General features: G+C 41.5%; 4 protein-coding genes across 14 annotated transcripts; 2 read left to right on the top strand and 2 right to left on the bottom strand.

The window, feature by feature from the left end:
* Nucleotides 1-44822: 44822 nt before the first annotated feature.
* Nucleotides 44823-71859, bottom strand: LOC115200077 (leucine-rich repeat transmembrane neuronal protein 4-like). The gene is made up of 3 exons (XM_029762780.1): nucleotides 71195-71859; nucleotides 68054-69647; nucleotides 44823-45070 (listed from the first exon to the last, which is right to left on the bottom strand). Exons 1-2 carry the CDS (start codon nucleotides 71226-71228, stop codon nucleotides 68098-68100), a joined length of 1584 nt encoding a protein of 527 aa, XP_029618640.1. The 5' UTR covers nucleotides 71229-71859; the 3' UTR covers nucleotides 44823-45070; nucleotides 68054-68097.
* Nucleotides 71860-79677: 7818 nt separating this feature from the next.
* Nucleotides 79678-98787, bottom strand: cenpe (centromere protein E). Of its 11 annotated transcripts, none has more exons than XM_029762782.1 (57): nucleotides 98645-98786; nucleotides 98231-98340; nucleotides 98046-98135; nucleotides 97330-97448; nucleotides 97126-97245; nucleotides 96231-96312; nucleotides 96057-96124; nucleotides 95901-95975; nucleotides 95758-95809; nucleotides 95544-95631; nucleotides 95328-95457; nucleotides 95088-95207; nucleotides 94834-94986; nucleotides 94594-94735; nucleotides 93750-93825; nucleotides 93352-93658; nucleotides 93200-93256; nucleotides 92275-92442; nucleotides 91980-92054; nucleotides 91777-91845; nucleotides 91543-91674; nucleotides 91237-91414; nucleotides 90968-91122; nucleotides 90286-90579; nucleotides 90042-90188; nucleotides 89845-89958; nucleotides 89682-89765; nucleotides 89447-89563; nucleotides 89136-89354; nucleotides 88932-89039; nucleotides 88631-88843; nucleotides 88465-88527; nucleotides 87813-87911; nucleotides 87495-87656; nucleotides 87176-87397; nucleotides 86816-86899; nucleotides 86613-86729; nucleotides 86308-86520; nucleotides 86103-86210; nucleotides 85805-86014; nucleotides 85625-85720; nucleotides 85445-85528; nucleotides 85242-85358; nucleotides 84937-85149; nucleotides 84688-84765; nucleotides 84206-84286; nucleotides 83961-84098; nucleotides 82643-82837; nucleotides 82337-82552; nucleotides 82020-82232; nucleotides 81705-81908; nucleotides 81433-81609; nucleotides 81218-81330; nucleotides 80964-81061; nucleotides 80738-80873; nucleotides 80330-80646; nucleotides 79678-79916 (listed from the first exon to the last, which is right to left on the bottom strand). In XM_029762782.1, the coding sequence occupies exons 1-57, from the start codon at nucleotides 98698-98700 to the stop codon at nucleotides 79837-79839; spliced, it is 7752 nt and encodes a 2583-aa protein (XP_029618642.1). In that variant the 5' UTR covers nucleotides 98701-98786; the 3' UTR covers nucleotides 79678-79836. The 11 variants fall into 11 exon arrangements, with proteins under 11 accessions (XP_029618642.1, XP_029618641.1, XP_029618645.1 ...); XM_029762781.1 differs by having other exon boundaries at nucleotides 84688-84771; XM_029762785.1 differs by lacking the exon at nucleotides 86103-86210 and having other exon boundaries at nucleotides 84688-84771; nucleotides 85805-86008; nucleotides 86506-86520.
* A 287-nt stretch (nucleotides 98788-99074) lies between these two features.
* ddx51 (DEAD (Asp-Glu-Ala-Asp) box polypeptide 51) lies at nucleotides 99075-104387 on the top strand. The gene is made up of 16 exons (XM_029762794.1): nucleotides 99075-99279; nucleotides 99446-99786; nucleotides 99898-100097; nucleotides 100200-100350; nucleotides 100445-100590; nucleotides 100667-100738; nucleotides 100881-100987; nucleotides 101151-101259; nucleotides 101374-101519; nucleotides 101702-101879; nucleotides 101963-102078; nucleotides 102176-102292; nucleotides 102421-102522; nucleotides 102773-102836; nucleotides 103121-103255; nucleotides 103391-104387. The coding sequence occupies exons 1-16, from the start codon at nucleotides 99257-99259 to the stop codon at nucleotides 103415-103417; spliced, it is 2034 nt and encodes a 677-aa protein (XP_029618654.1). The 5' UTR covers nucleotides 99075-99256; the 3' UTR covers nucleotides 103418-104387.
* A 1193-nt stretch (nucleotides 104388-105580) lies between these two features.
* On the top strand, nucleotides 105581-110507 carry LOC115200080 (leucine-rich repeat transmembrane neuronal protein 4-like). Its single transcript, XM_029762795.1, has 2 exons — nucleotides 105581-105998; nucleotides 108077-110507. The coding sequence occupies exons 1-2, from the start codon at nucleotides 105995-105997 to the stop codon at nucleotides 109696-109698; spliced, it is 1626 nt and encodes a 541-aa protein (XP_029618655.1). The 5' UTR covers nucleotides 105581-105994; the 3' UTR covers nucleotides 109699-110507.
* Nucleotides 110508-121896: the final 11389 nt, after the last annotated feature.

Consider the following 121896-nt stretch of genomic DNA (forward strand, 5'->3'; position numbering starts at 1 on the left):
AAGATTCTGATCTGTTCCATCAACCTTATTAATGATACGGCGTACCTCCACTACACTACTTTGATACGCATCGTTTGGATTAAGAAGTGAGTATACGCACTGCCCACTGAAAAAAAGTGGCTATACGGCGTATACCTGCATATAACCTTCACTACACCACTAGTTACAGTAGAGCTGGTGTTATCAAAGCCAAACATCTGTTTTGTAAAATATTAATATTACATAACCATTCCTAGTACCAACAATGTGTCATGTAGCTGTGTTTTGTAATACACTGTATGGTTTCAGGAAGTGTAATGTGAGTCAGAGACACTTGGTTTCAGAACAGCTGTCAGTGTTCCTGTGTTTGTATATTATAGGACTTTGAGGGGTGACCTTACCCATCTGTTAGGAACATTTTGTTAATACATTGTTTCATTTGGCTTGTGACTTTCCTAGCTGAGTCACAAAGGCTCATCACCACATGGATCCTCCCACAGCATTATTTCACAACTGCTTGAAATTAAACAGATTACAAAACACAACCATACATATTGAAGTTAAGTCTAGAGCACTGTATGTGTATAGGCTATTCACGATCGAAAACGACTATACACAAATAAACCGTAAAGTGTTGTCACTTGCTTGTGGGCCCTTAATCCCAATAAACATGAATAAGATGCTTCGTGAACTGGCCACAGATGGAGAATATCCTGTTGATGCTCTTGGGGAGGAAACTGGTCCAACATGACAGTTAGTCCATTATAAAGCTCTAGTCTTTGCCTGAAAGTCACCTTTCATGTCACTGCTCCATGGAAAGCTGCCCAATGAAGAGCTGCCAGGTATTAAGCAATTTTAATCTCACTTAATCTCCCCAGAGTTTCGGCCAACCTTCCACTTTCCAGGAGTTAAAACTTTATGATTTGTGATTCACATTTATGATACTCATCTGCCCTTCCTCCACTAAAGTGACATGAAGTGACCTACCTATCCTTCATTAATGCAGCCTATGAAGCACATAAAATGAGTGCGACCAGTGAGTGCGAACATTAAATAAAAAATAAAAAATGTTCAATGTGTTGCGGCAGGATACATTTGTTGAAATAAAATCTGTCGGAATTCAAACTTCCAGTGTTTTTTTTTTTCTTTTTTTGGGGGGGGGGGTAGATCAGATATGAAACTAGCAGACAGCTGAGTCTATCAAATAACACTGCATCTTTTTACTATTTTCTACATTGTAGGATAATAGTGAAGACATCAACTATAAAATAACATATATGGAATCATGTAGTAACCAAAAAAGTGTTTTATTACATATATTTTATATTTCAGATTCTTCAAAGTAGCCACCCTTTGCCTTGATGACAGCTTTGCACACTCTTGGCATTCTCTCAATCAGCTTTATGAGGTAGTCACCTGGAATACATTTCAATTAACAGGTGTGCCTTGTTAAAAGTTAATTTGTGGAATTTCTTTCATTCTTAATGGGTTTGAGCCAATCAACTGTGCTGTGACAAGGTAGGGTTGGTATACAGAAGAAAGCCCTATTTGGTTTAAAAGAACAAGTAAATATTTTGACAAGAACAGTCCATCATTACTTTAAGACATGAAGGTCAATGGACTGCCATGACTGCCATGACATAAAGAGATTTTTATTTTAATAAAACAATGTAAATTGAGCACAGCAGGTCTGTTCCTATCATTAGTCATCTAGGTCAAATGGGTGGCAGGTAGCCTAGCAGTTAAGAGTGTTGGGACAGTAAGCGAAAAGTCAAATCCCTGAGCTGACTAGGTGAAAAATCTGTCTGTGCCCTTGAGCAAGGCACTTAACCCTAACTGTTCCGGATAAGATTGTCTGCTAAATAAATCAAATCAAATCTAATGACATTAACACAGGGCCGGCTCAAGCGGGCCGAATGTTTTAGTGGCCCCCTTCTTGTCTGAGGAGAGAAAAATGTACTTTTTAAAGTTCATTTCCTGCAATTATACAAATTTTGCAATGGGTGGGGCATAGAGAAAATGTTGCAGTTTTAAAGCAATTTTTCTGCAATTCTACACATTTTGTCATGGGGCAGAGAAAACATTTAGCAATTTTATAACACCTTTAATGCAATTCTACTCATTTTGCAATGGGGCAGAGATGTAGTTTCAGTCAAAAGTTTGGACATACTCATTCAAGGGTTTTTGTTCATTTTTACTATTTTCTACATTGTAGAATAATAGTGAAGACATCAAAACTATGACATAACACATATTGAATCATGTAGTAACCAAAAAAAGTGTTAAACAAATCAAAACGATTTTATATTTGAGATTCTTCAAAGTAGCCACCCTTTGCTTTGATGACAGCTTTGCACACTCTTGGCATTCTCTCAACCAGCTCCATGAGGTAGTCACCTGGAATGCATTTCAATTAACAGGTGTGCCTTGTTAAAAGTTAATTTGTGGAATTCTTTCCTTCTTAATGTGTTTCAGCCAATCAGTTGTGTTGTGACAAGGTAAGGAGGGTATACAGAAGAAATCCCTATTTGGTAAAAGACCAAGTCCATATATGCTCAAATAAGCAAAGAGAAATGACAGTCCATCGTTACTTTAAGACATGAAGGTCAGTCAATCCGGAAAATTTCAGGAACTTTTAAAGTTTCTTCAAGTGCAGTCGCAAAAACCATCAACAACTATGATGAAACTGGCTCTCATGAGCACAACCACAGGAAAGGAAGACCCAGAGTTACCTCTGCTGCGGAGGAGAAGTTCAATAGAGTTACCAGCCTCAGAAATTGCAGCCCAAATAAATGCTTCACAGAGTTCAAGTAACAGACACATCTCAACATCAACTGTTCAGAGGAGACTGCGTGAATCAGGCCTTCATGGTCGAATTGCTGCAAAGAAACCACTACTAAAGAACACCAATAAGAAGAATAGACAAGGGGGGGGGCGGTCTGTGCATATTTGTAAACAACAGCTGGTGCACGAAATCTAAGGAAGTCTCTAGATTTTGCTCGCCTCAAGTAGAGTATATTGTGATAAATTGCAGGCCACACTACTTGCCTAGAGAGTTTTCAGCTAGACCCACTCCAATTTGCATACCGCCCAAACAGATCCACAGATGATGCAATCTCTATTGCACTCCACACTGCCCTTTCAAAACCTGGACAAATGGAACACTTATGTGAGAATGCTATTCATTGACTACAGCTCAGCATTTAACACCATAATACCCTCAAAGCTCATCACTAAGCTAAGGATCCTGGGACTAAACACCTCCCTCTGCAACTGGATCCTGGAGTTCCTGACGGGCCGCCCCAGGTGATAAGGGTAGGTTGCAACACATCTGCCACGCTGATCCTCAACACTGGAGCTCCCCAGGGGTGCGTGCTCAGTCCCCTCCTGTACTCCCTGTTCACCCACGACTGCATGGTCAGGCACGACTCCAACACCATCATTAAGTTTGCAAATGACACAACAGTGGTAGGCCTGATCACCGACAACGACGAGACAGCCTATAGGGAGGAGGTCAGAGACCTGGCCGGGTGATGCAATAATAACAACATATCCCTCAACGTAACCAACAAAGGAGATGATTGTGGACTACAGGAAAAGGAGGACCGAGCACACCCCCATTCTCATCGACGGGGCTGTAGTGGAGCAGGTTGAGAGCTTCAAGTTCCTTGGTGTCCACATCAACAACAAACTAGAATGGTCCAAACATGCCAAGACAGTCGTGAAGAGGGCACGACAAAACCTATTCCCCCTCAGGAAACTAAAAAGATTTGGCATGGGTCCTGAGATCCTCAAAAGGTTCTACAGCTGCAACATCGAGAGCATCCTGACTGGTTGCATCACTGCCTGGTACGGCAATTGCTCGGCCTCCGACCGCAAGGCACTTCAGAGGGTAGTGCGTACGGCCCAGTACATCCCTGGGGCTCAGCTGCCTGCCATCCAGGACCTTTACACCAGGCGGTGTCAGAGGAAGGCCCTAAAAATTGCCAAAAACCCCAGCCACCCCAGTCATAGACTGTTCTCTCTACTACCGCATGCCAAGCGGTACTGGAGTGCCAAGTCTAGGACAAAAAGGCTTCTCAACAGTTTTTACCCCCAAGTCATAAGATTCCTGAACAGGTAACCAAATGGCTACCCGGGCTATTTGCATTGTGTGCCCCCCCAAACCCCTCTTTTACGCTGCTGCTACTCTCTGTTTATCATATATGCATAGTCACTTTAACTATGCATTCATTGTATTTTTACTGTTGTTTTATTTCTTTACTTATCTATTGTTCACCTAATACCTTTTTTGCACTATTGGTTAGAGCCTGTAAATAAGCATTTCACTGTAAGGTCTGTTGTATTCGGCGCACGTTACAAATAAACTTTGATTTGATTTGAGACTTGCTTGGGCCAAGAAACATGAGCAATGGACATCAGAACGGTGGAAATCTGTCCTTTGGTCTGATGAGTCCAAATTTGAGATTTTTGGTTCCAACCGCCGTGTCTTTGTGAGACGCAGAGTAGGTCAACGGATGATCTCGGCATGTGTAGTTCCCACCGTGAAGCTTGGAGGAGGAGGTGTGATGGTGTGGGGGTGCTTTGCTGGTGACACTGTCTGTGATTTATTTAGAATTCAAGGCACACTTAACCAGCATGGCTACCACAGCATTCTGCAGCGATACGCCACCCCATCTGGTTTGCGCTTAGTGGGACTATCATTTGTTTTTCAACAGGACAATGACCCAACACACCTCCAGGCTGTGTAAGGGCTATTTGACCAAGAAGGAGAGTGATGGAGTGCTACATCAGATGACCTGGCCTCCACAATCATCCGACCTCAACCCAGTTGAGATGGTTTGGGATGAGTTGGACAACAGAGGAAGGAAAAGCAGCCAACAAGTGCTCAGCATATGTGGGAACTCCCTCAAGACTGTTGGAAAAGCATTCCAGGTGAAGCTAGTTGAGAGAATGCCAAGAGTGTGCAAAGCTGTCATAAATGCAAAGGGTGGCTACTTTGAAGAATCCAAAATATTAAATGTATTTTGATTTGTTTAACACTTTTTTGGTTACTACATGATTCCATATGTGTTATTTCATAGTTTTGATGTATTCACCAATATTCTACAATGTAGAAAATAATTAAAATAAAGAAAAACCCTGGAATGAGTAGTTGTGTCCAAACTTTTGACTGGTACTGTATATACATGCAGCTTCCTCATCCTCTATAGAGAGCAATAGTAATGACATCTTTTGTAGGCACTAAATCCGCTGTGGTTTGTTGGACAAAGCCTATGGGAAAATGTTGGGATCAAAGCTGAAAATAATCAGAGTTGCAGGGAGATTGAATACTTATTGACTCAAGACATTTCAGCTTAAAATGTTTAATTACTTTTGATTCGTTTTTTTATACATAAATCCGCTTTGACATTCATGGGGTTTTGTGTGTAGGCCAGTATTGTGTGAAAACACAGGTTTAGGAAATCTTATACGTTTTGTTCTTTGAGACAATCTTAATCGACTAACTTCAATTTAGATTTTGTGTCACTGGACTACACACAACACCCCATAAAGTGGATTTACGTTAAAAAAAAAGATGAATAAAAAATGAAAAGTTGAAATGTTTGAGTCAAGAAGTATTCAACCCCTTTGTTATGGCAAGCCTAAATAAGTTCAGGAGTAAAAATAATTGGCATGGACTCACTCTGTGTACAATATTATTGTTTAACATGATTTTTGAATGACTACATCATCTCTGTACGCCACACATACAATTATCTGTAAGGTCTCTCACTCGAGCAGTGCATTTCAAACACAGATTCAACCACAAAGACCAGGGAGGTTTTCCAATGCCTCGCAAAGAAGAGCACCTATTGGTAGATGAGTAAAAAAAGCAGACAATGAATATCCCTTTAAGCATGGTGAAGTTATTAATTACACTTTGGATGACACCAAGTCACTACAAAGATACAGGCATCCTTCCTAACTCAGTTGCCGGAGAGGAGTAAAACTGCAAAACATGTGAAAACAAAGTGTTATGATTAAGGCAAATCCAACACAACAAATCACAGACTACCACTCTTTATATTTTCAAGCATGGTGGTGGCTGCATCATGTTACGGGTATGCTTGACATTGGCACAGGGTTGTGTTCGAGACCACCTAAAGCGAGACAGATTCAAAACCAAGACCGGAGAAAATCGAGTCCAAGTCAAGACCAAGACCGGAGGGGGAACAAGAGGTCTGAGACCGAATCAAGACCGAGAGTGGAACTGACAGCATTTTAGCAACAAGAAATTGTATTAAAATCTGTTCATATACACCCCCAAGAAGAATATGACATATTTTCATATATTCTTAGAATGTTTGGGAATTACATACACTAAGGCATTTATGAAAATTCTATACCAACATATACTGGGAAAGTGGCCGTGCGTTTGGACAATTTTTATTTTTTATTTCACCTTTATTTAACCAGGTAGGCTAGTTGAGAACAAGTTCTCATTTGCAACTGCGACCTGGCCAAGATAAAGCAAAGCAGTTCGACACATACAACAACACAGAGTTACACATGGAATAAACAAACATACAATCAATAATACAGAAGAGAAAATCTATATACAGCATGTGCAAATGAGGTAAGATAACAGAGGTAAGGCAATAAATAGGCCATGGTGGCGAAGTAATTACAATATAGCAATTAAACACTGGAATGGTAGAATGTGCAAAAGATGAATGTACAAGTAGAGATACTGGGGTGCAAAGGAGCAAGATAAATAAATAAATACAGTATGGGGATGAGGTAGATTGGATGGGCTATTTACAGATGAGCTATGTACAGGTGCAGTGATCTGTGAGCTGCTCTGACAGCTGGTGCTTAAAGCTAGTGAGGGAGGTAAGAGTCTCCAGCTTTAGTGATTTTTTCAGTTCATTCCAGTCATTGACAGCTGAGAACTGGAAGGAGAGGCGGCCAAAGGTAGAATTGGCTTTGGGGGTAACCAGTGAGATATACCTGCTGGAGCGCGTGCTGTTGGGTGGGTGCTGCTATGGTGACCAGTGAGCTGAGATAAGGCGGGGCTTTACCTAGCAGAGACTTGTAGATGACCTGGAGCCAGTGGGTTTGGCGACGAGTATGGAGCAAAGGACAGCCAACGAGAGTGTACTGGTCACAGTGGTGGGTAGTATATGGGGCTTTGGTGATAAAACAGATGGCACTGTGATAGACTGCATCCAATTTGTTGAGTAGAGTGTTGGAGGCTATTTTGTAAATAACATCGCCGAAGTCGAGGATCGGCAGGATGGTCAGTTTTACGAGGGTATGTTTGGCAGCATGAGCGAAGGATGCTTTGTTGCGAAATAGGAAGCCGATTCTAGATTTAATTTTGTATTGGAGATGTTTAACGTGAGTCTGGAAGGAGAGTTTACAGTCTAACCAGACACCTAGGTATTTGTAGTTGTCCACATATTCTAAGTCAAAAGTGTCCAGAGTAGTGATGCTGGGTCGATGAATACGTCTGCACAGTAATGTCTCTTATCGATGGCAGTTATGATATCGTTTAGGACCTTGAGGGTGGCTGAGGTGCACCCATGACCAGCTCTGAAACCAGATTGTGTAGCGGAGAAGGTACGGTGAGATTCGAAATGGTCGGTAATCTGTTTGTTAACTTGGCTTTCAAAGACCTTAGAAAGGCAGGGTAGAATGTGTCTCCCCCTTTGAAGAGGAGGATGACTGCAGCAGCTTTCCAATCTATGTGAATCTCAGACGATACTAAAGAGAGGTTGAACAGGCTAGTAATAGGGGTTGCAACAATTTCGGCGGACAATTTTAGAAAGAGAGGGTCCAGATTGTCTATCCCGGCTGATTTGTAGGAGTCCAGATTTTGCAGCCCTTTCAGAACATCAGCTATCTGGATTTGGGTGAAGGAGAAGTGGGGAAGGTTTAGGCGTGTTGCTGTGGAGAGCGCAGGGCAGTTGACCGGGGTAGGGGTAGCCAGAAGGAAAGCATGGTCAGCCATAGAAAAATGCTTATTGAAATTCTCAATTATAGTGGATTTATCGGATTTATAGTGGATTTATCGGAATGTGTTTCCTAGCCTCAGTGCAGTGGGCAGCTGGGAGGAGGGGCTCTTATTCTCCATGGACTTTACAGTGTCCCAGAACGTTTTTGAGTTTGTGCTACAGGATGCACATTTCTGCTTGAACAAGGTGGCTTGACAAGTTGAATATCACTGGGGCTGTTCAATACTAATGCAGAACGCCACAGGATGTTTTTGTGCTGGTCAAGAGCAGTCAGGTCTGGAGAGAACCAAGGGCTATATCTGTTCCTGGTTCTACATTTTTTGAATGGGGCATGCTTATTGTGAGGAAGGCACTTTAAAAGAATAACCAGGCATCCTTTACTGACGGGATGAGGTCAATATCCTTCCAGGATACCCGGGCCAGGTCAATTAGAAAGGCCTGCTCGCTAAAGTGTTTTAGGGAGCGTTTGACAGTGATGAGGGGTGGTCGTTTGACCACAGACCCATTACGGATGCAGGCAATGAGGCAGTGATCACTGAGATCTTGGTTGAAAACAGCAGAGGTGTATTTGGAGGGCAAGTTGGTACACGTGTTTACTGATTTGTGGTTGTACCTGGTGGGTTCGTTGATAATTTGTGTGAGATTGAGGGCATCAAGCTTAGATTGTAGGATGGTCGGGGTATTAAGCATGTCACAGTTTAGGTCACCTAGCAGCACGAGCTCTGAAGATAGATGGGGGGCAATCAATTCACATATGGTGTCCAGGGCACAGCTGGGGGCAGAGGGTGGTCTATAGGAAGCGGCAACAGTAAGAGACTTGTTTCTGGAAAGATGGATTTTTAAAAGTAGAAGTTCGAATTGTTTGGGTACAGACCTGGATAGTAAGACAGAACTCTGCAGGCTATCTCTGCAATAGATTGCAACACCGCTCCCTTTGTTCTATGTTGTAGAAAATGTTATAGTTAGGGATGGAAATTTTAGGGTTTTTGGTGGACTTCCTAAGCCAGGATTCAGACACGGCTAGGACATCCGGGTTGGCAGAGTGTGCTAAAGCAGTGAATAAAACAAACTTAGGGAGGAGGCTTCTAATGTTAACATGCATGAAACCAAGGCTTTTACGGTTACAGAAGTCAACAAAGGAGAGCACCTGGGGAGTAGGAGTGGAGCTAGGCACTGCAGGGCTTTGATTAACCTCTACATCACCAGAGGAACAGAGAAGGAGTAGGATGAGGGTACGGCTAAAGGCTATCAGGACTGGTCGTTTAGTGCATTCAGAGCAGAGAGTAAAAGGAGCAGGTTTCTGGGCGTGAGAGAATAGATTCAAGGCATAATGTACAGACAGAGGTATGGTAGGATGTGAGTACATTGGAGGTAAACCTAGGCATTGCGTAATGATGAGAGAGATATTGTCTCTAGAGACGTTTAAACCAGGTGATGTCACCGCATATGTGTGAGGTGGAACTAAATGGTAGGTTAAGGCATGTTGAGCAGGGCTAGAGGCTCTACAGTGAAATAAGACAATAATCACTAACCAGGACAGTAATGGATAAGACATATTGATATTAGGGAGAGGCATGCGTAGCCGGGTGATCAATAGGGGTCCAGTGAGTGGTTGGGCTGGCTGGAGACACGGCGATTCAGACAGCTAGCAGGCCGGGGCTAGCAAGCTAGCAGGCCGGGGCTAGCAAGCTACCAGACTGGGGCTAGCAAGCTAGCAGAAGAGCCTTAGAGGGACGTCTCGACGAAGGAAAGTCTGTTTTGGCCTCCGTGTGCGGTGACGTCGATAGACCAGTCGTGATGGATTAGTAGGGTTCCGAGTAGCAGAGGGGTTCAAGTCCAATTGGAAAAATAGGTATAGTGGCCCAAGAAATTGGCCGATGGATCTATACAGCTAACAATCCAATATGCTCTAGACAGCTAGCAGCTAGCAGGTCATGGCTAGTGGATGGGCATTCAGGGGACGGCGCGATGTAGAGGCCAGTTGAGTAGCCCCTCGAGCAGATTACGTCGTAGTCCAGTCGTGAAGGATCGGCGGAGTTCCGTGCCCCGTACCGGCAGTAGAAGGGGTCCGGGTATTGTAGCCCAGGAGTGGCTGATGGGCCTCTTTAGCTAGCCGGGAGAAAGGGCCTAGCATGGGCTAGCTCCAGGCTAATTGGTGCTTGCTCCGGGACCAACGTTAGCCAGTACTCGGATAGCAGCTAGCTAGCTGTGAAGATCCAGGTGAAAATGTCCAGAGCTTGCGGTAGGAATCTGGGGATATGGAGAGAAAATAGGTCTAGTATGCTCTGGTTTGAGTTGCGTTGTACAAACTGGCGAGAGCTTCCCGAGCTAAGGGTTAGCTGATGACAGCTAGCAGTGGTTAGCTGACTACTAGCTAGTAGCTAGTGAGCTGGCTAGCTTCTGTTGGGGGATTGCGAATTCAAGGTGAATAATACTTTAGAAAAAAACAGATCCGCACCACATTGGGTGAGTGTTTGGAGTTTTAGAAAAAATATTTAAAAAGATATGCCAAGAAAAAGATATAAAAAGATATATACATGGGACACGACAAGATGAGGATGAAAGACGTCTGACTGCTACGCCATTTACATTTACATTTACATTTAAGTAATTTAGCAGACGCTCTTATCCAGAGCGACTTACAAATTGGTGCATTCACCTTATGATATCCAGTGGAACAACCACTTTACAATAGTACATCTATATCTTTTTTTGGGGGGGGGGGGGGGTGGGGGGGGTTTAGAAGGATTACTTAATCCTATCCCAGGTATTCCTTAAAGAGGTGGGGTTTCAGGTGTCTCCGGAAGGTGGTGATTGACTCCGCTGTCCTGGCGTCGTGAGGGAGCTTGTTCCACCAGAGCAGCGAACAGTTTTGACTGGGCTGAGCGGGAACTGTGCTTCCTCAGAGGTAGGGGGGCCAGCAGGCCAGAGGTGGATGAACGCAGTGCCCTTGTTTGGGTGTAGGGCCTGATCAGAGCCTGAAGGTACGGAGGTGCCGTTCCCCTCACAGCTCCGTAGGCAAGCACCATGGTCTTGTAGCGGATGCGAGCTTCAACTGGAAGCCAGTGGAGAGAGCGGAGGAGCGGGGTGACGTGAGAGAACTTGGGAAGGTTGAACACCAGACGGGCTGCGGCGTTCTGGATGAGTTGTAGGGGTTTAATGGCACATGCAGGGAGCCCAGCCAACAGCGAGTTGCAGTAATCCAGACGGGAGATGACAAGTGCCTGGATTAGGACCTGCGCCACTTCCTGTGTGAGGCAGGGTCGTACTCTGCGAATGTTGTAGAGCATGAACCTACAGGATCGGGTCACCGCCTTGATGTTAGTGGAGAACGACAGGGTGTTGTCCAGGGTCACACCAAGGTTCTTAGCACTCTGGGAGGAGGACACAATGGAGTTGTCAACCGTGATGGCGAGATCATGGAACGGGCAGTCCTTCCCCGGGAGGAAGAGCAGCTCCGTCTTGCCGAGGTTCAGCTTGAGGTGGTGATCCGTCATCCACACTGATATGTCTGCCAGACATACAGAGATGCGATTCGCCACCTGGTTATCAGAAGGGGGAAAGGAGAATATTAATTGTGTGTCGTCTGCATAGCAATGATAGGAGAGGCCATGTGAGGATATGACAGAGCCAAGTGACTTGGTGTATAGCGAGAATAGGAGAGGGCCTAGAACAGAGCCCTGGGGGACACCAGTGGTGAGAGCACGTGATGCGGAGACAGATTCTCGCCACGCCACCTGGTAGGAGCGACCTGTCAGGTAGGACGCAATCCAAGCATGGGCCGCGCCGGAGATGCCCAACTCGGAGAGGGTGGAGAGGAGGATCTGATGGTTCACAGTGTCAAAGGCAGCTTGGAATCGCCAAATTAATAGACACTGCAGTAAATAAAACAGAATAAAAACATTGTCTTGTCCAGGACCGGAATCTACACAGACCATTGCACTATAGTCAATCAGAGCTACAGTAGACCTTTATACAAACAAGCCATTTGCCACACAGGCCTGTTATCATTCACTTTGAACTGGACTGTGTGTTTACAGGCAGTTTCAACAGCCTGAATTTAGATCATTAGAACATATTTGCTAAAAGCCACAAAATACACCTGAATGGATTTCTGCAATATGTAAACCCCAAGGGAGTCCTGTTACATTTGAGAATCATACATTCCTATTGATCAAACAACCATGAAAAAGTAGGCTCTCTCTCCCTCAGTTATGCACATCAACAACAACAAGATCAACAACTAATGCTAGCCAGAGCAATATGAGCTAGAATCTAACAAAGAAACATTAGATAAACCTTCTTAAACTTTTTCAGCTATTTGGCCGTCAAATATTGCACCGATAAATGATGGAGAATTGTAGCCTCCTCGTCCTTCTGCAGCTCGCCTGCCAATGCATGCTTGTATCAACCAAACACCCAATCTAACTGGCTAAAGTTGGATAGCTTGCTAGCTAGCTACTTCCAGACACAAATGAGAGAACACCTCACTCTGACCATTTTACTCACCCTAGCAGAGCTGGTTAGGCTGTTTACATGTTATCTAGAGCATTCTTGACTAAGTAGGACTTTTTTGCCTATGTTTACTGACACCGGTCACATTCAGCAGGTGTTGCACGTTGGTAAATTAATCAGTTGTTCTACGCTCTGGCACACTCAGATGAGAGTGCTCTGAAATTGGAGTGAATTTGTGAACGCAAGAGATATGTTAACTGTATAACAATCTTTCAAGTTCTTGCTAGCTAACCAAATGACACCTGCATATCTAGCTGTGTATAGCCACTGAAAAAAACTAAAAAAGTCAGTCGCCCACCCACTCCTCCAATGGCATGACATGACATCCTCTGAGCAGCTAGCTAGCTAGCTAGCTAAAGTTAGGGTCTGTGTTTTTAGTTTGCAACATAAATAGACCTATTAAATAACCTATTAACCACATTATTACTGACTTGTGATCATTATCCCTGCTAGTTTGATTGTATTGACATTCCCAGCCTTACTTACATTAGTTTGTTTTTGTCCAGAATATTGAGTCATTGAAACGGAAACGGTGCATCCTGAATGGAGGCAGCAAACAATGTACCAGACCAGCTGTGATTTATAACCTGATGACAATGTATTGGTGAATTATATGAATCATGCATCGAACTGCATCCATCTATTCTGCTTACAATGCCTTAGTGTACGTCATGGAACATTGAGTCATTGGGTGGCGGGTAGCCTAGTGGTTAGAGCATTGGACTAGTAACCGAAAGGTTGCAAGATTGAGTCCCCGAGCTGACAAGATAAAAATCTGTCATTCTGTCCCTGAACAGGCAGTTAACCCACTGTTCCTAGGCCATCATTGAAAATAAAAATGTGTTCTTAACAGACTTGCCTAGTTAAATAAAGGTAAGAAAAATATAACCTATTTTTCAAACCTCTTATTAAGTTGGCTTTGTAGCATAAACTGGAAATTTGATATTTTGGACTGATATTATAATTGTCTGTTTGTTTTATATCTGCAAAGCAGTTAAAACGCTATCAGTTCCACTTTAAACTTTAGGTCACTGGTTACATTGTGTGCTAAACATTAAATGTTTTTTGCAATGAGAATTAATAGTTGTACATTTCAAATGGTTGGGTTTTGTATTCTTATGATTGGGACCTATTGGCTTATTATGTCTGAGTTTATGGACTGCTTATCCTTTAACATCATGGTGTGTGACTGCTGTTTTTCCATCGGCCCTATGCAGTGGTTTAGTGGTGCCTGGAGAATTGGGTATACTCTAATTTTGCCAAAAAGCTCCCAAACGGCCCGCCCAGCGTTGGAAAGGCACCCGGTGTGAAAAATCCTATATTTTCCCACAAAAAATAAAATGAGTTTTCCTATAGATTTTTCAGACTTTCACTCTTAAAATCACACCTTTTTTTATCTAGAAAAATACAACAATTTAATTGTCTAAGTCCACAACAATGCTTAAACCACATCAATCTGATTGGGTGGGCCTGTCAGTTCACGGAGGCCCATCAATGTCTACGCCCCTGATGCAAACAGGCATAAAAATTGCGCATCACAAATAGCCTACTAACCAACATTTGGTAGTAAACTTTTTTAATACCTGGTTGGCATACCCATTGTTGCTTTAGTCAGAATTTACTGGTAGATATCTTCAGTTGAAACGTATTTCCTACCCTAACGGCTACCGATGTCATTCTTCTGTGCGCTGCTCCATGCCAAAACCAGCTGAGAGTTGCACACTCTTGCTGCCTGCAGAAGGTATTCCGCTGAAACTAGGCAATGTGTGCGGCGCGCATATGAATATGTTTCACGTGCTTTGCGATTGTGTAAGCTACTTTGTGCATGATTTCTCTATTGTACTACCACGTAATTTATACATCGTATACCTTCACGACACTACTTTGATACACATTAGTAGGGATTAAGAAGTGAGTCGAAGCAATGCCCGCTGAAAAAAATGGATATACGGTTTATACCTGCGTATACCCTCCACTACATGACTGGCCCTTTTTGTTTTACAAAAAGTGCACTCTCTTACATGAATGCGCTGGTCTTGCGGTTGTTGTCCTTTCAGAATCACGAACCTGTCACACACAGAAGGCCTATAGGTTCGCCACTGCGAAAACATGTCTGTAATAGATATAATGGCTTTTAAGATAATGTTTCAAGAAAGTGTATATATTTGACTTGGCGAAGCGGTTTTATGTGCTGACTGAATGGAAGCTGATAATTAAATTACGAGTCCAGTGTCCGAGACCGAGTACAATTGTATCCGACACGACAAGACCAAGACACTCAATATGTGGTCTCATACTACAACTCTTGTTACAACACAACACAACACTGCATCGGCAAGGACTATAGATTTTTTTTAAATAAAAATAAATGGAATGGAGCTAAGCACAGGCAAAATCTTGGAGGAAAACCTGGTTCAGTCTGCTTTCCAACAGACCCTGGGAGACAGATGCACCTTTCAACTGAACAATGACGTAAAACACAAGGCCAAATATATATTGGATTTGCTTACCAAGAGGACATTGAATATTCCTGAGTAGCCTAGTTACAGTTTTGAATCGGCTTGAAAACCTACGGCAAGACTTGAAAATGGCTGTATAACAATGGTCAACAACCAACTTGACAGAGCTTGAATACTTTTTTAAAGAGTAATGTGCAAATATTGTACAACCCAGGTATGTGAAGCTCTTAGAGGTTTACCCAGAAAGACTCACAGCTGTAATTGCTGCCAAAGGTGATTCTAACATGTATTTACTCAGGGGGTGAATACATATCTAATCAAGGTATATTAGTGTCAAATTTTTAATTAATCTTAAAAAATATATATAATTCCTATTTGACATTATAGAATATTTTGTGTAGATTGTTGACAAAAAATGATAATTGAATCCATTTGAATCCCACGTTGTAACAAAATAAAATGTAAAGAAATCCAACGTGGGTGTAGACTTTCTTTAGGCACTGTACTGTCTCTGTCTCTCTGTCTCAGTCTCTGAACGCCAAGGTAACCTTTCTAAATGACTATCGCCCCACAGCACTCACATCTGTAGCCATGAAGTGCTTTGAAAGGTTGGTCATGGCTCACATCAACACCATCATCCCAGATACCCTGGACCCACTCCAATTCACATACCGCCCCTACAGATCCACAGATGACGTAATCTCTTTTGGACTCCACATTGCCCTTTTCCACTTAGACAAAAGGAACACCTACGTGAGAATGCTGTTCATTGACAACAGCTCAGCGGTCAACACCATCGTGTCCTCCAAGCTCATCACTAAGCTCAGGACCATGGGACTGAACACCTCCCTCTGCAACTGGATCCTGGACTTCCTGATGGAACGCCCCCAGGTGGTGAGGGTAGGCAACAACACAACCGCCAAATTGCCCCTCAACTCCTTGTATAAAGCCTGTATATAGCCTTGTTATTGTTATTTTATTGAGTTATTATATTGTGTTACATTTTTTTTTAATCTATTTGCTAATTATTATCATTTTTAACTGCATTGTTGGAAAACTGCTTGTAAGTAAGCATTTCACTGAAAAGTCTACACTGTATTCGGCGCATGGACAAATCAAATTTGGAGGCTGAAAAGATTTGGCATGGACCCTCAGATCCTCAAAAAGTTCTACAGCTGCACCATTGAGAGCATCTTGACTGGCTTCACCACCGCTTGGTATGGCAACTGCTTGGGATCCGACCTCAAGGCACTACAGAGGGTAGAGGGAATGGCCCAGTACATCACTGGGGCCGAGCTCCCAGCCAACAAGGGCCTCTATACCAGGCTGTGTCTGAGGAAGGCCCTAAAAATTGTCAAAGACTCCACCCACCCAAGTCATAGACTGTTCTCTCTGCTAGGGCAAGCAGTACCAATGCACTAAGTCTGGAACCTACAGGACCCTGAACAGCTTCTACCCCAATCTATAAGGCTGCTAAATAGTTAGTTAAATAGTTAACCAAATAGCTACCCAGACTATCTGCATTGACCCTTTTTGCACTAACTTTTTTGATTCATCACATATGCTGCTGCTACTGTTTACTATATCACTTTATTCCCATGTCTACCTCAATGAGCACATCGACTTGGTACTGGTACCCCTTGTCTATAGCCACGTTATTGTTACTCATTGTGTATCTATTATTACTTTTATTATTACGTCTTTTACTTTTCTATTATTTCTCTACTTTCTTTCTCTCTGCATTGTTGAAAAGGGCCCGTAAGTAAGCATTTCACTGTTAGTCCACACGTTGTTTACGAAGCACGTGACAAATGAAATTTGATTGGATTTGTCTCTGTCTCTCTCTTTCTCTTTCTATCTATCTCTCTCTAACTCTCTCTTTCTGTCATGCACAGGTCTATAAGCCCCATTAAGCACTTTTTTTGTTGGCTTCCATTCCATATATATTTCTTGAATGTACAAGTAGGACTGCAATTAGGTAAAATGAGTCAAGAAAGCCATAGAGAATTGTTTTATTAAATGGAACAAATAAATCAAGGCTTGGTTTCAGTCACATGCAGCCTGTGTACCACACTGCAATGCTGACTCTGCCTCGCTCTCTCTTCCTCTTACTCCCTTTCTACCTATTTTCCTCTCTCATTCTCTCCCTCACCCTTCCTCCTTGTGCACCCACACCTACTCTAAATGAGCCTAGGCAAACCATATTCAAATGCAGTATTCCAGCTAAGATTTATGCATTCTGTGCATAGGTCAACTTCAATTTTAAATGCTATCTGGAGAGTGGTTAGTGGCCTGGCACGCAGCAGCATTTGAAGCTGCTGTTTTGATGCGTAAAAATTGTCATTTTTATGGTTGTAATAACCCACAAGGGGCTGGAATAAAGATAAACAGTATATTTGAGGCTTTTTCAGGAATATGGAAAATAGCTCACAGGGGGTACAAATATATACTCAAGAGTACAAATTTTGAAATTATGTCATACTCAAAATTCAGTACTAATTTTCATGGTCTCTGAAACCATGTCTTTATAGTCAGTGAAATAGCCATAATAGGCAACTATTTGCCTTGAGGTGCTGTGTAGAAGATAATTGACATGATGTTCTCCGGCTACTAAATACATGCAGGTTTGCGTTTTTTCATCATGAATCTTGTTCTGGAGGCAGCTCTGCAGAATGGTCACTAGCTGATACAGCTACAAAGTAATTAAACCTAACCTTAACCGAAATGTTAGCCCTAATGCCTAACCCTAACATTAAGTTAAGACCAAAAAGCAAATGCTTGTCGTAATACATTTTTACAATATAGCCAATTTTGACTTTGCAGCTGGCCTATCTAAGGGGAAATGGCTAAGTTCTGCCTCCAAGACAAGAGGCATGACAATAAACATCAACTTGCTAAATACAAAGAGCTATTCAAATTCCTGCTGGGTGTAATTGTGATGGATGTGCAATTGGGCCTGGGTGGCAGCGGAGGGGATGGTGTGTGTGTGTGGGATGGAGGGGTGCCCACAGAGACCCACAGCCTGTAAGTTATTATTCTGAGCTGACAGACATCTAGATTGTATGAGTGCTCTCTAGAGCTGACAGCTAAGCTAGGACCTGTATAGACTTCCCCCTCTTGTTAGACACATTCTGAAAGCCTCTGTATGGAGGCAAGAAAGACAATAAATATTGTCTAATATCAACATGCCATGGTTGTAAAGTGGAAGGCTTTACACCAACCTGAATTCTATTTGCTATATCATCTACCAAAGTTCACATAACCAAGGTTCACCGCAACCAACACATGGACAAGCAAACACACTCCAAGTCAATAACCACCAATCTACAAGACTACTTTTGCAAGGGAACTCATTTTAGGACTAGAGTAACACCTCTGTCACTGTATAAAAACCAGACAGAGAGATGCGCAAATAAATAAACAACACAAGAAATGATAATAGCATTTTATATGGACTTGCTCCTCCAGCAGAAATCTGGTGTAAACATTCCATTTTCTTACTCTTCACTGAGGTTCAGTTTTCCATTAATGTGTAAAACAAATCGCACTCCTGAAAGGTGGTGCACTAAAGAGCCAGATCAGAACAAAACACTATCCTCCTGTTCCTAAACCTTCCAACTGACACCATCCTCCTGTTCCTAAACCTTCCACCTGACACCATCCTCCTGTTCCTTAACCTTCCAGCTGACACCATCCTCCTGTTCCTTAACCTTCCACCTGACACCATCCTCCTGTTCCTTAACTTTCCACCTGACACCATCCTCCTGTTCCTTAACCTTCCACCTGACACCATCCTCCTGTTCCTTAACCTTCCACCTGACACCATCCTCCTGTTCCTTAACCTTCCAGCTGACACCATCCTCCTGTTCCTTAACCTTCCACCTGACACCATCCTCCTGTTCCTTAACCTTCCACCTGACACCATCCTCCTGTTCCTTAACCTTCCACCTGACACCATCCCTCTAGGGCACCAGACCCGGACAAGCACACCTGATTAAACTTGTAAACTAATCATCAAGCCCTCAATGCGTTGAATCAGGTGAGTTTGTCTGGGGCTACAACAATAATGTGTGCTGATAGGGGTTCTCGAGGACTGGAGTTGTGAAACCCTGCTCTAGGGCTTGTTAGGGCATGACAGTGTGGGTAATGTGCTGCAGCAATTCTTCACTGACATCTCTCTGGCCTACATCACACTTGACAGAGAAGGCAAAGTAAGGTAGAAACATACAAAAGAGCTGCATTTCACATTTGTGTGTGTTTGAAACTTTGTTATCACCACTGATGTAATTTATCGCTTACTGGCTGCTATGCTCCGGTCGACAATCTCCAATCCTTTATAATGTGTGTATGGGGGGTTGCCGTGAGGCAAACAATTTAATAAATCAGTGCATTGCAGCACACTGAGCTTCAAACATAAACAACATGTTGCCACATCTGAAGTTTCCAAAAGACAGATGAAACACCAACTTACATTATCGAGCAACTGCCTCATAGCAGGAGCCTCATCCACCTTATCGTGTTTCTACAATAACAATAAAAGCTTCAAGATCTGTCTTTGTATGTCGGCAGCCAACAGCTTTCATAGACTAGACTTGACAGCAATATATGAAATAACTGATTAAATATCATTTACATGTGAGTTCTCTTGGTGGGACTATCTGTAAAAGGCAAATTAATGAATATGACTAATCATATTGACAATGAAATTAAATACATTTTTCATGCATTAATGTAAAAAGAATGAGTGAGAATCAGAGGCTTAAATCTGCATGTCTAGTCTATTGTGTCACACTCTGATCTGTTTCACCTGTCTTGTGCTTGTTTCCACCCCCCACCAGGTGTCTCACATTTTCCCCTATTATCCCCTGTACTTATACCTGCGTTTTCTGTTGGTTTGTTGCCAGTTCGTCTTGTCTTGTGAAGTCTTACCAGCGTGTTTTCCCATTTTCCAGTATCTCTAGTTTCTGTTTTCTAGTCTTCCTGGTTTTGCCTGCCTGTCGTTCTGCCCCTGATTGACGCTGCCTTGGATTACTGACCTCTACCTGCCCTTGACCTGCCGTTTGCCTGACCCCTGTTTTACAATAAACACACGACATTCAAACTATCTGCCTACTGTGTCTGCATCTGGGACTTATCCTGAGTCATGTTGGTACGAACTGGCCATGATTGACCCAGCAGACTCAGACCAGCTCTGCAACGCCGTCTCCTTCCAAGGAGCCACCATTGGAAGACACGAGGAGTTACTTCAAAATCTTATGGAAGGATTCCAGACTTTGGCAGAAGGACATGACCACGCTTTCAATACATTGCTCGAGCAATTCCGTGGATTGTCTATTAGGCAGCCAGCCTCTCAGTAACCCAGCTGTCAGCAACGCGTCTCCCCAGCCCACCCCGGCTTCCCGAGTACCCCGCTTACCTCCTCAGGAGCGATACGCCGGAGATTCAGGAACCTGTCGGGCGTTTCTCTCTCAGTGATCCCTCATCTTCGAGCTGGTGCTCTCTTTTCCTTTGGACCGCTCGAAGATAGCGTACCTTATAACGCTGATGTCCGGTAGGGCTCTCGCCTGGGCAACGGCGTGGGAGCAACAATCCACCGTGTGCTTCAGTCTGGAGGTGTTCATGGTGGAGGTAAAAAAGGTTTTGGATTCTCCGTTGTCTGGGAGAGAGGCTGCTCAGAAGCTACTCCTACTACGTCAAGACTCCCGTAGTGTTGCAGACAATGTGTTCGATTTCTGCACGTTGGCCCGCCCGAGAGTGCCTGGAACCCGGAATTCCTGTTCGACACATTCCTTCATGGATTATCGGAGGAGGTTAAAGACGAGCTCACAGCCCGGGAGCTGCCCATGGATCTTGACTCTCTCAGCGCCTTGACCATATGGATCGATGGGCGGCTACGGGAACATAGGAGGGAGAGGAGGTCTGTTCCCAGTCATACTCACTCGTCCAAGGATCCCACCTCACCTTTGAGGAATCCTGGAAGTCCCCGGCGTCAACATTACCGAGATAATCCGAGGTTACCTGAGTTGCCCCAGGAATCACCGAGGTCTGCAGACTTGCCTCCTCCGGAGCCCATGCCACTTGGCAGAGCTAGATTGTCTCCTGCCGAACATTTACGCAGACTGAACACCAAGAGCTGTCTGTATTGTGGAACTACAGGTCATTACATTTCTACCTGTCCATTAAAAGACCAGGCTCATCAGTAGGTACGAGTACGCTGGTGGGCTATACGGAGAATTTCCAATCTCCAATTACTCGTACTCCTCTCCATGCCATCCTGCTGTGTGGTGACCGATCAAAATCTTTCCTGGTACTCATTGACTCTACGGCCCACTCAACCCCTATCCATTCCCATGGATGTCAGAGCACTGGATGGACGCTCTATTGGCAGAGTCACCCACAATACGGTTCCTATCAACCTGCGAGTGTCAGGTAATCACAGTGAGTCTATGCAATTTATGCTCATCGAATCTCCTCAGGTACCCTTGGTTTTGGGGTTTTCATGGCTCCAGAGGCACAATCCTCTTATCGACTGAACTATTGGTTCTATCAAGGGTTGGAGCCCATTCTGCCACGCTCATTGTCTGAAGTCGGTGCAGCCTGCCCCAGGATGTCTTCCTGCGGGCTTGGGAAAAGCCTCAGCCCTCTCCACCATTAACCAGGACCTCCGGGAGTACCAGGACCTCCGGGAGGTTTCCAACAAGACCCGTGCCACATAGCTTCCTCTGCATTGGCCCTACGACTGCGTTATCAACCTTCTTCTGGGCTCTACACCACCTTGGGGCAGCTTTATTCCCTGTCGGGTCCAGAGACCAAGGCGATGGAAAGGTACATTGAGGACTCCCTAGCTGCAGGGTTTATCCATCCATCTGCCTCCCCAGCCGGTGCAGTTCTTTGTGGAGAAGAAGGACAAAACCCTGCGCTCGTGTAACGACTACCAGGGCCTTATGACATCACGGTAAAAACCTTTACCCGCAACCACTCAACGCCTCGACTTTCAAGCCTCTCCAGGGGGCTACAATCTTCTCGAAGTTGGACCTTCAGAACGCCTACCATCTGATGCGGATACGGGAAGGAGACGAGTGGAAGACAGCCTTTAACATGGCTAGTGGCACTACGAATACCTGGTGATGCCATTCGGACAGACCCACGCTCCTGCTGTGTTCCAGGCCCTGGTTAACAATGTTCTCCGTGACATGTTGAACTGGTTCGTATTTGTCTACCTCGATGACATCCTTGTCTTTTCCCGCTCAGCTCAAGAGAATGTCCTCCACATCCGACAGGTCCTCCAGCGTCTCCTGGAGAACCAGCTTTTTGTCTCTCACTGAGAAATGCGAATTCCGTTGCTCCACCATCTCCTTCCTAGGATGTTTGTCCCAGACTCTGCCCATTCCCCAGTCCTGGAATTGGCTCATTCCTCCAGACTTGCCAGCCATCCTGGCTCTTGCGGACCCTGGCCTTTGTGTGTGCTCAGAATAAGACTCCGCGGCAAGCTCTGGCTGGCCTCCTTCTACCACTCCCTGTTCCTCACCACCCCTGGTCCCATATATCCCTGGACTTCATCACTGGTCTCCCTCCATCAGTTGGCAGCACCACTATCCTTACGGTGGTGGATAGGTTTTCCAAAGCCGCCCGTTTCATTCCCCTTCCCAAGTTACCCTCAGTCAAGGAGACAGCCCGGCTCATGGTGCAGCATGTCTTCCGGATCCATGGACTACCGGTGGACATGGTCTCCGATCGCGGTCCTCAGTTCTCATCCCGGTTCTGGAATGCGTTCTGCACCTTCATTGGGTCATCGGCCAGCCTGTCTTTGGAGCAAGCCAATAAGGACCTGGAAACGGCTCTTCGTTGTCTCGTCTCTGCCAACCCCACCACCAGGAGCCAGCAACTTGTGTGGTTGGAATACGCCCGCAACACTCTTCCCTGCTCGGTCACTGGTCTCTCGCCTTTCAAGTGTTCCATGGGATATCAGCCCCTGCTCTTCCTTGAGCAAGAGGAAGAATTCAGCATACCCTCGGCCCAGATGTTTATCCGCCGCTGTCGCCGTACCTGGAAGAGAGCCCGGTCCGCTCTTCTAAATACCACGCTGGATTACTGACCTCTGCCTGGCCTTGACCTGCCGATTGCCTGCCCCATTTTGTAATAAACATCCGAGATTCGAACTGTCTGCCTCCTGTGTCTGCATCTGGGTCTTATCCTGAGTCGTGTTATACTGGGTATATTCAAATCCCCTTGTATACTACCCATGCAATAGAGATTGGAGTCAAAATAACCAGGTTGTGAATGCTGCAGGGTAAAAGTTTATTTTGGGAAGCACAGATATTTGACGGAAATATATAAAGTGTCTCAGGATAGCATTGGTATTCAAGCACAAGAAATCAATGGCGATTGAAGGAAGTCTTGAGGAAAGCAGCGTATTCTGTTGTTGCCAATGGGAATTGAATATAGTAAATGAATCATGGCTGACAACTCTCTAACAATATGCTAAGTGTTTGAACACGTTGTGTCTTTGTACATTAAAATGGAGAAGCTTACCTTTTAGCCCTCTGCCTCATTACCCACTGATTCATTCTTCTCAAACTGAGACGCTAACAGACCGGCCATATTGATTTAGTCTGGTATTCAATTAAAGTGATGTAGGTCTATTTATACGCTTACATAATGTACAAAACCCCGACAAAATCAGACAGGTACGTCTAGAATTATAATTGGGAGAGCCCTCAGTGAAGCAATTTTAAGTCTTTAGAGATCCTAGTTTGCACACGTTTGAGTGAGAAACGAGCTATGCTTAGTAGCAGGTGTACAGTATTGCTGAACCATAATAACCCATGCATTGCAACACCATAGAACTATTCAAATAAATACCTGTTCTGATTCATGAGGAGTCTGGTTTTCTATTGGTATTCATTGGCTGAGGTGAGGGTAAGATGTGTGTGTCTGTTGTCTTCCTGTAGGATCTGTGACCAGCATTAGCACTCTATTCCGTTCTTTAATTCAGATTAAAATAATCCATGCGAGCTGGCAAAAGATGATCAATGGAGACGTAGTTTCCCTTTATTGTGACTTTGATTAGATCACCCATGATAGATTCTGAGCCATGAAAAAGAAGGCCAAAAATTCTGGATTTCCGCAAGTCATAAATTGCCCTCTGTCAGGGAAATGTAAATCAATGTAGCAAGCTCAAATTGATGGGGCATTTTCTGGCTGAGCACACTTTTATTTCAGGCTCTGGAAATCGCCTTCATTGCCACAGGTAAAGAAGAGGTGCAGCATAAATATAAATGAGATGTGTTAAATAAATATATGTTAACGATGTAACCATATAGATCTTATCTTAATGGCTTTCTTTATGATTTTTGATTTACAGTGCAGTATGCAAATTCACAGGCTCCAGGAATCATGTAAAAGAAGGAGAGTTATTTGTTTTGTTTCTACATCCACAGCGCTTATGTTCAGTTGATGGAGCCCATATCCAAAAAGTACCTGGGGGTGAGGTTGTAACATTATTTCTTGCATGCAGCTCATTATGATGCAAGAGCAGTCCTTGGAAAACAAACTGTGCCTTGGCAGAGAGGCAGAGCAGTGATGGTGCTGCTGCAGGGACATGACAGCTACAGTCTCTCCATCCATAAATCCCCTTGACTCTACAGGGCACAGAGCCACACCTGGGTATTAGCCTGAAAGAGAGACAGCTAAATGGCATCTGTGCCATCTTGCTAAGACTTGGACAGGGTGAAGCACCGAAGACCTTTATTATTAGTAAAAGTATACTTTCAAACAGCTTACCAGGGTATTTGTGTCAGGGGACTGGTAGTACAGGCACTCTAGCCTGAATTTTCACTCCCTACCTCATTTCAGGCCATTGACACCATTGCATTACAATTACATTCTCAAAAACATTACATTATCTAGGATACAGATGAACATCCCCTGATATGACATTTCCACATAAGCACATTGGTATTTGTATGGCAGATGGGAAATGGACCTGGTTAAGAGAAAGCCAGAGACTATGTTGTTAGATAAACAAAGAGATATTTATATTAAAGCCCCATCCCTTTCCCCCATATATTGTGGATGGAGAAGTCATTGGGATAAAGAGATATCAAGTGCTGAGATAAGATTATTTTGATTTAACCTATTTACCATCCCATGAACAGAAACTATTAGGATATGTATACTTTATTTACTGTACCCTGTTATGACTAAGTGTTGGTGGGCAACACCAGTCTTTCCTCCTGCAAGCTATTGTGTGTAAAGGGGAAATTATAATTGGGGTATGTGGAACATCTAATTTGTTTCACCCACTGCTTCTGTTTTCCAGCTCACTCTGGCATCCCATTCCTTTCATAGCTCTGCTAACACCCCCTTCCCACGTTTACATTTTATCAGACACTCTTATCCAGAGCAACTCACAGTAGTGAGCACATTCATGTCATACTTTTTTTCTCCTGTATTGATAGCCCGTGGGAGTCGAACCCACAACCTCTGGCATTGCAAGCAGCATGCGCTACCAACTGAGCCACACAGGTATACACTATAAGTTGTTTTTCTCTAAACAGTTGCCTTGGCTGTCCTTCCTCTTTCTAACCATCCTGAGTAATCTCTTTCTCTCTCTCTCTCTCTCTCTCTCTCTCTCTCTCTCTCTCTCTCTCTCTCTCTCTCTCTCTCTCTCTCTCTCTCTCTCTCTCGATCTCGCTCGCTCAGGCTTTTCCCTTTACATCTCATACAATAATTCACTGTTTTAATATTTTTCTTGGCAGTGAATGTACTGTATTGCCTAGCAACCTCTTTTGCCGTACATATGTCATATCTCTCTATAACACAACCCAAATGTATCTGGTTTTTAAAATACTAATCCTTTCTTAAATGCATGCATACACCACCAACATAAAATGTAAAAGATTTATGGTAGTATCCAGGCTCACAATCTTGACTGACTAAGACAATAGCCATACATGTGAGGTCTGAGAAGAAGCTGAATGCAGCATGGAAAGGATCAATGCTCTAAACCATTAATGACAGGTGGATACTCCTCCGACTCCCTGTTTGATAAAACCAATCAACACCTGTCCAACAAGTGATCCAGTGTTATTTAGAGTTTCATTTCCCAGGTTCAGCACACTGCAACATTGGATCAAGTTCAATTCTGGAGAATTGTCTTCTGAAAAAATGAGGGAGATTTTTGACATTGTACAACACATTCTGAGTCAATTAATCGTCTTGATGAGAACGTGTTTCTGTTCACATGAACACTAAGCAACAACACAGAACATGCTTAGCAAAATAACTGTTAACCATATTTGATTTGTACTTCCAGCACTAAACCTGGCATTGATCAAGATGGATTCAGAAAGCATTTAAATGGCAGCATTAAGTATGCGTTAAGCTGCCTTTTCACGTGTCAGCTTTGAGAGTAAAAATAGAAGCAGAGACAGCTGTGTCCACAGCCTGATTTTAAATCTGATTGTTTATAGGGGGATGTTACATTGAGAGCCATGCATTATGGAAAATATTGCTCTATTCCTACAATCGCTGCTATCTTTTAATCAAGCATCATTGGTGTTGACTTTCATTTTCTTTCATGCCTAGTGTTGATCACATGGAACAGTCCTCACTCAGCCCATAAAGGCTAAAAATCGGATTTAGAGATTAACATTTCATCCCATAAATTCAGACGTCCACAGGGCAATCATTTATCATTATAAGAGATTAAATAAAGATGAGATGCTTTTTTTTTGCTTCAAGTCTTTAGAGTGCTTACTGTGGGGACATGACCATGCCTAAATCCACATTGAGCCCAGTCACTGATTTTGATTTACATGTAGTAGATTAGAGTAGGTTATGCAGCGCAGGACAGTTGTGCATGTGCTTTGACTACTTACTGTGAAATCCCTTTTCATGAGAACTCATAGGGGTAGCAGGCCTAAGCTCAGCTGGAGTAATGTTTTAGATGCATTGCGCCAAGGAAATTTTACCAATAAGAAACTATGAAACATGTATGTAAGTGCTGATGCTGTGATTAGACTTCATAGAACTGATTAGGAAGTAATAGCCAAGTGATGATTCTCACCTTGCTGAGTGTACCTTTAGGTTTAGGATGATACATGGATGTACAGTATGTACTCTTTTTAGAAAGACTGCTGCTCCATGTTTCCTCTGCCTTCACCAAGGGCCATGAGATGGAATCTGCGCTTAGACATACCCTACATATTGTAGGCATTATACACCACTTGTGACAAATGCATTTAATCAGTCAGCTTTACTAGTTCCACATGGATCATGTTACCGTTAATTTACAGTGCAATGTGGACTCTCAAATTATGAAATAGTGTGTCTTTCTTGTGGCAGTTGTACGACCTGGCAACATGTCATGTTTATATTCCCTGGTTTTATCGTCCAAACAGCCTATGAGTGTGTGGTGAGGCAACACTGAGGAAGTGAGGCTGTAATTCAGAATAAGAGCTCTGTTGTGGGCTAGCTATGAGCTGCTGCCATTTTCTGATGGTGCAGGAAAAACCCTAATTTAGAACCTCCCGTCTTGCTGAGCACGCAATCTAACTTAGAGTTGCCTACAAAGGATGCCTGTCACCAACAAGGGTACAATCCACTGAGCTGATATCCAATACTTACTAAAAAGTATTTGATTAAACAATCTGTTCCCCCTTAATAGTTTGAATTGTTCTATCCAAACAGTCAACAAATAGACAAATATTATGCTCCATCATCCCATTTGAGTAAGTGACACGCTACACATGATATTTCCACTGTGTGAAAATGGAACGGTTTGGGGGGGAAACAAGGGACAGGCGATAAAAAATGGAACCTGATCTTATCTACTCTTTCATTGTGTTAGACATCTTCTCATTGGGCATTTTGTGTTTCCTTGAGTTAACATCATTTATGGTTCTTTAATACTGGTTCAGTGAATAATAAGAGGAATCACCTCCTTAGCTTTTATAGAGAATAAGATTAAATAAATAAAACCATGGGATGATATAGCTTTTATAGAGAATAAGATTAAATAAATAAAACCATGGGATGATGTAGCCTACCCTTGACCCTTCAAACGAAGGCCAAGATCAAGGCAGAGGGCTGCTTTAGAGAAAGGACACCATCTGCTTAGAGGAGAGAGGATTAAAAATAAACTGGGTGCAGGACCAACATCATACTGGGTTTGTTCTGTCTGGAATTGCAAAGGTAATCTGAAAGTGGGTATAGCAGTCCTCAAAATCCCAAAGGAAATCAGGAGCTTTCACAGCTGCCCTGCCGGGCCTGCCTGTAGCCTGAACACAACTCGAAGATGACAAGGCCCAGTACACAGGGACAAAGAAGAGGGCAGAGAGAAACTAAATTCTCCCTCTGTACTCAATCACTATTTGATCTACTACTACTATGTCATCTAGTCTCTTTATTTCTAAGATGATGTTCATTAGTTATGTCATTTGATTGATACCAAACACAAACAAAATAAAGAAAATTAAAAGTAAAATAGGCCTCAACTGTAATTCTAAGAAGCAACTGCAGAGATATACTATGGGAATGTGTGTCGTCATACAGGCAACTAAATGTATTTCCTGTTCTGAGAACATAAATGTAGTATTTGAAGTTGCTGAACAGGAAACATCAACAGAGTGTTGGCCAGTGGAGGCTACACAGAGGAGGAAGGGGAGGACGAGTTTTCTCTTCAGTGAATTTCATAAAAATGTTAACTGTAAAACATTTTAAAAATTATCATTTTTAGATAAAACAATGCTAAATATAATCACGTCACCAAACAATTGATTAAAACACAATATTTTGCAAAGAAGCTCTACAGAAGCCTCAACAGCACTCTGTAGGGTAGCATCATGGTGTAGCCGGAGGACAGCTAGCTTCCGTTCTTCTTTGGGTACATTGACTTCAATACCAAACCTAGGAGTCTCATGGTTCTCATCCCCTTCCATAGACTTACACAGTAATTATGACAAATTCCAGAGGACATCCTCCAGCCTATCAGAGCTCTTGCAGCATGAACTGACATGTTGTCCACCCAATCAAAGGATCAGATAATTGATCTAGCACTGAAAGCATAAGCTACAGCTAGCTAGAACTTCAGTGTATAAAATGTGGTAAGTAGTTGACTCAAAGAGAGAGAAAGATAGCTGAACAGTTTTGAACAAATTAGGAGAAGCAAGAGAGAAATAGAGAGAGATTGGTATTAGTAATTTATTGCCACCGGGGGCCGCCGGTGTAACTGCTTACTGACTGTACACTAATGTTACTGCATGATTGTAGCGGGTAAACTAACACGTTAGTTCTATTAGCTATGCTGACTATGGCGTTGCTTTAGCTAAAATGGTGACAACGATGCAGGCTGTATGTAGAGGTTTGGCTTGGAAAGGTTTTTTCGCCTGGTCACATACAGCTCATGTGTTGGGAATTGAAGTCCACAAGCAAAGGGACAAGGTGAGAGGAGGAGAGTGCATAGAAGGAATACAATGTGGCTGCTATGAAAGTGAACTGTGTTAACGCGTGATCAGGGGTGTATTCATTCCGCCGATTCTGTTTAAAAAAAAATCTTAAACGGAAGCAAATGTAACAAAACGGGGATAAACACCTGAATTTGTCCAATAGAAACTCTCGTTTGCAACTGTTGGACTAATGATTACACCTTATATCAGCTAGATGCAGGCAAGAGTGTGCAAGGCAGTATTGAATGTCACTGTCTGTCGCCTCAAATTTGTCTCTTGACCTGTGTGTACCTACGTTGTAAACTTTCATTCATAGGCTAGGTTGTAGCAACCTCATGATGGGTATAGGGAAAATTTGAGTATCATGTAGAAGCCTAAACCTATCGCTATTACATTGAACTGGGTGAATGGAATATGAATGAGTCATCCAATATGCTGTAATATAAATAAGTATCAGATATCAAGGTACGACCCAAGTGCAGACTGTGAGAAGTAACAATGTTTATTGTAACAACAGGGGCAGGCAAACGACAGGTCAAGGCAGGCAGGGGTCGATAATCCAGAGTAGAGGCCAAGGTACAGGACGGCAGGCAGGGTCAGGGTCAGGTCAGGCAGAGGTCAGTAATCCAGAGGGGGAGCAAATGTACAGGACGGCAGGCAGGCTCAGGGACAGGCAGAGTGGTCAGGTGGGTGGGTACAGGGTCAGGACAGGCAAGGGTCAAAAACCAGGAGGATGAGAAAAAGAGAGACGGGAAAAACAGGAGCAGAGACAAACACTGGTTGACTTGAACAAACAAGACGAACTGGCACAGACAGAAAACACAAATATAAATACACATAGGATAAGTGGGGAAGATGGACGACACCTGGGGGGGTGGAGACAAGCACAAGGACAGGTGAAACAGATCAGGGCGTGACAATAAGGCCATACTCATGAAATAATAAATTGTCCTCCCTCATCTTAAACAGCACTGACCGCCACTGGTGTTCACCTATATTAGATACTGGTTGCGTTCCAGATTCTATGCAAATTCATGTTCACATGATTCCTGAGATGTTAAACATTTGCACAGGCATTGTAGAAATCTGATAATCTGTGCAAGCCTGAACAAAATGTGTCTATGATGATTGCATCCTTAATAGTATGCATTGGATCACCTGCATTGGAGATCACTCTTGGTTTAGTGCAGCACTTAAATGTAAAAACTTGAAAACATTTTCCTTTATTCAGTCAATAGTCCAGGTATGAGGTGAGGTTCAAGGAATTTTCTTCACCGTCTGGAGTGAAGTCAGGCTTCTCATAGATGCCTCTCACACAATTGGGCAATTTCCTTGAAGCAGAAAGAGAAGAAAAGGATGTAAATAGTTAGGCGTCAACCCATTGACACTGATTTCAATACATTGCAGTCAATGGGAAAAGATGAGTGACACAGCACTGACGCTTATGTCAATACATTTCAGTCAGTGGGAAAAGATGAGTGTCAATCTATTGATGCTTATGCCAATACATTACAATCAATGGGAAAATATGAGTGTCACATGAATGTCCTTTACGTCATTACATTGTATTCAATGGAAAAAGATGAGTGTCACATTAATGACCTTTATGTCAATACATTGCGCTCAATGGGAAAAGATCAGTGTCACAGGGTTGATGCTTATTTTAATACATTGCATTCAATGGGAAAAGATGAGCGTCAACCAATTGACTCTTATGTCAATACAATGAAATCAATGTTAAAATGTGAGGCTCAAGGTTACAGTGCTTTCAGAAAGTTTTCACACCTCTTTACTTTTTCCACATTTTGTTGTGTTACAGCCTGAATAAAAAAATTGTGTCACTGATCTGCACATAATACCCCATAATGTCAAAGTGGAATTTTGTTTGTAGAAATGTTTTGAAATTAATAAAAAAGGAAAAGCTGAAATGTCTTGAGTCAATAAGTATTCAACCCCTTTGTTATGGCAAACCTAAATAAATAAAATAATAGTGATTTTTGAGGTGTAAAGTCCCTCAATCGAGTAGTGAGTTTCAAACACAGATTCAACCACAAAGACCAGGGAGGTTTTTCAATGCCTCGCAAAGAAGGGCATCAATTGGTAGAAAAGCAGATGCTGAATATCTCTTTGAGCAAAGTGAAGTTATTAATTACGCTTTGGATGACGTATCAATACACACTGTCACTACAAAGATACAGGAGTTCTTCCAAACTCAGTTGTTGGAGAGGAAGGAAACTGCTCAGGGATTTCACCATGAGGCCAATGGTGATTTTAGAACAGTTACAGAGTTTAATAACTCTTAGATGTAAAGTCTCCTGTTTAGAGGACCTTCATGGTTCCGACTGACATTGTAAATTGATCTGTGGACACCGGCTTGCATTGAGCGATAGCCCTGATTCCCACAGACACAGTAATATATTTTCTGAGTCTGTGTGACATAGGATGTGAAATCTGAAACCACTTGAAGCTGGGATTTCATTTGTTCTTCTGACTGTCCATGAACTCCTGGCTAAACCCTACATCTCAGCCACTGACAAAGCACATGCCTGCAATCCATAAATCATAGATTTTAAACAAAAAACACTTTCTGTTTGTCGTAGACGGACAATATTAATATGATATGAAAGGCGAGTCCTAACAAGTCCAGGAAGCCAAGCTAGAGCTCTGTGAGACATTCACAACGATGAGGGCAGACGTTTTAATCAAGAGAGACCTTTAGAAAATATGCACATTTTCTCTAACACTAAACATACAAATATGTATTTTAAAGTTATAAAGGGTAAATCTTATAGTTAGTCACTTTATAATTTGATTATACTATATTTACAAAGCACATAAGTAATTTCATGTCACGATCGCTTTCTTCGAACTCCCTGTCATAGATCAGCCAAGGCGCAGCGTGCTGGTAATTCCACATACTTTATTAGTGAAACCGAACAAAACAAGAAACAGGTGAAAAACTAAAACGTGACATTCTGGGGCTGCTCAAAGGCAGCTACACAAAAACAAGATCCCACAACTCAAGGAGGGAAAAAAGGCTGCCTAAGTATGGTTCCCAATCAGAGACAACGATGGACAGCTGCCTCTGATTGGAAACCACACTCAGCCAAAACAAAGAAATAGAAAAACTAGATTGCCCACCCCACATCACACCCTGACCTAACCAAACTAGAGGAAAATAAACGTCTCTAAGGTCAGGGCGTGACAGTACCCCCCCAAAGGTGCGGACTCCCAGCCGCAAACCTGAACTTATAGGGGAGGGTCCGGGTGGGCATCTATTCTTGGCGGTGGCTCTGGTTCGGGGCGTAGCCCCCACTCCGCCCGCTGATCCCCCCGCTTCTGTGTCGCCGGAGGAACCAGAGTGAGGATCATCGCCGGAGGCTCTGAACTGCCGACCGCCGCTGAAGACTCTGGACTGCAGGCCGCCGCTGAAGACTCTGGGCTGCAGGCCGCCGCTGAAGACTCTGGGCTGCAGGCCGCCGCTGAAGACTCTGGGCTGCAGGCTGTCTCAGGAGATTCCGGACTGTAGTCTGTCTCAGGAGGTTCCGGACTGGGGACCGTCGCTACAGGCTCCATGCCATGGATCATCACTACAGGCTCCGGGCCATGGATCATCCCTACAGGTTTCTTGCCATGGATTATCACTTGAGACTCCGGGCCATGGATTATCACTGGAGGCTTTGTGCCATGGATCATCCCTACAGGCTGCGGGCCATGGATTATCCCTACAGGCTCCGGGCCATGGATCATCACTGGAGGCTTCGTGCCATGGATCATCACTGGAGGCTTCGTGCCATGGATCATCACTGGAGGCTTCGGACCATGGATCATCACTGGAGGCTTCTTACGTGGAGCCGGAACAGGTCTCACCGGACTGGGGAGACGCACTAGAGACTGGGTGCACAGAGCAGGCACAGGGTATACTGGGCCGTGGAGGCGCACTGGAGGTCTGGAGCTTAGGGCTAGCACAACCCGTCCTGGCTGTACGCTTACTTTAGCCCGGCAAGGGCGAAGCGCTGGCACAGGACGAACTGGGCTGTGCAGGTGCACTGGCGACACAGTGCGTAGAACTGGCGCTGGATATACTGGGCCGTGGAGGCGCACTGGAGGTCTGGAGCGTATGGCTGGCACAACCCGTCCTGGCTGAACGCTTACTTTAGCCCGGCAAGGGCAGAGCGCTGGCACAGGACGAACTGGGCTGTGCAGGCGCACTGGCGACATAGTGCATAGAACTGGTGCAGGATATCCTGGGCCGTGGAGGAGCACTGGAGGTCTGGAGCGTATGGCTGGCACAACCCGTCCTGGCTGGACGCTTACTTTAGCCCGGGAACTGCGGGGCGTGGCCACAGGGCTGTGCAGGCGCACTGGCGACACCGTGCGAATCACTGCATAACACGGTGCCTGACCAGTCCTATTTTCCCCACGGTAAGCACGGGGTGTTGGCTCAGGTCTGAACCCTGACTTAGCCAATCTCCAATCTCACCACACAATTTATTTTGGGGATGCCTCTCGGGCTTCCGTCGTTGGGCTAGCTCCTCGTAATGTTGCCGTTCCGCTTGCGCCGTCTCCACCTGCTTCCATGGTAGGGTCTTGTCCCCTGCTATTACCTCCTCCCAGGTCCAGGACGTCCTCCACTCTCTCTTCTCCCTAGCCCAGGATCCCTGCTTCTCCGGGGCACGCTGCTTGGTCCGTTTGTTGTGGTGGGATCTTCTGTCACGATCGCTATCTTCGAACTCCCTGTCATAGATCAGCCAAGGCGCAGCGTGCCGGTAATTCCACATACTTTATTAGTGAAACCGAACAAAACAAGAAACAGGTGAAAAACAAAAACGTGAAGTTCTGGGGCTGCTCAAAGGCAGCTACACAAAAACAAGATCCCACAACTCAAGGAGGGAAAAAGGGCTGCCTAAGTATGGTTCCCAATCAGAGACAATGATGGACAGCTGCCTCAGATTGCCCACCCCACATCACACCCTGACCTAACCAAACTAGAGGAAAATAAACGTCTCTAAGGTCAGGGCGTGACATTTCAAGCCTTATTCATACAGTTTTGTTGAATAGGAAATACATCATATCAAAAATTTCATATTTGTATCATATTCATACTGTGTACCTGTGTCCCAAAAAATGACTACACCTCAGAAGTTTGTAACTATTCTTACCAGAAAGGTGAGATTTTAACCTTTCTTGGAGTATGCAGCATTACTAGTTATTGTTTATGGCCCTCTCATGATAAATAATTACTTTTGGGGATTATGTAGATTACATTTTCAATTACATTTAGTTACATTTAATTACATTGGTTGTGATATGAGAAAACCGATGGATCAACAACGGATGGCTCAACAACATTGTAGTTACTCCACAATATTAGCCTAAATGACAGAATGAAAAGAAGGAAGCCTGTACACCCTGTACAGTATTAAGTAATACTGTATAAAAAAAATTATCCTGAATACAAAGCGTCATGTTTGGGGCAAATCCAACATAACACATCACTGAGTACCACTCTTCATATTTCCAAGTATGGTGGTGGCTGCATCATGTTATGAGTATGCTTTTCATCGGCAATGACTAGGGAGTTTTTGTTAGGATAAAAATAAATGTAATACAGCTAAGCACAGGCAAAATCCAAGAGAAAGACCTTTCAGTCTTCTTTCTAACAGACACTGGAAGACGAATTCACCTTTGAGCAGGAAAATAACCGAAAACACAAGGTCCAATCTACACTGGGGTTGCTTACCACGATGACATTGAATGTTCCTGAGTGGCCTAGTTACAATTTTGACTTAAATAGTCTTGAAAATCTATGGCAAGACTTGAAAACGGCTGTGTAGCAAGGATCAACAACCAACTTGACAGAGCTTGAATAATTATTTTAAGAATCATGGGCAAATATTGTACAATCCAGCTGTGCAAAGCTCTTAAATACTTACCCCAAAATACTCAAATCAAATCAAATTTTATTTGTCACATGCACCGAATACAAAATAGAAAATAAAAGTAACAAATAACAAACAGCAGCAGTAAAATAACAAGCAAGGCTATATACAGGGGGTACTGGTACAGAGTCAATGTGTGGGGGCACCGGTTAGTTGAGGTAATTGAGGTAATATGTACATGTAGGTAGAGTTGACTATGCATAGATTATAAACAGAGAGTAGCAGCAGCGTAAAAGAGGGGTCTGTATAGCCTTTTGATTAGCTGTTCAGGAGTCTTATGGCTTGGGGGTAGCAGCGGTTAAGAAGCCTTTGGACCTTGACTTGGCGCTCAGGTATCGCTTTCCATGCGGTAGCAGAGAGAACAGTCTATGACTAGGGTGGATGGAGTCTTCGGCAATTTTTTGGGCCTTCCTCTGACACCACCTGGTATAGAGGTACTGAATGGCAGAAAGCTTGGCCCCAGTAATGTACTGAGCCGTACACACTACCCTGTAGTGCTTTGCGGTTGGAGGCCGAGCAGTTGCCATACCAGGCGGTGATGCAACCCGTCATGATGCTCTCTATGGTGCAGCTGTAGAACGTTTTGAGAATCTGAGGACCCATGCCAAATATTTTCAGTCTCCTGAGGGGGAATAGGCATTGTCGTGCCCTCTTCATGACTGTCTTGGTGTGTTTGGACCATGATAGTTTGTTGATGATGTGGACACCAAGGAACTTGAAGATCTCAACCTGCTCTACTACAGCCCCGTCAATTAGAATGGGGGCTGCTCGGTCCTCCTTTTTCTCTCAAATCATCTCCTTTGTCTTGATCACGTTGAGGGAGAGGTTGTTATCCTGGCACCACACTACCAGGTCTCTGACCTCCTCCCTATAGGCTGTCTCATTGTTGTCGGTGATCAGGCCTACCACTGTTGTGTCAACGGCAAACTTAATTATGCTGTTGGAGTCATGCTTGGCCATGCAGTCATGGGTGAACAGGGAGTACAGCAGTTTTTAATGTCCCATTGGTAGGATAGTCTTGATCGGAGCTCATCCATTTTGTTATCCAATGATTGCACATTGGCTAATAGGACTGATGGTAGAGGGGGATTACTCAGTCGGCGTTGGATCCTTACAAGGCCCCCTAACCTACGTCCCCAATATCGCTGTCTCTTCTTTATGCGAATGACAGGGATTTGGGCCTTGTTGGATGTCTGAAGTAAACCCTTTGCGTCCGACTCGTTAAAGAAAAAGTCTTTGTCCAGTAAGTGAGTAATAGCTGTCCTGATATCCAGAAGCTATTTTTGGTCATAAGAGACGGTGGCAGAAACATTATGTACAAAATAAGTTACAAATAACGTGAAAAAACACACACAATAACACAATTGGTTAGGAGCCTGTAAAACGGCAGCCATCTCTTTGAGTGCACATATTGGCAAGGCAATGTGCAACGAACAGACACGTCAGAAACATGGAGAAATGATTAGGCCTAGGCTACACCTTGTTCTTTAGAATAGTCAAACAGAAAACAAAATAATATCAATCATGCAACATCAGGTAGACCGGTAGACAGCAGTCTACAACATAAGCAGCTAACAAATCGATATAAATTTGAGTCAAGCACAACATGGGACTGAACCCCATGTTAGGCTATAGTTCAACCTAATAATGTGTCCCCAGTCCACCTGGCCATGCTGCTGCTCCAGTTTCAACTGTTCTGCCTGCGGCTACGGAACCCTGACCTGTTCACCGGACGTGCTTGTTGCACCCTCGACAATTACTATGATTATTATTATTTGACCATGCTGGTCATTTACGAACATTTTAACATCTTGACCATGTTCTGTTATAATATCCACCCGGCACAGCCAGAAGAGGACTGGCCACCCCTCATAGCCTGGTTCCTCTCTAGGTTTCTTCCTAGGTTTTTGGCCTTTCTCAGGAGTTTTTCCTAGGGAGTTTTTCCCAGCCACCGTGCTTCTTTCACATGCATTGCTTGCTGTTTGGGGTTTTAGGCTGGGTTTCTGTACAGCACTTTGAGATTTCAGCTGATGTACGAAGGGCTATATAAATAAATTTGATTTTGATTTGATTTGATTTAAAGAATAGACTACTTTTGCTTTCAGATGCCATTTAAGAACAAGTTACAGGGAAAAACACTATAGCAAGCCAAACAGATGTCGTTTCATGGGGTAAAAGGTCATTTATCATGCACAATCATGCAATGGGCAATGTAAAAGTGTCAATCCATTTAGAAATATCCAAGCAACAGGCAGAACCTAATCCAAACGAACATCTATATAGATATTATAGAAAAGAAGAGGTTCTACGGTTTAGAACCCTGAAAGAATTACCTTTCAACGCTTCAAATTCAGCAGATGAGATCCTTCTCAAATTGTCACTCTTTAAAGCATAACCGTTCCAGACAGACATCCTGGTCTGTCTGCATATATATATATGTTAAGTCAGTCTGGTCTGGAGAGGGTGGGGGAACAGGGGGCGGTTGTTTGCCTTAGGGATCAATGGAGGCCGAGAGCTCATAGGGGTCACCTGCGACAGTTCAATGAGAGGAAGACAAGGGTTGATTAAGTGCTGAGGGTAAACAGGAAGAAGAGGAAAAATAATAATAAAGCATGCAAGCTGAATCAAAAAATGAATAGATAAATGATTGAATAAGTAAATAATGTAGTAAATGATGAAAAATCACACCAAGGGATAGGGTTAGGGTTGAGGCTAGGTTTAGGGTTGAGCTGGGATGTGGACATTAATCTAGAGTTAGGGTTAGGGTTAGGGTTGAGCTGGGATGTGGACATTAATCTAGAGTTAGGGTTAGGGTTAGGGTTGAGCTGGGATGTGGACATTAATCTAGAGTTAGGGTTAGGTTTAGGGTTGAGCTGGGATGTGGACATTAATCTAGAGTTAGGGTTAGGGTTAGGGTTGAGCTGGGAGTGGACAAGAAGCTATGGTTAGAGCCTCAAACCTCGACATACAGTGCATTCTGAAAGTATTCATACCCCTTCACTATTTCCACATTTTGTTACGTTACAGATTTATTATAAAATTGGTTCAATATTTTTTTTTCCATCAATTTACACACACTACCCCATAATGACAAAGCGAAAACAGGTTTTTTGCATTTTATGCAAATGTTTTTGAAATAAAAAACAGAAATACCTTATTTACATAAGTATTCAGACAATTTGCTATGAGACTCAAAATTGAGCTCAGGTAAATCCTGTTTCCATTGATCATCCTTGAGATGTTTCTACAACTTGATTAGAGTTCATCTGTGGTAAATTCAATTGAGTGGACATGATTTTGAAAGGCACACACCTGTCTATATAAGGTCCCACAGTTGACAGTGCTTGGAGTTTGCCAAAAGGCACTTAAACGACTCTCAGACAATGAGAAACAAGATTCTCTGGTCTGATGAAACCAAGATGGAACTCTTTGGCTGAATGCCAAGCGTCACGTCTGGAGGAAACCAGGCACCGCTCATCAGCATGGTGGTGGCAGCATCCTGCTGTGGGGATGTATTTCAGTGGCAGGGACAGAGACAAGATTGAGGGAAAGATGAACAGAGCAAAGTACAGAGAGATCCTTGATGAAAACATGCTCCAACGACTCTAAGCACACAGTCAGGACAACACAGGAGTGGCTTCAGGACAAGTCTCTGAATGGCCCAGCCAGAGCCCGGACTTGAACCCGATCGAACATCTCTGGAAAGACCTGAAAATAGCTGTGCAGCGACGCTCCCCATGCAACCTGAAAGAGGTTGAGGATCTGCAGAGAACAATGGGAAAAACTCCCCAAATACAGGTGTGCCAAACTTGTAGCGTCATACCCAAGAAGACTCGAGGCTGTAATCGCTGCCAAAGGTGCTTTAACAAAGTACAGAGGAAATGGTCTGAATACTTATGTAAATGTGATATTTCAGTTTTAAAAATGTCTAAAAATGTTTTTGCTTTGTCATTACGGGTTATTGTGTGTAGATTGATGTGGGAAAATAACTATTTAATCAATTTTAGAATAAGGCAGTAACGTAACAAAATGTGGACAAAGTGAAGGGGTCTGAATACTTTCCGAATGCACTGTAACCCTAACCTTAATCCAATGAAAATGTATTAATTTGCCCCTCCCCCACCACATGGCAAAAAGGTAGGCTTCACTTGTAGCCTGAGCTAGAGTTAATGTGCTTTTGAGTGACATCGGCAGAACGGTTGAGGCTAGAAACAAAATTCACATATGGGATCAATCAACAGATACTCCCGATGAACACAAGCCTACAAAATGAACTCTTCATAGTTAAAAGTTGGTCCCACAGATAACAAGGATTTTCTTCCATAGAAAAGCATTACCTACAGACTGCACATAACCATGACGCCCCCGTGGACTGTGAATGAGCTAGCTAACCATTCTTCCACACAAACCATCATGACCTTATAGGGATGCCCTCTGTTTAGGTTTAGCTTCCTGTGGCAACCGGATTTGGCTTAATTCATCCTCAACCTGGTCCTTTATTCTCTCCCTGAATTACATAAAAACACTGTCAAAAACACCCTGAGGATCCTGTGATTACAGGAAGTGACTTTAGTAAGGGTTATAGGGGCGGTTTCCAAAAGGTTGAATGTTCCCAAATGTTACATATTTGTGACCAAGAGACTGTCATGACCCGGCATATGAAATTTGAAGGCAATCAACCCAAAAACATTTTTGACCTCTATTGGACACAATGGTCTTGCAGTTGTAGATACAACAATTCTTGTTATATTGAATTTTGAAGAGGATATTGGATTATTCTTTTTTTTTATTGACTTGAAATCTGCTTTTAGCTTTAATGCACCGTATTGCTGGAACACAATTCAAAATACATTTCATCTTGATTTTCTGGTGCCGTTTGGGCAGTTTAGAGTAATGATTGGGGACGTATTTGTGGAGGAATGTCACTTTTTTCTGGATGATTTGTGATGTTGTATTTGTGTTTCTCATGACTATGTTTTAGTATTTTAATGTGTGACTGTATATATATATATATATATAGTTTGGGTATAATGTGTACTGTATATTTATGTTGTATATACAGGGCACATTTGTAAAAAGAGAGCTACAGTAGGTCTCAAAAATAAAAAATTACCTAAAACTGTCTGTGCCAGCCTGCCTGCCTGCCTGCCTGTCTGTCTGTCTGTCTGTCCGCCTGTCAGTTTGTCTGCCTACCTGCCTGCATGTCCGCCTGCCTGTCTGCCTGCCTGTATGTCCGCCTGCCTGTCTATCTCTCTATCTGGAGGGAGGGAAAGAAGGATAGAGAGAGAATGGAAGGGGGAGGAGGGAGAGTACGGGATGGTGAGGGGGGGGTAGAGATGGGAGAGAGTGAGAGGGGTGAAGGGAGAGGGAGGGGGGGTCAACAGATAGAAAGAGGGGAGAGATGAGGGGGAGAGAGGAGGGAGAGAGAGGAGAGAGGGAGAAAGATACGAGGTGGGAGAGAGAAGGGAGGGATGGAGAGAATGAGAGGGGGATTAGAGAACAAAGAGAGAGACATGTCTATCTGCCTGCCTGTCTGTCTGTGTAAGTATTTCACCAATTTACCCATTGGAACTTTATCACCATCATTTCCAATTGACTTGAAATATATTGTCATAAGCGTCAATTAGTTGACTTTCATATTTTCCCATTGACTGCAAATGTATTGACATAAGTGTCAACCCTGTGACACTTTTCTTTTCCCATTGAATGCAATGTATTGACATAAGCGTCAATATGTTGTTCAGATAAATAAAAAAGCAGGTTGAAAAATAAGCCAACCAACTCTTCCTGCTAATGCAGCAAACTTTGCACTTCTAAAAATGAGGTCCACAGACAGAAAAGGGAGGAAATTGAAAACGATCAAGTCTCAGAAGGACAAAGACTGTTATTCTTGCCGAGAACAAAGACAAGCCAGGATGTTGGCAGCCTTGGAGAGAGTCTTTCAGTCGAATTTAAGACTGAGAGAATCAGATTCTTCTGTCGTGATGATAGCTGTTATGCACTGTCAACGAATATGTCCCTGGGATGGGAATAACTCAGAGGGTAAAGAATAATTGTGAAATAAATGCTTCTGGTTCTATGTAGGCTACTGTGAGCATGCCAATGGTATGAGCTCAATCAGTGTATTTGATTGCTTTATAAAGTCAATAAATCATTTTCAATACACTGTGCTTTTCAGTCTTTGAGTTTGAATAGGATTTGGAAAGGTGTCTCATGTACACACTTCACTATGCAGGCAGAAATCTCACAATTTACAAAAGCAAACAACACTGTTTAAATATGTGATGATTACTCTAAGTATATATAGATTTTTTTATTTAATTTAATCTTAATATAACTAGGCAAGTCAGTTAAGAACAAATTCTTATTTACAATGACAGTCTAGGAACAGTGGATTAACTGCCTTGTTCAGGGGCAGAAGGACAGATTTTTACCTTGTCAGCTCAAGGATTCAATCTAGCAACCTTACGGTTACTGACCCAACGCTCTAACCACTAGGCTACCTGCCGCCCCGGTGTTATGGTGTTACATCAGTTAATAATGACTTCACTTTGTTACAATCATCAATTCCTCAGATATGCGGTGCTTTGATGCAGAAAATGAAAAACAACAAAGTTCTCATTCAGCACTGTATTACAGGTGGTCTACATTACCCCAGAAAACCACACTCCCAGACAAATGATAAGCAGTATCATTTCATGGTATGAAAAGAAAAACAACATCCCAGTAAACAAATGAAAAAGCAATTTTAATGTTCACAGTCATTTCTTCTTCAATGAGCATAAAAAACAATTGATCGGAAAATCAATTGAAATATAATTTTATCCTGTGATGACAGTTAAAGCTGATATTTTACATGGTTTAATTCATGGAAATCTGGATAACACCTTGTTCAAACAGCAAGCAAATTTTGCAAGTTGCCCGACTTCACATAATGTCAGACAACACTCTCATAGCCAGTCTACACACCCAAATCAGGTAATGTTCAAGTTCATCTGACCTTCAGATAAGGCTGCTCCTCTTCATAGGGAAATGACTTATGTTCATGAAAAAGCAGACACACTTTATTTGACACCTATTCATACTACTGAACCACTTCTTTGGGAATTGTTATTTACATATGTGTCCTTGAAGTGGTGTATGAGTATGAACCACATCCAAAAGAGGCTGCTTGATGAAAACTGTAACTGTCATAGTAGACTTGGGGAAAGGGGGGATACATCAAAGATGGTTACTGTAACAGCAGACATGGGAGAAGAGGGGACACCAAAAATGGTTACTGTAACAGCAGACATGGGAGAAGAGGGGACACATCAAAGATGGTTACTGTAACAGTCACAGCAGACATGGGAGAAGAGGGGATACATCAAAGATGGTTACTGTAACAGCAGACATGGGAGAAGAGGGGACACATCAAAGATGGTTACTGTAACAGCAGACATGGGAGAAGAGGGGACACATCAAAGATGGTTACTGTAACAGCAGACATGGGAGAAGAGGGGACACATCAAAGATGGTTACTGTAACAGCAGACATGGGAGAAGAGGGGACACATCAAAGATGGTTACTGTAACAGTCACAGCAGACATGGGAGAAGAGGGGATACATCAAAGATGGTTACTGTAACAGCAGACATGGGAGAAGAGGGGACACATCAAAGATGGTTACTGTAACAGCAGACATGGGAGAAGAGGGGACACATCAAAGATGGTTACTGTAACAGTCACAGCAGACATGGGAGAAGAGGGGATACATCAAAGATGGTTACTGTAACAGCAGACATGGGAGAAGAGGGGACACATCAAAGATGGTTACTGTAACAGCAGACATGGGAGAAGAGGGGACACATCAAAGATGGTTACTGTAACAGTCACAGCAGACATGGGAGAAGAGGGGATACATCAAAGATGGTTACTGTAACAGCAGACATGGGAGAAGAGGGGATACATCAAAGATGGTTACTGTAACAGTCACAGCAGACATGGGAGAAGAGGGGATACATCAAAGATGGTTACTGTAACAGCAGACATGGGAGAAGAGGGGACACATCAAAGATGGTTACTGTAACAGCAGACATGGGAGAAGAGGGAATACATCAAAGATGGTTGATCTACTGCGCCACAGCTGTGAAACAGTACTGAGTCTCAGTCAAAACCATCCTGTACAAAGTTTTCCATCTCCACTCTGCACTCTTAGAAAAAAGGGTTCCAAAAGGATTCTTCGGCTGTCCCCATAGGAGAACCCTTTTTGGTTACAGGTAGAACTCTTCTGGGTTCCATGTAGAACCCTCTGTGGAAAGGGTTCTTCAAAGGGTTCTCTTATGGGGACAGCCGAAGAACCCTGTTAGGTTCTAGATAGCACTTTTGTTTTCTAAGAGTGTGAGAGTGAGTTCATTGCTGATCTCTTGGTGAATGCCATGATCTGAGGTCACATTAAAAGTTTTCCCTTTCAGTAAGTACACATGATATGTGAGAGACAGAGATGATCTTACAATCAGAATGAGGATTGGCATGTTTTAAAAACATAAATATAAAATAAATTGTCATTAATCATGAAAATGCGATGGATGATCATGATGAATATAAACAATATCAACACAATACTGTACAAACAATGCATTTCTGACAAAATATGTCAGCTGTAGCCTACATCTGACATGAAAACAATGTTCCTATTACTCATCAATGTTCTACTTCTCATCTTGTACTAAATAAATAAAGCAAAATTGCATTGTATTATAATGAACATAAAAATTACTAACATAATAAAAATCTCCATTAAAATACATAGTTCTGGCAAAGAAATGTCAGCTGTACACTTGACATGAAAACAGTGTGCCCATTACTTACCAAGTTTTCTCTTCTCCTTGTGAATCATTTCATTTGAGTGGCTCACTTATTGAGATGAAATCTCTACGGGGACTTGAAAACGCATAAGATCTCTGACTGGCAGTGTTATTTGAAAAAGCAGCACAAAACCTTTCAGCTCTGTTAGTTTTAAATTTGTTCTGCTATTCCATTGCTCACCCTACTGTTTCCCCAGTTATATTTATTGCATTTTGTATTTAATTACTTACTTAACACAGGGAAGGTTCCAAAACTGTGAGCAACTGAGTCAATAAGTTCAATGAGAGTAATGAATCATGTAATTATTTCAATTTCTCCTCATGATGCTGGACACCATTTCAGTAGCAGAAGGAATGTGATAGTGTATTTGGACTATTTTCAGTAATAGTGGATATCAAAGGGTAAAATACGCTCTGCTATCTTGTAACAGTGCTCTCTAATTTCCATTAATGAATATTTTCATTTTTATTAGTGAAGGTATAAATTAATTATCTCTATGAATAACAGGTTCTCCAGTCAGAATGTTATTCCTCAGTACAGATTTGCAGCTGTTCTCCCTCACAATCTGCAGCAGTATACAGTACTGTAGCAACACCATGCTCAGTAGCCCAGATGGAGAGGGGAGTGCTTGTCTGGTCTCCCCGTCTGCACAGGTCACTGTTGGGGGGACTGGGGGTCCGTGCGCGTGAGTGAGGCGGTGTGCGCAGAGGGGAGACCAGCAGTATGACCTGTCCTGCAACCCGGTGGCCTCAGACAGCCCTGTGGCTGGAAGGGGGGCTCAAAGCCCATGTTGAGATGCAGTGCCCCACGGGCCTGGCACTAGTCCACTATGGGCTGTTCATACCTGTACAACGTCAGGGCACTCAACTGCTGTGGTACCTGAGAGAACAAAGGAAAAGGATAGGGGGATGGAAAGAGAGAGTAAGATAGAGAGGTTTAAAAAAAATCCTCTCAACTTTTTATGTTAGGGTGCAAAGTGAAATAGGCTAGTGTACAGATAAATTGCATGCAAAAATCTCATAATGAGAACAGTCCCAAAATGTTAGGCCAGTTTACAGTAGTATACGGTCCCAATTCAAACAATCACAGATAAAGGGAAAACCACACTGCAGATTCACTGAAACAATGTTTACGGTGTATTTGAGGGACAGGTGTGGTTTTGTGTCAACATCCAATGAAACTGTCTGTGAGAGGAACAGTGTGCAGGGTGTGTCAGTTTTAATGTAGTTAACACCGCCTTCACAGTGTTTCCTTTATCTGTTAGTCATTCACCATTGAAATGAATATCAGATTTTCTGGCAAACCTAAAAAATCGGATTATTGCATGCAATAACTGTGCTCTACTGCACAAAACACATGAATATCACTGTGCTCATTTGTGCAAGGTCATAACTGATTTATCTCAGTCTAAACACTAAAATGACAAATGTACTGTATGTACCACAGTGCAAAAAACACTAACAGTAGCATGCAGGATCATCAATAGTAGAAGGGCACCCACTCAGCTAAACTGATCTGCAGTATACAGTGTGTAAAATGAAAGCCTTAAGCAAGAGTGCATACATACTTGCTTTTACTCTTTTAAATGGAGTCTTGACTCCCTTAAGCAGGGGGCTCTTGTTAAATTACAAGCACTTTGCTGATTCAAAGGCCTCTCTCACTTTTATGTACTACAGTTCTGTGAATTATGTTGAATTAAATCAGATCAAACGGTATAAATGTGGCATTAAATATTGAAACTAATATCACAATAGTTAATTGATTCTGTTAGTAGTTCACACACACATATACACACACATACCATAACAGAAACAAAACAAAATGTGTTAGTCATTTGAAGAGACTTTTGTAGCCTACACTGCTTTATGTTTTAGATTGTTTTACTTCTGAGCTGGTCAACCTCGCAATGGCCCCAAAAACTGAATGAATCACATTTGAATAGCATTGATTATCGCTTCCCCAGCTAAGCTCTCGAAACTATTTCTTTACACATCCGGATGTTTATTGAATGTAAATAGAATATAAATAGAATATAATCTTAATTGCAGTAAGATTTCCTCTTTAAGTTGATGCACTATGTTGAGGGCTTGAGATCTCTGTTCCCAGAATTAGCTTATGTGGATTAAGCCATACATTCTTCAACTAGAAGTAAAATACCTAATATATGAACATACACTTTACAATGTTGTTGTGGAGACATTATTGATCATTTGATAACCGCCTGAATCAGTTTTCAAGCTTTTTTAGTTTTCAAGCTCCTGAACCTAGCTTGATCTTTGGGGAACTTAATATTCACAACCATGCCCAGAATATTCATGTATTCAGTAGGGGGTCTGTATCTATGAAGGATTCACACAAATTGTCAGCAGAATGACTAGTTTTAGGAAAAAGTTTCCTAATTAGTGTAATGGGAAGAGCCAAATGTCTGTGTGAAAGCCTTTAAATTAGCTTATGGCCCTACAGTGTTGAGCAAATTGCCCTCTTTCTCTGTTAACAACAGCACAAGACAGGAAGGGGGCCATAGCTTAAAACAGCTCTTTAAAACAAGCCTGGTCTCCGGTAATTTTCAAATTGTGCAAATCCCAGTATGTGAAGTTGCCACGATTCTATTCTAGCAGGTCAGCAACTTGGATTTCCTAATAGGACTGTCAACTTTTTAGTGTTGATTAGACCTACATTTCAATGCATCTGGTCAATGTTTATGTTGCTTTGTGAGAATAGATACTGTACTCCACAGTGTAACAGTTGAGAGGCAACTATCAGGGAAGAGCACCAAAGTGTGTGGGGGGGGGGGGGCACAAGTCAACATACTTTGGCAACAAGGCCTTAAACTTTTTGCGATTAACCTAACTGATCAGAAATCCTACATGTGTTCTGTGTCAAACTCTGTTTACAAACATAATGTGCTCGCACTATGCACTAATGCAGAAAAAAATGACAATGACATTTAGCTAAATGGGATTTAAGTTGTACCACTTGAGTCCTGTCCTCAAACACAAAAACACTTGGACCTCAGCTCTAGGATCTATTCGAGAAACAATCAAGACAACACTGACCAGACAGACTTTTTTCTTTTACTTCGTAATGGATTGAGCGATTTTATGTTGTCTTATGAAAACATCCTCCATTGTGGTACTCAGTTTGAGGATCTCCTTCCCTGAACCCCTTTCTGAAAATAGGATTAAATCCAGGTCTGAGTGATGAATATTTGAAAAATAAAAGGCTTTTTGGCTCGCCGGTGAGCGTGTCCGTCCAGGTTTAATCAGGTATATTGGGAAGGAGCTGGCTGTTATGGTGGGAGCTTTTAAAGGCGTGACTCATAGGGCTAGTATAGCCTGGGCAGCAGCCAACACCATGCATTAAAGGTTAAACAGCGCAGACAGAGGAGTTTGCTTTAGGCCTCCTTGACGTCTTCCCTCAACAGAACGTGGCTGAAGAAGTCTTCTCTTATTCACATTATAACACAGCAAAAACATAAATAGCCCTAGATAGATGAACACCCTGGAAAACACTTCTCTCTATTAATAGCCATTTCTAAGCCTGAGCCTCTCCTTTTCTTTATATCAATTTAAGACATTTAAATTCAAATTATTTTTTTATTTTATTTGAGTGGGGTACCCCAAATTTGTCTCCTTACACTGCCCACTAGGCTACTCTGGTCCCCTAGTACACTGACTAGTACATTCGTCAAGATATGTCCTTTATGATCATAACAAACCATATCAAATAACTAAATCCAAGTACTGCAAGTCACATAGTGTAGGTAGGACATAGCAAGATTTGTTCACCAAGATTCAAACATCTTGCAGAAAAGCTGAAAGAGGAAAAGTAAAAAAAATGTTGAAGATTAGGAGTTAATCATCATTATATAATATAAAATCCTAGTTCTGTAGCTCCATCAATGGACTTATACAAAAACCTGAAGAAGGCCACTTCTCTGTCACTCTCTCCCTTAGTCCCTTTTTGGAAAGACGGACAAACGTAAGTAAGAGGACGAGTGCTGAGGATACCAAAGAGAACAGGCTATAAACACTTAGGTCAACGTGCACCGCAATTAAATCAATTTTCCAAGCTATTAGGTTTGGATTGCTTATCAAAGCATTCACTCAAGTTTTTCCCCCTTTGCACTGCTCTGAATTGGGGTCAGGCTGCAAAGGAATGATTTCCCATTAGGATACAGACAGCTGCAGTGTGCCAGCATGGCCCAGCGTCAATCTCAGACTGCCGTGGGTAGCATGAGCCCACGTTGGCATATTAACATCCTCAGGCTGGGCCTTCTCCACGTCAGCTGGATAATTCACTCAGTGGTCTATGTGATCCAAACATAGAGCATGGACAGGCTGCTATCATCATCTCTGGTCATTACATGGGCCCTGAATGGTATGCTAATGACCCAAGGGCCTGTGCTTCACTGCATGCTTTCCATAGATTGACTGCATAATGAAGTGAAGGTAGTCTAATTAGAAAGATGATGATAAAGTTTGACTCAGCGTCGGACAAGGAAGACCACAGAAGTTGTAACTTCACTAACTATCACAGGATATCATGGTTCAGCTAACAATTCAGATAATAGTTTAATAATAATCATTTAGGGCTGAATCCTATGAACAGAAATAAAACAATTTGCACAAATGGCATGCATGCATTGACATCAATGCATGATTTATGTTCAAGTCTAAGACACACACAAGTAAGTAAGGATTTAGCCTTTAATGTTAATTAATTGAGTATTTCAAAACTACTAATAGACATTCCATTTTACGTAAATATACATAACTAAATACTGTAGTTGCTTTTGTCTGACATCTATCCAGTTGTTAAACTGCCTTGCCATAAAAAAATTGAAGCAAAGCCAAATCAGTACAGCAACTTTTCCATCGTAATACTGCAAGCTCTGAAGATTCAAATAAATCCTAATTTTTTTTACTTGAAATTCACTATGTAATTACATTTTTAGTTGAGAAGTGTTTTACGCACATAATCCTTCAGATGTAGGGATTTATCTTCCCCTAATGCCGCTCATCCTATTTTCAGCTCATCAATGTTGGCAACGCATGCTCAGATGATCTGGAGCTGACCATCGATACTACTCTGGTTCATTATGAGTACTTTCTGATGTCTGAAGTCAGACAAGTCACTGAACATACGTATGTACAAGCACCCTCACAAAGACACACTCTCAAAAAAGCTGGTGTCTTTGTATCAAATAGTAATGAAAATAGTCTCAATCTTCAAAACACTGATAAATATTTTATTAAGCAGGTCATGGCAGCTATCATTGTTATAGTTAAAAGGGTCCCAGTGAAATAATTCAAAAGGGTATTCTGTGGGAATGAACTCTCTCTAATGCTGTTCATCCTATTTCCAGCTGACCAACGATGCTTATAGGACAGATGACTTTGCTTCATTGTGTGTGCTTTTCTGATGTCTGTCATCAATATGCAGTACATTCTGAAAGTAATCAGACCCCTTGACTTTTTCCACATTTTGTTTAATTACAGCCATATTCTAAAATTGATGATTTCCCCCCCCCCCCCCCTAATCAATTTACACACAATACCCCATAATGACAATGTGAAAACAGGTTTTTAGAAACATTTGCTAATTTATAAAAAAAAAATGTAAAACAGAAATACCTTATTTACATAAGTATTCAGAGCCTTTGCTGTGAAACTCGAAATGTAGGTGCATCCTCTTTCCATTGATCATCCTTGAGATGTTTCTACAACTTCATTGGAGTCCACCTGTGGTAAATTCATTTGATTGGACATGATTTGGAAAGGCACACACCTATCTATAAGGTCCCACAGTTGACAGTGCACGTCAGAGCAAAAAACAAGCCATGAGGTCGAAGGAATTGTCTGTAGAGCTCTGAGACAGCATTGAAAGTCCCCAAGAACACAGTGGCCCCCATCATTCTTAAATTGAAGAAGTTTGGAACCATCAAGACTCTTCCTAGAGCTGGTAGCCCGGCCAAACTGAGAAATCGGGAGAGAAGGGCCTTGGTCAGGGAGGCGACCAAGAATCCAATGGTCACTCTGACAGAGCTCCAGAGTTCCTCTGTGAAGATGGGAGAACCTTCCAGAAGGACAACCATCTCTGCAGCACTCCACCAATCAGGCCTTTATGGTAGAGTGTCCAGGCCAAAACCACTCCTCAGTAAAAAGCACATGACAGCCCACTTGGAGTTTGACAAAAGGCACCAAAAGACTCTCAGACCATGAGAAACAAGATTCTCTGGTCTGATGAAAACAAGATTGAACTCTTTGACCTGAATGCCAATCGTCACGTCTGGAGGAAACCTGGCACTATCCCTACGGTGAAGCATGGTGGTGGCAGCATCATGCTGTGGGGATGTTTTTCAGAGGCAGGGACTGGGAGACTAGTCAGGATCGAGGGAAAGATGAACGGAGAGATCCTTGATAAAAACCTGCTCCAGAGCGCTTAGGACCTCAGACTGGGGCAATGGTTCACCTTCCAACAGGACAACCACCTTAAGAACACAGCCAAGACAATGCCAGAGTGGCTTCGGGACAAGTCTCTCAATGTCCATGAGTGGCCCAGCTAGAGCCCAGACTTGAAGCCGATCTAACATCTCTGAAGAGACCTGAAAATAGCTGTGCAGCGACGCTCCCCATCCAACATGACAGAGCTTGAGAGGATCTGCAGAGAAGAATGGGAAAAACTCCCAAATGCATGTGTGCTAAGCTTGTAGCGTCATACCCAAGAAGTCTCGAGGCCGTACATGTAATTGCTACCAAATGTGCTACAACATAGTAGTGAGAAAAGGGTCTGAATACTTATGTAAATATAGTATTTCAGAACAAACATGACGCACCATGTGGCCAATGATAACAGCAAAACATATACTCAGTACTGGAAAGTGAATGCCCATAGAAGGGTTCATACACATTTACCAGCCATTTGCAATTCTAACAAGCTATGACAAAATTAATTATATTTCCTCTCTAATTATTTTTCATGTCCAAACATAGGGCAGAGAGCCCTGCATGCTGTGCTTGCCCTACCCTCTCACTGTCTGAAATTGAGCACTAACAGAGTGTGAGAAATCACAGTGTGCCATTCAGAAATTATGCAAGAACATGCTGTTAATCTATTCTCGGCTTATTGCTGTAACAGCGTGAGCCAACCATTCCTGAGTAAAGTGTTAATATGATATTACAAAATGTTGAACGACATAAGTAAAATCCTTTGACATGAATATTAATGTTATTAATATTATTAATATCCTCAATAGCGGGTGATATTTCAGTTCATCATACCAAAAAAACATACAATAAAATGATACAAATCATGTAAGACAGATAATCTGTTTTACATGATTTGATACAGACCTCATTTCAAATACTATTTCAGGTATTTCAATTACTTTTCAATATATTTCAAAACAAGTATTCAGATAACCTTTATTTTAAAAAACAAGTAGTTGAATATTGGAATGTACAAATACACTGATTCAAATACACTCCCATCCATTTAACCCAGGTATCTGAAAATAGTATTTGAAATAAGTATTTGAAAGTAAATAAATACTTTCAAATACAATTTGGTTGACTATTTGGTTTTTTCAAATAACCATTCAAATGCTCAAATAAAGGTACTTGTTTTGGGCTGTGTATATAAAAAATATTTTAAAAATCCAGAGAAACTAATATTACAATAGTAGTTGGTTAGGGAATGGTTAGGGAATAGCTTTGTTTTCCATTCTCCAGAAATTGTACTCTTTCTCCCTCTCTCACTAAGAAAGAGAGTAGGTTTCAATACTTTCGGAGGAAACAAGGGGTGAAGGTCTGTAGTGTATGCATGGAGAAAAACCAGCTGAATGCACATTAGTGTGCCAGGAACAGACCATTTCATTTCCTAATGTATTTCTATGGTTTATCAGGCTGGCTGTCTCTGGATGGGATATCAAGATAATGTTGCAAAACAGAGATACTTTAGTAAGTGCAAAATGATAAGTAAATAACCAGTAGAAACATTAACTTCTAAGGAATAATATTAATGCAATCCCCTCTGTTCTGTCTAAAAGAACACTGGTTGTGGTTGACTATGATCTCTACTTGTTCAAAGAAATGAGGGAATATCTCTCCTATGATAGAAGCTTCTCTAATACAGTATACAGATATAACCTGGATCTGCAGCTCGTCAGATGCTGTCATGCCCTGACCATAGAGAGCCGTTGGTTCTCTATGGTAGAGTAGGTCAGGGCGTGACTGGGGGTGTTCTATGTTGTTTATTTCTATGTTGGTGTGCTTGGTATGGTTCCCAATCAGAGGCAGCTGTTTAACGTTGTCTCTGATTGGGGATCATATTTAGGCAGCCATTTCCCCACTGTGTTTTGTGGGATCTTGTTTTTGTGTAGGTGCCTGTTTGCACTTCACTGTCTTCACGTTTCGTTTGATTCATTTATTGTTTTTGTATTTTGCTGAAGTTTCACGTTATAATAAAGATGTGGAACGCTACTCATGCTGCGCCTTGGTCCAATCATTACGACGATCATGACAGATGCACTGTCAAGAATCACCCTTTGGATAAACCTTAGAAAGGCTCTATGGTTGGTCAGTAGGCAAGGTCATGAACTTGTCTGTTTCTAAACACATGGGTCAGAATATCTTGGGGAAATCCCCATGAACATCACTGTCCTCTGAGACAAGAAAGGCTGTTGATTGAAAAGAGAGAAAGGTGATAAGATTAACTACACGACATTGAGAGCTAGAAATTATTTTGAAAACAGTGGTGCCCACACATGCCTTCTTTAGAAAATAATCCCTTTCAGCTGCAGAGGATAAGGAATGACTCTCCATGGGTGAGTCACCAGCACTAAACATATAGCTACACTACCAGTGCTCTCACAGTGTGACAGGCTCAGGCTCATCACATATTATTTACAGAGCAAAGGGGTAAGAAAGCTAAACTCCAATGCTCTGATAGATCTAGCATAAGGCATGCACACACAAAAAAATGAATGAACAGTTTGAAGAGATTCTCCGGTACTCTTGTATACTTTTTAGCCAGTAGATCTGAAAGTAGCACTCACGAGCCAAAAGTGGTCCCCAACAATTGCGTACTACGTCACATATGTGCAGACGTGCACCATGTCATTGCTTTCTCTCTCACTTTGCTGTGTGTGCATCTTGCTAGCTGTCACTCAAATGGCGAGGGGGTGAAGCTCATTGGCTAGAACTCGAAGCACAGCTTTGTGAAAAACAGTCGCTTTCAAACTAGGGATTTCGTGGCTAATTGAGGTAGAACAGTAATTGTGCTCATAGATTATGCATATACGAAGTACACATTGACACATCCAGCCCAAAGCGGGAGGTTTAAGAAATTCTTAGTAGTCGCCAAAGTTCTCGGGGTCTTTAAGGCATGCACACAGAAAACCTCCACTACCAACTAACCAACTACCATAGATACTGAGTGGAACGGACTCAGTGATATACAAAGTGATATTTATAGGTGTAGGATCTTAATTTGACCAGTTTCTCACTGCAGGAAAATAATCCTGCAACTTCAAGAAATGTGAATTATTGTGTGCATTATAATTAAGGGATATTTTTGTAGAGGTTGATACATTTTTAGTTAAGGCAAATCAAAAGGAAATTTCCTGCAACAACAGGGTAATCAAATTAGAATCCTACATCTGCAAAGTATTTATAATCACTGCAAACTTGTTTAACAGATCAAATAAAACTAGCTTTTTCAAGAGGGCACAAACACATTGCTTTTTCAATTTCGATGGATCCCATCCTGCGCAAGGTACAATGACTCTAGTCAATAACTCTCTCGTAGAGTACATTCTCTAGCCATCCTATCACTATGTTGAGAGAATTATTTTTTTTTTTAAATAAAATCATTTGTTGCTGCATTTTTGTTTTTTATTTCCACCTGCCCTGCAGTAGAGATACATTTAGAAGAACGGCTGGTTTGGGCCATTTCCATGGATCAGTGAATATTCTGTAATCTAAAAGTGGCAATATCGTTAGATGCTGAAAAAGCATTTGATAGGATGGAATGGGCATATTTCATTTCTCTCTTAAAAGAGTTTGGCTTTGGTCTGGTATTTATTTCCTACATTGAGCTATTGTATGAATCTCCCAAAGCAGTTACAGTGCCTTCAGAAAGTATCCATACCCCTTGATTTATTCCACATTTTGTTTTGTTAAAGCCTGAATTTAAAATTGATTAAAATTGATTTTTATACATACAATACCCCATAATGACAAAGTGTAAACATGTTTTTAGAAATTTTAGCAAATGTATTTAAAATTAAATGCAGAAATATTGAATTTACATAAGCAATCACACCCCTGAGTCAATACATGTTAGAATTACCTTTGATAGTGATTACAGCTGTGAGTCTTTCTGGATAAGTCTCTAAGAGTTTTGCACACTATTTGTTTTTTAAATTCTTCAGGCTCTGTTAAGTTGGTTGTTGATCATTGCAAGACAGACATTTTCAAGTCTTGACATAGATTTTCAAGCCAATTTAAGTCAAGAATGTTACTAGGCCACTCAGGAACATTCAATGTAATCTTGGTAAGAAACTCCAGTCTATATTTGGCCTTGTGTTTTAGGTTATTTTCCTGCTGAAAGGTGAATTTGTATCCCAGGGTCTGTTGGAAAGCAGACTGAACCAGGTTTTCCTCTAGGATTTTGCCTGTGCTTAGCTCTATTCCATTTATTTTTATCCCAAAAAATGCCCTAGCCCTTGCCGATGAGAACCAAACCCATAACATTATGCAGCCACCACCATGCTTGAAAATATGAAGAGTGGTACTCAGTGATGTGTTGGGTTGGATTTGCCCCAAACACTTTGTATTCAAGACATAAAGTTAATTTCTTTGCCACAGTTTTTGCAGTTTTACTTATTATTTACTTATTGCAAACAGAATGCATGTTTTGAAATATTTATATTCCTTCTTTTCACTCTGTCAATTAGGTTAGTATTGTGTAGTAACTACAATGTTGTTGATCCAGCCTCAGTTTTCTCCTATCACAGCCATTAAAACTCTGTAACTGTTTTAAAGTCACCATTGGCCTCATGGTGAAATCCCTGAGTGGTTTCCTTCCTCTCTGGCAACTGAGTTAGGAAGGACGCCTGCATCTTTGTAGTGACTGGGTGCTTTGATACACCACCCAAACTGTAATTAATAACTTCACCATGATCAAAGGGATATACATTGTCTGCTTTATTTTATTTTTACCGACCTACCAATAGGTGCCCTTCTTTACTAAGCATTGGAAAACCTCTCTGGTCTTTGTTGTTGAATCTGTGTTTGAAATTCACTCCTCGACTGAGGGACCTTACAGATAATTGTATGTGTGGGGTACAGAGATGAGGTAGTCATTCATAACACTATTATTGTCCATGCAACTTATATGACTTGTTAAGCACATTTTTACTCCTGAACTTATTTAGGCTTGCTTTTACAAAGGGGTTGAATACTTATTGACTCAAAACATTTCAGCTTTTCATTTTTAATTAATTTGCAAAAACAAAATTCCACTTTGATATTATGGGGTATTATGTGTAGGCCAGGGACACAAAATCTCAATGAAATCGATTTTAAATGCAGGCTGTAACACAACAAAATGTGGAAAAAGTTAAGGGGTGTTAATACTTTTTCAAGGCACGGTATAAGAACAAATGGACAAATCTCTGATCCATTGAAGTTATCAACAGGGACAAGACAGGGATGCCCTCTGTCCAGTTATTTATTTTCTCTAGCCACAGAACCTGTAGCATAAATCATTAGAACTCTTGGCTCAATTCGGGGAATAGAAATGAGTGGAGAACAACATGTGATATCATTGTATGCACATTACAAGTGGCTATGCTAAACATAAAAGTGATCCTTTGAAACAGGTCCTATACACTAAATGTAGAGTTATTTGGCAACTTCAGTTGTGAATGATACAAACCTTAGAATTTCTTAGAAATCAAGACATACAGTATATGGGCTGCATGATACGACTAATAGGCTATTGATGATTTGAGAAAGTCGAGAAAAAAGCTTGTACTCTATTCCTTGCCTCAGGTTGCACAGCTGTTCTCTTAAGTGATCATATTTTCACCCATCAGACTATTCTCAATTTAATCTTGTCTTTGCCAATATGTAAAATTTGTTTTGATTTTTAATGGCATATTATTAAATGTGCAGGAACAGGGGAAAGAGAAAAAAGGCATGTCAGTCCATATGCACTCGATTAGCGAATGGAAGCCGCAAGCTTTTCCTCAGGTCAATTTTTGAATGACGGCTAGGCTACTTCATTTTTATAGCCGAGCTGTGCTTACTTAATATGAGCGGCTGAGAAAATAAAGATAAGAATACTTATTTCACTCCAAACATAAACCACTGTTTGAGGAGCATGCTCCTGTTGCGCGACAGGTGATACTCATCTTAAACTCTGTATGTCATGGGCTCTCCAACCCTGTTCCTGCAGCTACCCAGTGCTTCATTTGGGAAACCAAACAAACAAAACATGAGTTTTCACACTCTAATCTGTTTCACCTGTCTTGTGCTTGTCTCCACCCCCACCAGGTGTTTCCCATTTTCCCCCATTATCCCCTGTGTATTTATACCGGGTTTTCTGTTTGTCTGTTACCAGTTCCTCTTGTATTGTCAGGTCATACCAGCGTTTCCTGTTTTTTCCTGATCTCAAGTTTTTGTTTCTAGTCTTCCCGGATCTGACCTTTCTGCTTGTCCTGATCCTGCCTGCCTGACTCTGAACTGGTTAACAAACCTCTGCCCGCCCTCGATCTGCCCTTTGCCTGCCTCCTGTGTTTTAATAAATGATCTGCGAATCGTACTAGCCGCCTCCTGTGTCTGCATCTGGGTCTTATCCTGAGTCGTGATAATGCGTATGGGTGTTTTGAATGAACCATTTCGTTGTGTTTGGCTTTGAAACAACATCAATAAAGACCATGTTTTACACTCAGTTACAATCTGCTGTTGAACTTCTTTCTTCAAATTGATCAGTGAGTTTTAAAACCATTATGGTTTTTTAAAACCTGAATGGCACAAATACACAATTCATGTCTCAAGGCTTCTTCTTTAACCTATCTCCTCACCTTCATCTACACTGATTTAAGTGGATTTAACAAGTCACATCAATAAGGGATCATAACTTTCACCTGTATTCGTAACACCCGCAATATCATCAGCTTAACATGTGTATGTGACATATAGAATTTGATTTGATTTATTCACCTGGTCAGTCTACGTCATGCAAAGAGCAGGTGTACTTAATGTTTTGTACACTCAGTGTATGTGTATTGAAATGCGAAGCTACTATGTCTTTTATGTGTTCATGGGGGGGTATGTATCAGGTAGGGTGGTTGTGTTGTTTCTGTTATTTGAGTTTTCATTTTGCTTTGTTGTTTATACTTATATTTAAAAAAAAATGTAAATATTAAAAGAACAACAAAGAAACTGTAAGCTACATAACTGTAAAGAACGAAGAATTTAATATTTTATTTCAACAGAGAGTTGGGAGAAAAGTTTGTGTGTTGAAGAAATCCCTCTTTCATCTTGTTGTGATGCCATTGTCAGCTCCCCCACACTACCAGGCCTTTCACTACACTTCAGTTTCCATGGTGATAACAGTACAGGACTATACATCTTACTCTGAGGCTGTAGAAAATTGTATGTGTGACAGGGGATGAGGGTTAGACGGGCTTCTAACATTCTCTTAAATTATCCTCAGGTTCTGAACACAGATGAACTGAGCTTCACCTAAAAGATTCAGAAAGGATGCTAGTTATTTAGGAGAAAACTGCCATATATTGCTATGTAAAACATGCTAGTGGTTCACATTGTAGGGTTTCATCCATTCTGTCATCGTCTCTTTCTCTGCTATTTCATATAGAATACATTTTGCAGCAGAGACGACGTGTGAAAATGAATCACTCAGTCAGATCAGATTTGGTTGATCCTGAGGCGACTTATTTGTGCTTGTTTCTTGGAGCAAGAGCAGGAGGCCAAACAACTGTGTAAGTGCTATGAGATAGGCCCTGGACTTGAGCACACTCTTTCAATATTGATGTGGCTGAAAATGTGAGCAGACAGGAGATGAGGCAGCCAGCTGTTGGCCTGATAAAATGTTACCATAGAAGAATGGTCTGACACTGATATAAGGAGGCTCCCACTGACAACAGGCTACATCAGCAGTGATGGCTGTTGAAATGAGTTACCAGGCAGGTTACTGTGGAAGCTCCCTTTAAGCAGTATGACAACACCCAGATAACTTGCTACAAACCAGTAATAACACTGTTCTCAGAAACAGAACAAGGTTTTGACGTTTTTGTCTGTTTGAAGAACTGTGGTTTCAGTGTTGCTTCAAACACCTGACAAATCAGTATTCTGGCATGAATACTACGCTAGAAGAAGGCACAGCCAGCAGGTTGTCAACAGGTAGATAGATCATCACACAGCTCTGTGTTGGTGTACTGCTGATCTCTCATATAACTGAATCTATCCCCACAGGCCTGCCATTATACAAATCTGATGTGAAGATTTGGGCCTTTCCCCTCAGCCTGGTCTCATAGACATAACATAGTAAAAGCCACCAGTAAATCAGATGACAAAAGGAGGAGAGTAATAGAGAAGAGAAGGGAACAGATAGGGCTTTATAGCTAGAACCTGGCAATCATCTTCAAAAAGATCCCTTTGAACATGCTGATTCAGGACCTGTGTATTATTGTGTGTCAGTACTGGTGAGGCTCAGGCTGCTGACTGGCGTTGGGATGAAACACTGCTCTACAGCTGTTCTTTCAGCCATGCAGGATTGGGGGCACTAAATGTAATTGATTACAAGGTTGAATGGATCCATTTTGCCACAGTTTGATTATCCAACAGGGCTTTCAGAAATAAATAACACAAGCAGATTAGGGATTGACCATTAATCTCCTCTCCTCAAATTGACATTTTCTCTATCACACCCACACACACAGAAGCCCCCATCATTATCCTAGCCTATATAGACAAAGAAATATCCCAACATTATACTGACATTTGAAAAAGGTTAGGAATACCTCTCCCTGGCTGGCATAGTTACTGGTTGTTAGTGTTGTGTACATACTCTAGCGAGGCAGAAAGGATTTGAATGGGTCTATTGAAGAGAACACTACAATTGAACATGTGATAAGGACTGAAGATCCATTTCATCACAGCTAAGCAACCCCCCCCCCCCCCCACACACACACATTAGTATTCTGATGCAGCCACCCCCAAGCAGTAGCCAGTGCCAGACACTTAATTTGTCATTATTGCTGCATGACAACTGAAGTAATTGAACCTCTTGCCCACGGAACATCTCTGCCAGCCTGGTGAACTTTTTCCTCATTGTGGCTGAGACAGTGATGAAACGACCTCTGTGAAAAATCAGACCCCCGTTGAGGACAAATTTACAATGTCATCAAAATAACCAAGCCAATGCAATACAAGTCAATTCAAGCGAATGAAATTAAGCCAAAACAACTAAAAGATTCTGAAACAACACATTGCTGGTTTGTATTCATTGCAGTCTTGTTTGAGAGCAACAGTGACATGGGGCTCCAAGTATCAAATATCAGTGCAAGTTCACATTTTGAAGTGCAAGTAGAAATATGATCAAAAACAAATTTAGCATCAGGACTTCTTTCTTACCCTTTTATGTCGGGCTCTCTGAAACACAATCCAATGTCAAAAAGCACAATGTTTGCTCAGCTTTCAGCCTATTTGAACACCCTGCTTGTCTCACACATAGTATTTATGAGCCACAGTGTAAGCCATGAACTTAGATTCACAAGGAGAGCGAGAGCAAGAGACGGAGGAAGGTTAAAGAGAGAGAGTGAGAAAGAGAGAGAGAGAGAGAGAGAGAGAGAGAGAGAGAGAGAGAGAGGGGGGGGGGGGGGGAAGGAGGGAGCTATAACTCAGTCTCTCCTTAGGAAGTTACAGTCATACCCAGGCAGGTTGTCAATTTTAAGGCTAGTCTCAACTCAGTCAGCTGGTTTCATTAGGTCCCAGTGTCTAGGCCAGCCATTAAATCTTGACACTACCTCCAATATTTAGCTCCCAATCTTTCCTCCATTCTATGTACTGTAGGCTTCAGATTTAGTAGCTCAGAATTCTGTATTGGGTATATAATGGGTGCTAGCTGATGTGTATTCAGAAATGCATACTCATAATTATGTAATAACAGAACAGGCCTACAACATTCTGTGAGAACTTGCGCTTTATCAACTTAAGTTTGAGATGGTTTAATTCAACTGTAGACAACCTCACCTCTCCCACTTCAGTTTGTTTTGATCAAAAGAACTGAGAACGAGGTTGCCATGAGCACCTGCTGAGTGTGATAAAATCAATTGAACCTACGAGGGCGGCATACCCAAAAAGTAAAAAGTCCCTCCATGAACCAGCCTCATGGTATCTGACAGCATTTTGAGTGACATCTTGTGTCTCGCTTCTCCCAAAGCAATTCTGTATAAGCTTCAAGGCTACACCCTGTCTCATGAGCCATTACCCAACCTCTCGCCGTGGACACTGCTAATTTGGCATGTCCAGACAACCTTGACATCAATCACTGGAGAACGACCAATTAGCCTTTTCGCCTTGGCTCTCACAGGGCCCCATTACGTCCCTGTGGTGGCACACTCTGCCAATCTGCAACAATACATTTCAATCAAATAGTTTCTACGAATATCAAAACAATTTATGTTCAAGAATTGGCCTTCAACTGTGAACCAGACTCAATGTCAAGATGGCTCAATAAAGACTTTGGCATAGGCAGAGCCTTGATTCCATGGACAACCATATATATATATATATATATATATATATATATATATATATATATATATAAAACATGTCAAATTCAGTTCAATCTCTAAGCAATTTCATTTAGTTATGAAAGAGCCTTTGTTTGTTCTATTTCATAACGCACTAATGCACGCATGCACGCACACATACACAATCCAGCTTGTCTCTCGCTCATCTCATTCTTGATCATTAGTACACAGATGGTCGCACTGTATTTCATTATGTCTGTTCAATTTGGGTGCAAATGTATTTATTTTAACAACTTAACTTCTTCCTTAACTCTCATGTTAACTCTCACTGGATAGTCTACCAGTCTCTTGCTAAGCATGCCCTCCATACTTCCTGGATGCTGGCCTTCAATCCCCCAGAAAGAGATAGGGATTGACTGAGATCCAGAAGAATTGCCAGAAACAGGGGAGTTCAATAATGTCCAACATGCATAGGGAGAGAGATCGATACAAAATTCTGATCTTCAATTGATTAAATGCATCTGTTCTCTGCTCCAAGGATAATCTCACCCACTGATTTATTTGTGCGGAGAATGTTTTACAGAAGATGCAATATTGATCTCTCTCCCTTTCCACCTCCATCCACTTTCACAGTGGCTGTGTTTAGACAGGCAGTCCAGTTCTGATCTTTTATTCACTAATAGATCTTCTGACCAATCAGCTCTGAAAAATATCTGATGTGAAAAGATCTGATGTGACTGGTCAAAAGACCAATTAGTGGAAAAACGATCAGAATTGGTCAGCCCTTGTGTCATTACAAAATGTAATGTCACAACAAAACTAAATGGAGCACATGACAACGACATGGATGGAGCGCAGAAGAGCAATAAAGTCACATGAGGTCCTTGAGCGCTACAAAAAGCTGAAGATGTCAGCACCAGGTAGCCTAGTGGTTAGAGCGTTGGGCCAGTAACCAAAAGGTTGCTGGATTGAATCCTCGAGCTGACAAGGTACAAATCTGTCATTCTGCTCCTGAACAAGGCAGTTAACCCACTGTTCCCAGGTAGGCTGTCATTGTAAATTAGAATTTGTTCATAACTGACTTGCCTGGTTAAATTAACAACGGGTCCATCATTATCAGTCAAATAGATTTCCTTTCAAGAAAAGTGATCAGTATCTAGGACTGGGTCATGACATCTCCATTCAGATTAAAGGATTCATCTGAATAATGGTATCATGCACTAGTAATTGAGTACTATTGAGGAATATTTGGAGGATGCTGTCTACCTGTGTCTGATTCAGCCATACTCTAACCACATTTCTTTAAATCGAATCAAAGTCTACAATACAGAAACACTTTCCTTGATTTCAAAGTGATACTTGAGATAGAAAAAGACCAGCGGAGCCAAAGAGGATAGAGAAATTCTGGGTTTTTCTCTATCATTAAATCTCCCTCTGTACTGAATTCCTCCCCAATCCTTGAGATAGCATCTTGAAAACACTAACTGCCAGCTTTTACATTACAAAGTCAGAGGGAGGGCAAAAGTACAATGTGGAGACAAGAAAGTAGGGCTATTGGGGCTTGAAATGTTTCCACCTGGAAATGGAATGTGACCAACATGTCATTAAAATCTTAATTGTCTCATATTAATAGGACATATCTCCTGTGTTTATACTCACTCTGCACAGTGATGTTTGGCATATAAGATATCCTATTACATTTCCAACCGCTCTGACTGCCCCTTGAGGAGAGAGGACAAGGGATAACAGAGATGAGGAAAAAAACTCTGCTCTTTTCATCTGCAGGGCTATTAGTTATTCTAGCCAGCAGAACCCCTAAGTAAGTCCTCCATTTAGTGTTCCCATACCACATTCCCATATGAAAGCTAGATAGTGAGGACGTCCTCCAGACTAGAAGCTGTTCTGCACCTGTGCACTTAATAATGGATGACATTACTTTTAACATTCCAGAGGTGGCACCAGAGGTCCCCGAGTGGTGGGGCAAATAGAATTCTCTGGTAATCTAACCAGGTAAAACTCTAGACTAGGGCTGTGGCGGTCATGACTTTTTGTCAGCCGGTTATTGTCATTCAAAAGACTGCCGATCTCACGGTAAATGACCGTTAATGAACATAAACAAGTTTAGCATCTCCACACCTCCATGCATAGGCCTAGAAGCTGCATAGCCTGCAAGCCGCTGAAGCGCGCCTTTGGAACATATACATTTAGAAAAGTCTAAGAAATCAATTTACTATACGCCATCACAATAAATCTATCATTTATTTTAGTCAGGTATAAAGAAACATTATGATATGAAGAAGAAAAAAATTCAGAGGAAGAGAACATGAATTGGCCTACTGCATGTTATCTGGCTATGCTCCATGCCAAAGGTTGTAGGCTTGTTCATTTAGCAGACAGGATATGCTTATAAGTCCGGTGCCAGTATTTTATATTATATGATTTTATAGTAAAAATAATATAATTGAACATAGCTGAATAAAGAATAATAATAATAATAATTTCCATTCCGGAGTGAGTGTGCATATGAAGTGGCTATGTTGAGCGTAAAGCGATAATTTGAAACAGGTCCTATATATGCTAGATTTAGAGTTATTTGGCAACTTTAGTTGTGAATGATACAAACCTGAGAATGTCTTAGAAATCAAACCATATATGGGCTGTATGGTGCGACTATAGCCTATTGATGATTTGAGAATGTCGCAACAAAAAAAACTTGAGCTCTGTTCCTTGCCTCACACTGCACAGCTGTTCTCTCATTAAGTGATCAGATTTTCACCCATCAGACTATTCTCAATTTAATCTTTGTTTTTAAAGTGGAGCTGTGCTTAATAAGAGCAGCTGAAAAATAAATATAAGAACACTTATTTCAGTCCATGCATCAACCACTGTGTGAGGAGGATGCTCTCACTGCGCAACAGATGATATTCAACCCAAACTCTGTATGTCATGGGCTCTCCAACCCTGTTTCTGCAGCTAACCAGTGCTTCATTTGGGAAACCAAGTGAAATCTGTTCGGGAACATCGATAGCAATACGTTTTTCGCAATGAAACATATAACTGTAGACAGCCTCTCCGAGCGCTCGAGTAAGGAATGAAGGAGACAGAGGAGATGGATGGTGAGATATTCTGTATAGCTAATTAATTATGAAAATATAAAAATTCCCTATTACTAGGCTATCAAAATCAAATACAAATGTCCTATAATTGTAGGCTAACTGTGAGCCGGCCAGCACAATCCATGAACCAACAGCATCATCTAGGGCTATATGTTCTCTCCCAGACTCGTGGAAATACATTTTGGAGTGGAGCATAAGGTAACCAGCCCATTGAGGTAGCGGCAGGTAACCTAGTGGTTAGAGCGTTGGCCAGTAACTTAAAGGCTGTTGGATCGAATCCCTGAGCTGACACGGTAAAAATCTATCGTTCTGCCCCTGAACAAGGCAGTTAACCCACTGTTCCCCGGTAGGCCGTCATTGTAAATAAGAATTTGTTCTTAACTGACTTGCCTAGTTAAATTAAGGTTAAAAAAAATCCAGTATGCATAATAATACAGTCCACACTCAAAGCCGATTGCTCAAATGTGTTACATTTTGGAGTATAGGCTAGACCAAATATGTACCAAAGACATCTGAAATTAGTTTTATTTTATGTTTTTTTTGCAATGCGTAATATGCGGTAGTCTATGTATTGTATAATAGCAAAATTATTTTATTCAGGGGGGTTTTCGGGCCTGGTCTCATAAGCCTATGCATAAGATCTAATATGTTAATGAGTGTTTTGAATTAATCATCACCTTAGAATGCGCTGTCCATTTCGTTGTGTTAGGCTTTGAAATAACATCCACATGTTTTACATTCAATTTCAACCTGCGGTTGAACTTCTTCAAATTGATCATCACAGTGAGGTGCGTTTTAAAATCACAATACTGTTTTGATGACAAGTGTTTGATGTGATTTTTGATTGTATTTGCATTGATGTCAGAGTGGTTAAGGGACAATAGAGCCCTGAGTACCAGACCATTAGGACCTGATGGAGGGACAATAGAGCCCTGAGTACCAGACCATTAGGACCTGATGGAGGGACAATAGAGCCCTGAGTACCAGGCCATTAGGACCTGATGGAGTGACAATAGAGCCCTGAGTACCAGGCCTTTAGGACCTGATGGAGGGACAATAGAGCCCTGAGTACCAGGCCTTTAGGACCTGATGGAGGGACAATAGAGCCCTGAGTACCAGGCCATTAGGACCTGACTATCATTAGTGAGTTGGGTACTACCAAAGCATGACCAGACTTTACTGCAGTCATGACTCATGACTGTGGGTGTGGCGGTAACATGGTCACTGCAACAGCCCTACTCTGGACCCAGTAGGGTATGACAGTGATTAATCAGTTGTAACAAAGTTCTATATAGGCTATGATAGGACCAGAGTTTTTCTAATCAGGTCACATGGTTTTAAAAAACTCCTGGAAATACTCCTGGCCCTGGGGAGGATGAAAACCCTGTCAAACTGCAGCAACCTAGTAATTATACTAACAGGTGGGTTTTCTATACACAGACACAGAGACAACAACTACGATTGGGCAAAAGAACTCACAGGGTTGAGCTTGCTTTATGCAGGTTTGCATAATTTAGGCCAGGGATGAGCAACTTTGATAGAGGTGGGGGCCACAAAAAAAGCTGCGCTCATCACGAGGGACCACATTTACCAGTGGAAATACTTCTTTCCTTTATATTTTCTTTTTTATAAAGAAAATCATACTTTCTCATCTTCTGGTTGCTAGAGACGTGACTCAGTCCTTCGTTCAATTAGTTTGATATTTACGGAAGTGACCCAGTCGTTTGTTCTTTATGTTCCGTTGCAATGCTCACTGGCAACGTTGTTATCCCTCGATAGCTAACCATCTAGCTACGGCTAACACAGTAACAGTCACATTTTTAATGCTTTCGCATCAATATTTTTTATGAAACTAAATCAGAAGTGGTGGGGCACAGCTAGTCTTTTAGTTACCAGACTGATTACTGCAGTAGTGAAACAGAATCAGAGGGAGTCAGAGGGAAAGGTGCAGACTCAAGTGGCAATCCCTGGGCAAGGCATGCCCTGTTAATAACAATCTACCAGTCTGTTAAAAGCCAACAAGCAGCAGGACAGGGAAAGACTGATACGTGGCATCAGAGAAATAAAGGGCAAAAGTAAAAGTGCCTAATTAAGAATGGGCAAATGATTTAGTCCTCTGTCCGACTTCCTCTCTCAATCCCTTAGTATCTACACTCTTAGAAAAAGGGGTTCTTCAGCTGACCCCATTGGAGAACCCTTTTTGGTTCCAGGTAGAATCATTTTGGGTTCCATGTAGAGCCATCTGTGGAAAGGGTTCTACATGGAACCCAAAACGGATCTAGTTGGAACCAAAATGGTTCTACCTGGAACAAAAAGGGTTCTTCAAAGGGTTCTCCTATGGGGTCAGCCGAAGAACCCTTTTAGGTTCTAGATAGCACCTTTTTTTCTAAGAGTGTAGCTGTGGTCCCGAGAAATGGTCATGTAAAAAGAAAACCAACTATGCAGCATGAATTTCCATCTTCAGTAGTCAAAATATGTATGCCATGGCTTTAGTTTTGATAAGTATTATTGCACAGTATACTGTAATACTGTAGCTGTAATAGACTGGGTTAATCTGATTAGAAGCCTTGTAATTCAGGGGGCCAGAGGGACATAATATCAGTTTACATTATTGCTATGGTCAATTTGTAAGGCTTCAGAGTAAGTGATTTGCTGGGGCTCCCTATGTCAGAAAAAAATAATCTGGTGGTGCTATTACACAATGTAATAAATAAATGTACTGATGACAATAAATCTGATTACTCTTTTATCAAATGAGGCTTTGAGAGACATCAGAGGAAATACAGGTGTTTGGCTACAATAGTGGTGATATGTTGAAGGGTAGAAGTAGTATTGGGAATACATTTGAAGTCCATGAACCTTCTTTCCACTTTACATCTCCTCCTTTACTTCCCTCCCCTCCCCCTCTACCTCTACAGTATACATTCCTCTATGACTCAGTTCTAAATCACTCAGTGTAGCTTACTAGACATTGGATACAATGCACATTGACGGCCTCTTGCTCAGTCTCAGATCTCCAATGAAGACTTCCAATTTACTGTAATAAAATCAAGGTCCATCTTACTGTAAGAAAACAGCCTGACTGCCATCTTACAACATCAAGGGCCTTTGTGATGGCTTCTGGCCTCTGCTTAGTGCCTGGCTTTGCTTCTCTTTGTCTAGAACCACAAACATCAAGTGACAGAGGCATAGCGAGAGACCGAGAGAGAGAGACAGGGCCAGGTTTGAGATGGTAATGTAGATAGAACTTATCTTAAAAGAAACAGACTGTTTTGCACTGAGGATCTTCTGTACTTGATAATGCAATACCTTTACTGAGTTTTATTTTCATGTAATACCCCAGCCATTACACCCGAGAGGTGTTAAAGATATAGCCTCTGTCTATTTATCATGACATTTTAAGTCCATGAATCGATTTATCACTATAAAGAAAGTAAGAGAGAGAGAGTTCAAATAAGACAATAGTGACATTCAGTTCACACTATCACATACAAATTAGGAAAGCACAGTGGGAGAATACCAACATTCTTTGAATGCAATGTATAAAAACAAACAAAGGAGTCACCAATCAAGATTCACTTGAATCAAGTATTTACCACAAACACAGCCGTTGGCAAGGTAGCAAATACACACATGATAGGAAAAGAATCACTGCATAGTGACTTGATCTGGCATGTTATCATTCTATTTTGCCTACTGTAAGACAAGAATTCAAATGGAAGCGCAAGAAAACTTGAACTTGAGCTTCACTCTAACTCTCAATCAATTCATGATGCTTATTTTTTAACAGAGAGGTAAAGCGTACTTTAAATGACCTGGGTTTATCTGAACCACCCTGGCATGCAATGACTCAAGTCACCGTGCACTGACTCATATTTCCTATCCAACAAACAGACACAGAAAGAGGATTAAAAAAATCTAACATTTTTTTATCCCCAAAATCACTGAGAAATTTACCTCTCGTGCCTCGCAGTGGAAATGGATTTTAGGAGGGTGACGCATCATACCTCACATTCTCTGGATCCTGAGATTGTGTATGTGTAGGGTCCAGTCCCATTAACCAGCACCTCCATAGTTTCAGAGTTTGCAGGTTTGTAGTCCACATAATACTCTTGTAGAGGCAAGCTGAGAGTGCGTTCTGTTTCCTGCACCTTTTTCTGCTGCTTTTTGACCATGGAGCGCTGCTGGAGTTGCTTAATGCTGCTGGGGTAGCGCTTCCAGGACACATAAATAACCAGGAGAATTATAGTCACCGACAGGAAAAGTGCCACACAGCCAGCAATAATCTTATGGAAGGATACATACTCAAAATCCTGCTCTGGGGTGGTAGGGGAGACCCCAGAAGGGGAGGGGATGGCCGTACCACTGCGGGTCAACTCCTCATCAACCCTGGACAAAGTGGGAAGGGGCAGGAGCTCAGACTGAGATGGGGTGTTGAGGGAGGCTGCGGTTGAGATAAAAGGGGTGGTGGGGGTAACCTTACAGATACTAAATGTTTCTACTGCATCAATCACTTTTTCTCCCTGGGCCTCCTTAGGCCCAGCACAAATCATAGTGGTCTCCTTGTTCCCCTTGAAGTTCCTCAGCCAGGCCACTAAGGGGCAGATGCTGGGGCTACAGTACCACACATTACCAGCTAGGCTGATGGTGGTCAGGGAGATCCAGGCATCCACTGTCTCCTGGGACATGTTGCTAAGCTTGTTGGAGTCCAAGTTCAGGGTCTGTAGGTTGGGGAGACATTGATACGTACTGGAATCCACTATCTGCAGTTCATTTCCAGAAAGGTCCAGCTTTTGCAAGGCCGTCCATGTCCAGGTTAGACCCTGGCTTATTGACTTAATTCGGTTCCATTGCAAATAGAGTGCCCGCAGGTTGGTGAGGCGGGGAAAGTGAGAGAAGTTGATCTTGGAGAACTGGTTGTGTTCCAAATGAAGTTCGATCAGCTTGAGCAGCCCAGCAAAGGCATTTCGAGTGAGGCTTCGCAATCGATTATAGCCAAGATCGAGAAACTCCAAATTCCGTAAATCCTGAAAAACCCGCATTGGGACAGTTTTCAGAGAATTGGACCGCAAGTGGAGACTAAGCAACTTCCGCAAGCCCAGAAATTGACTGGGCTGGAGGGCTTGCAGCTTGTTGTAAGAGAGGTCAAGATTGCGTAAGTTAGGGACAGTATGGAAAGTGTTGTTTTGTAGCTGTGTGATCTTGTTAGAGCTGAGAATCAACTCTTTCAGCCTCCGTACCCCATGGAAGGCTTGGCTGTCCACTGAGTTAATGTAGTTGTGGTCGAGATAAAGCCAAACAAGCTGACTGAGGCCTGAGAACTGACTAGCGCTGAGATTCACTAAGCTGTTGTAGCGCAGAGAGAGGCCCTGGCATCCCACAGACACATTGTTTGGCACATCCCGAAAGGCATTGGATTCACAGTATACTATTTTCCCATCACATCTACAGCTTTGAGGACAGGGGCGCTCACGAACACTGATTGGAGACGCTAGCAGCCAGCCCTGCATCAACAATGGGATCATGAGCCATCTATCTCGCATCAGGGATCCTGCAGAAATGGGGGTGGGGGGTGGAGATAGGGACACTCAAAAAGTGCATTCATTTATGTCAGTAAGCATACTGTAATTCAAAATGAGAGCATGCTGAGAATAAACATTTTGACACTGTGAATGAAGTGGGAGGGGAAATATTATCTACAAAACATGTTTAGCAATATTTGCTTAAACCAGCCTTCTCAACTTTTTAGGGGACCAGCAGGCTGTGGTCCTTCCTGCTTGGAGAAACACTTACATCCCAGATGTTTTGACACACACGGAGGTGCCTGTCCACGGTCAGAGATTGAGAAACCGTGATCTGAATTAAAGTACCGTAACTATGGGTTGTTTAGGGAAATAGTGGAGAGTGATTGTGGTATTTTATGGTAAAAAACATCTAACCTAAATGCAAGAGCTGCATGCTGCAAGAGATCAGCTGCTAGTGTGCTTTTTTACATGAATTAGAAATGACATCCATCAACATTGAATTCCTGTGGGTGATATTGAGAGTGATGTGAGGTAAAATGAAAGGTTAGTAGATCAACAGGGATAGCAACTATAAAGGAATCATGCTCTATAATTATTTTCAATAAACTATTATGATTAAGACAATGGCCAAGCAGGAATATCTGTAAATTAAAAGATAATTGAAGGGGATCTGTAATTTCAAAGAATCTATTAGCCAATCCTCAAGCCACAAATCTATTGGGGCATAAAACCTGTTGTAAAAGTGGTGACCTTCAGTCTCACATACCATAATACTTTCATTGAAGTAATTGGACGTTTTATGTAGTACTATATCATGGGACAATAGGACAGCTCAGTTGTGTATAAATGCAAATAAAAAAACTGAGAAGAAGACTAAAGAAGAGTCTAGGCTAGGCAACGTTTCTGGTTAGTAATTAAACAGAATCAAAGCAATTCAAATCAGCACCTGATTCCTTTGACTTCTTTATTAATTACGGTCTCTATGTAATGCATTGCATTATGCTAATGAGAACAGTGTCAAAACGGCATCCCATGAAGGCAGATTGAACACTGATGAGACCAAAAACATAGGAAACCTGTTGATCAAAGTGAAGACTATTTATTTATATCAAAGCTGTATTATGCCTACTGGCCATAGCCTGCCCTCCTAAGCAAATGGAGTTGCGGTTACAAACTCTAGGAAACCCTTAAAGTTATCAAAGCTATAACTTAATAGCAAGACGTTTCAGATGCAGAAATGCTGTCTGCCTGGTAGGCTAATTTCATAAAGGCCGCTAACCTAGCCTACAACTGCGGCACATTCGCATTAGCATGCGGCAGATTGATACTAGTGTTCCCTTCATGAGGGTCTGCATGGCATATTATGCCTCTAGGGATTTTTCTGTATTTTGTTCGGGAATTATAGGACTTTCAATTATATTCCAATAGCATAGGAAATACATAACACATGACTTGTCACAATAGCCTAATGTAATCAATGTCGTGATTCGTTTGTCTTTGAGCGGTTGCCTTGCCTTCCATGAGAGCAATGTAGTTGGGCAAATGGAACACATTTGTATGATCTTCAACATACCCATCATGTTTTCGTGGTGTCGGCTCCTTTTCATAGGTTAGAGCCCTCGGATGCTTGACTCCAAAGCCCGCATGTCGCGCGCAGTCCTCACTTGGTTGGACAAATAGCCTAACCAACACAGCTGAACTAGCCCGCTCAACGAAGCCAATGCAGCCACTTTGCTCCTCGGCCAAACGGACTGCACTGCAGAGCTACTGCTTTGCTTCAAAGTCTTTTAAGTATGGAGTAGCCTTATCTATCCTTATTTCAGTTGCATACCACGACTCAAAGTATATAAGCAAAGAAAAAGCACTGTAGTCTATTCAACAGATGACGACGGAAAGAGCCCATTAACCGCATATAGTCTACCTTGAAAAAATACACTTTAAAAATAAGTTTATATATTTTATCTGCGGTTTGAATCTAGAACAAGCAACACAATACGCTGATATTCCCAGTGTAAGCGTGTATTCCAGTCAGCAAACACCAGTGTATGCGTGAGATTCAACCAAGCGGATTACTGGTTTTTGCTGTAGCCTAAAGTATTTGCCGTGTTTCGCCTTTCTCGCTCTGTAGTCTAGTCGCAACTGGTCCTGATGAGAGAAAATGAATAATCGAGTGCTGGCAAATGCTCGTGCGCTCAGACTGCAAGACAAGGATAGTCGGGATGCCCTCTTCTGGTCATATCGCGTGCCTCAGCAGTGTTGCCATCGAATGGATGGATAGGCATACACAAACTAACTGAATTGAACATTTTTGTATGTTTTTGCACAATTAACTAAACGCTACTTTTTAGGGATGTAGGCTTAACGATTCACCGACAGGCTTGCGCATCCGTCCCAGGTTCAAATGTTCAACATCGGCAGAGTGCGTTGGGGACACCAAACCAATCCAAATGTAGCATGCATCGTCAGAAAATGATTGAAACGTTACGAATTGCCAGTTCATGATTGATTTTGTTGCTCAAATTACTTTATTTTTTACCTTCCGAAAATACCTCTCATCTTTTGAGACAACTGGGTCCTCCCCTTCAGTGTAAAACTAAGCATGTCATTATGTTGACAATCATTGATGTACAAGTCATTTTGTATGCCGAACAACCCCAGGCAATATCTGTAGCCAAGTCAAACTGCGCGCAGTGCCAACGAGCACTGACCAATGAGAGGTAGGCCTATTTCTAAACTGACACATCTGAACCCAAGGCCCCAACCGCTAGGGGACCCTCATTGATATTGTTAGCCACTCTCACACAGATATAATTTTAACATGACATAAATGATGGCAAAATGTGTATAATTTCAACTACACCCAATGGCAACATTTTTAGAATTGAATTAAACTGCAATTTTATCTCTCCGACCCCATGGCAAAATGAGTTTAGTAGAATGCCTCTGGAGGGAAAAGCTGCCATTTTACCAGTTGTGCAATTTTTTTTTATTTTTTTGCACTGATCGTAACTTTATTTGTACATAACTGAAAAGAGCTTCTGGACATCAGAACAACTACCTCAATTTGGAGGAAGACTTCTACTTCAATGAGTCAGAGGTGAAAGACATATTGATTATCCCGGACCAGGCCCAAATCCCTGACACTCGAAGAAGGAGGAGACGGCGCTATAGAGGCCGGCGCTATAGAGGCCGGCGCTATAGAGGCCGGCGTGAGGGATAAATGTCAAGACTACATCGGAGAGTGGATAAACAGCCTCTACCCTCCATTCTGGGGAACGGGCAATCACTGGAGAATAAACTGGGTGAGTGCCGTTCGAGACTATCCTATCAACGATTACAATAGGTGTAGACCTTACAGTGAAATGCTTACTTACAAGCCCTTAAGCAACAATGCAGTTTTAAGAAGAAGAAAAAAAGTGTAAAAATAAATAAGAGTCAGTGTGCAGGGGTAGGGGTTAGTCGAGGTAATTGAGGTAGTATGAACATGTAGGTAGAGGTAAAGTGACTATGCATAAATAATAAACAGAGAGTAGCAGCAGCGTAAAAATGGGGATGGGGGACAATGCAAATAGTCAGTGTAGCCATTTGATCAGCTGTTCAGGAGTCTTATGGTTTAGGGGTAGAAGCTGTTAAGAAGCCTTTTGGACCTTTTGGACCTCTCTGCTACCGCTTGCCGTGCGGTAGCAGAGAGAACAGTCTATGGCTAGGGTGACTGGAGTCTATGGCAATTTTTTAGGCCTTCCTCTGACACCACCTGGTATAGAGGTCCTGGATGGCAGGAAGCTTGGCCCCAGTGATGTGCTGTGCCATACGCACTATCCTTTGTAGTGCCTTGCGGTCGGAGGCCGAGCAATTGCCGTACCAGGCAGTGATGCGACCAGTCTGGATGCTCTAGATGGAGCAGCTGTAGAACTCTTTTGACGATCTGAGGACTCATGCCAAATCTTTTCAGTCTCATGAGGGGGAATAGTCATTGTTGTGCCCTCTTCATGACTGTCTTGGTGTGTTTGGACCATGATAGTTTGTTGGTGATGTGGACACCAAGGAACTTGAAGCTCTCAACCTGCTCCACTACAGCCCCGTCAATGAGAATGTCAGTGTGCTCGGTCCTCCTTTTCCTGTAGTCCTCAAACATCTAGTTTGTCTTGATCACATTGAGGGAGAGGTTGCTATCCTGGCACCACACTGCCAGGTCTCTGACCTCCTCACTATAGGCTGTCTCATTGTTGTCGGTGATCAGGCCTACCACTGTTGTGTCAATGGCAAACTTAATGATGGTGTTGGAGTCGTGCTTGGCCATCCAGTCATGGGTGGGTCTGGGGTTTCTGGGATAATGGTGTTGACGTGAGCCATGACCAGCCTTTCAAAGCACTTCATGGCTACAGACGTGAGTGCTACGGGTCGGTAGTCATTTAGGCAGGTTACCTTGGTGTTTTTGGGCACAGGAACTATTGTGGTCTGCTTGAAACATGTTGGTATTACAGACTCGGTCAGGGACAGGTTGAAAATGTTAGTGAAGACACTTGCCAGTTGGTCAACACATGCTCGTAGTACACGTCCTGGTAATCCATCTGGCCCTGAGGCCTTGTGAATGTTGACCTGTTTAAAGGTCTTACTCATATCGGCATGATGCTCTCGTGCATGCTTCAGTGCTGTGTGCAATGTGTGCAGCCTCATGGGTCTCCCGGTCGCGGCCGGCTGCGACACAGCCTGGGATCGAATCCGGGTCTGTAGTGACGCCTCAAGCACTGTGATGCAGTGCCTTAGACCGCTGCGCCACACGGGAGGCCAAAACTTGAAACTTGAATGCAGAAAACATAGGTTGTGTTCCTCTGCTCAGACGTTGCTGACGCATTCCAGATCTTACAACGCCTGAATGGGTATTTCACTCATCAGCTAACCACATTATATGTTATAGCAATCTGGTGCTCGACGGCATAGTCGATGACATGGCACGCAATCATTGGTTGATGCATGCAATGTCTGAGCAGGGGATCAAAACCATATACAGGGGAACTGATGACCCAGGATAGATGACACATTGGAGGAATTACCATGAATTGGGGAGGGACGGAGAGGAATGGAGTTCCATCACAATATAATGTCCAAATCCAAATAGTACACTTGTAGTATTCAACCACATTTTGAACATCATAATACTTATTTACATAATATACATATTGGAGACAAATAACCAACACATTTTAGTTCATTTTGTTTCTTTTGGAAACCAGGGTTTTAAAAAGTCTAATTCAGCTCATGTAATCACGTCTCATTCTGGGATTGGAGCCCAGAGCAAATGGAAGATTTATACCCGGACAATTAGAAATTAAAACATTGCAATTAGTCATGCTACCAGTGTATGAGTTGGTGCTAAGAATAGAGCAAATGTAAAATCTTTACAATATTTTTCCTCTGACATGAAAACATGCCTTAAAGGAACAATATCAAGACATATTGTAAGTGAATATGAACAACAGTATTCAGACAGAATAGACAGAAGACTAGAGAGAAGAAACAGTATAGTATGACGTTCCTCCCACAAAATATTTTCAAAATGTTTTAACAATGAATCTGAGAGATAACTGGCCTGCCTGTCATGCAGCCTCCCTGACATGTCTGAAAATTGTTGTTGTAATTCAACTGAACAACATTTCACTGTGATGAGGAGATAGAATGCCAAGTCATTCTTTCTTCCTTTCCCATCCCTGTAACGATTTCACTCAGGAATTTAGAGCACTGGGTTTCATTTGTAAAAAAAAGATTCATCTCTGAAAATAAATTGACTGGGATTCTTATTTCAGAGATTAAGATATTTTCTGCTCTAATCTTTTTCAGCAAAGTATTACAGTAAGCTGCTGTTGTGTATTTATTATCCCATGTAAAGCCAAATACACACAAAGTTTCAATTACCTCCCTAGTGTAGCCTATGCATTCCCATTTATGTTGCAGAAAAAATCTTACATGACCCATTTTCCACTCAAGGCTATTTCTGCGGGCATGTGATTCGGCAGTTAAGAGGATGCAAGGCATGCAGAATGATCAAAGTTATATTTGTGTATTTCCCAAAACAAGTGTTATTTCTAAGTGTGTATGGGGAGGAGTAACTTGTTGCGTGTTATTCTTTAGGCACTGGGAATTTACATTTCTAAATATGACAATAATTATAAGGAGACACATTTTTGGGTTATCTATTTGTGTGCATCAGTATTACATATTGTCTCAAGAGTAGGGTTGCAAAACTACTGGTAATCTTCAGTAATTTTTGTAATTTACAGAAAATGTATGGCAATCTATTGTAACTTTGGTCATTTATACCTGAATAACTTTTAAAACATTTATTTATATATAGTATAATTTTTGTATGTATCTGAGTCAATATTATCCACAAGTTTATAGTAGATAAACCATATGGTTCAACAGAAAATAGCCTTGTTAATGAAAAATGCATCTAAATCAGCAATGGCATTATTTTCAATGCAACTCTTGCAACTAATTACTTTTTCACAACTGCCACCAGTTTTATGCCAAAACATTTACAATAAATGCATATTGACATAGTTAAATAAATAAGAGTCTAAAAAAATAATTTAAAGGATATTTCATGCCGAAACCCTCACAAACACCAATGGTACACACTAAATTGATGGTTTATATTTATGTTTTACAACTTAGCCATTCTGTTTTTTTTTATTTTTTTAAATCATCTTATTTCATTATTTCATACATTTTAAATGTGATAAGGCCACACAGAGGGCCCAAGATAGTTACAGACACCTGTGATAATCTGAAGTACCCAAAAGGACAACAAAGAGAGATAAGATAACTCCCAAAGTGACATGCCTAAAATAATAAAACATAAAATACCACCTGCTAGTTTCTGGGTCAATAGTCCCCAAATGTAATGATGAATGTACTTTTATTCCACATGTCACTTACTCCTCAGTCACAAGTTCACAACAAACATTTCTAAAGGCAACAGGGCCTTTTTTGTTTCCCAAAGCGACCGTGCATGCATGGTCACCTCACTCTGCGACCAGCACTGCCTCCAAATTGTCTCCCATGAAACTTTAATGACTGTCTGTGACTGAGCCCTGAATAATTGAACAAGGGAAAGGCCTTTCCTGGATGAATCCCACTGTAACACATTATGTAAATATATAAGAATACAATTAGGCAAAATAAAGAAACATTGGAAAGTAGTGGTGGGCTGCAGAAGAGTGGATAAAACTGACACTCTGGCTTACTATAATTACAATGAGGGCTACTCGGACAGCTTGTGCTCAGGGAATATCTGGTTCAGGCTTATAATTACCTTAAGAAGGTCTCCATTATTCTCTTCCATGTTCATACCAAGGTCTGTCCTTGTTCTCACTAATTGTGTTCCATCTTCTTGTACTGCATAATATGAGAAACAAACTGTAGAAAAGTGGCAAACTGCGTTTCTTGAACAGTCACTTCTGTTCAAATGTCAACAGGCTCGCAGTCTCATGGCTCATTCAAAGCCAGTCAGTCATTTCCTTTTAGCTGGTGCAGTCATTAGGTTATAGACCTGTACTGGATGATGAGTATGCAGGGCTCAGACACTGGAACCTGTCTCTTTGAGTACAAATTAAGCCATGTATATCAGTATCTCTAGATCTGGCATCTTTACTTCCCTTCCGTCTGGGAACCTGCAATCAAATTACCTTTGATGTGTTACAGCACTCTCTACAAGTTATTACTCTTCTGTCCTCACAACCGAGAGAGCAACGGGAAGAACGTGATTACGGACTGTGTGCAGTACTTGGAGAAAAACACTCTCCAAGTTAACCTTTCTTCATTTAAATGTGAAGCCATGCAGAGGAAGTGACCAAAAGAATGTGGCCTTGGGGCAGCTACTGAGACCCGAGTCTAAGTAGACCAATTCAGGCCTCCCGTTTACCTGCACAAACAGTTGTTTAGACGAATTCAGAGTTTCATTCTGGCATGTCGCTTAAGGAGTAGTTCAGGATGTTTGTACTTGTTAGATGGTTCCTTGACCTGAAAGTAAGCAGACTATGTGCCAAAATAACTGAACCATGGATTAACTTTTCTTTAAAACCACAAACTAACCATCAATGGAAGTGATAGGGGCATGTATATAGAAATCTACACCCATTGAACTTTTCACATTTTGCTGCCTTAAAATATCTAAAAAGGGATTACATTTACATTAACGTCATTTAGCAGATGCTCTTATCCAGAATTATCTAGATTTTTCCTAGAGATCAACGCCACATTTTCAGTGACTTGGGTCTTAACTTTTTCTCAGATTTGCTCCTTTCATATTTATTTTGATCCTGACAAACCTCTGTCCCTGCCGATGACAAGTATACCCATAACATGATGCGGCCACAATACTTGAAAATACCAAAAAATTGAACAGCTCAACTTCTGAAAACCTAACCCTGGGATAGGGTTTTATTTTTCTGCAGGACAATTACAAAAAAAGAAAATGCAGAAGACAGAATGGATTTCCAAGAGGTGTTGAGTGTTCCTAGCACACAAGGCTGCTGAAGGGAGGACAGCTCATAATAACAGCTGGAATTGAGCAAATGGAATGGCATCAAACAGATGGAAAACATGTGTTTGATGTCATTCTACTCCAGCCATTACCACAAGCCCCTCAATTAAGGTGCCACCAACCAGTGGTGGAAAAGTACCCAATTCTCATAGTTCAGTAAATGTAAAAGACACCTTAATAGAAAATCAGAAAAAGTCACCAAGTAAAATATTACTTGATTTAAAGTCTGAAAGCATTTGGTTTTAAATAGTACTTAAGTGCCTCTTGGTAGGCAGTCATTGTAAATAAGAATTTGATCCTAATTGACTTGCCTAGTTAAAGGTTAATTAAAAAAAAAAAGTTAAAATGTCAGTTAAAATTCCATTTAATAAGCAAACACCACCATTCTCGTTTTTAAAACGTATGGGTAGCCAGGGGCACACGTCGACATTTACAAACGAAGCATAAGAGGCATTAGGGAGGTTCTCTTGATCAGTGCGTGATTTGGACTATTTTCCTGTCCCGCTAAGCGTTCAAAATGTAACGAGTACTTCTGGTTGTCAGAGAGTAAAAAGTACATATTTTCTTCAGGAATGTAGTGAAGTAAAAGTTGGCCCCCCCAAAAATGTGGCTAAGGTTTAAATATTACTGCCCATCAACAATCTCCAACCATATTGGAGCCTGAGAAATTGACAAAAACAATGGCTGTTGCCCTAAGAAGTTGGTAGAATCTTAATGCAAATGATTCATAGCTGAAATGGCTGCAGAAGGTGCATCCAGCAAGAATAAACTCATCTAATTATGATATTTCAGTGTTTATTTTGTTAATTTGGAACATTCTATAACTTTCCTTCACTTTGAAAATGTAGGTAGGTTGCGTAGATCTGTAGGAAAAAACAACTTAATCCCTTTATAGATTACATTTTAAGGCAGAACATTTTTTTTTAAAGTTCACGGTGCAGACTCTATAGGCACAAAGCAAATCACCTAAAATCAACTCAATATTTGGTTACCTGTAACTTAGGTGCATGTAAATAAATTTAAAAAACGATCACTTCCGTTGATTGTTCTTTTGTGGTGGCTAAAGTCAGCAGAAGTTGTCGTGGCTGTTTAAAGAAAACCGAACCATGGATTAGTTTCCCCTGGCCCAGACTACTTTCGGGGTGAAGAACCATCTAACAAATTGGGAAAATCCTGAACTATTCCAGTAATTACCCTAGTGATCCTCCATCTCTGGAATTGTCAAAAGGGATATCAGTTACATTTTTAAACTGTGGATTTAGAAAGCTCTTCCAATGATGAGTCATGAATGGACAATCTCCTCAATCAAAAACAGCAATCTTTAGTTCAAAAATAGTCTGAAAATTATTAAATGGGAGAAACTGAACATCAAGACCACCTTGCATAGAGAATGTTTCAAATCCTCCATTGTCAAAACATGGCAAATCTTAAACAAAACGGTGCAAGCATGCCATCTGCTGTTATGTCATAACATTTGAAATTGCAAGTCATATTACAAAAAAGAAAGCTGGTTGAGTTGAGTCTTATTCAAGAAACAGCTCTTTATTTTAAACAATAAAACATGCAATCAAATTGATCAAAGCTAAAATTGACTGACATACAATTGAAAACATTGAAAATATTTCCAACGTTGAAAAATAGACAATGATTAGTACAATTAGGTAAAACATTTACTGTTGTTTGCATACATCAGATTGCTTTGGTGACAGAGGCCACCATTCGTCCTTCTTATCCACACTTGCGCTTGCATCTGAAAAGATAAGACCAAATCAGCCAAAACAATACTAAATCAAAAACAATGCAGAACCAAAGCGAGCCTGGTATAGGTTATAATACCAAAGATAGAGTTAACATTAGTAACAGTGATGAAGTGTTATCACAATTTTGTTACCAACCCTTATGATACCTTACTCCATTACACCAGTATGTGACATTAACAGCCAGATGAGGTGTTTGTGCTCCAACTAGCAATAACACTTTTATCCAAAACACACAGATTACACCAATTACCCTCTTCTGCACTTCCAGCAGCCTCAATTTCTGATATGGGAATACCCGCAACCTCTGGTAAAACATGTAATTTCATTAAGGCCAACTGCTGTTGGGTGACTGGATACAAACTGAAATTGTAAGGTAAAGTCAAGTAAATTTGACCGTAGTTACCTTGAATGGTTCCAAGGTTGGAGTTATCAAAAAACTGCTTGGGACAGTTGATCGACATGGATTCAGAGCCTGGACGGACATCGAAGAACTTGCTCTTGGGAGAGTCGAGGAACTTCTTGGGAGAGTCAATTAACCTCTTGGGAGAGTTGAGGAACCTCTTGGGAGAGTTGAGGAACTGCTCAGAATTCATGGGAAGGCGGTGTTTTGTAGGAGTACATGGAGACAGAGGCTTGTCTACCACGTCCCTCTTATTCTCCTTCAGCTTAATTGCTCTAGCCTTCCACTTTGTGATCTCTCCTTGCTGAGTGGACACAAGGCTGTCAAAACAGAGACAAACTGCAGAGGTCAGTGATATGAGCTCGCAAGAAACGTCAAAGCATTACAGTAATCTTACAGATCCATCTTCACCTCTCCAATTCAGAAATTTTGCTCTGTAGCCTTTTCAGTTCCTCCTCAAGTTTGTTCTTTTCAAGGAGAATGTTGCTTTGGACCATGCGTCCTCTGGCGGTTATCAGTCTGGCATGCAGATCCTGTCCCTCATTGACTGCAATAGAATTAAACATCTCAAATTAGGGCTCATCTAAATATTAACTTGCTGTTTTGGGGTCATCTCAAATTCTATTAATAGTTTTACATGACTGTTCTCCCTCCTGTTGTGATCTTCTCAGAGTCTCCTTCAGCGTCCTCAGAGCGTCCTCCTTGTGGTTCAGGACTGTCGTCATCCTCAGTAACCTGAGGGGAACAAATGCAGAACGTCCTAAACATGCATCTTTTCCAATGACTCCGGGAGAGACACTCAAATTCAGCAGTGGTACAAATCAGACAAACAAAGAAAGAACACAAATTTCTATGACATAGGAGGGCATGATTAAAGAAATTAGGCCCTACTCTTCCTGGTGTTTAGAGGATGATGCAGTCATCTCCAACTCCATTTTCAAAAGTTTAGCCTTCAGCTCTTCAAGCTCAAGAGCACTAGGTGATGCTCTTCTCTTAGCCAGAACCTATACCCCAAAAATAAACAACTTTATACAGTATTGAACACATCCAACATAAAATACAAATAAAAGCTCAGGGGTGAAATTCCACCTTGCGCCAAACCTTACTTCCGTCTCTCTGAGTTTCTCTTTTAGGATTTGAATGGAGCCCTCCCTGTCCTTGACTTGTGCACAAGCATCCTGAAGCTCAGTTTGTAGTAGCTGGGTGGCTTGTTTGTTGTTTGAGACGTTATCAGCAGCTTTGATCTGGTCTTCTTCCAGCTGCTCAACTCTCATCTGCATTTCCTGCAAACAGAAAACATACCTATAGTAAACTAATCACAGGTTCACTTAGAAAAATGGAAATCATCCATGAGATTGAAAACTGGTTAAAATGGTACCTTGATTTCCCCATCCAACTGCTGACGTTGCAGGGCAAGTTGCTGGTTGTCCCTCAGCAGGTCAGCTTCAGTCTTGACGGGGGCACGCTCCAGTATCTGCAGTAGAGTAGAGGTCTTACTCCTCTCTTCTTTCAGCTGACTGTCAGCCTGTGCTCGAACCACGCCTAGCTCTTTGAGCAGACCACAGCGCTCATCTCGCAATCCCTGCAAGGCAAGAGGAAAAACCATTCAGACAAACCATGATCAACCTCAGCGATACAATTGACATTCCGTATGTGGTAACTAAGACTGGAGATTATTGATGGGGTTAACTACCTGGAGAGCCAGTGTGTTGGCCTGTGCCAAAGCAGAGCGCCGGGCCAGCTCTCGCTCCAGGAAGTTCTCCACTGCTGCTGAGTCCGGTGAGTGGACCATGCATAGAGCATTCAGCGCCTCGTTGCTCCTCTCTCGCACCCTCAGCTCCTCTGACACTGCTGCTGGGTGAGTGGCCAGGCTCTCCTCAAGCTTCTTCAAAACACTGTTCATTTTCTTAGAACATGATACAAGACAATTAGTTTCACAGTATAAAGATATATTTTCTGTTTCATTTTACAGACAAAACCAAACTATGCAGTAATGTGAGGCCCACCCACCTGGAGGTAATCTTCTCTCCTGTCCAACAGCTCTGACAGTCTCTCGTCCCAGACTCCAAGGAGGTCATTCTCAACCACCTTGACTGAGTGACTGGGTGCCTGGGCTCTACAGAGGAGCAGGTCCTGCATTCTCCTCTCCTCAAATACAGCCAAGTCATTCTGAACCAGGGCTTCAACATGGGTTTTGTAATCCTTGGCACACAGCTTCAGCAGCACCTAAAATGATTTCACTCAATTTAGCAAAAACGGTTTACTATTGCAGTTAAACTTTAAATAGCAACTATGACAAAACGTGATTATTCGTACCTTTGTATCCCACACCCCGTTAGTGATCTGGACTGTAGATCTATTGATATTGCTATAGATCTTTTTTGTGGGCTTTGGAAGAAGGGGCAACAGTTTCTGTATCATGACTTCTTCAACTTGTGTGACACCAACCAGGGGCCCATGTCCAGGCTTAGAAGCACCATCGATTACAAGCTGGAGCCTCACGAGGGACACCTGGGATAGAATAATTGCTTTTATTATGCTGCCATCGAATCGAGCATTTGTAAAGGACTTTGAAAGATACATTGAACAAAAATATAAAAACACAACATGTAAAGGGTTGGTTCCATGTTCCAGATGCACAAAATAATTATTTCATGGACAAATTTGTTTATGTCCCTGCTAATGAGCATTTCTCCTTTGCCAAGATAATCCAACCATCTGATAGGTGTGGCATATCAAGAAGCGGATTAAACAGCATGATCAATACACAGGTGCACCTTGTGCTGGGGGCAATAAAAGGCCACTAAAATGTGCAGTTTTGTCACATAACGCCACAGATGAGGGAGCATGCAATTGGCATACTGACTGCAGGAATGTCCACCAGAGCAGTTGCCAGAGAATTTAATGTTCATTTCTCTACTATAAACTGCCTCACAACCGCAGACCATGTGGATGGCGTCGTGTGGGCGAGCAGTTCGCTGATGTCAAAGTTGTGAACAGAGTGCCCCATGGTGGCGGGGGTTATGGTATGGGCAAGCATAAGCTACAGATAAACACAATTGCATTTTATCGATGGCAATTTGAATGCACAGAGATACCGTGATGAGATCCTGAGTTCCATTGTCGTGCCGTTCATCCGCCGCCATCACCTCATGTTTCAGTATGATTATGCAGTCACAAGGATCCATACACAATTCCTGGAAGCTGAACATGTCCCAGTTCTTTCATGGCCTGCATACTCACCAGACATGTCACACATTGAGCAGGTTTGGGATGTTCTGGATCGAAGTGTACAACAGCGTGTTCCAGTCAATATCCAGCAACTTCGCACAGCCATTGAAGAGGAGTGGGACAACATTCCACAGGCCACAATCAAAAGCCTTATCAACTCTTTGCGAAGGAGATTTGCCTCATGCAGCGCGACACATGGTGGTCACACCAGATACTGACTGGTTTTCTGAGCCACGCCCCTACTTTTTTATTATTCTTATTATTTTTTTAAAGTTATGTTTTCCCAGTCATGAGCAATCCATAGATTAGGGCTTCATTTATTTAAACTGACTGATTCCCTTATATGAACTGCAATTGCTGCGTTTACATTTTTTGTTCAGTATAAAATCAAGTTCTAGCCCACCTGGAGCTTCTGCATTGAAGCTTCCAGTCTGGAGCGCAGTCCCTCTCCTGCCCTGGTGCTACAACAGCTGGTGCTCTGCTCCAGGTTATAGATCTGCTCTGTCAATATGGAGATGGTTGCGTTCGCATCACTAAGCATCTGGAATGGAGGGGAAAAGTTCATTTGAAAAATGCCACAGCAATTTCAGACACAGCAGAAGGAATTACTTGTTACCCAATACAATGAAAAACAATACAATGAAAAACCTTGTGTGAGGTGTCTGCTTCGACTTTGAAGTGAAACTGTCCTTCTTTGAAACCTTTACATTCCTCCTCCAGCTGCTTCATCTGAAGGAAACGCAACGTAAACATTTAAAGCCATTTTAGCCAAAACCACATGTACCAAAACCTCATTCAAGCTTGGTTCCTGGCTCACTCACGTTATAAATCTGCTTCTCTGAGTTCAGAACAGTAATACAGACTCTCAGCATGTCTATACCGTACTGAAGGTTGTTCTTCAGCTGGCTCCTTTCATCTTTCACAAATTATCTTTGTAAAGACAGGGTTGTTTCTTTTATAGTTGATATAGTTTAACTACGACTCACTTGTTGTTCGCTCTCAGCCTGCTGTTGTGAGTTCAGGTGTTGCTGTTCTAATGTCCTCTGGGGCGAGATTACGCCTTTTAAAATTCTATCTATAAACATGCAAATGTTAAAACTAATACAGGCCTATAAATAATACTGACTCACCATCTCCATATTTTCCTGCAGGTCTCGCTGAATCTGGGCCCTCTCATCTCTCATGTGTATGCCTTCTTCCTCTAGCTGCTGCATCTGAACAAAACAGTAAACAAGCAACTGAGACACCATCACCTGGATGAGTAGAGGCTTTTACTGACTTGGGCTGTTTGTTGTTCCTCCTGGACTTTGGTTCAAAGAAATCACATTCATGGGTCAAATAAATCATGTTAATTTCTTGAGAATTTAAGTCAAACTCACCATCTCCACTTTGTCCTCCAGGTCTCTCTTGAGCTGGTTCCTCTCCTCTCGGATTCCCTCCAGTATCTCCTGGAGCTGGTCTCTCTCTCCAGTCAGTGAGGTCACAGTAGAGAGCAGCTTCTCCAACTCCTCTGCATGATTCTGAGAGCTGTCTGTCTTCTCAGACAGGAAACGCTCTCGCACAGACTCAAGCTCCTCATTCAGCTGCTTAGCCTTTATCAGGGGGGGAAACAGGTGAAATGTTTCATCAATATGCATGTGATCTGAAGAGGCAACATGTCAAAAAGGAAAAAAAGGCTATTAACCTGCTGTTCTAGAAGAGACTCCTTCTGTAAACTTTGGCTCTCAAGGTCAGAGTTCACTTGTCTCTGTTGTCTGAGCTCCTCTTGGATGGAATGGAGAAGTCCCTGAGTCTCTGCAGCCTGGAATAAAGCTAACGTGTTAGACTTGGAGCACACTTCAATGTCAGAGGGCTGGTTAACTGGAAAACATTTGGCCATGGCCTCACCATCTCCAGATTTTCTTGCAGGTCACCCTTCAACTGACACCGCTCCTGTGTCATGGTTTCCAGTTCCTCTCCTAGCTGCTGTAGCTGTACAAAAGTTAAACATTTAAATACAAATGAAACTTATCCAGTGTTTCAACTATATTCAAACATCACCATATACAATCACAGACAGAGACTAACTTGTTGCTGAAGTTGAGCTTCTTGATGTTCCCTCTCAGTCTGTTGCTCTGAGTTCAGATGTTGCTGCTGTTTCAACTCCTCCTGGACTTTGATGGACTGGTTTAAAGATATCACATATTCATGGGTTAAATAAGTAATAAAAATCAACAATGTGATTGTAGAATTTAAGTCAAGACTCACCATCTCCACATTGTCCTCCAGGTCTCTCTTGAGCTGGTTCCTCTCCTCTCGGATTCCCTCCAGTATCTCCTGGAGCTGGTCTCTCTCTCCAGTCAGTGAGGTCACAGTAGAGAGCAGCTTCTCCAACTCTGCATGATTCTGAGAGCTGTCTGTCTTCTCAGACAGGAGACGCTCTCGCTCAGCTCGCACAGACTCAAGCTCCTCCTTCAGCTGAAGAGTAGGTTAGCATTCATATTAGAATCTGCACTTCGACTGATGTGACAATGAATTCTGTTGTGCAAGTAAAAGCAGATTTTACCTGACTTTGCAGCTCCTCTAGATTTGCAGTCTCCATAGGTTTCATATTTTCCTCTTGATGGTGTATCTTTTCAAGTGCCACCCGTAGCTCCTCCTGATTTTCAATCATCTGCAAAAATATAAAATGTAAAACTTGTAATATAAAAAGCTTCTGATTGCAATTAGTGTGAGCATTGTCTAAACATTGTGTGTAATCTTTCACTTACCATCTCCACATTGTCCTCCAGGTCTCTCTTGAGCTGGTTCCTCTCCTCTCGGATTCCCTTCAGTATCTCCTGGAGCTGGTCTCTCTCTCCAGTCAGTGAGGTCACAGTAGAAAGCAGCTTCTCCAACTCCTCTGCATGATTCTGAGAGCTGTCTGTCTTCTCAGACAGGAGACGCTCTCGCACAGACTCAAGCTCCTCATTCAGCTGCTTAGCCTTTATCAGGGGGGGAAACAGGTGAAATGTTTCATCAATATGCATGTGATCTGAAGAGGCTACATGTCAAAAAGGAAAAAAAGGCTATTAACCTGCTGTTCTAGAAGAGACTCCTTCTGTAAACTTTGGCTCTCAAGGTCAGAGTTCACTTGTCTCTGTTGTCTGAGCTCCTCTTGGATGGAATGGAGAAGTCCCTGAGTCTCTGCAGCCTGGAATAAAGCTAACGTGTTAGACTTGGAGCACACTTCAATGTCAGAGGGCTGGTTAACTGGAAAACATTTGGCCATGGCCTCACCATCTCCAGATTTTCTTGCAGGTCACCCTTCAACTGACACCGCTCCTGTGTCATGGTTTCCAGTTCCTCTCCTAGCTGCTGTAGCTGTACAAAAGTTAAACATTTAAATACAAATGAAACTTATCCAGTGTTAACTATATTCAAACATCACCATATACAATCATAGACAGAGACTAACTTGCTGCTGAAGTTGAGCTTCTTGATGTTCGCTCTAGGTTCAGATGTTGCTGATGTTTAGGTTCTGTATGTACTTGTATGATCCAGGGGGAACGCATATTCCTTTCACATCCCCTCACAGCTTGACGCGCCAATCTACACCCCAAAAATGGCCTTCCCAAGGGTACAACAGTTAAGACTCACCATCTCCACTTTGTCCTCCAGGTCTCTCTTGAGCTGGTTCCTCTCCTCTCGGACTCCCTCCAGTATCTCCTGGAGCTGGTTTCGCTCTTCAGTCAGTGAGGTCACAGTAGAAAGCAGCTTCTCCAACTCCTCTGCATGATTCAGAGAGCTGTCTGTCTTCTCAGACAGGAGACGCTCTCTCTCATCTCGCACAGACTTCAGCTCCTCATTCAGCTGCCTTATCTTTGGGATTTGGTTTGGAGATAAAAAAATATCTTCAACCTGCACATTGGTTGCATTTAGGTAGTGCATCGTGGCGACAACTGACTAAGAACCTCACCTGGTTTTGCAGCTCTCCTAGACAGGATGTATTCTCTGGAGCATTTATGTTGTTCAATCTTGTCTCAACATCTGCATTTTGAGTCTGAAGTTGTTGGATTTTCCCCTGTAGCGATTTGATCTTCTCTTGAGCCTCCCTTAGTTCCTCTTGATTCTCAATCATCTAAAACAATGGTTCAAAAATGAATTGCATTAACATGCACACATTTCAAAAAGTAGAGTAAGAGCAGATTACTGATTCAAATCTTTGTGCAACAAGCACATTTCAATCTCACGTCAATTATGAATAATGCAGTGTGTGTGTGTAACATTTCCTCACCATCTCTACATTGTCCTGAAGGTCAGTCTTCAGCTGGCTCCGCTCCTCTTTAACAGCTTCCAGCCGCTCCTCTAACTCCTTCACTGCCTCTAGTTGAATCTATCGGCAACAATGTAAAGCAATAATTAATAAACAAATACAGTTGAAACATGGTGTTCGGCATCACCTGAATATACACAACATTAAGAACATCTTCCTAATATTGAGCTGCACCACCCACCGCCATTTGGGCCCTCAGAACAGCCTCAATTCGTCGGGGCATGGACTCTACAATATATCGAAAGTGTTACATAGGGATGTTAGCCCATGTTGACTCCAATGCTTCCCAAAGATGTGTCAAGTTGGCTGGACGCCCTTTAGGTGGTGGACCATTCTTGACACACACATAAAACTGTGGAGCTTGAAAAACCCAGCAGCGGTGTAGTTCTTAAATATTTTGTCATGCCATTCACCCTCAATGGCACACATACACAATCTTTCTCTCAAGGCTTAAAAATCTTTCTTTAACCCGTCTCCTCCCCTTCATCTACACAGATTGAAGTGGACTTACCAAGTGACATCAATAAGGGATCATAGGTTTCACCTGGTTAGTCTATGTCATGAAGAGGTGTTCTTAATGTTTTGTGCACTCAGTGTATAAACAATGACTTACCTGCAAACGTAGGTCACTCTCCTGATGTTCTCTATGGGGCTGGTGTGCCGAGTTCAGATGTTGCTGTCGAACAAATACATGTATTCTGTCAATCCACATGGATACGCAAAATATGATAAAGCAGAAAATATGGATTTCAATAGATATAAAAGCAACTCCGACTCACCATCTCCACTTTGTCCTCCAGGTTTCTCTTGAGCTGGTTCCTCTCCTCTCGGACTCCCTTCAGTATCTCCTGGAGCTGGTTTCGCTCTTCAGTCAGTGAGGTCACAGTAGAAAGCAGCTTCTCCAACTCCTCTGCATGATTCTGAGAGCTGTCTGTCTTCTCAGACAGGAGACGCTCTCGCTCAGCTCGCACAGACTCAAGCTCCTCCTTCAGCTGAAGAGTAGGTTAGCATTCATATTAGAATCTACACTTCAATTGATGTGACAATGAATTCTGTTGTGCATGTAAAAGCAGATTTTACCTGACTTTGCAGCTCCTCTAGATTTGCAGTCTCCATAGGTTTCATATTTTCCTCTTGATGGTGTATCTTTTCAAGTGCCACCCGTAGCTCCTCCTGATTTTCAATCATCTGCAAAAATATAAAACGTAAAACTTGTAATATAAAAAGCTTCCGATTGCAATTAGTGTGCATTTTCAAAATAGTGTATTTAAATCATTCACCCACCATCTCCACATTGTCCTCCAGGTCTCTCTTGAGCTGGTTCCTCTCCTCTCGGATCCCCTCCAGTATCTCCTGGAGCTGGTCTCTCTCTCCAGTCAGTGAGGTCACAGCAGAGAGCAGCTTCTCCAACTCTGCATGATTCTGAGGGCTGTCCGTCTTCTCAAACAGGAGACGTTCTCTCTCAGCTTCCCCAGACTCAAGTGCATCACTCAGCTGCCTCATCTTTGAGGAGAAAAAAAAGAGGGTAAGATCTAATTGTTTTATTACAAAACAATTGAAGAAACATACTACTAAAATGAAACAGTCAAATTAACCTGCTGTTCTAGAAGAGACTCCTTCTGTAAACTTTGGCTCTCAAGGTCAGAGTTCACTTGTCTCTGTTGTCTGAGCTCCTCTTGGATGGAATGGAGAAGTCCCTGAGTCTCTGCAGCCTATAGAGGAGAGAGTCATATCACATTAATATAACTGACACTTCATGTTTTTGTTTACAGTTAGCTACACCATCAAAGTGCAGCGGTTAGATGAACAAAAACACGGACATGGCCTCACCATTTCCATATTTTGCTGCAAGTCACTGTTCAACTGGCTCCTTTCCTCTGTCATGGCCTCCAATGCAGCTCGTAGTTCCTGTATCTGTGCAAATGACGAAGATAACAATTTTAATTTTCCATTTAAAAAATGATCCCTGGCCATAACTTATAAAGACACTGACTTGTAGCTGATGTTGATCATCTTGTTGGGCACATGACTGCTGTTCTGAGTTCAGATGCTGTTGCCGTTTTAGTTCTGCCTGGACTTGTATCACCTCCTCACTCAGCTGCCTTATCTGAAGTACAAATTAACCAAATAAATTGTAAATACCTACTGTAAGGAGACAGCTGAAATTAGTTGTTTTGAGAGGCACTGCACCTGATCTTGGTGTTCCTGGGATAAATTGTCATATTTTTCCTTGGATGATTCACTCTCAGCAAGCTTCTCCTCCAACTCTTTCATGACTTGTTGCATTCCACACAATTGGTCTTCAATTGATGCGCGATGCTGTTCATTCTCCTTCAGCTAAATAAAAAATACATTGTTGGAGGACAGCCTTGCAGAAGATTCAACAAACACATTCAAGATCATGTGATTTAACAAGGACCAAAGACCAATTTACTCTCAGGCTGGACTCTTCCACAGTAGTCAGAAGCTGACTGTTCTCCACAGAGGAGCGCGCCAAGTCCTTACGGAGAGTCTCCAGTTGCTCAGTGATGTCGGTGCACTGCTGGGTTAGGTCGTTTTCCCTCAACTCTGCTTTGCTCAGGTCATCTTGAAGTTTGACTAGCTGCTCCTGGGAGCTCTGGGCAAGTTCTCTGAATTGATGAGCTTCCTCCTCACTGCAGGCCTTAGCAGACACCAGCATGTCTCTCTCTTTTTGGACGGCACAGAGCTCCTCCGTGAGATCACATACCTGAACAGCCAGAGGACATTAATTAAAAGAGAAGACTTCTCTTAAAAAAGACAAGTCTCTGTTGCTCTACGTCAGGGATCATCAACCAATTTTTTTATTGGGCGGATGGTCAGGGGGCCGGAACATAATTTGTAGGCAACAAATTGACTGCAAGAAGCCCAGAACAATCATTTATTACATCTCTCTATTATGTGTGGGAATACATTGGAACAGAATCCCAAAATTAAAATCAGTTGAACATGATTTGCTGGTGTTTTTACCATATTCTATGTCCAACATTATTTAAAAAAATAATATATATCATTCATATATATATTTTTTACAATACTTGAGCAACCAAATTATAAACATTTGGGGAACTGTTCTACATCGTATCAAACAGGTTTACCTGCTTCATCAAACTGTTCACTTTATCTGGAAGATCCTGCAGTGCACTCAAATCCTCGATCTTAGCTTGTAGGGTTCTCTCATCTTCATGAGACTTGTCCAGCTCTTTCTTCAGGACAGCAACTGTTTTCTCAAGTTCAATGCTGTCTATGAGATCTAAGCAAAAAGAGGACGCCCCATGTTAGATAGCTCATTCAATAACTACATGGCAAATAAATGAAAGGCTGGAGAAGAGGAAATACTATACAAAAGACAACCAACACTACAAACTTTTGGGAACTTTTCCATCCAGAAGAGTAGTAAGCTTGGTGTTCTCCTCAAAGGCTCCCTGTAACTCCCTCTGAAGGTCAACCTGCATCTTTTTGAAGCTCAATTTTTCTGTCTCCAACTGATGGCGAAGCCCATTCACCTGAGCTTCCATCCTCTCATAGCCAGCAGTTAGTGTCACCTGAAAGCAAGGCCAGAGCATAAAGTTAGGGCTAATACAACATGATAATGGTCAATCTATGGAGTGCAGTTTGCATTTAAATACAGGCTGCAAACTGACATATTGGCACTGAAGTAGGGGAAACTTACAGCCCTCTCTTTGAGTGAGATATTTTCACTGCGCAGGTGGGCCCACTCCTTCTTAGTGTCACGGCTCAACCCCTCAGCATCGTCCAGAGAGCGTCGCAGCTGCTTCACTTGTTGGACCAAGTCAACGTCACTCTTAAGAGAAAAGTATGATGGCTATGTTACACCAGCGTGGTGCTGCAACATCACCCATTGTGAACACGTCCAGAACAAATCAATTAGCAAAAATGAATGTACCGATCTTTGTAGTTCCTCTGCCCAGTCGCCTTTCTTTTTCAGCTCCTCGGACATTGCCACCAGATTAGCCTAGGGATGGATCAGATTTGGCAAATCAGGCAAACAGCCATGCGACCCAGCACTCATTGACAAAACAGACCCACATACAATACATCTTGTTAGATGCACCTTTTTGCTTCTGCCTAAACATTTTGTAGTTTTACCTCAAGCTCTTGAGATTTGCGTCCCGAGACCTCCATGGCCTTCTTTAAGGAGGAAATGTCATTCAGTAGTTCTTTCTGTAGGGTTAATAAATGCAATGAGTGCAAAGCTACAAACCAACAAGGGAGCATTTCAGAAGTGCTAGTCATCTTAATGACTTCTAAAAAGGCCCTAAGATATATTTATGTGCTTGCAATTGGCTTATACCATACATAGCCCATTCCAATTTTAATTACTACATTGAAATAAGTTATAAAACTTTGACATCTCTAGGCAATCTATGCAGCAGTCTATAACCTCATATTCTCTTTTGCTCTCCTCTTCCAAAGAATTGAACTCATCCATCTCTTTCTTCTCCTCCATCTCCTGAAGAAGTGCAGCCTTTTCTTTTTTCAAGTTTTCAGTCTGTTCCATTAGGATGTTGAGCTCCTGCTTGAGATAATCACGCTCAGTAGCAACCATTTCCTGTCAACAGACAGCATGGTGAGGTGAGTGTATTCATAAAAAAAAATTAAAAAAATAAAAAAGTAAAAGATAGATAGATAGTAATTTCCGGACTATTGAGCGCACCTGAATATAAGCCACACCCACTGAATTTAAAAAAAAAAAAATATATTTTGAACATAAATAAGCCGCACATGATTACAAGCAGCAGGTGCCTACCGGTACATTGAAACAAATTTACACAGGCTTTAACGAAACACGGCTTGTAACAAAAATAAATAGGCTTTAACGAAACACGGCTTGTAACAAAAAATTTAAAATGAGCAGTAAACAGTAGCCTACCAAGAAAGTCATTGCTCCAGACCAAGCTCCCGTGCAGCAGCTCTATTTCCTTTTCCAACAGCCAGATCAATCGCCTTCAACTTGAAAGCTGCATCATATGCATTTCTCCGTGTCTTTGCCATGAGGGTGAGAAAATGACTACCGTAATCAGAATGATGGAAAGTTTCAGCGCGCTCCATTTAATCTAAACAGTAAACAAAAAAGTTGTTTGACCTGAACCCGTTCGGCAATTTCATTGGTCTAATGAAAGCTTCATGCCGCCAAAAAAACTGAGCACATCACAGAATGTTTTTATTTTTTTTATTTTTTAAATTTGAAAGCGGGAAAAATCCACATATTAGCCACGTCATTGTTTAAGCCGCGAGGTTCAAAGCATGGGGAAAAAGTAGCGGCTTATAGTCCAGAAATTACAGTATATATAAAAATAGCTATATACCTTCTCAGACACCAACGTCTCACAGAGTTGAATGGTCTCTTCAAATCCCTTTTTCATCTGTAAAAAAATGAGTTATACATTTTTTGCATTTAGATTAAAGGATTCAATATTCTGCACAATAAAACAGTGAGAAGGAATTGGTGATCACCAACCTGCTCCTGTGCATCAGCAGGCATTTGAGACTTTTCTAACTGCTTCTCCAGTTCAGCAACCTTCATCTCAAAAGTCTCCACTTCCTCCATGTCTTCCTGGTTCTGCTGAGTCTCCTTTTCCAGCTGTGCATCAGCAGGCATTAGTGACTTTCCTTCTAGCTGCTTCTCCAGTTCTGCAACCCTCCTCTGAAAAGTCTCCACTTCCTCCATGGCCTCCTGCTTCTGCTGAGTCTCATTTTCCAGCTGGAGCTCCAGGCAGGACACCTTCTCAGACAATTTGTTCAGTTGGTTTGGAGATAAAAATTCACTAGAAAATAAGAGAATGCAAGAACATGAGTATGAAGGACAACAAGCAGTAAGGAATGTGTAAAGATAAAATGGCAATAATCCATGTTCACCTTTCTGCAAAACCACGCACAGTCAGATTGCTCTGGTTCATCTCCATGTCAAAGGTAGAATCAAACTCATCGCCATCTGTGAATACACAAACAAAAAACAAACAAGCAATTGATCAGGATTCATGTACCAGTACAGCCAGTGCTTGACTTGGACTGAAATAGGTTCCGGTACTACTTTTGGGTGCTGGTACTGTTTAGGTGCAAGAGCTCCACAATATACTATTTCTTTTGTATTTTACCTCCCCTTTCTCCCCAATTTTGATATTGTCTGAGCACTGCAAGTCCCCAACAGGCTCGGGAGAGGCAAAGGTGGAGTCATGCGTCCTCCGAAATGTCACCCGCGCTCCTTATCACCCGCACCAATAGGTCAGAGGAAAGAATGTTCAACTGGCGATCTGAGTCAGCTTACAGGCACCCGGCCCGCCACAAGGAGTCACTAGGGCGCGATGAGCCAAGTAAAAACCCGCCCATCCCCGACAAAACCCTCCCCTAACCCAGACGACACTGGGCCAATTGTGAGCCATTCTATGGAACTCCCAGCCATGGCTGGTTGTAGCACAGCCCGTGAATGAACCCGGGTCTGTAGCAAGCCTCTATCACGGCGATGCAGTTCCTTAGAAGGCTGTGCCACTCGGGAGGACTGCTTCACAATACTTTTAATCTAAAATTGTATAAGAGGAACAGGAGCTCAAGCAGTAGAACATTTTAGGTGCCGGTACTTCGCTCCATTGAGCTCCTGCCCAAGTCAAGCACTGAGTATGGCAAAATATGGCATACCGTATATAGCAGAGTAAAAGCTATCACTGAGATTGGTATTAAGTATATTTTTCCTATGCGTACTTACCTTCATTCTGCTCTGTCAAGACAGACATATCAGCCTTTCTTTTTTTGAAAAAAGGCTCAGCAAAGCTTAGGTCAGATTCTCCAGCATGGTGGAAGGCAGGTGATGGCAGTTTTCCACCCCACGTAACCCTACGTTTCGGCATCTTTACAAACAGACATGGTTAAACATAAAAAATAAAATAAGTACTAAAATAAAGGAATAAGGCATCAGATCCTAGTCTGCAGGGCACTAAAAGTCTACCTTTTTGATGGTAACGAAGTTTGACGAAGTGACTAGAAGTTTGGTTAAATTCTTAATCCTGTCCTCTTGTTCTCTTTGGAGCTGATCCTTCTCTTGCAAAATCTGGGACAGAGTCTCCTTCTCTGTCGCGGTTGTTTGAGTGACTGATGAGACCTAAGGCAGTGTACAAAAATAAAAAGTTGAATTTACAAATACTTGAAGGAGAGCCGGCAACATTTCTAAAGAACCCCAATAGCCGGTACAGGTAGACTTGCCTCATGAAGTCTGCGCTTGAGGTCCACAATTTCATTTCTGTATCTTCTCAGAAGGGCTCCGTCATCAGAAACCTCTGTGACATGTGGATCATTCTTCATGTTCTTTGCTGCACTAGCAAACTAGGTTGTAGAGATGGGCAGTTGATTAGATAAGAATGTAACATTTGTCTGATATTAAAACATTTAAAAATAAGGATTTAAGATGGAAGTCTGACAACAACAAAAAAAAAAGTCACCCACTTGAAGAGTGCTAAGTGTTTCTTCCAGAGTAACTGGGGTGATGGTGCAGATGATGACAGTTTTTGCATTTCCACCCAGGGAATTTTGGAGAATGCGGGTGAGTTTACTGTCCCGGTAGTTAGTGAAACCCCTGAATGTATGGATAAAATGACTTTAGTGAACATTAAACACATGGCATAAGTTAAACTAAAAAAAGTATAAATAACTAACACGTACTTCTGGGTTTCATCAGACAGTTTCTTGATCACTTGACCGAGGGTGAACAGGCTGCGATTTATATTACATCCTTCTTTGAAACGTGTACCTACAATATCAGTTGTCAAAAGTCTCACAAAAATACCACAAGCAACTGAAATCGACCACCAAATGAAGGTTGTTCAGATTCCGATATTTCACACTGTTACATTAGCACAGGTATCAAACCACTTACCTTCAGCACCTGTTTGACTTGCTCTCTCAGCCCCAGCCAGGTCAACCAAATTCTACATGAAAATGAAGAGACTGGTAAGAAAAAATACAAAATGGAGGACCCATATCTGAGATCACAAAACACACTTGACTGTGGCAGCTTACCAAATGGGACACAATAATGGCGCTGTCTGGATTTTCACCAGATGCAGAGTCACCCCTGTCACGATTCTCCAAGATCTAAGAAAAAGCATCAGCATTATCTCCAGCACAGATACCAGAAACGCATTGTCTATTGTGATGTATAACAAAATGTCTCACCATGCGGAAAATTGTGTGCGAACGACTGCTTCGCTGGTTCATTTTTGTCTTTCCATAATGGCGATTCTCTAGCGGATACATTTAACATCAAATAGAAGTGTCAGTATGTTATTCAAGCATACATAGACTATACTTAGTCTAGCATGATGGCTGAAATAAGGAAGAGTATTTTACTTTCTCCTTTTCTAATCCACGCAAGGGCTTGCTCAGGAGATGTCACCAGTTCCTCAGTTAGGTCAGCTACATAGACATTTTTCTGCAAAGACAGGCATTTCACCATTTATTCCACCATTCAAAATACCAGGGTTGTAAACAGTCCAAAGTTGCAAAACGTTCTGTTTTGCAACTAAAACAAAAGAGTTTCTATTGGACAAATTAAGGTGGGTTCTAGGTCTCGAAAAACCTTATCTGGAGATGAACTACAATTATGAAGCTGTGTTTTAATGTTTGGAAACGTCAATAATCGTCGCTAGAAACGGTTTTCGAAATGTATGCTGATATGCCCCTTATCTTTCATATCAGCAAGAAACAATCTTTCAAATAAAAAAAGATACACCTACTGAAGCAGTTTTGCACAGATCCATATGCTGTGTGCCTCCAGTTGACAAAATATACTTCCCCCTCTGTTACACTTACACACGTGTTCGGGGCACGCTAGATTGCCAATTAGCACAGGAGCCTATGCCTTCTGTCAGTCTTCCGTAAACAAGCGCTGTAACATGGAGATATGGCCGTGTGGGAACACTAACCATAAAAATGGTGTGTAGTAATTTAACCTTTTTTTTGCTGATATGAAAGATATGTTCCCAAAACTGTACCGCAAGCGATGCGTTTTGACATTCAGAAAGAGAGTTGGGACTCTTAACAAAACTCCCTCGGCCAGAAGATACTGTCGTCAATAGGCGCTAAAAGGTAGTTAGCGTCTATGAATGGGTTATGTAGGTCCATCCCGGTTTCGTTCACTTTGAGAAACATTTTTCACAAGAATCAGTGTAATGAATACACCCCAGTCATATCTTTATTATCGTCTAACAGTTATATTGTCTTACAATATATCCATCAAACTTACATTGTTTCCCTCTCGGATCTCTAGAGGTTTCCTTTTCCAACTGTCACAGAGCAAATCTGTCACTGTTTCATTGTAGATCTCCAAGTATGACACCCTCAGGAGGAACTCCTTTTTTGGACACTAAAGTAAAAATTAAAGCAAACCACTTACAACACTAAACATGTGCAAATGATAGAAAATAAACAACCTACTACTACTACTCACAGTTTTTATAGTGTGGAAGACATCCTCCATGGCAAGGGGTATAACTCCTGGAGTAAGAGAACTCCCCATCATAGTGAAAGTCTTTCCAGATGAAGTTTGTCCATAAGCAAATATTGTTCCTGAGAAAATAAATGTATGCCACTTAATATATGTCAACAAACAAATTAACCCAATAGAGATTTCAAATACAACTATAGTGTTACTAAATAGTGTTCATATAGCCAGCCGCATACCACCCTACATCCCACTGCTGGCTTGCTTCTGAAGCTAAGCTGGGTCGGTCCCTAGATGGGAGAGCAGATGCTGTTGGAAGTGGTGTTGGAGGGCCAGTAGGAGGCACTCTTTCCTCAGGTCAAAAGAAATATATCCTAATGCCCCAGGGCAGTGATTGGGGACACTGCCCTGTGTATGGTGCCGTCTTTCGGGTGGAACGTTAAACGGGTGTCCTGACTCTGTGGTCACTAAAGATTCCATGGCACTTATCGTAAGAGTAGGGGTGTTAACCCTGGTGTCCTGGCTAATTTTCCAAGCTGTCCCTCATACGGTCACCGAATCACCCCCAGCTTACAATTGGCTCATTCATCCCCCAGGTCATTGCAGTAAATGAGAATGTGTTCTCAGTCAACTTACCTGGTTAAATAACAATAGAGTTATGGTCAAAAATACTATAATCTGAGAAGATAATGTATTGCACTTGTTCACAATCCCTCCCTTACCATTATAACCTTCAACAGTGGAGACAACAAGAGGCTTTGCAAGTTCCTGGTACAGCTGCAGAGTTGTTTCTTCAGCTCTAAATACACGGTCTGTCAGGGAAACAAATCAGACACAGAAGTGATTGCCTGCACGTTCAGACACAGTATGGCAGACAACATTCATCCTCGCCTTTTTGAAAGCTCACCAAAACTGAAGTTCTTGGTAAGATTTCCATCGTCAACCTGATGAATTGTCTTCTTATCCGTTTTCCAATACAACTTGACTGGCTCGGCGCTTTCTGCAGCAGTTTCCTCCCTACGACGAATATAACGAACGTTAGACAGATATCCGCAAATAAAGCTAGGCAACGTTAACTAGCAAGCTAATTTCTCAAATGTATCAGTTATTATAAAATGTAGATGACATAAACCATAACATTATCCAACGTTGGCTTTGTTAGCTTACTAGCTAACGTTAGATGAATTAGCCATTTGCCAGCGCTAACCAGCTAGCGAATGTTACGATACCTAACGTTACTCACAATTGCTAGCTTATTCTTTACTAATGTTAGCTAGTAAGCCAGCTAGCTATATTTAAAAAGTTCAGAAAATATCCTCACCTTTCTATCAGAGGTCGAACCCGTACACAGACTTTGACAGCAGATTCCTCTAACATCGTATACAAATTTAAAAAATAAGTCCCTTTCACTCGATGAATAACGTTAGCTTTCTGGCTAGATTCAAAAGTTGAGTTTGAAAATGTGCGCAATGTCTTATCCTTTGTTTTCATTGGACGGCGTCATAATTCGGAAGGCTGCACATTACAGCAGTGGGGGTTCCGAGGGTAGTGGGATTTTCATAACGCGCTCACTGCATTTACAAAAATATATATACAAATATTGATAACACTAGTTAAAATATTAAGCTATGAACAAATAAGATTTAAAAAAATAACGTTACTTACTCACAAGATATAAAGAAAACATTACCTCTTAATGTTTGAAAGTGGTCAACCCTTTTTTTGTCAACTCTTCTTCTGAACCTACTAACGTCATTTTAAAGCGACTTTAAACAGGAAGACACCTCCTTTCTCTAAATAGCTCTGTGAAAACACACACGTGTGAAACAGCAAAAAGGGTTTATATTATTGTGGTGGAATGGCTGCTAGATAACGTTACATTATTGAAGTTCTTGCCCACATCTCATTGTTTGCCCCTTTCAACATTTGAACAATGGCTCTGTTCCTTATTAATAGGTATGTTCACTGTTTGTTGTACGCTAGCGTTAGCTAGCTTCCTTAGTTCTTGATTGATATAGTCAGCTAGCTATGTAGTTATATTATGAAGTGTTTGTAAAGTGTAATTAAAGAGTGTTTATTGGGGACCTGAAACCAGGTACATTGACGACTATGTTTTTCACAGATACCTTGGGGATGAGGGAGATGATGGCTCGAGCAACGAATCTCGAGCCAAAGCGTTGTTGGCTAAGCTTCAGAGGAAGGCCAAAGTCAAGGAGCAACAGAGCTTGTCATGTCAAGAAGAATACCAGTCAAAAACAACAGTTGAGAGTGACAGGGGCACCTCGGTTAAGAAGAAAAGAAAAAACAAGGGAGGCAACCTCGATAAGACAAAACACCCAAAGAAGAGGAAAGAGCAAGTAAACCAGGATGTGTCCCCACCAGACCCTGAAGAACTTTCCGAGGGTGATAATGCACGAAAGAAGAAGGATACGAAAAAGATGCAACTGACAGAAAAGGACAAAGGTGTGTATCTATTATTTTATATCACACATATACAGTCGAAATGGTATAACATTCATAAGAATTTATTTTATATTAGTATTCCTTATTGTCTGTCTTTGCTTCTCTCCTTAGATGGGATGAAGCAGACATCTGTCCACAATAAGAATGGAAACCTGCAAGAGGCTGCTGCTGCTGACAAAACAGAGCTGCTAAAAAATGATGAAATGGTGGAGAAAATTCAGACTGATCAGTCAATACAAGACACAGAAACAAGTCCCTCTCAGACTGGTTTCACCATACTGGGAGGATTTGAGAAAAAGATAATTCAAAAGGTACCATTGTTTGGTGAAGTGCACTAGCGCATTGATATAACTTGTAGTGGGAAATGTCTTTACAGTATGTTCATGATACATTTTATATATTTAATATGTTAGGTACAAAGAGTCCTGCCCAAGTGGCTTGCTGAACCAGATGTAATCCAGAGAGACATTACAAGCAACCTAGTCCCCATCAGTGACGTCCCAGGAATTTGTACTAAACTCCAACGGAAACTTGAGAGCAATGGAATTCATCACCTCTTTCCAGGTTAGCAGGCATGAAGGATTGGAAGTTGAAATCTGTTTTGCTGTCACAATGTGGGAGGGGAAAGTACTCAACTTCTGTTGTTTCCCTTTTGCAGTACAAGCGGAGGTCATCCCAGCCATTTTAGAGAGTGTCTCTCATGGTCTATTGATTGGAAGAGGGGGCTACAAACCCAGAGACGTTTGTGTGTCTGCTCCAACGGGGAGTGGCAAGACTCTGGCATTTGTCATACCTGTTATTCAGGTATGAATTAAACCATTAACTATATATGTTTTTTTCATTAGATAAGTCATAATTTTCCATTTTTTTATGTCATTAGGCACTGATGGAGCGAGTTGTATGTAAAGTCCGGGTTTTGGCAGTGTTGCCCACCAAAGAGCTTGCACAGCAGGTAACTAGAGTCAAACCTTCAATCTCCATGATGGAGATAACTTGTGATTATTTTGGTTAGCTTGTAGTGGGAAATGTCTTTAATGTCTTATACTGTAATTCATACCTGAGCTTGAAAAATGTTTACATGTTTTCTCAAACAGGTTTGCAAAGTATTCAGTTCATATGCGGAGGGCAACAGCTTGAAAGTGGTCATGCTTGCTGGTCAAAAGTCCTTTGCTGCCGAGCAGGCATCGCTCTCAGAAAACAGGTAAAGACACATCAAGGTCTTTCTTCCTTGGTGGATAATGAATTATTATATTTGTTTAAGCTTAGTTTCCTTTCATTCAAAATAGTAATTTTTGCGTAAATAACACCACGATTTTAAATAGAAAATCGATCTGAAAGAAATACATATTTTGCTTGTTTTGCAGAGGTGGAATAAGCCACAGTTTGGCAGACATTGTTGTCGCAACCCCTGGGAGACTAGTTGATCACATCAATAAGAATGATGGTTTCAGTTTGGAACACCTCCGCTTCCTTGTGAGTCACTAATACTAGTACAATGTAATTTGTATTTTTATGGGTGTTATGACTAACAGTATTTCAATAAAGGATTCATATTTCATGATGGTCAATATCAAACCTTCTCTGCAGATCATTGATGAGGCAGACCGGATGATTGACAGCATGCACCAGTCTTGGCTCAGTCAGGTGACCAAGGCAGTTTACAGACCCAGGAGAGTTTCTGAAGCAGTCTCAATCTTCAAAAGGACAGAGCCTGCACCTATCACAGCAGCGAGGTAAGACCTCACTTCTCAGCATTCTTTCAGACAGTACTGGAAAATGCAGGACTGGAACTATGTGGTTTGTTTGTTAGTGAGAATACAAACTGTTCTGCACCTATGGGTTGTGTGCTTTCATACATTATTCTAGGGTATATGCATTTCAGTGATGTAATACATCTGTTTTTACTTTGTGACAGCTTGTCACCGCCGCAGATGCCTCTGCAGAAGCTCCTGTTCTCAGCCACACTGACTCAGAATCCAGAGAAGTTGCAGCAGCTAGGCCTGCATCAGCCCAGACTCTTCAGCTCTGTCCACAGTCAGTCAATGACCAACCCTGAGTCTCAAGAGAGGTTTAACTTCCCACAGGGCCTGACAGTAAGTTACAAAACATCCCAATTTTTAAAAACATAATTTCTCCTATATTCCAGAGCATTGTGCCATTATGGTTTCTTTTCTAGGAATACTATGTGCCCTGCACTCTGAGTAAGAAGCCCCTCCTCATCCTCCATTTCATATTGCGCCTGAAGTTTAGTCCCATTCTGTGCTTCACTAATTCCAGAGAAGCCACTCACAGGTTGGTGAATCTATACGGGTTTTCTCCTTACTGCATTATTGGATGAAGATTTACATGTCCACAGCAATTTGATTTTGCTCTCTGTTCTCTCTGACAGACTGTTCCTGCTAGTGCAGCTTTTTGGTGGAGTGCAGGCAGCTGAGTTCTCCTCACGACTCTCCCCCAATGACAGGAAGAGAACCCTCAAGGAATTTGAACAGGGAAAGATCCAACTGTAAGTATGAGTGTCTGTTAGCGGATAATTGAATATCCTATTTTCTTTGCCATTCTTTGCTCTCTCTCTCTCTCTCTCTCTTATTTATATATATATATATATATATATATAATATTTTTCTGTTCAAGTTTGATCAGCACTGATGCTGCTGCCAGAGGCATTGACATCAACGGTGTGAAATGTGTTGTGAACTACGATGCACCACAGTTCATCAGGACGTACATTCACCGGTAAGCTAGCTTATGTTTTATTTGACTGTTACACTTGTAACTGCATAGGTTGAATTGTATTTGTTGTAGCTTTTCTATGGAATGTTCATACAACAAAATAGGAAAACGTGTTCTAACAACATTTGGGCTACATACAACTATAAGTAAAAACAAAAGATGCATAGTTTGTCAATGTAAAGTACTACAAGGGACCCTTCAATGTATGCAATGTTCTTTTGCCTTTCTGTGCAACAACTTTTTGTTGGCACAGGGTTGGAAGAACTGCAAGAGCGGGAAAATCTGGACTGGCCTTCACATTTCTGTTGGGGGTACAGGTGAGATGGATGTATTTTTCAAACATAAGACACAAAGACCAATGACATATTTTCAATGTGTGGCCAAGGCTGAAATGATAGCATTGCAGAAAAGCAGTATTCTGTCAATTTCATTGCTCCTGCATAAAAAAAAATCACATTTCTATTTAAATAAATTTGAGTTTGGTTTAGTTGTGATTAAACTACCAGACAAGTTTTAATAGCTATAAAATTGCTGCTTTAGTTATAGATCTACAGTTCTTGTATGCTAATTCTGGTTGATGTTGGTCGTTGCTATTCTATAGGAGAAGAAATTTCTTCAGATGGTGAAGGATGCAGGCAGCCCTGGGATCCACAAACAGATAGTCATGCCTGGGAATCTGAAGAGCATGGAACCCCGCTATGAACAGACACTACTGGAGTTGGGGAATACCATAAAGGTAGTAGACTCGGATCACTGAAATTCAAACAAATGGCGTGAGGACAACTGTTGTCTGTTGTTCCAGCATTATCGTCATCATAGTCGCAAGTTGTCATTACTTTTAACAGTACATCTTTTTCTTTTTTTCCCCCAGGGTGAAAAGGCCAAGAAGCGCGTCTAACACAGTGACTTGAGTCAATATACTGTAAGATTGTTCCTTCTGTTGTGACAGGCAAAACCAGTGGTCAGCATGCACACAATATTTGGTTCCAGGTGCAGACTTTTGTGTGAAATGTTTGTTTTTCTTAAATAAATATGGGACATGTCAATTAATCTTTGTTTTTGATGAAACAATCCATTGGCTAGATGTTAAACACTGCTGAGCATTGCTAGCAGAGTTCACATGGCCCACTGTGAACAATGACCTGTTGCAAAATGATAGGCCCATGATGTCAATCCCCAGCACATTGTTTCCTTGGAAGTTGTGGGACCGTATGTTTTTGGTTTCACATTGGTTGTGGGAACAAAGCCATATGCTTCCTGACCGGTAACAATGTTTTTTAAATGTTCTGAGAACAGAAGTGAAAAATTACCTCTTTTAAAAAGGTTTATTTTTAGGTCGCAGGGAGGTTCGGAGAACATTTTACTTTGGTTCCTTGAAAGTTTTCCTGGGAGGTTTTGTTGATGCTTTGAAAAAAGAAATTCTACATTATTTTAATGACTCACTCAATGTTAAGCAAGTGGTCATGACTTTAACACTACTAGCTTATTTGGGGTTAACCTTTTTGAACTACAAGCACATTTAAAATGCATGGAAATGTATTTCCTTGGGCATTAATCATGCAGACACATTTCTTTCTTTTTTATTGTGACAAGGCATCAGTGAGATACAAACATATGATATTTTGTTCTCTATCCATGGAATTAGTCCACTGCGCCACCAGGAAGGAGCTAGCATGCCATGTTCTTTTTAGTCTATTCAAACAGACCCCATTTCATAGGAACCAAGCGCTCATTATGATCAGGTGTGGCCAATTAGTGGTCGTGGCCAACACACCTGAGCACACTTAACAAGATAAAGGACAGTTTTGTTGATGCTGAGACTGGATTGTATGTTTTTAAGTAACATTCTTAAAACGTTCTCTGAATATTACTCAAAGTTTCTTGTGGTTTTTATGGAAAGTTTTCTTAATGTTCTTAGATCAATTTGAGAACACAACTTTAAATAGAACAATGAGGAAACCTCTAATGAAACGTTATGCTGAAGTACTGAAATTCCCACAGAACGTTTTTTTTTTAAACATTCTCTGAACTTATGAGAACGTTCCCAATGTCGAACCAGTTGGAGAACATTCCTAGAACATTACCAACATTGAAATGAAATGTAACCCATGTTTGATTTTTTTTTTTTTTTTCTAGTTCCTTAAATGTGCTGAGAATATTCCAAAGCCAAGCAACTATCCTGCACTATTCACAGAAAGTTAAGGAAGGTTGTATGCAAATAACATAGGTCAACCATGCTCTCACCAAGCTCTAAGAAACATATGGTTCTCAGAACGTTATGTGCTAGCTGGGTAGGGACTTAAAAACAAAAATCCAATCTTATGTCTGTTTAATAAGAAATCACAAAAGGCCAAAATACTGAATTATTTCCTTTTATCCTGCCATCAGTTTGAACAGCACTGATCTGATTTCCCAAACACATTGAGGTATTAGGAGAGATTGTTCTCACTGTTATTGCTGACCTGGACATGATGTATGTTTGAAGGGTCCCCTGTAGTACTTTACAGTGACAAACTACATCTTTTGTTTTTACTTATAGTTGTATGTAGCCCAAATGTTGTTACAACACGTTTTCCTATTTTGTTGTGACGCTATTTATAGATACTGTGGGCAGTCGGCCTGCTATAGGCTACAACAGCGAAATTAGTCATTACATTTTTGATGTTTTAACCAGATTAGGGATGCCAGATTATGGAGGCTACTTTTTCTTACTTATGAAAATTCGTCATGAGTAAGGTAGCTTTTGTAAATAATTATAGATCGTTCATAAATCAGAGTATGTTGAAGAAATTTAATCTTTCAATAAATGCACAGTTTATCTATTTTACTAACTCGAATGTGACCGATTCTTATACAGTGAAATTATCTCTCAATTCAAAGGGCTTTATTGACATGGGAAACATGTTTACATTGGCAAATAAAGTGAAATAGATCACACAATTTAAATAAAAAATGAACAGTAAACATTACACTTAAAAAAGTTTCAAAGTAATAGAGACATTTCAAATGACATTATGTCTATGTCTCTCTCCCTCTCTTTTTGCGAGGCTGCATGCATGTGTATGTAGAGAGCGAGAAGGCGCAAGGTGTTGCAGTTGCACTTGGTTGTGCAATCCGACACGCCTGAACGGAATTGTTTATTGCGCATAGCCAGTATTTCCATTTTTTTGCCGCGTACGGGTGAAGTCACTACCAGTCCAGTAGGCTATTTAGGGATGAGTACATTATGATCTTCCGCGGATATATTGAACTGTTGGAACTGCTTACGTTCTAACTTGTCTTTTATTCTGTTTTAAAGTATTATTGTCAGTGATGTATACATTTAAGAGCATCTCTTGAAACTCACGAGGCAATTCATGCAATATTTTCAGTTTTCTAATGGTAGAGCAGGCGTGTGTCGAATGAAAGGAGTTAAATGAATTATTTGGACAGTTCCATGGTGCTGAAAGGATTGCTCGTATTTCACTAAGCAGCAATGGGTAAGTGACCACCAATGAAACCAATAAAGATACATATTTCTATTTCATGAAAGTTATGGCGCTTTGAAGCTTTGTTACATAAAACTCCTCGATGCTTGCTTTTCCTATGCAGTGTACAACCAGTATTGTATTATATTGGGTTTATAATGAGGGGTAGTTTGTCTTCTCTAAAACCCAACAAAAGATTGGTCACTGAGTAATATACCTGCCCTTTTATACACTGCTCAAAAAAATAAAGGGAACACTTAAACAACACAATGTAACTCCAAGTCAATCACACTTCTGTGAAATCAAACTGTCCACTTAGGAAGCAACAATGATTGACAATACATTTCACATGCTGTTGTGCAAATGGAATAGACAACAGGTGGAAATTATAGGCAATTAGCAAGACACCCCCAATAAAGGAGTGGTTCTGCAGGTGGGGACCACAGACCACTTCTCAGTTCCTATGCTTCCTGGCTGATGTTTTGGTCACTTTTGAATGCTGGCGGTGCTTTCACTCTAGTGGTAGCGTGAGACGCAGTCTACAACCCACACAAGTGGCTCAGGTAGTGCAGCTCATCCAGGATGGCACATCAATGCGAGCTGTGGCAAGAAGGTATGCTGTGTCTGTCAGCGTAGTGTCCAGAGCATGGAGGCGCTACCAGGAGACAGGCCAGTACATCAGGAGACGTGGAGGAGGCCGTAGGAGGGCAACAACCCAGCAGCAGGACCGCTACCTCTGCCTTTGTGCAAGGAGGAGCAGGAGGAGCACTGCCAGAGCCCTGCAAAATGACCTCCAGCAGGCCACAAATGTGCATGTGTCTGCTCAAACGGTCAGAAACAGACTCCATGAGGATGGTATGAGGGCCCGACATCCACAGGTGGGGGTTGTGCTTACAGCCCAACACCGTGCAGGACGTTTGGCATTTGCCAGAGAACACCAAGATTGGCAAATTCGCCACTGGCGCCCTGTGCTCTTCACAGATGAAAGCAGGTTCACACTGAGCACGTGACAGACGTGACAGAGTCTGGAGACGCCTTGGAGAACGTTTTGCTGCCTGCAACATCCTCCAGCATGACCGGTTTGGCGGTGGGTCAGTCATGGTGTGGGGTGGCATTTCTTTGGGGCCGCACAGCCCTCCATGTGCTCGCCAGAGGTAGCCTGACTGCCATTAGGTACCGAGATGAGATCCTCAGACCCCTTGTGAGACCATATGCTGGTGCGGTTGGCCCTGGGTTCCTCCTAATGCAAGACAATGCTAGACCTCATGTGGCTGGAATGTGTCAGCAGTTCCTGCAAGAGAAAGGCATTGATGCTATGGACTGGCCCGCCCGTTCCCCAGACCTGAATCCAATTGAGCACATCTGGGACATCATGTCTCGCTCCATCCACCAATGCCACGTTGCACCACAGACTGTCCAGGAGTTGGCGGATGCTTTAGTCCAGGTCTGGGAGGAGATCCCTCAGGAGACCATCCGCCACCTCATCAGGAGCATGCCCAGGCATTGTAGGGAGGTCATACAGGCACGTGGAGGCCACACACACTACTGAGCCTCATTCTGACTTGTTTTAAGGACATTACATCAAAGTTGGATCAGCCTGTAGTGTGGTTTTCCACTTTCATTTTGAGTGTGACTCCAAATCCAGACCTCCATGGGTTGATAAATTGGATTTCCATTGATTATTTTTGTGTGATTTTGTTGTCAGCACATTCAACTATGTAAAGAAAAAAGTATTTAATAAGATTATTTCATTCATTCAGATCTAGGATGTGTTATTTTAGTGTTCCCTTTATTTTTTTGAGCAGTATATATTTATGAATATGCATTATATATTATTGAGCTCATAAGTGGTATGAAATGTGAAAGTTATTCAGTGTCTGTTCTCTGCTGCTGTGCATTTGTCTTAGAAAGACCCATCACCCATAGTTGACAGGATTTTCACTTCACAGAATGCCACAAAAAAAAAAAAAAAACATCTGCCTGAAATATCAATCAATCTGTCATGGACATTGCACAGTGACAGGGCACACATATTGAAATGGAGGTGTGCTTTGGTAGCCCCATGAACTCAAATCTCTTCTCATCTACAGGTTCCCTTGTGTGGGATAGGCATCTTTTATGTGTTCTTCTCCTGTCATCTTTTCTTCTGCTGCTCAGCAAGGGGGAGAGGATGTGCCCAGCAAGTTGTCGCTGTGAAGGGAAGATTGTTTATTGCGAGTCTGGCATCTTTCAAGACATCCCAGAAAACATCTCTACTGGATGCCAGGGTTTGTCCCTGCGCTACAACAGCCTACTGACTCTGCTGCCTTACCAATTCGCTCATCTCAACCAGCTCATCTGGCTTTACCTGGACCACAATTCCATCACCGCCATAGATAGCTTAGCCTTTCAGGGTGTGCGTAGGCTCAAAGAACTGATTCTCAGCTCTAACAAAATTCCACTTCTACAAAATAAGACTTTCAATGCTGTACCAAACCTGCGCAATCTTGATTTGTCCTACAACCAGCTACAGTCTCTGCAGCCAGGTCATTTCTATGGTCTGCGTAAGCTCCAAAACCTTCACCTACGATCCAATGGTCTCAACAGGATACCTGTACGCACTTTCCTGGAGTGTCGCAACCTGGAGTTCCTGGACCTGGGTTACAATCACCTACGCACCCTCACCCGCACCACCTTCTTGGGGCTGTTCAAGTTGAAAGAGCTTCATCTGGAGCATAATCAATTTTCAAGGATACATTTTTTTATTTTTACACGCCTTAACAATCTACAGGTCCTCTACTTGCAATGGAACCGCATACGAGCCATCAATCAGGGCCTGCCTTGGATCTGGCATACGCTGCAAAAATTAGACCTCTCAGGAAATGACATTCAGATCTTGGACCCAGCTGTTTTCCAGTGTATGCCGAACTTACAGATACTCAATCTTGAATCCAACAAGCTGAGCAACGTGTCTCAGGACACGGTTTCAGCCTGGGTCTCCATTACCACCGTCAGCTTGGTGGGTAACGCCTGGGACTGCAGCCCTACTATCTGCCCCCTGGTGACCTGGCTGAAGAACTTCAGAGGCTCAAAGGACATCAACATGATATGCAGCAGCCCCAAGTCAGTTCAGGGAGACAGAGTAATCGACATAGTGAGGAACTACACAATCTGTGTGGACATATCCGTTGTAGACCAAACCACAGCTATGAGCATGAGGCAAACCACAGCCTTAGTTGTGGTCACCAAAAAGCCCACCACACCTCTCTCTGCCACGACCACAATAACCCAAGGTCTACCTGCATCAACTGTACAAAGACTCACTCCACAATCTGTCTCTCCCATTGTGACAGACAAAGACACAACAGAGTCCATACTCATGACCTCCATCTCTCCAGAATCCTCCTCATTTTTCCCAGAACTAGAGTTTGAGCATATGGCCTTCCATAAAATCATTGCAGGCAGTGTAGCCCTATTTCTGTCTGTGTCATTGATCCTGCTGGTAATTTATGTCTCGTGGAGGCGCTACCCCAATAGCATGAGGCAGCTGCAGCAGCACTCAGTCAACCACAAGCGCAGAAAAAAGGCCCGGAAGCAGGAGCTTAACCTTAACTCTCAGTTGCAAGAGTATTATTTGACTTACCATTCAAACTCTGAGACCATGGATGCATTGGTAAATGAGACAAGGGCCTGCCCCTGCACGATCTCAGGATCCAGGGAATGTGAGGTATGATCTGTCAAGTCCATCCTAAAAACGCACTCTGCCTGGGGGTCAGAGGTAAATGTTTTCCACAGGGATGCACCGTAAACCTCTTTAGTGAATGGAGACTGAGTTAAACTTCCATCCTCTGACTCTGTTCTTACTGTTGTTTTAAATTAAAGTTATCCATCCTAAAAATGCACTTTACAGCTGCTTGGGAGTCAGAGCTAAATGTTTTCCACAGGGATGCACTGTACAGATCACCGTGTGCATGGTGACTGACGACTTACATCCTCTGTTTGACTCTTGTTATTGTTGTTTTAAATGAACATTATCACATTAAGAACAAATTGATCGGATGAATTAATCCTGTTTGTAAATATAAACCTAAACCTACTTTCTCTCAGCAGGAAAAAAATGCTGCAGCAACAGGAAATGTGTGGATTATAATTAATGGCCATTTTTGTAGGGGTTGATAAATTTTTCCTTAGGACAAATCAAGTTTTAAGTTAGTAATAATAAACGTTAGAAGCCTTTTTAAGCCTTGAATACACTAGAAATGTGCATTTCCTGCAGTGCAGGAAAATTCTCAGCAACAAAAGAGGGATCAAATTGAGATGGCACATCTGTATCTGCTGTTGATTACAAATTACCCCACTTTTCACCTTTCTTATCCTTGAGTAATATTGAGATCTTCGTGTTAATACTTGTATACAAGTAACTGATAGACTTTATGTGTAGTCTTTTCCAATATTTAGCTCTTGTTCATTTTATGGAATTATGGTAACTGTATGTGAAATTGAATTATGTCATTAAACTTGTGAATGGTAGTTGCTAAATAATGGGTGTCAAACATGATTACGTTATTTTGTCCTGTTTTTAGTCTTCTTACTGGCATGCAATATACCAAAAAAAGCCAACAGCATTAGTGTGCTTTCTATTGAGGCACTTCACCATGACATAAAACATGGTGTAACAAGACAATTTCAAATTTTATGAAAAATGCATAAAAGTTTGTATCCTGTCTGATTCAGCACCTGGGACAAATGTTTTATGGATGTGTGGGGTATACCAGCCCACTAAGGCTGTGACAAATGCAGCCATGTAGGATTCACAGGGTAGAGTTCTATCTAGGCTCTATGGAAGTGTATATTTCCATTTAGATTGTATTTACATTTCACATTACAGATTTTCTTGTCCTTATCCTTATAATAGTTGCTCATTGTTCCAGAGCACTATAGCTGTCTGAATATCTGTTTCTCTCAGGCTTTTAAAAGCATGTGTTCGTTTATGATCTCAATGACATTGAAATGTTTGCTTCAAGATGCAGAATCACTGAATTGCATTCACTTGATCACTATTATGCTTTTAACAGAGGTCTTAGTTTAAGGGAATATTTATTTCCCCAGATCACACGTGTTCTCAAGGATAGATGCTATGTATCTAAAAGAGTGAATATCATATATTTTACAAATAGTCAAAATAGGTGATGTTTGGCTAAACTACTACTTATGAGGAGAACACTCATACTTCCTCTGAGGCAGCTTGATATTGTCTAAAAATGGAGCCGTGCTCTTTTAAAGTAGCGTGGGCCAAATCACTCCTAGCTGTGGAAGCAGTTTAATTAAATGTCTTGCTCAGTATGATTTTTAGACCAATACAATTGTTGTACAGGAAATGGCTATGTTTATTAATTGCATGTTTTTGATTCAGTTGCATAAAAACTCATATGGAAGCAGGCGTGCTTTTTGTGGAATATTAGATATCGATTAAGGATGGAGTTATAAAATGTTCACTGTAAAAATTGCCATAACTATTCATCATTGCTTGTATATGTACAGAAGTACAGTACCAGTCAAAAGTTTGGACACACCTACTCATTCAAGGGTTTTTCTTTATTTTTACTATTATCTATGTTGTAGAATAATAGTGAAGACCTCAAAACTATGAAATAACACATATGGAATCATGTAGTAACCAAAAAAGTGTTAAACAAATCGAAATATATTTTATATTTGATATTCTTCAAAGTAGCCACCCTTAGCCTTGATGACAGCTTTGCACACTCTTGGCATTCTCTCAATCAGCTTCATGAGGTAGTCACCTGGAATGCATTTCAATTAACAGGTGTGCCTTCTTAAAAGTGAATTTGTGGAATTTCTTTCCTTCTTAATGCATTTGAGCCAATCACTTGTGTTGTGACAAGTGCCACCCAAATCTTTTATTTGGTAAAAGACCAAGTCCATATTATGCAAGAACAACTCAAATAAGCATAGAGAAATGACAGTCCATCATTACTTTAAGACATGAATGTCAGTCATGCGGAAAATTCAAGAACTTTTCAAGGTTCTTCAAGTACAGTTGGAAAAACCATCAAGCTCTATGATGAAACTGGCTCTCATGAGGACCGCCACAGAAAAGGAAGACCCAGAGTTACCTCTGCAGCAGAAGATACATTTAATTAGAGTTACCAGCCTCAGATTGCAGCGCAAATAAATGCTTCACAGAGTTCAAGTAACAGACAAATCTCAACATCAACTGTTCAGAGGAGACTGCGTGAATCAGGCCTTCATGGTCAAATTGCTGCAAAGAAACCACTACTAAAGGACACCAATAAGAAAAAGAGACTTGATTGGGCCATGAAACATGAGCAATGGACATTAGACCAGTAGAAATCTGTCCACTGGTCTTGTGAGTCAAAATTGAGATTTTTGGTTCCAACCGCAGTGTCTTTGTGAGACACAGAGTAGGTGAACAGATGATCTCTGCATGTGATGTTCCCACCGTGAAACATGGAGGAGGAGGTGTGATGGTGTGGGGGTGCTTTGCTGGTGACACTGTCTGTGATTTATTTAGAATTCGAGGCACACTTAACCAGCATGGCTACCACAGCATTCTGCAGCGATACGCCATCACATCTGGTTTGCGCTTAGTGGGACTATAATTTGTTTTTCAACAGGACAATGACCCAACACACCTCCAGGCTGTGTAAGGGCTATTTGACCAAGAAGGAGAGTGATTGAGTGCTGCATTAGATGACCTAGCCTCCACAATCACCTGACCTCAACCCAATTAAGATGGTTTGGGATGAGTTGGACCGCAAAGTGAAGGAAAAGCAGCCAATGAATGCTCAGCATATGTGGGAACTCCTACAAGACTGTTGGAAAAGCATTCCTCGTGAAGCTGGTTGAGAGAATACCAAGAGTGAGCAAAGCTGTCATCAAGGCAAAGGGTGGCTACTTCGAAGAATCTAAAATACATTTGTTTAACTTTTTTTTTGTTACTACATGATTCCAAATGTGTTATTTCATAGTTTTGATGTCTTCACTGTTATTCTACAATGTAGAAAATAGTAAAAATAAAGAAAAACCCTTGAATAAGTAGGTCTGTCCAAACGTTTGACTGGTGCTGTATGTTGCGTAGCTATATGAGTTGGGACAATGACAATATCAGATACTGTCAATAGTAAAAACGAAGCGTGAATGGACATACTGGTTGTCAACTTATGTTTAGGCAGAGTAGGCATTGTATGCCAGTACACCAATTTGACTAAACCATTCATATTACAGATACTGTCATCTGCACTATAGAAAGAAACTGTAAGACTGAGTAACTTGGCAACATGCCCCTCCATTACCATTCACTGTATTCTGTGATTGTCCTCTTTTCTCTCCCTCTACTGGCAAATGCCTAAGTTAGCTCTCTCCATGCAGTGTCTGTTTGTGTTGGTGTGGGAGGGCCGTGTGTTCCTGCTGTGTAACAGGCAAGGGAAAGAACAGGGGCAACAGCCACTCAGCAAACATGGTCCCAAGGGTCAGGGCACTTTTGCTATTAGAAAAATGCCACCCACCTCCGTCTGTCTTCCCCTCTCCTCCTCCCTCCCTAGTCACTCCATACAGTCAACTCCCTCAACAGAAAGGAAAATAAATTAAAGTGGGCAAGGAGGCATGTGTGCATGTGTTAAGCCAGACAGGATTAGGGGAATTTGGTGCCAGCGTTCAAAAGCTATTTACATCGGTGAGCTATCCTATCTAATCAGAAAGGGGTGGAATTCAGTCACAGTCTTCAATTGAGGATAATAATCCACTGTGTATTATCATCATTCAACTGGTCCTTAACTAGAAACATGCCATTTCTCAGACTTGGAGACTCTCCTCATGTGTGTTGTTGTGTATAGGCTGGTATAAGCAGCTACTTGACAGCTTGGTGTGTATAGAGTGTAATATTCATAGTGATCACTGCTCTTGAGGCCAACAGAGAAAGTTATAACAATCTAACCACAGCTTACTCATACTAAACAGCATGTCTATACAGAAACGTCATATAGTGAAATATGGCAGGAGGGGGATGTGTCCATGGCCATCATGTGATGTAAAGTGAATGCAAACAAACATTGAGAATGGTTGATGTCCATTTGATTTCAAAAGGATTTATGTGCCCCATCACTTATTTCACTTTCTCAGTATGAGTCATGACGAGGAGGTACTGCTGGCAGCAAGATTTATATACCCATTTATTATGCTTTCAGCTGCTGCATTTATGATGAATTCCTATTTGGAATACAAATGTGCCTTCGTATGTGTAGAAAAGAGCAATGTTGTAATTATGTGCATTTTAATCTGCCTTTTTAAAATTCTGATAGATGAAACATGGTTTACATTGTCTTGAAAACTCGAGATGGTTATAGCACTGTATGGCTGCTATATCTGGGAAAGGAGGCAGTGAAGAGAACAATCTGAGGTTCATGAGTTAGGTGTTTTACTGTAGATGGGAAACAATCATTGATGCACAGTTAACCTATGCTAGCTATGATTTGCAATTTTAGTAAACTACAGTATCTGCTTAAATGATCCAGGCTGTACTGCAATAAGCCTATATAGATTTTTCCTTCTTCCTCTTTGTATTACTGATTGTGTAGAGCTGGTGTTGAACATGTCAAATTAATTACCCTAGACAATACCCTGTTAAAAGGCAGAATGTATTGTCTTCAGTGTCAAAAACATTCATTCACAGCCTCCAACTTGTGAATCCAAAATCTTATAGATAGAGCTTTGAATTTACACTTGGGGCAAATGCATGGAGCAACATCATGCCTCCTGGTCACTTCTGTGGCATTCACCACTCCAGAGGTTGGAAATGAACATTCTCCACTTGTCATAAGGATTAGATCAAGGTGCAGCGGGAACGTGTATACTCATCTTCTTTATTTTTATTAAAAGAAGTAAAAACAAAAGAAACACGTATACAAAACAACAAATGCCACTAAACAGTCCTGTCATGTGCACAAACACAAAACAGGAGACAACTACCCACAAATCCCATAGAAAAAAACACCCCTCTTAAATAAGACCTTCAATTAGAAGCAACGAGGAGCAGCTGCTTCCAATTGAAGGTCAACCCCATTAACTAAACATAGAAATAGAAAGACTAGAACTAACATAGAAATAAACTAACAAGAACATAGCCCAACAAACCCCGAAAAACTCTAAACAAACACCCCTCTTACATAGGAACATAGCCCAACAAACCCCGAACCACATAAAACAAACACCCCCTGCCACGTCCTGACCAAACTGCAATAACAAATAACCCCTTATACTGGTCAGGACGTGACACCACTGACGCACTGTATGTGCAGCACAGAGGCCCCGCTTCTGGTCCAGTGGATCTTCATCTCGCTGTTTCTTTTTGAATTGGGCCAAGCATTGTTTTTGGTTGCGGTTGTTATTTTTTTACGTGTTAATGGGATTTCAAGTGAACAGGACACCCTGATTCCCCACTTTCTTATTTTCCGAAATAGTGACTTACATTTCATTGAGACTACCTCCCTGATTTGAAGACAGACAACATGATTCAGTCCTACAGCCTCGCCTTCTCTCCCATCTCGTTATGAACTGTGTATTGTTCGGGGCGGCAGGTAGCCTAGTGGTTAGAGTGTTGGACTAGTAACCGAAAGGCTGCGAGATTGAATCCCCGAGCTGACAAGGTAAAAATCTGTCGTTCTACCCCTGAACAAGGCAGTTAACCCACTGTTCCTAGGGCATCATTGAAAATAAGAATTTGTTCTTAACTTACTTGCCTAGTTAAATAAATGAAAAAATTGTTGTGGCTTTTTTTATGTTCAGGGGCGGAGACAGGGTTTCTATCACCAGGTCTGAAAGTGTATCATTTAAGTAATTCCTAATTGGACGACACAGGTGTTGTTAGTACAACCATGATCAGGGTAGCAAGCATGAAGTAAATTACCACATACAAATCTTGAAAAATTAGTGTAAGATAACCATCCCTCTTGTGAAATTATCCCCTAAATTTGTCATTTATTAAAGCACAAGGTTTTGTTTGATCAATTTGATTTCATTATGAAATTATGAAATCAATATACACCCACCATCCAGTAAATATAATGCATAGTCCGTGTCAGACCTGGGCAGAAAATAGTTGTATTTTGTAGTTTATTTGAAAATACCAACTTTTCAAATACCCGAGGTAGTCGAATATAGTTTATATAGAGTTTCTTTCTTTTATATAGAGTTTCTAGGCAACTAGTTTCTTTCATATTCAAATACAGGTCTCAGAAAAACAACTAATATTTGCAAGTATTTAGAATACCTCTCAGAAAATCGAATAATATTTGAAAACAAAAAAATATATATATATTTGATGGCTGCCAGAACCAAAAACTTCAACAGTTAGTTGAATTAGTCAAAATATACTATCAATAGCAAATGGTTTGGAGGGCTCTCAGATGTGAATATAGCCTGTAATGAAATTCACAAGGGACATGGAATCACCTCAACATTAGAGTAGACCACTTTTGCAGCTTCAAAATAACTAACAAATATATTTTAATAATTAGTGAGACATAAGGTAAAGCTTTACATCCAGTTCTTATACATGTGTAGTAACTTTGTGATTATTACAATAGCAACATTGTCGGTACATAGGACTTTGGAAATTGCTTTATAATTCCATAATAATGGAGTTATTACATAAGTGGAATAAGGAAGTCACTATTCCTCGTGTACAGAAGTTACAAAAATGCAATTACCAAAGTATTATGTGACAACATGCTAATAAAATGTTGCTCCTAAAGTAATTACAGTTTTACTACACAGGCACAAGAACAGTTTAATGTTAAGTGTTACTGAGAATGCTAACATTAACAAAATATGGCTATTAAGTGTCAGAAGGAAACTCAAAATCCAACTGCCTTCTTGAATCAACAATAGCCACGGTAGGTGGACAATCACGTTAGTTTGTATTTTGAGTAAACTATCCCTTTAAAGATGGTATAGTGTGTGTTTGAAACATGAACACTTCCCCTCAGATGGACAAAGAGGTTCAAAGTAAATTTTGCTAGGCAACCAACTTGCTGTTTGCAATGTTTGAAATGACTTTGTCCAGTATTTTCAGGTATCATACAATTATTGCAGATCAAGTATAACTGTCAGATATATTGACATACATTGGTATAGGAGATTGTGTTCTATTCATTTAACATTAGTTGAAGGCAGCCAATCAAATGTTTTTGAAAAGCAGTCACTTCCTGAGATCTGTATTCAAATATATTTTTAAAGTAGTTGCTTTCTCAGATCTGTATTTAAATAGTTATAGTCACCTCCAAAGAAACTCTTTGTTCTCCCCCCAAAAAACTTTCCACAAAGCATAGTTAAATCATGCATAGTTAAAACTATAGTTACAATTTGTTTTGGATTTATTCATACCTGTATAGCATTTTTATATTATGATTTCACAATTTGCTCATTTCCATCAAGTCTACACTTATTGTAACGACAAGGACAATGTCATCATCTATGACACAGTATGACAAAATAGCAAAAGATTAAAGTGTAATAAAAGAAAATACACCAACTTGTTGACAAGATCGTCGAGATGGCTACATTCATAGAACAACTTCGTGCAAATTCCTTGGTATTTTCCCATTTTTAATGTGCTCACTGACTGTCATGATTTGATCATGTGTGCGGTCATGTAGAAAGTAAAGTTGTCATAGCAAATTATACACTTAGGTTAAAGAATAATACTGATGGGCCATTCATTAGGCTTTATTATATGAAATGTCAGAGAAAAGAAGTGGCTGATTTTTTTATCTATTTATTTAACCTTTATTTAACTTGGCAAGTCAATTCAGAACACATTTTTATTTACAATGACGGCTTACCCCGGCCAAACACTGACCCGGACAACGCTGGGCCAATTGTGAGCCGCCCTATGGAACTCCCAATCACGAACGGTTGTAATACAGCCTGGAATTGAAGCAGGGTCTGTAGTGACGCCTCTAGCACTGAGATGCAGTGCCTTTAGACCACTGCACCAATCGGGAGTCCCCCGATTTAAGTTTTTAAAGAGACGCACGTCGATATCAATTCTTTATGAACCATGTCTGCAGTAAAATGTTTGATTCCACCCTCCCAATAAGATTGTATCTGTCAGCCAGCCATGTAACTAAAGACCCAGCTCAATTTGATGGAATTAGTATTGTTGTATTTAGACGGCAGCATCAAGGCTTGCTCTCTTTTGTTATACTTTTGAATGAAAATGCCTTGTGAATGGACTGAAATTCATGATGCAATCTCTTTCTCTGAGCAACTATATAAGAATAGAAAAATATCATTGAAAAACAATTGCATACATATAGCTCAGTATTTGAATTATTTATTTTGTATTATTTTATTCTTTTTTGCTCATCTTTATAAAGGGTGCATACATTTTTTTACCTGACTGTACCTGAAAGAAAATCACATGTTTTCAGAAAGTATTCACACCCCCTGACTTTTTCCATATTTTGTTGTGTGATAAAGTGGGATTAAAATGGATTGAATTATCATTTTTGTCCACGATCTACACAAAATGCTCTGTAATGTCATAGTGGAAGAAAAATTCCAACAATTGTGAAATAAAACACTAATATACAGTATCTTGATTAGATACGTATTCAACCCCCTGAGTCAATACATGTTAGAATCACCTTTGGTAGCGATGACGGGTCAGGTCTTTCTGGTAAGCCTTTAAGAGCATTCCCGCAACTGGATTGTGCAACATTTGCCCATTATTCTTTTCAACATTTTTAAAGCTCTGTCAAATTGATTGTTGATCATTACTAAACAACCATTTTCATCTCTTGCCATAGATTTTTAAGCAGATTTAAGTCAAAACTGTAACTCAGCCCCTCAGGAACATTCACTGTCTTCTTGGTAAGCTACTCCAGCGTAGATTTGGCCTTGTGTTTTAGGTTATTGTCCTGCTGAAAGGTGAAGTCATCTCCCACTGTCTGGTGGAAAGCAGACTGAACTAGGTTTTTGCCTGTGCTTAGCTCAATTTAGTTCATTTTGTTTATCCTGAAAAATGCAGTTTTCTCCCATCACAGCCCAAAATAAGACTTTGAAATTCAGGACAAAAAGTAATTTGCTTTTCCAAAATGTTTGCAGTATTACTTTAGAGATTTGTTGCAAAAAGGATGCATGTTCTGAAATATTTGTTATTCTGTACAGGCTTCCTTCTTTTCCCTCTATCAATTAGGTTAGTATTGTGTAGTAACTACAATGTTGTTGATCCGTCCTCTGTTTTCTCCTATCACAGCTGTTTTAAAGTCACCATTGGCCTCATGGTGAAATCCCTGAGTGGTTTCCCTCCTCTCCGGCAGCTGAGTTAGGAAGGACGCCTGTATCTTTGTAGTGACTGGATGTTTTGATATATCATCCAAAGTGTAATTAATAATTTCACCATGCTTAAAGGGATATTCATTGTCTGCTTTTTCTTTTACCCATCTTCCAATAGGTGCCCTTCTTTGCGAGGCATTGGAAAACCTCCCTGGTCTTTGAAGTAGAATCTGTGTTTGAAATTCACTGCTCAACTGAGGGACCATACAGAAAATTGAATGAGTGGGGTACAGAAATGAGGTAGTCATTCAAAAATCATGATAAACACTATTATTGCACACAGAGTGAGTCCATGCAACTTATTATGTGATTTGTTAAGCAAATCTTTACTCCTGAACTTATTTAGGCTTGCCATAACAAAGGGGTTGAACACTTATTGACTCAAGACATTTCAGCTTTTCATTTGTTATTAATTTGTAAAAATCTCTAAAAACATAATTACACTTTTACATTATGGGATTTGTGTGTAGGCCAGTGTAACGTTCGTCGTCGGGTGACGAGGAAGCGGACCAAAACGCAGCTGGGAGCGAACACATGTTTATTCTTTACACTGAATTAAACACGTACACAAAATCAAGAAAATGCCGATACGTTACTTGCTCAAAAAACAAAGAGACAACACCCCACAAACAGCGTGGGGAAAACAGCAACTTAAATGTGATCCCAATCAGAGACAATTAGCGACAGCTGTCTCTGATTGGGAATCGACAGAACCCAACATAGAAATAACCCACCTAGAGCCAACACAAGGCTAAAACGTAAACATAAAACAAACCAAGGAAAAATACCCAACATGACACACCCTGACCCAAAATACCCGAGTTCACCTGGTCAGGGCGTGACAGCCAGTAACCAAAAAAAACGTAATTGAATAAATATTTTATTCAGGCTGTAACACAACACAATCTGGAAAAGTCAAGAGGTGTGAATACTTTCTGAGGGCACTGTATATGGCTTTAGCAGAGTCATACAGTGCCTTGCAAAAGTATTCATCATCGTTTTCCCTTTTTTATTGCATTACAACCTGTAATTTAAATGGATTTTTATTTGAATTTCATGTAATGGACATACGGTACACAAAATAGTCCAAATTAATTCAAAACATTACTTGCTTCAAAAAATTCAAATAAATGTAAAATGCAAAAGTGGTGCATGCATGTGTATTCACCCCCTTTGCTATGAAGACCCTAAATAAGATCTGGTGAAACCAATTACATAATTAGTTCAATAAAGTCCACCTGTGTACAATGTAAGTGTCACATGATCTGTCACATGATCTCAGTATATATACACCTGTTCTGAAAGGCCCCAGAGTCTGCAACACCACTAAGCAAGGGGCACTACCAAGCAAGCGGCACCATGAAGAACAAGGAGCTCTGCAAACAGGTTAGGGACAAAGTTGTGGAGAATTACAGATCAGGGGTGGGTTATAAAAAAATATCAGGAACTTTGAACATCCCACGGAGTACCATTAAATCCATTATTAAAAAATGGAAAGAATATGGCACCACAATAAACCTGCTAAGAGAGGGACGCCCACCAAAACTCACAGACCAGGCAAGGAGGGCATTAATCAGAGAGGCAACAAACAGACCAAAGATAACCCTGAAGGAGCTGCAAAGCTCCACAGCGGAGATTGGAGTATCTGTCCAAAGGACCACTTTAAGCCGTACACTCCACAGAGCTGGGCTTTACGTAAGAGTGGCCAGGAAAAAAGCCATTGCTTAAAGAATGAAATAAGCAAACACGTTTGGTGTTCGCCAGAAGGCATGTGGGAGACTCCCCAAACATATGAAAGAAGGTACTCTGGTCAGATGTAGCTTTTTGGCATCAAGGAAAATGCTATGTCTGGTGAAAATCCGACACCTCTCATCACCCCGAGAACACCAAACCCACAGTGAAGCATGATGGTGGCAGCATCATGCTGTGGGGATGTTTTTCATCGGCATGGACTTTGAAACTGGTCATAATTTGTTGGAATGATGGATGGGGCTAAATACAGGGACATTCTTGAGGGAAACCTGTTTCAGTCTTCCAGAGATTTGAGACTGGGACAGAGTTTCACCTTCCAGCAGGACAATGACCCTAAGCATACTGCTAAAGCAACACTCAAGTGGTTTAAATGTGTTGGAATGAGCTAGACCTCAATCCAATTGAGAATCTGTGGTATGACTTAAAGATTGCTGTACACCAGTGGAACCCATCCAACTTGAAGGAGCTGGAGCAGTTTTGCCTTGAAGAATGGGCAAAAATCCCAGTGGCTAGATGTGCCAAGCTAATAGAGACATACCCAAAAGACTTGCAGCTGTAATTGCTGCAAAAGGTGGCTCTACAAAGTGTTGACTTTGGGGGGGTGTATAGTTATGCACGCTCAAGTTTTCCGTTTTTTTGTCTTATTCCTTGTTTGTTTCACAATAAAACATATTTAGCATCTTCAAAGTGGTAGGCATGTTGTGTAAATCAAATGATACAAACCCCCAAAAAATCAATTTTATTTCCAGGTTGTAAGGCAACAAAATAGGAAAAATGCCAAGGGGGTGAATACTTTCGC

The sequence above is a fragment of the Salmo trutta genome, chromosome 9 (genome assembly GCF_901001165.1).
Source record: "Salmo trutta chromosome 9, fSalTru1.1, whole genome shotgun sequence".
NCBI lineage: Eukaryota > Metazoa > Chordata > Actinopteri > Salmoniformes > Salmonidae > Salmo > Salmo trutta.

Excerpts from the sequence above, each read along its gene's own strand:
- LOC115200077 (XM_029762780.1), bottom strand. The coding sequence starts at position 71,228 with ATGAAAAGGAGCCGACACCACGAAAACATGATGG. Across the intron at positions 69,648-71,194 it reads ACACCACGAAAACATGATGG|GATCCCTGATGCGAGATAGA; the intron begins GTATGTTGAAGA and ends CCATTTCTGCAG.
- cenpe (XM_029762781.1), bottom strand. The coding sequence starts at position 98,700 with ATGTTAGAGGAATCTGCTGTCAAAGTCTGTGTACGGGTTCGACCTCTG. Across the intron at positions 95,208-95,327 it reads AAACACTTAGCACTCTTCAA|TTTGCTAGTGCAGCAAAGAA; the intron begins GTGGGTGACTTT and ends TCTACAACCTAG. Across the intron at positions 90,580-90,967 it reads TGAACAGTTTGATGAAGCAG|GTATGTGATCTCACGGAGGA; the intron begins GTAAACCTGTTT and ends CTGGCTGTTCAG.
- ddx51 (XM_029762794.1), top strand. The coding sequence starts at position 99,257 with ATGGCTCTGTTCCTTATTAATAG. Across the intron at positions 99,787-99,897 it reads ACTGACAGAAAAGGACAAAG|ATGGGATGAAGCAGACATCT; the intron begins GTGTGTATCTAT and ends TTCTCTCCTTAG. Across the intron at positions 102,293-102,420 it reads GAACAGGGAAAGATCCAACT|TTTGATCAGCACTGATGCTG; the intron begins GTAAGTATGAGT and ends TTTCTGTTCAAG.